At 37.1% G+C, this 144,179-nt stretch overlaps 1 protein-coding gene across 1 annotated transcript; it reads left to right on the plus strand.

Annotated features, from left to right (window-relative positions):
* Positions 1-13,321: 13,321 nt before the first annotated feature.
* On the plus strand, positions 13,322-15,404 carry ATOH1 (atonal bHLH transcription factor 1). The gene has a single exon (XM_007495735.3). It carries the CDS (start codon positions 13,322-13,324, stop codon positions 14,456-14,458), a length of 1,137 nt encoding a protein of 378 aa, XP_007495797.2. The 3' UTR covers positions 14,459-15,404.
* The last annotated feature ends 128,775 nt before the right edge of the window (positions 15,405-144,179 follow it).

The following is a 144,179-nucleotide window of genomic DNA, read 5'->3' on the forward strand; positions in this document are numbered from 1 at the left end:
AAGGCAATCATTAAAAATTATTATTCCCAATTATATGGCAACAAATATGGCAATCTAAGTGACATGGATGAATATTTACAAAAACATAAATTGCCCAGACTAACAGAGGAAGAAATAGAATACCTAAACAACCCCATATCAGAAAAAGAAACTGAACAAGCCACCAAAGAACTCCATAAGAAAAAATCTCCAGGTCCAGATGGATTCACAAATGATTTCTATCAAACATTCAAAAAACAACTAATCCCAATATTATAAAAACTATTCGACAGAATAAGCAAAGGAGTTCTACCAAATTCCTTTTACGACACAAATATGGTACTGATTCCAATGCCCTTAAGTCAAAAACAGAGAAAGTAAACTATAGACCAAACTCTTTAAAGAATATAGATGCAAAATTCTTAAATAGGATATCAGCAAAAAGACTCCAGCAAGTGATCACAAGGGTTATTCACTATGACCAGGTAGGATTCATACCAGGAATGCAAGGATGGTTCAATACTAAGAAAACCATCCACATAATTGACCACATTAACAAACAAACCAACACAAAACACATGATTATCTCAATAGATGCAGAAAAAGCCTTTGACAAAATACAACACACATTCCTATTGAAAACACTAGAAAGTATAGGAATAGAAGGGCCTTTCCTAAAAATAATAAACAGTATATATCTAAAACCATCAGCAAACATCATCTGAATTGGGGACAAACTAGAAACCTTCCCAATAAGATCAGGAGTGAAACAAGGATGCCCATTATCACCTCTATTATTTAACATTGTGCTAGAAACACTAGCAGTAGCAATTAGAGAAGAAAAAGAAATTGAAGGTATTAAAATAGACAATGAGGAGACCAAGCTGTCACTCTTTGCAGATGATATGATGATCTACTTAAAGTCCTAGAGAATCAATTAAAAAGCTAGTGAAAATAATCAACTACTTTAGCAAAGTCACAAGATATAAAATAAACCCACATAAGTCATCAGCATTTCTAAATATCTCAAACACACAAGAATTAGAAAGAGAAATTCCATTTAAAATCACCCTAGACAATATAAAATACCTAGGAATCTACCTCCCGAGACAAACACAGGAACTATATGAACACAACTACAAAACACTCTCCACACAATTAAAAGTAGATCTAAACAATTGGAAAAACATTGATTGCTCATGGGTAGGATGAGCTAAGGTAATAAAATGACCATCCTACCCAAATTAATTTATTTATTTAGTTCCATATCCATTGAAAAAAATCTTTTTTACTGAATTAGAAAAAACTATAACAAAGTTCATTTGGGATAACAAAAGATCAAGGATATTCAGGGAAATCATGAAAAAAAAAATGCGAAGGAAGGAGGACTTGCAGTCCCAGATCTCAAACTATACTATAAAGCAGTGGTCATCAAAACAATATGGTACTGGCTAAGAGACAGAAAGGAGGACTAGGTGAATAGACTTGGGGTAAGTGACCTCAGCAAGACAGTCTATGATGAGCCCAAAGATCCCAGCTTTTGGGACCAAAACCCACTATTTGATAAAAAGTTCTGGGAAAATTGGAAGACAGTATGGGAGAGATTAGGTTTGGATCAACATCTCACACCCTACCCCAAGATAAACTCAGAATGGGTGAATGACTTGAATATAAAGAAGGAAACTATAAGTAAATTATATAAGTATATATATATATGTATATATATATAAAATATAAGTAAATTAGGTGTGTTCACAGAATAATATACTTGTCAGATCTTTTCGAAAGGAAAGATTTTAAAACCAAGGAAGAGCTAGAAAAAATCACAAAATGTAAAATCAATAATTTTGATTACATCAAATTAAAAAGTTTTTGTAGAAACAAAACCAATGCAACCAAAATGAGAAGGGAAGCAACATTGGGAAACAATCTTCATAACAAAAACCTCTGACAAAGGTCTAATTACTCAAATTTATAAAGAGCTAAATCAATTATACAAAAAAAATCAAGCCATTCTCCAACTGATAAATGGGCAAGGGTCATGAATAGGCAATTTTCAGTTAAAGAAATCAAAACTATTAATAAGCTCATGAAGAAGTGTTCTAAATCTCTTATAATCAGAGAGATGCAAATCAAAACAACTCTGAGGTATCACCTCACACCTAGCAGATTAGCTAACATGACAGCAACAGAAAGTAATGAATGTTGGACAGGATGTGGCAAAGCCGGGATATTAATGCATTATTAATGCATTGCTGGTGGAGTTGTGAATTGATCCAACCATTCTGAACAGCAAATTGGAATTATGCCCAAAGGGCACTAAAAGACTGTCTGTCCTTTGATCCAGCCATAGCTCTGCTGGGTTTGTACCCCGAAGAGATAATAAGGAAAAAGACTTGTACAAGAATATTCATAGCTGCGCTCTTTGTGGTGGCCAAAAATTGGAAAATGAGGGGATGCCCTTCAATTGGGGAATGGCGGAACAAATTGTGGTATATGTTGGTGATGGAATACTACTGTGCTCAAAGGAATAATAAAATGGAGGAATTTCATGGGGACTGGAACAACCTCCAGGAATTGATGCAGAGTGAGAGGAGCAGAACCAGGGAAACATTGTACACAGAGACTGATACACTGTGGTACAATCAAATGTAATAGTGGCAATGCAGTGATCCTGAACAACTTGGAGGGATCTACAAGAAAGATTACTATCCACATTCAGAGGAAAAACTGTAGAAACACCAAAGAAAAACAAGTGCATACATGGGTCAAGGGGATATGATTGGGGATATAGACTCTAAATGAGCATCCTAGTGCAAACATCAACACCATGGAAATAGGTTTTCATCAAGGACACATGTAACACCCAGTGGAATTGCATGTCAACTACATGGAGAAGGTGGGGGAAGGGAACGGAGGGAAAGAATATGATTCTTGTAACTAAGGAATAATGTTCTAAATTGACTAAATAAATAATTTTTTTTAAAGATTAGGGATTTTTTTAAACATATTTTTTTTTAATATTAGGGATTCGGCTGGATGGCTCAGTGGATTGAGTCAGACTTAGATGGCTCAGTGGATTGAGTCAGACCCAGAGATGGGAGGTCCTGGGTTCAAATTTGACCTCAGACACTTCATAGCTGTATGACCCAGGCAAGTCACTTAACCCTCATTGCCTAGCCCTTACCATTCTTCTGTTTTGGAACCAGTACATAGTATTGATTCTACAGTAGAAGGTAAGGGCTTAAATTTTTTTTTAATTTTTAAAAAGATAGCATCAAATTACATTAGAATACAGTTTATCTGGCTCTCTAGATATTGCTAATGTAGGGAAAATAATTTTTAGGTTCCAGCTCTCCCTGATGGCTTCCTCTTTTAATGGGGAAAGAAGCAACCTTAGAGTCATGCACTTGCAGGCCACATATTAATGATAAAGGCCCAAATGCTTCTCTTCCCACCCAAAGACTTATAACATTCCTTATCTTCATACTCAAAGGCAGCCATGCACAGAGCCTAAATTATTCTCTGTTCAGTGCCTCTTTTTTAAAAAAGAATTCTCAGTTCGGATTCAGCAAACAATTAAAAGTCTCTTCTTTATATGGTGCATAGTTCAAAAGCAGGTATTGCTCATCCTCTGAAGTTCACATGCATCAGCACAGCACGCCCCATGATCTTGAGGACTAAGCTCACTGGCCAGCCTCTTGTTATATTTACTCTGAAGGTACTATTTAGGAGCAAAGAAAATGTTAGGTGCCCCACCTTCCCACAATGAGAGGGAAGCACCTTATACAATACTAAGCATATACTTGGGCTTCAGAACCCAGGACAAGATTTATTAGCATGAGAAGTTCCAAGGAGAGATTATAACTGATTTTTCTCATTTCTGAAACTTATGGAAAGAGAAGAGAACGCCACCCTCTCTAATGCTAGGTCTCCCTCTGCTGCTCCAGTGTCATGTACTGAAAGGCACAGAACTCACTCCAAGATTTGGCTGCTTAAGCCCTACAGGCATGAGGATGGCATTACAAACTACATCCTAGGGCTGATACCAATTAATTCCTATTATTTTTTACCAAGAATGATACTCACTGTATATTGTCTTAGAAGCACTTCACTGAGAAGTTTAGAATCATCAGTAATAAATGACTAGTAAGTAACATGACTGGTATGTAAGATCTAAGTGAATTCCCAAAGGTGTAATGCCATATAAGTGGTTCCAGAATGGCCATACACTTATCCCCAACTTGGCACAACTTTCCCCATCACAGCTTCAATATAACATGAGTGAACATAAGAAATTAAAATGGGTATTTGGGGGGAGTTTTGCAGAAGCCACAGGCCACAGGTGAAGGTCAGCAGATGACAGAAAAGTTTTAGAAACTCGGAAATGTATAAGTTTGTGTATTTATTGTATATCAACATATTTTATCTTCTAATACCATAAATACATACAATTTCTTTTTAAAAGTTAAAATAAGTAAAATATTAATTTGTGACAAGAATGCAAAAGTCAGCAGACAATGCACAAAGGCTAGAAAAAGAGAGATTACTTAACATTGACCTGCATTAAGCCTGTGACCAAATATTTAAGCTGAATTTTACAATAAGGTATTGTAAACGCCCTGTAAAAGAAAAAGTAAGATTTAAATTATTGGAGAAATATTAATTATTCATGGGTGGGGAGAGCCAGTTGAAATGTTAATCCTACCTAAAACATCTATTTAACTATCAATGGCATCCCAATTAAATTGTCAAAAAATTACTTTAATGAGCTAGAAAAAAATTCATTTGAAGGAACATGAGGTCAAAAATATAAAAGGAATTAATGAGAAAAAAAGTAAAGGGGGCAGCTGGGTAGCTCAGTGGATTGAGAGCCAGGCCTAGAGATGGAAGGTCCTAGGTTCAAATCTGGCCTTAGACACTTCCCAGCTGTGTGACCCTGGGCAAATCACTTCACCCCCATTGCTTAGCCCTTACCACTCTTGTGCCTTGGAGCCAATATACAGTATTGACTTCAAGATGGAAGGTAAGGGTTTTTTAAAAAAAGTAAAGACAATAGAGCAAAGTGATAGTAAAGAGAACAGATTCACAGCCCTAAGCATTTCTCAGAATAAAACAAGCTGATTTTTAAGAGAAAAGAAAAAAATTCTTTTTTAAGCTGATAAACAGACTTAATAGCATCTAATCAAAGAAGAACACTTCTACAATAAAGAAGATTTAGGTATTTGATTAATTCACATAATACTTATTTGAAAAATTCAATTCCAAACTTAAAATGTCATTTATGCTATCTTTGTATAGAAATTTATCTTTTTCTAAGATTACAGTATAAAGAATAAAAACAGACACTGGGCCAGTGATTATACTGTAATGAGGAACTGCTCAATAAGTAAAATTCTTCCATTGATGCAGTTAGCAACCTTACAGTTTTAGAGAATTGCTTAAGACACTAAGATGTTAAATGACGTATTTGCTCATGATCAAGCACTTAGTATAGATCAGAGGTGGCATTTGAATACAGGTCTTCCTATCTTCAAGGTCTAAATGAGAATAAATAACAAAATTATCTCAAATTATCTGAATTGAAAATAATTACCTGTTTTTAAAAAATAAAATTGAGTTCATAAATATATCATAATAACCTTTTGTTATCAATGATGTCTAGTATTCATCTAAATAAGGTATAGCTATATGATTTTTCAGGTCATTTTAAAATCACTAACACAAAAGAAAAGTGTGAAATATAAAACATCTTTTTAAACTTCCTCCTCCAGCCTATGTTAAGAAGGGAACAGGTGAAATATTTAAACAAAAGAAAATAAAGATAACAAAGAACCTTAAATGTTAATTTTTAAGAGAAAATGTGTCTGCATAGGCAAATCAAAGAGGAAAATTTAGCTATTCAGATAATTTAGATTTTAAAACTTTCTGTTTAAGATTCAAGGAAGACATACTAATTATCTGTGTTTGTTGAATTATCTAGCAACTGTTATTTTACCTAATTATCAGCTGCTTCAATCAGTAATTTTTAAAATTAATACTTTACTAAATCTAGTGACTAGTTTGAAATTTTTCCACATTCATATTTTTATTCTCTTCCAACAGGCTCTAGATGGCAATTATATAAGTACTTTATCTACTTTGACTTTTAAAAATTAAATAGAAGTATAAGGTCTAGGTCCACTATGCCAAAGCTAATTTCAAAATAAATAAATATTTATGGGATATTATATTAAACTTGTCACTTAAGTCTGTCAGGCAAATTTCAGAAAATTTGACTAACCACAGACAAGATCAGAATTGTATTGCCTTTGATGAAAAAGTAACATGACTAATGTCTCTATACAGATAATTTCTAGATCTACATATCCAACCCATCATCTCTCTCGAATTCCAGTCCTGGATATTTACCTGTCTGCTTGATAATTCTACTTGGATGTCTCTTAATCATCTCAAATTCCACATGTCTAAAACAAAACTTTCCCCCCTAAACTCCTAACTTTTCTCTATTCTTGTAAATGGCACTGTCATTCTTCCCAGGTTCAAAACCTAGGAGTCATTTAGACTCTTACTTTCACTTCTCATTGCTATTGTTCAGTCTTTTCAGTCATTTTCTTCCAACTCTTTATGACCCTATTTGGGGTTTTCTTGGCAAAATACTGGAGTAGTTTGTCATTTCCTTCTCTAGCTCATTGTGCAGGTGAGGGGCTGAAGCAAGCAAGGTTAAATGACTTTTCTAAGATCACACAGCTAGGAAGTATCTGAGGCCAGATTTGAACTCATGTAAATCAGTCTTCCTGATTCCAAGCCTGGTGCTCTCTGCACTATGGTGTTACCTAGTTGCCCTTAACCTCTCGTAGACAAATACTTTTAAAGTTTCTGCAATTCCACTTTCTCAAAATCTGCTGAATCCACTCTCTTCTCTATTCACCCCATAACCACCTGGTTTAGTTCTTCTTGGAAAAGTGAAATGGTTTCCTAATTGGCCTCCTGGCTTTCTTCTCTCCAATCCAGCTGCCAAATTTATATTTCCAAAGCACAGATCTGAGCATACTACTCCTGTTTTCATAGAAAGAAACTATCATGGCTTTTACTTTCCTCTAGAATAAAATACAAGCATCCCTTCTACATCACAGGGGAGAAGCTCCACATGCTCTTCCCCTCCCCCATGATCTGGAAAACCCTAGTAAAAAATTTTAGCCCTTCTTTTGTACCACAGAAGAAATCTGAATTGTTTCTTTTTTCTTCTATTCAGTAATTACAGTACCTTATTATAGAATTATCGAATTTGGGTCAATGTTAAGATATCTCTATCTATTTCTAGCCTTTATGTGTCATCTGCTGGCTTTTGAGTACTCTTCACAAACTTTTTACTTAACTTTAAAAAAAAGAAATTGTATATGTTCATGGTATTAAAAGATAAAACATTTTGACATTATAAAATACATATATTTAATGCGTTTCTTTGTGTCTAAATTTGTTCTGTGCTGCCTACTAGCTTTTGTGAATCATCTTCAGCTTCTGCAAAACTCCAAAAAAATTCCCATTTAATTTCTCATACTGACCCGATCAACACCTCAATGGAGAAGCCAAGAATTCCTATACAAACTCTTCTTTTTGGTGATCAAATATCTTAACTATCTGACTAAAGTCTATCCCTTTCAGGGTGTTTATAGGTTGCCCCACACACATATACACCCTTTACTTCAATCAGACTGATCTTCTTAATGTTCTTCACATAAAAACTCCATATCCCACCTTTGTTCCATTCCGCAGCCTCACCCATGCCTAGAATTCTCATCTTTCCTCACATCCACCTCTTGGAACTTCTAATTCCCTCCCAACTGAGTGCCACCTCTTTCAAGAGGCCTCTCCTGAATCCCCCTGAAGCTCCCCATCCTCCTAATCATGTTCAAATTTGTGGTTTTTTTCCTAGAATTTTAGCTGAGGAAGTCAGGAGAGATACAGAAAGATAAACTATAACCATCTTGGACCTCATTTTCCTTACCTATAAAATGAAGAGCTTGAGCTTTTTGGCCTTTGAAGTCCCTTCTAGCTCTAAATATTCTGTCTGGGAATGTATGAAAGCCATATAGTCACCTCCTTAGTCTAAACTTTTGTCATCTCTAATCTGTACTATTGCAGTGGTCTCCTAATTGGTCTATCTGCTTCAGATCTCACTGTACTTCATCCATTCTTTCATCACCAGGTACCCAGGTGAGTCAGTCAGTAAACATTTATTAATCACCTTCTATGTGCCAGATGGGGTGTATGGGGTATTCAGGGAGGGGCAGTATCTCTGGTATGGAGGGCTTGTCATGCCCTCCTAGGGCAGCTCTCCAGCCTCTGACCCTCACCTGACACCCAGCTCTCACTTGTGGCTCCTAGTAGCTGCTAGCATGCAGCAGCGGCCACACCCCTGGCAATGGCTTCGACAGGCCGGCTAAACCTTGTGAGGGTAGCCATCGGGTCATAGACCCCTGGTGAACTAGGGCTTTGCTCACCCAGCATGTGAAGACTGCTTCAGCCGAATAGACGGAAGAAACCAATAAGAAGGTTCAATGGCTGAGATGGCGATGCAGCAAGGCACTGTGGAGTGCTTAGGGCATGTTGGAGCACAAAAGACAACATGGCCATCCAATGCAGCTGAGGAAGTCTCTCCAGGTGTAATGACTTTTCATGCCACTGGACCCAGGCTTCCAACGCCGAGAGAGTGGGACTGTCTCTGTGCATCGACTTTTCCACTTAAATCTCCTTCACGGACAAGTGTTTTTGTGCACACTCATCTACATCACAGATGAAAGCTCACAAAGACAATCGTCATCCTCGGTTACCAAGAGACTACTACTACTATGTGCCAGATATTCCTATAAGTGGCTAATGAATAGGGAAAAACTAGATTTATCTAACCTCCTCAGGAACCTTAGTCCCAGTTTGTATTTTGTATTTACTGGCCAAAGAAGGTCATTTCAATCATTACCTAATCTGTGGCACTGGTTTTCCCTTGTATGTTGGGAGGAGGGGTCATTGTATGGCACATGTATGTAGATGGACCAGTGATAGGACCATTCCTTCAAATGGTCACTGTCACACTTGTATACTAAATAATTTCCTCATACACATTATTTTGAAGAGACATCATTGTTTGGACATTATCATATGTGACAATTTTCCAGTCTGGAGCCTTGAAAGTAATTGTTCGAATATATTTGTTTCCATACAACAAATACTGATGATGTATCTATGGAGTCTCCCCTTGATACTCAACTCTAAAAAGAGGATTTTTCAGAATGTCCTCTGTTCATCAGCATGGTCATCATATTTATTTTTAATTTATCCTATTTACACTTGCACAAGAACATGTTACTTCTCCTTCTTAGACAGTAAACTTCCTGAAAGCAAAGATGATCTCCTTTCAGTCTTTTTATTACCAACTACTAGCACAGTATTTGGCATGTGGAATTGATGAATTCTTATCATCAAACTGAACAAAAGGCAGAACCAATATTATGTTTTCAATGTTATAGAACTAAAAACAGAGTAAAAGTAATATATTTCTGAGCCTCAAAATAGGTAATATGTCAAACTGATTTCATAGGAAGAGTCAACAAACAGCATTTGAACCTGCATCTGAAGTTACATTAACTCTGATTTTTTAAGTAGCAGAATAGTTCTTAAAATTAGTTATCCATCTGTATGTGGCATTAACTTGCTTTGTCTTGATGGTTGTTTTCCTCTAATGTATAGAAGTTCAAGTTTTCATATAGTTCCACAGAAAAATGAAAGTTAATATGAATGCTAGAGCCCAGGAACTCCATTAGGCTAGTCAGTAGTTGAATGATATCTTTCTTCAGTTATAATAGTGATTAATTTGGAAATACTTTGAAAATGAATTTTCATTAAGATTTTTTTTTGAGTGGGAGAGGTGAGAAGTTAGGTGGCTCAGTGGATAGAGAGCCAGGCCTAGAGATAGGAAGTCCTGGGTTGAAATTTGCCCTCAGATACTCCCTAGCCATATGACCCTGGGCAAGTCACTTAACCCCCATTGCCTAGCCCTTTACCATTCCTCTGCTTTAGAACAAATATAGTATTGATTTTAAGACAGAAAGTAAGGGTTAAAAAAAAAAAAAACATTTTTCTGGACTTAGCAAGGGTAGAATTGACCAGGTAGAGTAATATAATGTTTTCACTTTTAATTATCCTATACTACTAGGAAAAAAATTGAATAAACTATCATACTAGCAATCAAAACACTTTGACAAGCCACTCTCTGTACTTAAATTATTGCCTAGATAAGAAATAACCTGTATGCTTATGGAGATGGGATAGAGATGAATCATTCTATAGAATGCATAAACATAGCCCTTACTATCTGTATATCATGATGCTTTTTATATCTCAGTAGTAAATTTAGTCTCATTAAGAATATTTAGTTGGGGACAACATTAGCATTACTTCTAATAGTCAAAAGTCTAATTGAATTAGAAATTATGTTTGCGTTGAATCGTATTTTTTAATTGAGATCAGGGAAATAAACTTGTTTGTTTTAAGCAAAAGAAAAGTAATTTTGGAAAGGATACCTCAAAACTTACACACAAAAAGCCCTCCTTATGACAGAGAATTTCCAACAGTGCTAAGAATGGGCCTGAATAGTATCAATGAAATAGTGTTAATGAATCTCCTGAAACATTATTCCAGTTTACACTATATATTTACATTGGTTTAGAACCAATGATCATATTTACTACAATTGTAATTTCAAAAAATGTAAATCTGAATACATGGGCCTGTTTCAGATTTATTCAAAGAACCTAGCTGTACCAAATTGTCTAGTTCTATCCTTCCTCAAAACTACTTCAAAGAAAAGTTTGCCAAGGAATGATCTATTCAGTGTTCTAGATGCCTTCTTCATGTCTTCCTGACAGATCTAGGAAACCAGAGAATACAAGTAACTCTTTGTATTGTTATGCCTTCCTCATGCTTCACGACCACGCCCACCTTTTTCCTTTCATTCATTTCCTTTCCTCCTGCAAATGTTTTGTTTTTCATAAATCCTGGTTTGTGATGTGCTGCAGTCTGTTCAGTACACTATACATCTCTCTCTTATCTTTTGGATTTTCATTTTCAATTGTTCAGAGACTGTCGTCGTCCAAATAAATGTATATAAATTAACTTTCGGAACAAACACACATTTAGATACATTATATTATTGTAATACTTATATTATGTGTAACAACTAACAATATACTTATTTACGTAAAATGGTACTATTACATTATGTAATTTAATATTAACATGTATTTATAAGTAAGCCTATAAATGCTAATGAAAATACTCTTTCCCAAAGCCTATATAAATACTCCATTCAACTGAGCTTCCATTTCTAGTACTGAAGTTTCAGAAATTCAGAAAGAACTCTGAATGTTTCAAAGAATGCGGAAAGAAGGAAGGAAGGAAGCAAGCAAGCAAGCAAGCAAGCAAGCAAGCATCAAACAACAGCTCGTACCAATGCTCTGCAAAGATTTTTCATCATAAGAATAAAAGAAAGTAATCCAATCCAAGAAAGTTTCGCCCCTTAAGAACCAAGAGTTGTAAGATCCTTTGAAAATGCAAGAGACAATCCCAGAAGGGCTGTGAATTTTTGCTTCGTTATCACTTCTTTGCTTTATTGTCTTTCTTACTTGAATTAAGACCACTTCTATTTGCCAGTTGGTCTCCCCAGCCCCCCACTACAGCCTATGCTCTGGAAAAAAGGGCGGAGAGGTGGGGCAGGAACAACGCGAGCTGGAGCGTGCCCTGGGAGGAGGGCTACTTCTGATTGGCTCTGGGCTGTGAATAGAACGAGCCTCAGACTAATCCTTCCTAGACAAGGGAGAGGGAAGGGGGGAGCTCACCTGGAGGGCTCAGGCTGATTCTACTCCAACCACCTAAGCAACCGCTCTATTTTCCCGGGGCCTGAAAACGCAAGACAGTGCTCAACCAGCAAAGCGTGCAGCTGGGTCGGGAAGCAGACGGGTAGATAACTTGGTCTATGCCTTAGTAAAAAGCCGCGTTTAAGTCTCCGGGAATAAACCCTTGAGAAAGAAGCAGCACTTGCACACAGTTTATGATACTTAATAGTTTTCCAGTTCGATGAGTATTGCTAGCTCTTCTTTATCCTTTGCCAATTCTACCAGAGCGTGTGTGGTTTTTTTGTTTTGTTTTTAGGGATAACTGTAGCTCAGCTGTCGAGTCTTCCCGCAAAGTGCTTCTAGAAAACATTCGAGAAAACATTAAAACAAGTTAACAGTGAGACTTCAGAACTAGTCAGTGGAGAACAAGATGGAATTCGGAATACTAGGTTAATATAATTTTGCCACTTAAAAAAAAAAAACTTGATAGAAAATCTAGTTGTAGAGAGTGACTTATGTACTAAGAAGAAAAGTCACGAGACATAGAAAACCATAAACTTCGACAAAGATGATCTTTAACAGGTATGTTTTTCAATCGGTAAGGACAATGCTTTGTTTCGATAGAATTTATTCATAAAATATAAAATACATAGTCGCTTCTAATGTGATGATCGCCTACAATGTGCCAGGTACTGGGCTAGTCTCTGGGGAGATAAATTAGCAAAAATTTACGAGAATAAATTGGGGGGAGGGTAGTATCAGTTTTGTGTGCCCCTGCCACCCATCCGCAGGAGCTCTATGGAAAGAGAGAAGGGGAAAGAAGAACAGGTTTCCTTTCCGGGACCACGGAAGCTTGAACAAGGCTCTGTCTGCAACACTGAGCAGTTCCATTCCTAAGAGTTTCCGATTCCATACGGTTGTAGCCTATAGGTCACTGCACACATACACATACACACATGCACGCACACACAGGACATAGATATCAGCCCTCTGGTGACATAACCCTGGAGTCAAATTACAACCCTTTTATTAACATATGAATTTGATGACTTAAAAGGAAAAGAAAAAACAAGAAAAAAAACTTGGGAGAGAGCCTTTCTCCCCAGCGCTGTAACTTTTCTTCTGGTGTAAAACTTTTTGATTGGCTCCTCGCACGCGCCTGTCCGCAGCCTCTATTGGCTGACTTGACACGCGACCGGCGCGAGGAGGGGGCTGGGAAGGGGGGGTGGTGGAAAGACACACTGGCGCGTGCCGCTTTTTAAAGGGGCGCAGCGCCTTCAGCAACCGGAGAAGCCTCATTGCACGCGACCTGGTGTGTGATCTCGATGGTGGGTGGGGGAGGGAGTAGGGAAAAATAAAACTTTACAGAAGAAAACCTTGAAAGGTTTTTGCTCTAAGAGTGGTGATTGCGAGTGAACGCCGCTACACCTTACGATCGACCCGGTGGTGCAATGTCCCGTCTGCTGCACGCAGAAGAGTGGGCTGAAGTGAAGGAGTTAGGAGACCACCACCACCACTCCCATTCCCAACATCACCATAACCAGCAGCAACAGCAGCCGCAACCAGCTCCGAATCTTCCCGGGAGAGAGCACCAAGGCTATCCTCCTGGGCTGTCGCTCCTGGACAGCACCGATCCACGCGCCTGGCTGGCTCCCACTTTGCAGGGCATCTGCACGGCACGCGCCGCCCAGTACTTGCTGCATTCCCCGGAATTGGGTGCAGCCGAGACCCTGTCCCACCACGACGAGGCAGATTCAAGGGGGGACCTTGTGAGAAGGAGCGGCAGTAACAGCAGCCCCAGCAGTAGCAGCAGCAGTAGCAGCAGCAGCAGCAGCAGCAGTAGCAGCAGCGGAAGCAGCAGCGGGAGCACCAGCAGCCTCAGCAAGAGTCCTGGGTCGATGAAAGTGAGGGAGCAGTTGTGCAAGCTGAAAGGTGGGTTGGATGAACTCAATTGCAGCAGGCAGAGAGTCCCTTCCAGCAAGCAGGTGAACGGGGTACAGAAACAGAGGAGGCTGGCTGCCAATGCCAGAGAAAGGAGAAGGATGCACGGGCTCAACCACGCCTTCGACCAGCTTCGCAACGTTATCCCGTCCTTCAATAACGACAAGAAGCTCTCCAAGTACGAAACTCTGCAGATGGCTCAGATCTACATTAATGCCCTGTCCGATTTACTGCAAACACCTAGCGGTGGTGAGCAGCCATCTCAGCCCCCAGCCTCTTGCAAAAACGACCACCACCACCTCCGAGCATCTTCCTACGAAACGAGTGCAGGCGCGGCCAGCACTTCTGCAGTCTCCCCTGTCCCGGGAGGTGGACCAAGACCATCCCCGCAGAGTAATTGCAGGACACGCTTCTCGGCCCCGACCTCTGCGGGAGGTTACTCCGTGCAACTGGACGCTCTGCACTTCTCATCTTTCGAAGAAACCGCTCTGACCGCTATGATGGCTCAAAAGACTCTGTCACCTCTGCCAGGAGGCATCCTGCAGCCGGCGCAGGAAGAAAGTAGCAAAACTTCTCCCAGGTCCCACAGAAGTGATGGGGAGTTTTCCCCTCGTTCTCATTACAGTGACTCGGACGAGGCAAGTTAGGGAGGTAACAGTTACAACTGAGTAAACCGAGGCAGAAACAAAACCAGAGTGGACTCTATCAGAAAGTGGGAAGGGTGTCCCACTTCTGTTGTTGCTACGTGATTTGTCATTATCTAGCAACGACTTGTCTACATTTTTCAAAATTTGGTGAATTTATAAATGCCCCCCCCCCTCATATTCTTGGTGAAAATTGGTTGTTAACGTTGTCTCCTTTGTCTCTACCTTCTGCCCCTTTGTAGATATATACAATATGTATATTTTTACATCAATAGTCTAGTTCCCGGCTGCCAACGAGTTGCTTAAAATCAGCAGCTTCACTTCCATTGCTAATTTGGGTTTAATTTATTTTATACCCTGGGCATTCCTGTTTTTCCGCGTGCTCTTGTGTGGGCGGTAGTCTTCCGAAGTTATATTCCTCATTTTCTAAAATGAAAAACAAGATACTTCTAAAGAGTATACCTTTTGGATGTGTGTAATTGTCAGACAAGGCGAAGCCTTGAGGTTTATATGTATATATAATATAATATAGTATATAATATACTCATTACGCATATCTCATGTTGGTCATGTTGGCGTCTTTAAGGAAGTTTGGCGCACGCACTTTATCGGCCGCCACGAATGCGGCTTCAAGAGGAAATTTAACTGCCAACTGGAAAACCAGTTTTGAACATAGCCACTTATAACCTTTAAGCTCCTTACAAGTGTTTGCTTTAAAAAGAAAGAAAAGAAAAGAAAACCAATTTAGTCGTGTCAAAATTTTTGGTCGATTTTATTAGCTTCGTTGATGTTAGAATACTTATTTATTACGGAGTGTTTGCTACCATTTCTACTTATCTTTTCATTTTTTACTTTTTTCTACAAGATCATTTATTTTAATTTAGAAAAGCCAACTGCCATTGTTTTATGATGTACTTGCTTTTGCAAAAGATGAAAATAAATGTGAAAAACTGGACCCTGTTTGACTCGTTCTTTAATGATCGCTATATTTAAATGGGTAGATGTTTTAAATGAATCTTCTGGAAGTGTTTTATGAAACTCATATGTATACGATCAACTCAACAATTGCAGCTGTTTACTTTTTACTTCACCTATAGATAGCATCAGAAGGTGTAATCTATATCTACATTTTCAAGTCCTCAAAATTGATATCGTGAAATAAAACCTACGTTTTCTATATCAGTCTCCTAGATACCCTATTTATAAGAAAACTTCTCGGAAGTTGTACTGAGGTTTCCCCTCCTGAAGAGTAAGGCTATCGAGACTTAGGAGAATTTGCCATTAGTGACCTTTCTTGTGGTTGGTTAATTTTATTTCATTAAAAAAAAAAAAAAACCTAGGCAAATGTAATTCTTTTCGTGTCAGTGAAACACAGATCAAAGAAAAATACATCTATGTCTCAATTGGACATACAAACAAGGACTGAAAAGGAACTTTACCAGAATTAAAGAAAGCCAAGGATGCAAGCAAACACAGGAGCCAGGAGGCAGAAAATTCACTACAAATCAAGTTTATATTTCCTTTCAACCAGGCTTGCCTTTTGAAATAAAAGACTTGTAATTTGCCCTTTCAAAGGAGTTTAAACATTACTGCCAGGGTATAGTATTGTATCCTAAAATTTGGAGGCAATTGCAAAAACTAAATACTTGCTGTTTTTGGTAGCTGCTTAGGCATGTGGAGGGGATATTATTCCAGGTCTCAAGGTTCTAGTCAGTCCCCTTAAAAGATTAAAAGAGTAGGGGTGGGGTAGGAGTGGAAGGAAAGAAGCATTAAAATTCCCTTATTTAAATGTTAAAAATAAGGGTCACTTCACCTATATTAGACTAGCAAACCAAATCTTGTGTGTTTAAAATATTTGATTTAAAGTAAAATCCTTTGTACTATCTACAGTACTAGCAGGTGACCAAAATGGAGAGCTTAGTCTCTGGAAGCCAATTAAGAGACTTTGAGAGCCAAATCCAGGGGAAATGGTGCCTCTTCTAGAGTCAGAGGACATGAGTTTGACAAGCTGTCCTGAATGACCACAGCAGGTGAATTACCCTTTCTCAACCAAAATGTCCTCATTTGTGAGGGTGCTGGACTACATCTTGGTTTCTTAACCTTTTTCATGTGTCATGGATCACTTTAGCAATCTAGTGAGTCCTATAGCCCCCCTCCCAGAATAATGTGGTTAAGTAATTGAAAGGAGATATGGAATTTTAGTTTGAGGTTATTGAAAACCACACACACACACACACACACACACACACACACACACACACACACACGCACACACACGCACACACACACACTCCAAAAACTTTCCATCAACCCCTTATGTCTGGACCCTGGACTAGATGATCTTTACGGACCCTAACTCTAATGATGCTACAAAACTGTTAGGTGGATAAATAAACTTCATTTAAGTTGGAGTGACTTGCCTTAAGACAACCATCTGTGCTCTTGCTGCAAAGGGAGGCAAAAATGAACTTACTTGGCAATCAGCTGGAGTAGCTACCTAGATGAAGCTGATAGCTACCGGTAGGCTCTCTACAGAGGTGAGCAAGGAATCGTGACACTTTCTAGGGGAAGAAACAATACACCTGTCCCTCTGATAACCTTTTGCACCCACTGAGTTTACCAAGCTCAAGATAAACATCAGAAATCTTCAGTCTGTTGAATAAATCAAGCTATTGCTTCCAACACATTTCCATTAGGGGTGCACCAAACTCCATATACTGCAACATAGAGGGGTGAAAAGTTCAACTTAGTTCAATGATTATTTTCATTTCATTAATAGCAACACAGTCACGTGAGCATATACAGAGTGATAGTTATTTTTACTACAGAAGCTGGAATTGGTGAAGGATAATGCAGAATAGCGAAGTGAGTTGTCTGTAGGAGGCAAATGATTTGGGTAACCATTGTGGCTCAATTCATATCATTCAAAAACACACAGACAAAAAAGCCCAAAATCACTTTTAAAGAAGCCAGTATTCTGCACAAACTCATATTCTGTGAGGGCTTCATTAAGACCTCTTTATATAGATGATGATGAAAGTGAGTCCTTTAGATATTAAATAGTTTACCCAAAGTTGCCTTAGGTAGTAATAACTGGAAAAAACAAAGATTGAAAGCCCAAAAGTCTATGTGCCTGGCACAGTGAAAGTGCTATAAGAAATATTAGCTATTAAGTTTTCTAATATGCATATACTCCTAACTTTTATATACTTCCAATATTTTCTTCAATGCCAGTCCATGAGAACATGGCATACACAGGAAGGAACATCAGAGTCCAAAGATTGGGTTTTCTAAATATTCCTTAATTCTCCTACAACTCAGGAATAGGCAAGTTATTATTTTAAAATTCACTGTTTTTGTATTTGACTTAGAAAGGTTTTGTGCTTTAATCATAGGAATTAGTTCATTGATCTTTTCCTTTCCAGGCACAAACTACTGAAACAAGAATTTAAAACTCTACATCAAACAAAATGACAAGCATATAGGAATTGGTTCAAGTTACCACACATAGTCTATGACTGATTTCAAGGCATATCTAGTGTTTCAAGATTAAAATGAAAATGTCCTTTTCCCTTCCCTCTTTCCTTACTTTTTGACTTTTCTTCCTTTCCCTCTTTTCTTTTCTTTCTTTCTTCATTTCTTCCTTTCCCTTTCTGTCTTTCCTTCATTCCCTTTCTATTATCTTTCTCACTTTTTTTCTGTGACAGAGATGCATAAACTACATTTCCATTTTAAGGTCCTGCTATAAAGTTTGCATAACAAACGATTGGCAGCCAGTACTCTTACACTCCATTAACAAGCTGTAACATATAGCTGCAGGTTGCTATAATCTCATTAATATTTTGGAAACTTGAATATTGAGTATTTCGGAGGGCTCATTCCCCATATGCCGGACCACTCCTGCCATGCTGGCTGATTCCTTTCTCTCCATTATTAGCAATTAGCCTCTACCTTCCAAAGTCAGATCCAAGTATCCAAGATACTAGCAAAGGAATCAACTATGTGTGCAAGTTAAGCATGCTTAACATCCCCCAAACAAACAAAGAGACAACATTTCTTAAAGTAATGAAGACAGATACGTCGGGGTTTTTTCTTAGTTACATTGTTGGTGGGGGTTTTTATTTCTTAAGAGATTTTTATAACTTTAAGTAGTCCTCTATATTCTCTCAACCCTCCCTCCTTGCCATTTGCTTTTCTTATTTGAGGAAGGTTTTGGCTCACCACACTTTGGAAACTTATTTGATTTCACGGAGGGCTGAAGGAAGCTTATTTTGGCAGCAAAGACATTTAAACTTGTTCTCCACGGTACATCTACGAAATAGGCGATGCCTGACAAAAACACCCAGGGATTTCCTTTACTTTGACCAATTCATTATTCTAACGGGCCTCCAGCCCTATTATTTGTTTTAGAGGTTTGTATAGCTTAAACCTGACCCAAGTAAGTGATCATTAATCCATGGATACTTTGCAATTATTGCCCTCTTCCGCAACGTACAGCCACAGACTTCGAAGTGCAAGAGGAGCTTATCGCCTCATCACCTCCAAAGTGATTGCGCTTTCCACACGCAGGAGTAAGACTTTGGCTCTCTCATCTTTCCAGCTGTAGCATAGCCAGGCCACAAAGACTGAGCGGGAGAAAGAAAGATAAAGAACATTCATTAGTCAAGTTTGGCTAGTTATAATGTAACTAATGGCTAGTTGTAAAAGCGAGGATGGTTTATTTGACGGAACTGGATGTGAACATTTTCTTAGTTGTCTTTGGCTCGACTCCTCAACAGAATCCATGCCCCCCGCTATTCAGCCTCCCGGCCTCTCCTTCTTCGGCTTGATTGCAGAGATGTGGCGGGCAAGAGGGAAGGAAGGGAATGAGTTAAAACCTGTGCATGCCCGGGAGAGGTGGGGGAGGAGAGGAGGGAAAGGAAGAAAAGAAAAGAACAGGAACCAAGAAGCGTGGGGGTGGTTTGCGGTAAAGTGAGTGTTTCTTAATTAGAGGAAAGCTGACAATAGAGGCGCTGGCAGAGGCTCCTGGCCACGGTGCGGAGTGTCTGGAGCGGAGCACGCGCTGTCAGCTGGTGAGCGCACTCTCCTTTCAGACAACTCCCCGGGGAGCTGCACTGCCACATTTAACACCATCATCACCCCTCCCCTTACTCATCATCCTCATCATCATCACCAACAACCCTTCCACACACACCCCCAACCAGCAACGCTCACTGCAACAAACCATTCCCGCCTCGCTGCAGCTTCCACCCCACCCCCATCCCCCTTGCCACCCCCCCACCTTCCCAGCAGGGGCCCCCACCGCCCCCAACACTCCCCAGCAACCAAGCAAGAAAAGAAACTCCGGAAAGTTAAAGCCAAAGAAATGCCAAGAGGAGGGATAGATGAAGGAGGAGGCGGGAGAACTCGGGCAAGTGCCACTCTCTCCTAGAGTTTATGCACCTGTAGCATTGATTGTGGACTCGAAGTTGTGCAGCGGTTAAGTACATAGAATCTCTCTCCACGTACTCCTCTGCACACTCGGAACAACTCACAGCCTCATAGACCCAACTCTAAAGACAAAATAACAATTTTTTCCATCCATTTCTAACAGCTAGAGGATATTTTCCCCGGTCAATCTCCCCCTCCCCCCCTAGAAACAACAAAGACACAAATTTCAATTCTTTGAAAGTACTTGGGATGTTTGGGAGAAGCAAAAAGTTACTAAAACAGTTCATTTGTGTGGGGAGGGCAAGGGAGGGTGTCTCCGCACCTTTTCATCTTTCTTTAGGCATCCACAAAGTAAAAGCTAGAAAGATAAGATTAAATGAGATTCCCCCACCAATCGGTCCATACTCTCACGTTAGACCCTATACATTGATATAGTCTGCTTTTGCTCATAATCATTGGCTCCAGAGCCAATTTAGAGTAGATGAGAAAAATTGATTTTATTTCATTGTCTTTATCATAAGATCATAGGGTTTAGATCCAGGATGGACAGGACAGGAGGCCCAGAGAGAAGAAATGATTTGTTTAAGTTCTCTCAGCCCCCCCCCCTCCCCACCACCACCACACACACACATTTAGTGGCAGAACAAAGACCAGAAGGGACTTTGTTCTTCAGACTTCTCAATTCCAAAGGATCCTTCAACTGAAATGCCACTTCTTCCAGGAAACAGAGCGGTGATTTCACAGGTATAAGGAATCCAAACTCCTTTTACCAATATAGGTTTGTTCCTGATCTGCAATTTAGTCTTAAAAAGTTGAAGGGCAGAAGCACTGAAAGATAAAATAAACGTGCCAGGTTGACAAAACGCAAAGTGCCTTAAACTGTAAACTTCCTTACTCAAGGTGTGTCATTAGGGAATACTGGTCACACTTGTAGCCTCAATTATCTCCCCTATATTTCCCCCATTTCCTTGGAGTGTGCTTTCTTCTTCTCTCCCTTCCTCCAAGAAAGAGCAGAGTCTATGTTTTATCTAAACTTTGTATATCACCCAACATCCAGCATCATCTTTGGAAATGAGGAATTTGCTTTTTTTTTTTCATCTAGGGTTTTCAAATCCCAATTAGAAAAGAAATTCCTCTGAAGGGTTGAAAAAATTCTTCCTAGTGGCTGGAGGTTTGGGTGGCAAGTGGCTTGGGTCCCACCTTGTTGCTGTCTGTGCTGGAGGGGAAAGGAAATTAATCTGATGCGTGTGTAGCCTTGAGGATCAGTTCAATGAAAGCATACATTTTTTATTCCCTTGGTCATCTGAGCAGCTGGCATTATTCCCTTAAACGTTTCTCTGAACTAAACGTTTACTAGTGTTCTTCAGGGTTCTGTGTACGAACTCAAAATTTTTCCCTTTCCTAAAAGTTGAGAGATTTAGGTAAATATAATTTAAATGCTTTCTCTCCATTTTACAAGGTCTACCTTACATAATGGTATTTTAAAATAGCAAAATACAATGTATTTTCCTTGTGCAAGAAAGCTTTCAAAATATGTGTCAAAGCTGAGTGGGGGAAGGGAACTGATCATAGGGAAAGAATGAAAGCTGGATAACAGCCATGGGAGGGAAGAAGGGCAGAAAGGAGAAAATGAACACGAAAGAAAGAAGGGAAGGATACGCATCTTGAGGGAGGAGAATGTGAAGGGAGGCCAGGGATAAAGCATAAAGGTAAGGGGCGTAGTTGCAAGGGTGAGAGAGTGTGGATCAATGAAGTGCAGCGTTAGGCTTTTGATATCTAGCGCTCTCTCACGTGGGCAAAATTGCCAAACTGATCAGCTCTGCTGCGTTTGAGAAATAAAAAAACCCAGGATGATCTCCTTGGGTGGCATCACAGCTTTGGCCATTCTCTCCTTGCCCAGCCCCGGAGCAGGGCGCCCATATAGAGAAGGAATATTTGAAATGTTTGGGGTGGGGGCAGTGGAAGAATTCATCCCTAAACTCTGCAGAGTCACATCACTAGCTAAGCTATAGCACTAACGAAGACAAGCTCTTACACTTGAGCATCAGCGGGTTTTAGCAGTTAAGCATCGGCTTAACCAGGATGAGGCCAGCAAGGCCCTTGTCTTTGTATGCGAAAGGTTGGGGGTGGGGGTGGGGGGAATATATATAAATATATATATATATATATATATATTATATATACACAACTGCGAACACGAGCAAGCAGCTCCCTTAAGATAGAGATAGCACAACTGGTTAATGTTGATGCTGTCTGCGCGATATTTGGGGTTAAACACGTGATCAAATTTAATTTCGGATATTTTCCCCGTGTCCTTCAGTTTTCAAGAAGCTCAGATATGGGGTTTTTCTATTCCTCTCTTCTGGGAGAAAAATTAAGTTCATCAGCCTGTGTGGGTTTCTTGGCCCATTGATTATACTTTCCATCATTATTCTAGGTCTTGTTAAAGGGAAAAAGTTAATTGTGAGAAATGGAAACCCTATTCCTTCCCTCAGCCTCAAACTGCTTTGACAAACTGTTAAAAACAACAACAACAACAACAAACAAACAAACCTCAAAACTTTTTTAAGAGAACTTCTTTTTTAGCCAGTAATAATGGGGTGTGTATGGTGAGGGAGAAGGGACTTGGAAGTGACTGCAGTTTAGTCCCCTCATTACCAATGAGCTACAAGAGGCTGAGATGTGAAATAACTTGCCCAAGGTCATCTACGTGTTAAGTTAGGATTCTAAAACCGATTCTCAGGATCAGAATAGAGACAGAGCTCTTTCCTCCACACAACAGTACACCTCGACAGCCATGGCTGCCCACTTTTCTTCTGTCACTCCAAACCTTCACCTCCTGCCCTGTTTCCTGGAATGGGTCCCACCTTTGATGCTCCTCTTTCCCAACCTAAACTTTATTTGTCTCTCGTTTCAAAAGGACTAATGCGGGCACCCCCCCCCCCCGCACCTCCAAGATCAGCCTTCTCTTTGCCCGCACTAACCACTACCACCTCCAATCCAAGAAAAGAGCTAGAGGCAAAGAGACAGAGATAGAGCCAGAGACAGACAGTCAGACATAGAAACAGAGATAGAGGCAATGAGACAGGCAGAAAGAAGCAGAGGACTTGGAAACTGTGATAAGCTTAATAATAAACAGTCAACTTCAAAACGTCCTTGGTTTGGTGGAAGGGAGATATTAATGTAATCTGATACTTATATTGGAGTTCTTTCCCCGAAGGAAGATCCCCAAAGATGAGGGCAATTCCTCAGCGATTGGAGGGAAGATAACCCGGGTTTCCTTGGTCAAGTTCCCTCCCCACCCTCTCTTACCCCGCAAGCTGATCAAACTAAATATAGTCTTATTTGGAACTCTGATTTGGTCTCCAGGTTTCCTGACAAAGATCACTTTGATAGCTTCCTCCAGGTGTATGTGTAACTGGCTACCAGTTGGGCAAGGAGGAAACGCCAGAAGCTGCTGTGCCACCCAATGAGATCTCTTCGAGCTTATTTTTCTTCCACTCACCAGAACTGGGAGCAAAAAGGCAAAAGCTGAACGCTGCACTCATACACCCTCATCTACTACCCTCAAAATTACAGTTTCCATTTATCATTTGTTTCTCTTCTTATGTTCTCTCCTCAGATTTCTCATCTCCGTCTTGTTCATTTTTCCTTTTCTAAACTATACTTCCTTCTTCCAATGGCTGTTAGCCTCCATTGCCTTCTTTTTTCAATACTGCCTTCTCTTTTATACTTCCTCGTTTCAGTCTCAGTTCTCGTTTCCCTTTCTCTGTAGCCTGCCTGCCTTTTCTCTCCCGTTCCATCTCTTCCCTCCTCTTTTTATCCATATCTCCTAACTAACCCTTCTCCCTCTCCAGTGCTGTTCTTTGGTTTTTCCTCTTTGTCAGTCCACTCTCCCACATCCTCCCGTAAGCATTAACTATTCTGACTATCTTTCTCCTTTATCTTTTTTGGACTCTTTTAGAAGCAAGACTGAAAGATACCAGCCGCACTTAGACTGTAAGTCTTTGCCCTCTCTTCCTAATTAGTCCGGGATGTGGACGATTACAATAAAAGTCTTCCGACCGAGCAACTGAGAAGTCTGTAGCACTTTCTGCCCCTCTCAGGGAAACCTGACTGGATCTCTTAATTCTAAGGGCTCACTCTTCTGGTCTGGATGCTTCCGAGGAGGGGCGGAGGAGAGAAGAACAGGATCTTGGAATGGATCTTGTGTGAATGTGTTTTCAACTCCTCCCCGCCCTCCAACCCCCGCCTTCCTCCGTCCCCTCCCTCCCCCAGCTCACAATCCCCGCGTTGGCAAATGTGCCTAGCAGTGTTTCGATGGTTGTATTGTATATTTTTTCCTCCTAATCTCAGGCAATCTACTCTGGATCATTGATGCAGGGCAGCATCAGCCCATCTGTTGGATCAACATTCAGAGGTCTCTATTTCTTTTGCAGACAGAATTCTTCCCTGAGGAGCTGAGCTATAGTGACCTCCGTTTTATACATCCTTCTCTGAGCTCATCACACATTCCCTTCTTAAAAAGGAAGGGCAGGCAGAGCTTAATGACGAGAATTACAGATAAAATTACACATATACTTTCATCACAGATATCAAGAATCTAATGACGAAATTCTACTCTTTGGATAATTTGAATGCAGAAATCAACTGTACCTTCTTGTTGATTTTTGCTTATGATGTCCCATACTTAAATGTAGTAAAACACAGAAAATTAGCCAGTTGTTCTCAATTGTCCACCGAAGATGGATAAGATTGCCCTGGCTTGCTTCGGACATTCTTGAAAATTGGCCTTCTAAGATCTTTAAGAAGAGTGAAAGAAAATTAGATCATTCTGAACTGTTCCCTGTTATTTATTGAAGCAATGAAACCTTTCAAGGCATCCTCCTCCATTTTTTCTCTACCAGAAGAGCTTACATGCAACTGATATTTCAGTTATTGTAGAGAACGCTTCAAGATATTTGATTTCTTAATTTCCAGGTGCAAGTAACTGAAATAAATCAATCATTCAGTAAAATTCTTATAAACCACAAGGACATATGATAAAATCCAAAGAATGACTTTGCACCCGAACAATTTGTACTACTTAGTGTCTCTGCAGATCTAAAGGCATTCATCATAACAGCTGGCAAACAGAGGGTTAATCATCTACTGAAAATGATGTTTCATATCTTTTCAGTCTTGTTTATTCATAGGACAGTAAAGAGCTGTGTGGGGAAAGGGAGTTTTTTTTTTTTTTTCAATGGGTGGATGGCCTTTTTTGAACATTTACTACAGTGATATCAAACTCCCAATAGAAATTTGAGATGGTAAACCACACATAAGGATCCCTGTTGGCCCCCTATTGACTTAGAAAACCACATATTAATATTATCTGTGTTTTATGGTGTTTTTGTTTATTTTGTTAAATGCTTCCCGATTCCCCATTTAATCTAGTTCAGGCTTACTTGGGAATGTTGAAGGTTTAGTGTGTGACACCTTTGGCTTACTATATGAGGTTTGTCATGTAAAGTTTCCCTTAAAAGAAACCTTTCTTCCTGGTTCTCCATCAACTCCACTACTGTAGGCAGGATAAATTTTAACCTCAGCCCTTTTGGATCATAAAGATGTCACCCATTTTTTAAATGGTTCTCCAGGAAATGGAAGATTTAAGTCCCAAATATGAGACCAAAGAAAATGTGCCAGCTCCAATTGAGAAGATATATCAACAAGGGCCATGAATAAGAAAAATCTTTTAAAACAAAGAAAATCCATAATTTCAGCTGGCTGAACTTTATGGCCTTAATGGGCTTCCCTGAAATTCCAGTCTTATTTAAAAAGAGGGGAAAATTCCTGAAGATACTGCTAATATCTTAATTTTTTAAAACTTCAGAAAAACCTCCCTTTATTTTTCAGAAGGCATTAAGAAGAGTCATTTGTTGGTATGACTGTTCAGAAATGATTAATTGAAATATATTGCTATACAGAAGATAGTTATACTTTTTCTTTATTCTTATTATTATATGTCTCTCTGGCATTATGTTTTCCTGTTCCAGAATAGCTTAAATGCTTGAAAGAGTTTCTGTCACCAACTAGTTATTAACAAAAACGTTATTCATTGCCATCCTGGCCATAGGCAGCATGTGAAGCTACCAACAGTTCAACCCTGTGATTATTAACTCCCTTCCCACCAGTATCTTATGCAGGTCTATTATCTACTGTCAATATTTTTATAGCTCATGAGGAGTTCTGCTTACTTCCTTCTAGAGGGGAGGTAATAGAGTTTTTTAAAGGGTGGATAAATATGTACACTACAAATATGCTTGATTGAGGAGGTAAAATGGGAGGGAAAGGGGGAGCCTAGCATCTGCTGTCTCACATGTCTATTGTGTAGTTAATAATTCCTTCAGAATACTTTTACAGGGTGTAGACTTGCAGATACAAGATTTTCCAAGAAGTCCAGAACTTAGAAATGTCCAAGTTCTATTCTATTGATTCCAAGAGTTGAGGTAAGCTTCCTTCCCACTATTCCTCATGACAAATAATCTTGGTTTCCTGATGTCAGACAAAATTCTCTCCCTTATGTCGTTTTAGTGAACAAGAAGAGAATATGTTTTGGGCATCATCCTTACCTACTTCACAAAATTACTACATAGATTTATTGGTTATGTCTTTGGAGAATACACAGTCAGTATTATCAAGAGACATTTCCTGAATAAACATAAGCATTAAAATTTTATACAGATTAAAGGATTGAGTCAAATTACCCAAATACCCTAATGTGCCTCTTATAGCCTTGATGTGGAAGTTCTCTCTAGTAACTAAAACTGCATATCCTCCATTCCTGCCCATCTTGTTTGACACTTATCCATACCTACCATAAATTTTTCACAAGGGGTTCCACCCATAGTATTTTGAAACATTTTTGCTATTGATGAACTGTTCAAGGACACCAGTGGAGCACTCAAGGTCTGATAATTATTCATTAGTATTGCCAAATAACCAGCTTGTTTTTCTCTTCAATTACATATTTGCTTAAATTAAATTTGTATTGGTAACTTGCTATTAAATTACTTACATTTTCTACTGTAGCCCTCTCTCCCTACCAGAAAACCATTTCTCAATATAAAGGATAAAAAAATACTTAGCAAAATTAACCAATGTTAACCAACATATTAGAATATCTAATATCATTTTACCATCCTAATAAGATATGTTAGCAACCATCTATTAAGCCATCCAGAAACAGCTATGTGGTGCCATGGATGGAGTGTTGGGCCTGGAGTAAGACTTCAGACATATTAGCTGTGTGATCCTTGGGCAAGTCACTTAACCTCTGTTGCCTCGATTTCCTCAAATATGAAATAGGGGGAAGAATAATATCAACCTTCTAGCATTTTATAAGAATAAAATGAATTTATACCAAATACTAGGTGCTTAGTAAATGTTTGTTTTTCTCCCTCCCTGTCTTCCTTCCTTCCTTCCTTCTTTCCTTCCTTCTGTGGAAGAGGCATGGAGGAAGAGAGAATTTCAAGCATGCAAGAAACAAAGCTGGGGACTTGATCTGTCAATCAAGGTGAAGATTCCAAAACAGAATGTTCCCAGGAAAGGCATTTGGGAGCCTGGCCAGAGGAGATGAACTGAAAAAAATTCTTCTCTGGGGTTACTGACCAAGGGAAAACTTTTTCTCTGGGGGTTACTGACCAAGGGAGAAACTTCTTCTCTGGGTTTTTTTTTCTGACCAAGGGAGTGACCTGGGTGGCTCTGACAGAGTGGTGGAGAAGAAGCTGGGATTTCTAGCTTTGAACTATTTCTCTTCATTTTGGAGAGAGACTTCCTTGGCTTCTGGATGAAGGGGGAAGAAGCTGAGAACTGATCCCTGTTAGCTTCTGTACCAGGCTGAAGGACTCTTGGGGGGCTTCTTGAGTTAGGCTGAGAAGAAATTAACTTTTGATGGTGGTTTTGTGTAATTGGAAGAAGAAAGAAGATTTTTTTTAAACCCTTACCTTCCATCTTGGAGTCAATACTGTGTATTGGCTCTAAGGCAGAAGAGTGGTAAGGGCTAGGCAATGGGGGTCAAGTGACTTGCCCAGGGTCACACAGCTAGGAAGTGTCTGAGGTCAGATTTGAACCTAGGACCTCCCGTCTCTAGTCTTGGCTCTCAATACACTGAGCTACCCAGCTGCCCCCAAGAAAGAAGATTTAACAGTTGTCCTCCATCTCTCTGACTGTCCCTGAGTCACAGTTATGACAAGACTGACATTTTCCAAATTCCTCCCAATCCTCCTTATAGATTAGGGACAAACCTCATCCCTCTCACCTCAATCCCCATCCTGTTGTTCCCAATAAACCCCTTTACTTGAGAAAGGAAGAGTGAAGAATATTTCTATGAAATCTCATAGTTCCCCTGAGTTACTTAGAAGGTGGCTGACTAAGACCAAGGGAGGGGAAAGGGAGGCAGAAGGGAATGGGTGGAAACTGGGAGGTGAAGGGTGGTATCAAGGTAGGAGGAGATTAGGAAAAATATTGATCTATTAGCCATCAGTAGTGATCAATAGGCTACCCCAGAGTAACCCTTCTAGCAGCATCTCTCTCTATCTCTCAAGACATCTCTATCTCCATTTCAAATAGGCTTCCTGAGGTTCCCCTAGCATCTCTCTAGTCAAGCAAGAGTGTTCCCTCTAATAGTGTTTCTTTAGTCACAAGCCAGAGTATACCAGTTATTGCAATCAGAAATAGTTCCACAGATTATCTCTTTAATACACTTCCTTTTCCGCTAACACCACCAATCACTGGGAAAACAAATGAAAGCAAAACAAATGCACAAAGAAATACAGTTTCTGCCCCCAAGGATCTTTTAACTGATGAGGGAAGACAATTCATAAAAAGAATTGGCAGAGATGGAAAGGAATGAAGACATGGCTGACCCTGAAGGCTAACCCTTAAAATGGAAGTTTCTGAAAGGAACCAATGAATCAGAGGTGCAGTGTATTTCCATTGTGAAATCGAGTGAATTTCCAGGGTGAGAAGGCTTCTCTAGCAGGATAGAAAAAATGGAAAGTCCTAAGTAGCTTGGAGAGAAATAAAAACATGTCTGACCTGGTCTCTTTCTTTAAAATTAATGTTGCTGGAGGAACTAGCCCATTGGGGGAAGACACCACAGGAGCTGAGCATACTGTATGTGAGAAGTCCAGAGGAAGAGTTTCAAACCCATGATTTTCCATTGAAACAGATATGGGAAAGAATATCTATATTTTCTTTCAAAACAAATTTAGTTATCATCATTTCATAACATTGTATTTTATATTGTTTTATCATTGCTCTTTACATTTATATTGCTGTTGTCAGTACGTATATAATTTTCTTTATTCACTTTCTATATCTTCAGATATATCTTTGCATACTTCCCTGTATTCATCATATTTATCATCTCTTATAAAAGTGTTTCTTTTTTTAGTGTACCACAATTTGTTAAACCATTTCTCAGTCTAGTTCTCTTTTAATATAAAAAAGTGCTGCTCTAAAAATATTTGTGTATATGGAACCTTTCTATCGTTGACTCCTTTGGCCTATAAGCCTAGTAATTGGTTCTCTAGGTCAAAGGGTATGAATATTTCAATCATAGTCTCAAAATAAATACAAATAGCTTTCAATAATGGTTGAACCAGAGTCCAGAGGAAGGAGGAGTGAAGATGGCTGCATAGAGGCAACGAGATTTCAGACCTCTGAAAACCCTTCCTTACCAATTACAAACTAAATGCTCCTGGGGACTGAAAATCAAACCTAACAACAAGACAGAGCCAAGGAACCCTCCTGCTGGACCCAATGTAAAAGACTGCTGGACATTAACCCAATAAAAGCCTCCAGAGGGCAGGGGAGCTCAAGATCCAACACCCCTCCCCTACAAACTGCACTGAGGAATTTGCTGACAAAGCTCCAAGAGGGAAGACTGACAGAAAAGCCCTCCATCCCCCCCAAAAAAACAAGAGGAACAAGAGCACAGACAACTGCACAGAGTAAAGAAGGGGGGTAAAAATGAGCAAACAACAGAAAAAGAAAAGAGAAATTACAATTGACAGCTTCAATACAGGCAATGAACAAAGAGCAAACAGAACAGAGAAGGAGGAGGGAATACCAAGCAATAAAACAGAAAACCCAGTGAACTGGATTTAGGCTTTGGAAGAACTCAAAATACAATTCAAAACACAATTAAGAGAGGCTGAAGACAACTGGGAAAAGAACTTAAAAAGCAAGATAAGTCATCTGGAAACAGAAAACATTGTCTTAAAAGCCAAAATCAATAAGCTTGAAAATGAGGCAAAGGAGATGAAAGATCAGAAGGAGAAGGATGACCTAAAAGCCAGGGATGAAATCCAGTCTTTAAAATCCAGAATACAACAACTAGTAGCAACCGATTTCACAAGGCAGCAGGAAACTATAAAACAAAATCAAAAGAATGAACAAATTGAGGAAAATATGAAGCACCTCATTCACAAAACAGAAGATTTAGAAAATTGTTTCAGGAGAGACAACTTAAGAATCATTAGTCTACCAGAAGACCATGACAAAAGAAAAAGCCAGGACATCATCTTACAGGAAATTATCCAAGAAAACTGAGCTGGTATTCTAGAACAAAAGGGAAAAATGGAGATTGAAAGAATCCACAGATGACCTCCTGTACTTAATCCCCAACTGATAACACCCAGGAATTTTATAGCCAAATTCAAGGACTATCAGACCAAAGAAAAAATATTACAAGCTGCCAAGAAGAACTTATTCAGATACTATGGAACCACAGTGAGGATAACACAGGATCTGGCTGCATCTAAAATGAAGGACTGAAAGGCATGGAATATGATATTCCAGAAAACAAGGGAACTAGGTCTACAGACAAGAATCAACAAAACTGACTATATTCTTACAGGGGAAAGTATGGTCATTTAACAAAAGTAGAAGAATTCCAAGCATTTATAAATAAAAGACCAAACCTGAAAAAGAAAATCTGATGCCCAAACACAGAACTCAAGAGAATCATCAAAAGGTAATTTAAAAAGAGAAAAAAAAGAAAAGCAAAACAAAAACATCTTTTTTTAAGAGACCCAATAAGTTAAAATGATATATATCCCTATAAGAAAAGAGGTCATTTGTAACTCTTAAACACTGTTATCATCCCTTGTGCAGATAGAAGAATTACACTTACAGGGAACAGTGACAAATTGTATAGGATGAAATGCCAAGACATAACTATGTATATGGATATATGTATGCATAAATACATATATGTGTGTGTATACAACTAGAGCTAAAAAAAAGAGGTTAATACTAAAAAAAATGGGAAAAGAAACAAAAGGGGGTAAATTTATATGTCCCAAAGAAGCTCATGTCAGGAGGGGGGAGAACATGAATACACTGGAAGGGTAAAGAGGTTGGAGATAGGAAATAATCAGTTCTTACATGCATTGAAATTGACTCAGAGGGAAGAACAATCCAATCCATTGGGATAGAGAATTGATTTGTGCCCTATATGGATGTAGAAGGATAACAAATGGCCTGGTGGGGAGGGAAACAGTACAAGGGAGGGAGGGGATGGTTGGGTAGTTTAAAAAGACTGAAAAGAAAATAAGGGGGGAATAAGAAGAGAGGGGGATAGAAAGGGAAATAAAATAATGGTGGGAATTAGCGGCACTGATTAAAAACAAAACATTGGTGTAGAAGGTGTAGAAGAAAAGGCAGAACTAGGAGTAGGAATCAAAATGCTGGGAAATACACAGCTAGTAATCATAACTCTGAATGTGAATGGAAAGAACTCACCCATAAAAAGCAAGAGAATAGCAGAGTGGATTAGAATTCAAAACCTTACCATATGCTGTCTACAAGAAACACACATGAGAATGGTAGATATCCATAGGGTAAAAGTAAGAGGACTGAGCCAAATCTATTGGGTATCAACTGATAGAAAGAAGGCAGGAGTCGCAATCATGATATCTGACAAAGCCAAAGTAAAAAAAGATCTAGTTAAAAGAGATAGGGAAGGTATTTACATCCTGATAAAAGGCAGGATAGACAATGAGGAAATATCTGTACTCAACATGTATGCACCAAATGGCATAGCATCCAAATTACTAAAGGAGAAACTATTGGATCTGAAGGACGAAGAGGATAGAAAAACTATACTAGTGGGAGATCTGAACCTTCCTCTATCAGAACTAAATAAATCAAACCAAAAAATAAATAAGAAAGAGGTAAGAGAAGTGAATGAAATCTTAGAAAAATTAGAGTTAGTAGATATGTGGAGAAAAATAAATAGGGACAAAAAGGAATACACCTTCTTTTCAGGAGCACATGGTACATTCACAAAAATTGACCATATATTAGGGCATAAAAACATTGAAAAGAAGTGCAAAAGAGCAGGAATAATAAATGCAACCTTCTCATACTACAATGCAATGAAAATAATAATTAGTAAGGGTACATGGAGAGGCAAATAAAAAATTAACTGGAAATTAAACAATAAGATTCTCAAAATTGGTTAAAGAACAAATCATAGAAACAACTGATAATTTCATTGAAGAAAATGACAATGATAAGACATCCTTTCAAAACCTATGGGATGCAGACAAAGCAGTACTCAGGGGGAAATTTATATCCTTGAGTTCATATATTTACAAACTAGAGAGGGCAGAGGTCAATGAATTGGTCATGCAAATTAAAAAACTAGAAAGTGAACAAATTAAAAATCCTCAGATAAAGACTAAATTAGAGATCCTAAAAATCAAAGGAGAAATGAATAAAATCAAAAGTAAAAGAATTATTGCTTTAATAAATAAGACTAGAAGCTGGTACTTTGGAAAAACAAATAAAATAGACAAAATACTGGTCAATCTAATTTTAAAAAGGAAAGAAGAAAACCAAATTGACAGTATCCAAAATGAAAAGGTAGACCTCACCTCTAATGAAGAGGAAATTAAGACAATCATTAAAAACTATTGTTCCCAGTTATATGGAAACAAATATGGCAATCTAGGTGATATGGATGAATATTTACAAAAATATAAATTTCCTAGACTAACAGAGGAAGAAATAGATTATCTATACAACCCCATATCAGAAAAAGAAATTGAACAAGCCATCAAAGAATTCCCTAAGAAAAAATCCCCAGGTCTAGATGGATTCACAAATGAATTCTATCAAACATTCAAAGAACAACTAATCCCAATATTATACAAACTATTTGACAGAATAAGCAAAGAAAGAGTTCTACCAAATTCCTTTTATGACACAAATATGGTACTGATTCCAAAGCCAGACAGGCCAAAAACAGAGAAAGAAAACTATAGACTAATCTCCTTAATGAATATAGATGCAAAAATCTTAAATAGGATACTAGCAAAAAGACACCAGCAAGTGATCACAAGCATTATTCACTATGACCAGGTAGGATGTGGAAAAGTTGGGACATTAATGCATTGCTGGTGGAGTGGTGAATTGATCTAACCATTATGGAGGGCAATTTGGAACTATGCCCAAAGGGCACTAAAAGACTATTTGTCTTTTGATCCAGCCATAGCACTGCTGGGTTTGTACCCCAAAGAGTTAATAAGGAAAAAGACTTGTACAAGAATATTCACAGCTGCGCTCTTTGTGGTGGCAAAAAATTGGAAAATGAGGGGATGCCCTTCAATTGGGGAATGGTTGAACAAATTGTAATATATGTTGGTGATGGAATACTATTGTGCTCAATGGAATAATAAAGTGGAGGAATTCCATGGGAACTGGAAAAACCTCCAGGAGTTGATGAAGAGTGAAAGGAGCAGAACCAGGGAAACATTGTACACAGAGACTGATACACTGTGGTACAATCGAATGTAATGGACTTCTCCATTAGTGGCAATGCAGTGATCCTGAATAACCTGGAGGAATCTATGAGAAAGAACACTATCCACATCCAGAGGAAAAACTGTGGATAGAGGGCCAGGCCTGAAGTTCAGAAGCCCTGAGTTAAAATTTGAACTCAGATACTTCCTAACTGTGTGAACTTGGGTTATTGGGCAAGTCACTTAACCCCAAATATGTAGCCCTTACCACTCTTCTGCTTTAGAATATATACTTAGTGATTCTAAGATAGAAGGTAAGGGTTAAAAAAAAATTACCTCCTACCCCTAACTAGGAAGGGTATGCATTTCTCTTCTAATTTTTTTATTTGATAATTTCTGATATTCAGATTGAATAACCATTTTGAACTTATGGCATAAAAATGTTGGTTTAATCTTCATTTCTGCCTTAAAGTTTTCCCAAAAGTTTACATCAAGTAAGAATTTTTTCCTAGGTAATTTATGTTGTCTGATTTATAGAACATTGTGTTTAAATCTTGCATTTCTTTGCTAATATAATTTTACTCTGGATCTTTGTAGTATCTTATTTTGTGTTGCAAAAAAAAAACTCATTAGTATCATTCCATCTTACTCTGGAGGAGAGTCAAATTGAATTCTTTGCCAACAGCAGTGTTCCATGTAACACAAACATATAGCAGCATGGTTAGAATATTGGGACTGGTCAAATTGTACACTTTTAGCATGATTGTCGAAGTCCAATGGCAAGATAAAATTCAAAATGACTGATGATGGCCCGAGATTCAGTGGATCACCTTGGCATCTTTGACATCTGACCAAGCTCTAAGCCCGGCACAGTGCCTTTGTTAGCCACCTTCATGACCATTTGGGGACAAATTACTCTCATCTGCCCTTTCTGAAAAGGGAAATCTTCACATACTTAGGGTAGACTTTCACCTAACTAATCGACAGGTTAAAGCCCATCAGTTACCCTCAACATGGGTTAGCCCATCTGCCAAAATGGTTTTACATAGGTGTAGCCACTGGCATGCTACAGCTTCTTGGAGCCCTGAAAAGGACTCAGTAAGTCCTTGAAGCAGAGATGCTAGTCCTCCCAGAACATATCATTTGCCCATTAAAAATAGTTTCCTGTATTTGAAATTCTGGGATGAATTTGATTAGTTTTAGATGGTTGGGTATTTTTTGGGGGAGAGTATTTTTCTTGCCTTGACCAATCAATACCTGTTATTTCACCCATATAGGGAATTTTGTTGTAGAAATTCATACAACCATTGCAGACCAGCAGCTCCATTGTAAATTACAGTTTTAAAAGGGTGTTTGGAGCAATGAGATCTTAAATGAATTGATTTGCCATGGTCACCTGGCTAGTAAGTGCCAGAGACAGAATTTAAATCCTTGACTTTCTTGACAACTTTTGTTTTCCCATAATTTTAATTTTCACCTTTATCCTTCCTCCTCTTCAGTCTAAGGGTTATTCTATGTAAGACAGAACTCTAAGACAAATACAAGAGGAGTATGATTTTATCCTATTTCTTTTTGGGGATAAAACTTATTCTTTTTGACTTTTCAACATTTATTTTTCATTGCTCTGTGATTACTTTTTCCATTTGTATTATTGTAATCATTGTCTATATTATTTTCTTGCCTCTGCTTACTTCACTCTGCATTAGTTCATATAGTTTCATGCTTTTTTATGTACATCATAGTCATCATTTCTTTGAGCACAGTGATATTCTATTGCATTTATGTACTACAATTTGTTTCTCTATTCCCCACTCCATGGCCATCCATTTTGTTCATAGTTCTTTACTACATTAAAAATTGCTGCTGTAAATACTTTGGTATATATGGGGCTTTTTTCCATCAATGACTTCCTTGAAGTCCACTGTCTATCAGTGGAATCTCTGGTTTAAACAGTACTAACATTTTGAGTCACTATTTGAATAATTTTGAATTCCTTCCCAAATTGGTTGTACTGATTCACAACTCCACAAATTAAAGTGTCTTTCTTTCCAACACCTTTTCATCATTGATTTTTCTTGTCTTTTTCATGTTTGCCAATTTGGTGGGGTGTATGGGGTGCTCAGGGAGGAGTAGTATCTCTGGTATGGAGGGCTTGTCGTGCCCTCCTAGGGCAGCTCTCCAACCTCTGACCCTCACCTGACACCCAGCTCTCACTTGTGGCTCCTAGTAGCTGCTAGCATGTGGCAGCGGCCACACCCCGGGCAATGGCTTCGACAGGCCGGCTAAACCTTGTGAGGGTAGCCATTGGGTCATAGACCCCCGGTGAACTAGGGCTTTGCTCACCCAGCATGTGAAGACTGCTTCAGCCAAATAGACCGAAGAAACCAATAAGAAGGTTCAACAGCTGAGATGGCAACGCAGCAAAGCGCTGTGGAGTGCTTAGGGTGTGTTGGAGCACAAAAGACAACACAGCCATCCAATGCAGCTGAGGAAGTCTCCAGGTGTGACAATTTTTTGTGCCACTGGACCCAGGCTTCCAACGCCGAGAGAGTGGGACTGTCTCTGTGCATTGACTTTTCCACTTAAATCTCCTTCACGCACAAATGTTTTTGTGCACACTCATCTACATCACAGATGAAAGCACATAAAGACAATCATCATCTTCGGTTACCGAGAGACTACTACTACCAATTTGGTGGTGGTGATGTTAAACCGAAGGGTTTTTTTCCTCTTTTAATCTGCATTTCTTTTATTATCACTGATTTGAAATATTTTTTTCATATGAACCCACATTTTTCTGAAACTACAGCTTCTATCTTTAACACCAAACTGCCCCCTGTAGATATAAATTGGAAAGTATTTTTTTAATTTGAAAACTTGTAAATTGAGACCTCTTTTCAAGCCCTAAAGTTCAATAGTGTATACTTTGGCCCCCGCTGCTTGAAAGCTTTTTACATTACATTTAACCCCTTTCATAGGGATTCCCAGGACACTTTAAGGAGGTGTTGGAGATATCCTATCTCACTGCCATTACCTCCAACCCAAACTGATTTTGATCCCCCAATTTAAAGGGTCCCCTGTACCCCAGTTCCATTTAACCAATTAACAATTAAATTGGCTTTGTTATTGTTGTTCTGTCATTTCAGTCATATCCAACCAACCCTTTGTGACCCCATTTGCAGTATTCTCAACAAAGATACTAGCGTGGTTTGTCATTTCCTTCTCCAGTTCATTTTACAGCTGAGAAAAAGACAAGGCAAATAGGGTTAAGTGACTTGCCCAAGGTTGCGCAGCTAGTATCAGAGACCAGATGTGTGTACTCAGGTTTTTGTGACTCTAGGCTCAATATTCTATCCACTGCATCCCTTAGCTCCTGAACTTGGCTTTTAAAAAAACCCTTACCATCTACTTAGTATCACTTCTAAGTCAAAAGAGCAATTAGGGATAGGCAATTGAGATTAAGTGATTTTCCCAGGGTCACACAGCTGGGAAATATCTGAAACCAGATGTGAACCCAGGTCCTTCAGACTTAAGGCCTGGCTATCTTTCCACTGAGTCACCTAACTACTTCCCAAACTGGCTTTTACCAAAGAATAGGTATAACAAGAAGAAACATATAAACATCTTTCCACAATAACTTGGGGCCATAATCTCCCCACACACAACATAGACTACCTCATTCTTTGGTAGGAGTGGAAGATTAGGTTTGCAGTTTAGCTCAGTTTCTATATAATGACGTCCAACCAGGTTCCAAGTACAAAACCTCTTGGGTTCAGCCCTAGGTATCATGGCTTCTCAGGGCTTCCTTGTTAGCTGGCTACAACATCTTACTTGGAATCCTGCTCTGGCATCACTGTGCCTTGAGTCTGGGACTGGTGGGGATTCTGCCTCCTGAGCCTAAAACTGAAAAAAGCAAGTGAAATAGAATAAAACAAAACCCCAAGCCCATTTCTTGGGGGCCATGGAGTTGAAAAGTAGGAAGGAAAGAAAAGTAGTCCTTTCCCTTCCCCCACTTGTTCATTGTGCCTCTGTTGTGGGAGAATCAGCCTTTCTGGATGCAGCTGAAAAGAGAGACTGTCCCAGTATGGTACTTTTTAAAGATCCAGACTGTTCTGGCAACATTTCTAATCAAAAGTAGCTGGTAGGGGAATACAGAACATCTCTCAGAAGCTGATCCTGACTTCTCCTATGAGAGTGTCTTTATGTTGGAAGATCTATGTATGCTGAGATTATCTTAAGCCCTTTTACAAAAGAATAATCCCTCCTCTGAACTTTCCTAGTTCTGTACATGGTGCCACCATGTACCCATTTTGTCAAGTTCAAAGCCTTGATGCTATCTCTCATTTCTTCTCTTCCATGCCTAAAATCCAGAAACCTCTCAATTCCTGTTGATCCTGTCTGAGTCTCTCTTTTCGTCTCGTTTTCACTGGCATTGCCAATATGGTAGGACAGGATCTTACTATCTCTGCATCAGCCTGTTTTGCAAGTCTTTTAACTGGACTCTTTACTCCATTACTTCTCCTACAAATTCCCCCTTCATACCACAACCAGATTTGCCTTCCTAATGCACAGTTCTGATCAAGTTGTTATTGCCCACTCAAAACCTTTCAGTGGCTTTCTGTGCCTAGAAAATAAGGTTGCAACTCTAATACTCACAGTATCTCATAAAGGGGATCCAACTTAACCTTGCTATCATTATTTAACACTGTGTCCCTAAATGTTCTCTCTCTCTCTCTCTCTCTCTCTCTCTCTCTCTCTCTCTCTCTCTCTCTCTCTCTCTCTCTCTCTCTCTCTCTCTCTCTCTCTCTTCTCTCTCTCTCTCTCTCTCTCTCTCTCTCTCTCTCTCTCTCTCTCTCTCTCTCTCTCTCTCTCTCTCTCTCTCACTCTGTCTCTCCAATTGAGACTACCTTTTCTATTTTCATGCTTCACTTCTGCCTGGAATGGAATCACCATCCATTTTCAGCTGTTGAAATCTTTCCTAGGCTTAGCATCAAGGCTTATTCCAGATGCTTTCCTCTCATATTCAATACAATTGCCTCATGACTTGCAAATTCCTTGAGATCAGGGTTTGGAAAAAATTTATTTTCCATATAGCAAATGTTTTATACATGGTCATTAGAATTGAATGGGAAGGTATACGTATTTATCTAACTGAATCTTTCTGTTTCTCTGACCAGAAACAGAAACTTCTGAGGATAAGTCTATGCTAAAATTTTAATTTTGCCAATGTTTTTCTGTGACATATTTTAGAAATAATTTTGGTTATATTTCCTTGAAATTGCAGCAAGTAATAATTCTTCCTAAGAAGGAACTGAGTGTGGGTTTGGAGTCAAAGAACCTGGGGTCATATCCTGTCTGTATCACTTACTCTTTCTCCAAATTTGAGCAATTCACTTCACCAATCTGGATCTCAGTTTCTTATCAGAACAATGAAGGGGTTGGACCAAATGACCTCTAGTATCCCTTTCATCTCTAAAGCCATAGCTTTAGGATCTTATAACCATAAAATAAAAAATAAAATCTGCTGCAGATTTCCCCCTTTATTTTACTTGCATGTAGCCAGATGATGACAATCATTATTTACCTGTACTCTAATTGGCATATGTGCTAAGCTCACAGTGCAGTTCTTGCATTGAAAACTTACCTTATGAAAGGAAGGTGTAAAAAGAATAGAGCTAGAATAAGAATCTTTCATCAAAACTTGATCTCTAGAATGGCCAAATGTTGAAGGAATAGGGAAAATTTTAGTCAATTGTGATATATCCAGAAGTTTTTTGGCATTGAGTAGATAAAAAATTCTTGATAGGTAACTAAATTTTTCATTTTAAAATATTTTGTTATCTGTTAGTTCTAGATATAGAAGGTTGGGAAAGGAGTTGCCATCTTAGTTAATATTCCCCAGGTCCATTATAATTCTTCCTAATGTTTTTTACTTCTTGACATCTTTTGGAATTATGATTCTATTATTCAATATATTGAACCTCCCTATTAGGGTTGTATAATCTGAAAATCTGATAAATATGCTTCTATTCAAATAACTAAGAAAAATGTAGAACAAATAGAGATTTTTCAATCAGTGTCTCCACTGATTCAACCATATTCATTTAAGATTTAATATGCGTCTTTAGTAACTGTTCATGCCAAGGAGGTGGGGGCTGGGGCACCTGCAAAAACAGTTGCTAAATTGCATCTTCAAAAGAGTTGATTCCCAGGATGATGGCTTTAGAACCAGGCCTTGAATCAGTACTTATGATCTAAGAAGCACTGCTATTTCCAAGGCTTTGGGGCTCAGAGTCCAGGATATCTACATTGGGTTCTGAGGCTCCTTAGTGAATAAGATAGTGTTGATTTGACATGGTTGGCATGCAACACCTCTGCTTCTCCTTTAGGATGCCTTATTGCTTCTGCTTGGCTGGCTTGCCTGTCCTATCGGTTGGCAGATAGTTGGTATTGTTAGACCATTATTCATCACAATTAACCTCCTGGATGATGGCTTCAGGGTCTGGAATGGAAATAGAGTCATTGGATTGGGGGATAGAGGAGAGAAGAGTGGAACTTCTATTCCAAGGGTTTAGGGGACTTATTAGACTTATTAGAAAAGGATTTATTCTCTATTTTGGGTAGAGTACCAATATATGTTTAATAATCAAAGTTCATCATAATTACAGTGTGCCATTGTGCCAGGTTTGTAACGTTTTCCCAAAACCTCATTTCTTTTCTCTCACATGTCTTATGGCATATTTCCAAGAGAATTTGAATTCCCCTTCTCCCTCTGATTATTTTAAATTCCCCCATCATGCTTGTCTTCTTTAGTTCTACTATTTCCTCACATTAGTATAACTAAATTATCAATGCTATATCCTTTCTTTTTTTTTTTTATCAATTCTGTTGCTGCTGAATAATACATACCATTCTAGTGCCAAGCTCCAGTCACAAGTCTCATCCTATTCCTTCTTGGGGATAACAACAAAATAATATTTGCTCCCTTAAATTAATATCACCTTATTTATTTCTCATGCCCTGTGTATTTGTTTATAGATACCTGAATTCATCAGTTTTATCAAAAGCTCCTTTCTTGGATTTTGTCTCTTAATTTTGTCTCCAATTGGGCATCTCTATTAATACTCAGTTCCCTATGTTACATCAACTCTGGTAGATGACTTTTCTTTTCCCCCATTTTCAGTTTATATTTACTAAACCTTAGGCAGATATGTTTAACTAATATAAGTTAGTTGATTAAACCCATTTCTGTGTATTTTAAACTGTGGTCTAAAAATCTAAATCCTATTCTCAAATACCATCTTCCTAATCAACTTGACTCCTAAAAACTTCTTCATTTTATTATCAGAAGTAATGAAAATGCCACCCATATCTGTAAGATCTACACTTTCTGGGTTTTTTTTTCAAGAATAGTGACCAAATAAGCCTAATTACTAGGTCCCTTCTAGAATTCTTCACTTTGATCTTCACCTTTCCAGGAGTCAGTCCCTACTTCCACATAATTTTTTTCCAGAATGGTGAAATCCTTCTGAGCCTCAAAGAGTTCCGATGATGGCTATTGTATCACTAGGCAGGCATACTGTCTGCTGTACTTTTTCCAGGTTTCAATTGGGCATCATGGTTAGGAGCTGGGTATTGATGCCAATATTGAAGTCAGTCTACAAATTGAATGATTAACTTGATTTTGAACATGGAAATGGTAACATTGACATGCTTGGGAAGTATATCTTCTCAGTACAGTATGAGCAGATCATTTACTTGCTCTGATGAGGGTCACACTCAACATATAGTTAGAGGGTTCAAAGCTGTGGAGAAGAGAGAAATTATAAGGCATGCAGAAAGACAAGAAGCTGGAGATTGATCAGCTGTCAATCAAAGGAAGGTTCCATTTGAAATGTTACCGGGGAACAATTGAAGGCAAGCGCTAACTGCTGACTGATTTCTGGGCTTCTTGGCTGATGGTGGTGACTTTAAAGGAGAAAGATTGGTTTATCTCTGGGACTTGGGATAATCAAGCTGGAGGTGGCCTGGCTGATTTGAAGGCAGAAGAAGGACAATAGTCCATATATCACTCTCTGACTTGCTCTGTTTCATGGTAGTGACTGAATTGCCATTTTCTCTCAATATCCTCCAACCTAAGACTCACTGTAGATAACAGGGAAACCTCCAACCCTCTTACCTCCATCCTCCATCTTTCCTGTTTTCCCCAATAAACCCTTACTTGAGATAAAGAAGAGAAAAGAGTATTTCCTCTGAAACATCATAGCTCACCCCAAGTGACTTAGAAGGAGGCTGAAGAAGGGGGAAGGGGAAGAAGAGAGGGGCTGAAGAAGAGATTGGAAGAGGGAGGAAGGGAGGTTTAGAGGGAGGAGGGTAAGACAAAAGAAAGATAGCTGCCTGATCTATTAGTTGTCAAGTACCCATCAAATATACCCCCTCCAATATTATCTATTACAAAGCAAACATTGGAGATCTCAGCTACCCTGAGCTTCTCCTGATTGGCCCTCTCATCAGAAACAATAGAATAATAGGGAACTCAGAGAAAGTGGATTCAGGAATAAGATAACAGGTTGTTATGGAACTTTGTGAGGTCCATATTGAGAACACCATTGAAGCACACAAAACAGTAATGAAGGAAAATAGTCTCCCTAATGTCCATCAATGTCCAGGTTCTAGCAATGGATGTCATAGATGGCCTCATTGTCTACCATGAATGCACAATCCAAGTAATCCAAATGTGGCATGTGTGGTCTGGATGTAGTCAGTATATGGTCAGGATATAGGACTCTACTACAACTATGGATACCTCTGGTACTGGGCAGAGAGTGATTCCAGATTAGACTTCTTGTTGTAATAAATAGTTACTCTATTAGCATGGAAGTGAAATTTGAGTTTGTGCCTCTTTCCAAAGCTGTGAAAGATCAGGAAGGCTTGGAAGGCTTGTCTGTCAGGTTTTGTATTGCCTCTTACACAACATTGTAGTTCTCTTTCTTAGTAGCATAGTGGTCTTGGGCATAGTGATTAGTAGCATCCTTCTTACCCAAGGTCATCTGCTCATGATGGAATAATTCATTTATAACAGCAAGATCCAAATCTACAAAGACTGTTCTGGACACGGGTTTGGCAAACCCTATCTTGCTAAATAAGGTGTCAAAACAAACATTACTACCCTCACAATCCTATCAGCTGATATTTTACCCATGAGTTGAATGCCATGCTCTAAGCCATATAGTCCCCAGTAGACATTTCCCAACTGTATTCCAGTCTAGACAACATAGACAGAATTGTACTTGGTACATGGTAGTTCCAATAAATGACCATAGGGAAGGGCCACTTATTGCAGACAGGTTATGAGTCGGCATTGAATCTTTTCTTTCTTCTCCATGACTTCCTAATTCATACCAAGGCTTTCTAGACTTTGACTGAATTCAATTAACTAACAAGAAAGGAGTGGTGATCATCAGTTCTAACAAGTCTTTTTTGTTAAACCCTTACCTTCCATCTTGGAGTCAATACTGTGTATTGGCTCTAAGGCAGAAGAGTGGTATGGGCTAGGCAATGGGGATTAAGTGACTTGCCCAGGGTCACACAGCTGGGAAGTGTCTGAGGCCAGATTTGAACCTAGGACCTCCCATCTCTAGGCCTGGATCTCAATCCACTGAGCTGCCCAGCTGCCCCCTTCTAACAAGTCTTAAGAGGTTCTCTGTCACAGTGTGGGCAGATAGTTCTATGGTTCCTAACAGCAGGACTCAACTATTGAGTGAAGCGTTATAACTAGAAGGAACATTGGGTATTGGCTAGTCTAACTCCCTCTTTTACAGACAAGGACACTGAAGCCCATGGAGCTTAACTGATTGGTCTAAGGTTGTGCACAACTAGTAGTAGTAGTAGTAGTAGTAGTAGTAGTAGTAGTAGTAGTAGTAGCAGTAGTAGTAGTAGTAACAGTGCTAAAATTTAAACCTGAGTTTTCTGACTCCATATTCAACTCTTTTTCTGCTATATTGTGTTTCTCTTTTTATCCTTTCCAGATGATCTCCATTCTGATGGCAACCATAAGAGTGTATCATCATTCCTTGGAGTATATCATTTCTCAGAGGAAATCTTTAATTCCAAGTGGTCCTTTTTCTGTTTTGAGTCAAATTCTTCCTTCCAATTATACTAATAAATGTTAGGTATTCATCCCCCCTTTTTAGAGCTTTATTTTCTTAACTAGGAAGTCCTCTCCTAATTTTTCCTATAGCCTGAATAGTGGAAAGAAATCCCAACAAGCTATTTACCTGCATTTTAGATGCCAGATCAATACTTTGAGCTTCAAAAATAGTTCCTTGACCCTTATAGAAAAACACGGATCATGTCAAATTCTCCTTGCCCTCTATCTTTGTTAGAAATAAGATGCTTAGGACACTGCCCTCTTTTGCTGTTTGTTATTCTTAGACCAATTGTCCTAGTAAAATACTGTTAGAACTGCCTTGAGGACACAATGTTAAGCATCTAGCTTCAAGTAACTTATCATAAAATGTGAATAATATTTGTATAACCTCATTCACAGCATTGCTATGAGGCTTATAATACAAATGCATTTGAGTTAAAATTACATTTCAGCTCTCCCCCTTCTTTTCTTTTCTTTTCTTTTTTTAAACCCTTACCTTCCGTCTTGGAGTCAATACTGTGTATTGGTTCTGAATCAGAAGAGTGGTAAGGGGGCAATGGGGGTTAAGTGACTTGCACAGGGTCACACAGTTGGGAAGTATCTGAGGCCAGATTTGAACCTGGCTCTCAATCCACTGAGCTTCCCCACTCTCCCCCTTCTTTTCATCCCCAAATACTAAACCCCTCAGAATTTCTGAGTCTCTAGGCCCTATTTTGGATGGATGAAATTCACTGAACTCTCCATGCTCTCAGATGAATGGCAAAATCTTATTAAAAGCGAATAGTAGCAAATTTCTTTAGTATATTGTTTTAAGACAAATGTTGATGTAGGCAAGTTTCAATATGATGATTTATTCAAGCGTGGAATTTTGAAGATGAATGAAACATTTGATTAAATTATAAATTTAAAGTGAACAAAACAGTGACCTTTGGATCTGTCATTGCTCTACCTGGGTGATTAATTTCAATTTTTTTTTCTTTACACACCCTGCCATAAACTTTTTTTATTTACACTTTATTGTAACTGACTTCATGACATTTGCTCTTGCTTAATAATAATCTGTTAACAGCTCAAGGCAGGTGTTCTCAAGGATGTGGTCCTCCTATGCAAGGAAATCTAAATCATCATAAAACGTATAAAGCTAAAACTTCTGGCTTTCCTGGAGTGAAAATATATAATATAAGGACAAATTCAAGAGGCATGGAAGTGGAAGGTAAAAGTGGTGGTCACTAACCTCTACAAGGGGAAGGGGAATAAGTAATAATATAATAACTACTGTGTGCCAGGAACTGTTCTATGTGCTTTATACATATTATATCATTTGATCTTCCCATCAACCCTTCAAGGCAGGTATTGTTATTATCCTCATTTTGTAGATGAAAGTGACTGAGGAAAAAAGCAGTTAAGTGACTTGCTCAAGAGTCTATAACTAAGTCTATAACTGAGACTTGATTTGAACTTGGATCCTCCTGACGCCATCCACTACATCACTTGTCTCTAGTTTTTGTTGTTTGGGGCAATGTTTTGACTGTAGATTAAAAACAGATGTGACCCATGACATTCAATCAGTTGATTAACAAGATTTTATTAAGCACTTAACTACAGGTCAGGCACTGTGCTAATTGCTAATGATACATTGAAAGGCAAAAGAGAGTCCCTGCTCTCAGGGATATTCTTGCCAAACTCTTCAGTTTAAAATGATTCTGTTGAACTGTTCCTAAAGTTCTCTTTTTAGCCCCAATGCCTTGTGGTAATGAATACTTACTAAATGCTTTCTGAGTTATTGAGGCCTCCCGTAATGCCACAAGTCAGTGTGTTGCAATGGAGAAGGGACTCATGTTCAAAAAAATGACTCTAGTCTCTGTGTGACCTAGGACAAATCCCTGAATTTCTTTGGGGTTCAGCTTCCTCCTCTGCAAAATTAAGAGCTTGGACTACATAATTTCCAAGGTCTTATCTCAGTTGAAATCTGTGATCTTGTCACGTAGTTCAATAGTGATAGGATTAGGGTTTTGATGTTAAAAGATCACTCTACTGCAAATATGAATAACATGGAAATGGGTTTTGAACAGGGATACGTGTATAACCCAGTGGAATTGCTAGTTGGCTTTGGGAGGAGGGAGGAAAGACCGAGGAGAGGAGAGGGAATCCGGAATCATGGAATCATGGGGAAATATTCTAAATTTTAAAAAAAGGAAAAGAAATCTGTGATCTTGAATATTCTTTCCAAAATGTTTTAAATACATGCATGTTTCAAAGGGGAAATATTAGCTATCTGGTTCAATTATAATTCTTCAACTTTATGCTGGGTTAAGGCTGCTTGATTTTCTCAATGACTAGCAATTAACTCCTTCCAATGTCTCTTTCCGGGTATAACCCTTTGTACCTCTCTCTCTGGCAAGGAAACATGCACACTAGGGGATGAATTTCTGTTGCCCAGAAAAGAATTCTTTGGCTCACCATGAACTCCAGTTGGAAAAAGGACTGGGCCTTAAAGGGACAAGGCTTCCTTTTCTCCTCATTCTGCAGAGGAGTCTGCCATTAAAGAGGACATTTGCTTGATTTGTAAGGTGTAGACAGAGTTTCCTTGTGCTGGCGTGACTTCTATGTGGCACCCCTTTGTTCCAAGGATGAAGTAACTTCCTTCCAAGTCCCTATCTGGATTTGTTCCTTTTTCTAACTACCTCATGAGTACCATCTCCAGCTCTTTGGCTTCTTACCCACCATATAAGACAGGTGATTTTCAGCAATTTTCCATACCTCCCTCTGCACTTGGTATCATTACTCCCTTCAGAACAGCCCAGTCAGTTTTGAATTGAATGGTCTGAGGACACCAAAACATGCCATCACCCCAAATATCTCAACCGTTTCCCCAGTTACTCTCTCTGACTCATATGAAATAGATTAAATCACACATGGGATGTGGCCATGTTAAAACAGCTGAATATTATCATGGGGAGGCTATGCTATTAATATTTTAACATAAATTAGTTTGTTAACTTATGATCACTTTCAGATCTAAAAAGATTCAGTTGAAATGTATTCATTGATTATCTTTTGTGACTATTTTAAGACTTCCTCAGACAACAGGATTAGGTGCTATGAATATCATTATCACCATGCTACAGAGAAGGTAATTGAACTTAAGATGGTTTAAGTGAATTGTCCAGTTCTTGTCTTCTCAATGGGCAGCGGGAGTGGAAGAAGAAAGAAAATTTGAGATTGAAAATAAAATAAAATGGAATGGAATGTTTTAAATATAATTTTTATTTTATTTAAAAAAATATTTTGCCATGGTTACATGATTCATTTTCTCTCTCTTCCTTCTTCCCTCCCCACTCCTGGAGCTGACAAGCAATTTCACTGGGTTATACATGTGTTATCACTCAAAAATTATTTCCATATTATTCATTTTTGTAATAGAATGATCTTTTAAATTCAAACCCCAAATCAAAATCCATATAAACAAGTTCTTCTGCATTTCTTCTCCAACCGTTCTTTCTCTAAATGTGGATCGTGTTCTTTCTCACAAATCCCTTGAGATTGTCCTGGATCACCACATTGCTTTTAGTAGCAGTCATTTGATTATCCCACAACGTTTCAGTTTCTGTGTACAGTGTTCTCCTGATTCTGCTCATTTCACTCTACATCAGTTCCTGGAGGTCATCCCAATTCTTTCTGAAATCAAGCAGTTCATCATTCCTTATAGCACAATAGTATTCCATCACCATCAGATACCACAATTTGTTCAGCCATTCCCCAATCGAGGGACACCCCCTCTTTTTACAAAAATTGAGTTTTTTAAAAGAATTCAAATACCTCAGGGTCATTCAATGTCAGAGCCAATGTCTTCTGCCTCTAAAACCAACCCTCTTGTAATGTATCATATTGCCTTCCTCATACAAAGCTAGGTGGCACAATAAATCTAGTTCTGGGTTCAGTGTCAGGAAGACCTGAGTTCAAATTAAACTTCAGAAAATGTGACCAAGAATAATTAAAATTAACCTCTCAGCCCAAGTTTCCTGGTCTATAAAAGCAAGATAATAACAGCACCAAACTCCCATGGTAGATATGAGAATAGAGTATTATAATATTTGTACAATGCTTTACAAACTTGAAAGCACTTTATAACTGCTAATTATGATTGATGTGTTATTGATCCTTACTGTACACGGTATGGTGCTAGGAATATGTAAGTGTATGTGTAACTAACATAACTCAAACTTAGATTTAAATAACTGATTGTATAGCCCTTCCAAAAAAGAATTTGCATTTTATGAGGAAATTATAGCGAAAATCAAAGGAATACAATTACTAAGATAGAATTACAGGCATCTCAGTAGGGAAGATCGATGACTGTGAGGTTGATGGGTGGGAATGTTTTCTTTCAAACATTTTCAGATATTCAAAAAATGTATGAAATATAAGACAGCAATAAGACAAAATAATATGACCTAATTCCTTTTCCTGAGGAGCAAAGGATAGAGTACTGGGCCTAGAGTAAGGAAGACTCATCTTCCTGCATTCAAATCTGGCCTCAGATACTTACTAGCTGTATACAAACCTGGGCAAGTCACCCTGTTTGCCCCAATTCCTCATCTATAATATGAGTTAGAGAAGTAAATGGTAAACCACTCCAGTTTCTTTGCCAAGAAAATCCCAAATGGGGTCATGAAGAGTCAGACATGACTGAAAATGACTGAAAAAACAAAAATGGCATTTATAGGTTATTTTGTAGTTGTGCACATTATCAGAATTAATATCTTGTTCTAAAGAACTATATGAAGAAAAGACTATTTTCAGCAATTAGTTTTTGGTGGTCTTGGGAACCTAATCCCCTGTTTCCCAGAGGCTGAATGTATCAACATTCGTATTTTTCACTTTGGTGCCATTTTCTAGGAATGTTACCCCTGCAAAAGTTGAGGATTCTCTGCATATCCCTTATGTACATATATGTTCATACAGATACATACATATATTCTACTGGCGTGTCTTATGGAATTGATCACTTCTAGTGGCACAGTGAGAAGAGTACTCAACATTGAGACAGAAGACCCAGTGGGAATCACAACCTGGCCACTTCTTGTCATTGCGTGCTTTGCCAAATCATTTTATCTCTCTGGGGTCTAGTTTCCTCTTTCAGTTTTGTACCTTTAAGGAGTTAGACTCTCTCGCTTTTGAGGTCTCCCCCAGTCCCAAATCTATGATGATGTAATCATTCTCTTACGGTATAGTCCTAGTAAAAATATTCATCCAAATTTGGATAGTCTTGTTAGTCCTTCCCTCCTTCAGGTGATATGGTACTGAGCTAAGTATCGTATCTACATGGCCTCAAAGTGATGTGGATATAAATCTGATGTCATTTTGTTAAATATGTTCCCATAAAATTAATTTAGGAAAAATTATTATTGATAGTGCTACTAAACTTTATTCTGATATTCCTTATTTCTCTACAAATTTTATCAAATTTGCCTGGAGAGACAAAATTATAGATGAAAAGTGTCATATCTGTTGGGTAGTAAAGTAGGACAATTAGAAATATTTCATCTTTTAAAAAACCTTACCTTCTGTCTTAGAATTAATACTAAATATTTGTTCCAAGGCAGAAAAGAAGTAAAGGCTAGGCAATTAAGGTTAAGTGACTTACCTGGGGTCACACAAAAGTATCTGATGTCAAATTTGAACCCAGGACCTCCTCTCTCTAGGTCTGGCATTCTAGCCACTAGCTGCCCTTGAATCTTAATATAATAAATGTGATCAGGAAAATCAAAGTTTCTTTAAAAGTCTTGGATTTGAACTCGTTTGGCCAGTGCAACATAGAGAGTTGTATAATTATTTTGGAAATCATTTAAAACACTCTGACAGTCAATCAGGATGTTGACTAGTTTTAAAAACAAGTTTTCCACTTTTTCTCCTTTCTTTTAGTGAAGCTAAGTTTTATGTTGATTTTATTGTCAATCTGAAGTCTCTCATATAGCCAGCTACCAGGGTCTGGATAGGATGATGTAGAATGACAGATTAAGAAAACATGAAAAAAGAAATAGAGATATAGAGTGATTCTCTTACTTGAGAAAGCTAGGTGACTCAGGGTTGGGCCTTGAGTTATGAAGAACTGAGTTCAAATCTACCCTTAGACACTTGCTGGCTGCAACTCTGGGCACTTGATCTCTGTTTGCCTCAGTTTCCTCAACTATAAAAGGAAAATAATAGCACCTTCCTCCCAGGGTTGCTATGAGGATCAAATGATATATTTATAAAGCATCTGACTCACAGTAGATACCTAATAAAAGCTTGCCTTGCTTCTTTCCTTCCCAGTGAAGTTGATTTTTTGAGGCCTGACAAACTTCATTTTATTAGATTCTGCCTAGATTTTTACTTTAACAAGATATTTTGGAGTGTATCTTTTTGATATATGACCTGTTTCTTTTTTTAATGGTATAATCTTTAATATTAAGGTTGTGTATCGATTTAGGACTGTCATCCAGTGGGTTCATTATTCTTCTCAGCTTTGCCTCATCTGCAAATCTGATAACAATAAACAAAAGAATTAACTCTTCTTGAGTATAAGGATTGTTTTTAATTTTGCCTTTGTATCCCCGGTACTTAGCATGCTACCTAACATGGAATAAATGATTATTAAATGCTTCTTAGGTTGGATTGGATCTATATCTTTTTCCAAGTCATTAATGCAGTTTCAAGAGTCATCTGTATAGAGGTATTTGAAGATATAATTGAGAACATTGAGGGAGTATAGAAAACAGAAAATGATAGAAAGAATCTTCATAATAGTCTTGGACTATCTTTAATCTTAGGATTTAGGACAGATGAACGTGGTACAGTTAGTTGTCCATACTGAAGGGATCTCAACTCCTTTTAACATGTTTTTAAGGGAAGTCTTGAATACCAGACTAACCTGAGATATCAGAGACTCATTGAAACTCTCTTCATTGGTGAAAATTAATTATTCAGTGCTCTGCATGTGCATGAGTGAGGAGGTTGGTAAGAGTTTGGGAGAAGAGAGATGCTGGTCTTCTGGCTTCCAACGTTGAGGGAGAAAACACATAGTTCCAAGTTTTCTTTAGATCCATGAAGGGTGAGAAAGATTCTGAGAAGTCAATGTGTAAAGGAGTCTGTGCCTCAATAATGTCCCTATCCTTTGTTTCTATACTACTTTGATACTATATTATTTTGAAGAGTAAAATCTGGGACTCTTTCTCTTGGTCACATTGAGATATCTCAGTCAGTCAATGAATATGTATTAAATGCCTCCTATGGCCAGGCACTGTGCTAAATGCTGGGATACAAAAAGTAGCAAAAGGCAGGAACAAGCTCATAATCTAACAGGATAGGTAACAAAAAAAATGTATAGACAAGCTACATATAGGTTAAATAATAAATAATTAAGGGAGTGAAGACATTAGAATTGAGAGGTTAGGGCAGTCTTCCTGTAAAAGGTGGGATTTTTTGGGACTTAAAGGAAGTCATGGAGTTTTATAGTTGGAGGGCAGCATAGTGTAATCAATAGAAATCTAGATTTGGGGGCAGAAAGACTGGATTTAAGTACTGCCTCTAGCACATACTGTCTCTGCTTAAGTCTCTTTTATATTTTATAATTGCCTTTATTAGGTAAAGAATGCAGCTCCTACCCATAGCTGTGAGAGGTATAGGATCTGTTTCCTTTACTGATTTTTTTAATAGTGTCACCTTTACATGAATCATGTAACCTTGAAAAAATATTCTAAATTAATTAAATAAATAAAAATTTTCAATTAAAAATAGTGTTACCTTTAATATTAAGGTCTTGTATCCATTTAGAATATATTGTTGAATATAGTGTAAAGCATTTGTCTAAACCTAATTTCTATAAGATTGTTTTTCTAGTTTTCCTAATAGTTCTAATCAAATAAGGAATGCTCTGCCCCCATTGGCAATTCTTGTTTTCCACTTTACTAAACACTAAATTATCAAAGTTTATTTGTTTTTGAATCTCCCTTCTCTAATCTATTCCACTGATCTCTCTCATTGTCTCTCTGCCTCTGTCTCTGTCTCTCTCTTCTTTAATCAATATTAGATAGTTTTGATGACTGCTATTTTCTTTTTAGTTTGAGGTCGGGAAGTGCTATACTCCCTTTATCCCTACTTCATTTCATTATTTCCCTCAATGTCCTAAGTCTTTTTTTAAAATAAATTTTGTTATTATTTTATTAAGATTTGTAAACTAAACCCTTGGTAATTTTATTGATAAAGTATTAAAAGTATAAATTAATTTGGTGTTAATGTAATTTTTATTATATTGGTAGGACCTAGTCATGAGCACTGAATAGTAGGGATTTTTCTTCACTTAGGAAAATTGTGTTGGAAATCTTTGTCTTCATGTCTTGCAATATTCTGTTATAAAAGAGTAAAAAAAAACAAAACTCTTTTTTTCTTTTCTTTTTTTAGGATTTGCATTTCCCCTTTTTCCTTTCCTTTGTCCTTTCCTTTTCATTGTTTTCCTTACTCCAAGATTCATATATACAGTAAGCTCCTTCATAGTTTGCACTATTGAATCAGCTTCTGCATAGAGGGAGCATTTTCCTTTAAGACTATAATCGCTGTTAATGTGGGCACACACGACATGGTGTGCTTTAGGCAGCTTTTACAATGCTCCTCGGGTGTGCTGTGCCTCTGAGGCATGAAGCCAAAAGTGAAGCTGCTATTATTCCACAGTATCAAATGCATACTGTGGTGTGTCATAGCAATTATTGCTTTTTATGACTTGAAAGAAAGCTTCAGCAGAATTTTAAATATTAACTTAACGTCTTAGGAAGAAGTGCTCAGAACAAATCAGTTAGTTATATAATGTTTTAAAAATTTCAAGGTGGTCTATTTTTTAACTACTCTGTATCTCTTTTAAATACACATTTTTAGGGAAAAGAATTTTCTTTTTAAGAAAATTTGAGGATATATGAAAATGTCAAGAAAAAATGGAAAAATATCTTGACAGAACAAATGCATTATGGTCTATCAACCATCAACACAATAGGAGCCCAGATCCACCAAGCACCACAATGCAATGCTTCCTTTTCTGTTTTATTTATAATAATAAGCAGATCATTGGCTCATCCTGCTCAGTTTTTAACCTTCTTCTGTGATAAACCTTTCCATCCTTTATCACATTTCTTGGATGCTTGTTTTCCTATATGAGCTAATCTACATAACTTATTTTGCAATAAGTTGGTAAACAAAATGGAAGGGGGGAAACACTTTTAGGAATATGGTTTTTTGCATGATTTTATATCCTGAATTAATGAATTTAATAAATATTCAAATTGAATGGCAATGATCTCTAGGAAATATATGTTAAATACATAGAAATCTTAAAATGAAGAAATGCTTTAAAAGATCTTTATATCTAGTGAAGGCAGATAAAATAAATGTAAATACTTAGCTATAAATTCACATTGGAGAAACAAATATACCACAGGTATAATTTTACTCAGAGGCAGATAAGTTTAAGGCAAGGAAATGGTGAAAGAAAGGAGTAAGATATTAGTTATTAGAATGGTAGAATCCAGTGCTACATTCAAAGAACTATATTGAGTGATGGAGATACAAAGATAAAATGAAAAATGTTCTTTGACCTAACTACTTACATTCCACTGGGAGGGGAGACACAAAATGTAAAGAGATAAGAATATATACTAGGGAAAAGGCTTGGTTGGTTTTTGTCCTTCATACTTGAAAAAGAACAAAATGATATCATTGGTGATGTCTTTTGACTTTTGCATAAATTAGATTTCAGTGAGACAGAGTTTCACAAAGTAATCAGTCTCATTTTGTCTTCCAGAGTCTTTGAAGTCCAGTGGCAAGACAAAAGGCAAGATGCCTGAGGATGGTTCAAGATGCAATGGATGACCTTGACTTCTTTGATGTCTTATCAAGCTCTACTAAGTAATCCATGATACCCACTTCAGCCCTCTTTACATTGGAAAAAATGTTTTCATCTGACCTTTCATCTGCCAAGGGAAGGAGTCACATGCCTGGGGTAGACACTCCCTAATTCATTAATAGATTTGAGGCCTCTGGTTACCCTCAACCTGGTTTAACTCAATGGCCAAGATGGTTATTCATGTCAGAGCAGGAAATCAGTCCTGTAACAGGCTTGGCTGTAACAGGATTAGTCTTCCCTGAACACCCCAATCCACACCAGGAAAAGGGCACTAGGGGATCAGGAAATGCATTCTCTAGGATAATTACTAAATCAAAGTGTGTTCCTTGGTCCCTTAATTATCTCCAAGACCCTTTCACAGTGTTCAAGGGGTCACGACCATTTAATAATAATACTAAGATTTTATTTGACTGTAAAAATACTCCTCTTTTACAATTACTTAGATGTATGAAGCCAGATTTTTTACATACTTCAACCAAACTAATACATCACAGCATATTGAATTCAGTTTCAGATATGAGAATCCAACTGCCTTCAATTAAGCTAGACATTATAAGATATTTGCAAAAACATGTGAAATAATGCCATTCATCTCAATTGTTTTTGTTTTGAAAAATATATTTATTTTCCACAACCTATGTTATTTTAACATATTTTATTATTCAAAATGAATTAATAAATATATTAAATATTTATTAGTTTAAATTTCTATTATGGCATATATAAATGGATTTAACTCACATAATCAAAAGCTCTTTGGCATCCTCAATGATTTTCAGGAGGATAAAGGAGTCTTGAGATTCCTAAGAGTTTGAGAGTTGCTGTCCTGAGGATAGTGTATGACCAGATCCTTGAGGAATGATGAGAGTATTTAAGAAGCAGTGGCAAGGAGATGTGGAGGACAGTTTGAGGGAGATGAGAAGTTAAGCGTAGGAAATAAGGTCATCTAATTTGGAGTATACAGTGAGGGAGCAAGGGTGGTAATTTGAAACATGACTAGATATAATTAGAAAGCAGAATATGTAAGTTTTAAATACCAAATGGAGGAATATGTATTTTATTTCTAGAAGCAAAAGAATGTCTGAAGTTTCTTGAATAAAGAAGTGACATGGTGAAACACATTTTAGAAAAGTTATTTAATAGATGTGGAGAGGAAAGGAAGGAGACTGGATGCTGAGAGTCCAGTTAGTGAGGTGATAAAATAATACAGGATAGAACAGAAATGATCAGAAGTAGGACAGTGGTCTTGTGAGTGGAAAGACAGATAGGAAATAAGGTGGGGTGACAGAATTGATAAGACTTGACTATTGATTTAGATGAATGGATGCAGATGATTCTATGATTGCAAACCTGGGTGTTTTGAAGGATGATGGTTTCTCTAAGCAATGGTTTTTGGAAAAGGAGTGTGTTTATGGGAACATAAGATAATGAGATCACTTTTGAACATAGATTTTGAGTTGTCTATTGATGATTCAAGACTAGATCTCTGGAAAGAGACATGGGCTGGATATATTGGGAATCATCAGCACTGAGAAGACAATTGAACCCATGGAACTTGTTGTAGGGTAGAGAGAGAGAAGAGAAGGGAATATAGTTTGGACTTTTGGGTGACACCCAGAGTTTTAGTGATAATGATCTAGTAAAGGGAACTAGGAAATAGTAATCAGAAAAGAAGAAAGAGAATCAAGAGAGAATAATATCACTAAGACCTAAGAAGAAAGAATTTCGAACCTCATTATAGGTGATTTTGCAAAGCTTCATGGAATAAGTAAAATAACATTAATTTTAAAATATATTACCTTTGTTTTTACATTACCTTTATTCCTGAATACATTCCTTCATTCTTTCCTGTCCAATAAGCCATCCCTTTTGATAATAAATTTAAAAAGAAGGAGAATGGAGAAAAGCACTTCAACAAAACTAACCTACACACTACTGAGTCTGATAGTGTAAGCAATGTTTCACAATCTCTGCAATGAAGGTAGGACCAAACTTAATCAATTTAATTGCATATTGCTCAGCTTTTATTTGTTGTGGTTGTTTTTTTTCTAATTGCAATGCATAGTTCTTGTATATTTTGTTTTCCTTGTTCTGTTTACCTCATTTTACATCTATTCATATGAACTTCCCCAAGTTTCTCTATTCTTTCTATTCATTACCATACTTTATTTAGCCATTCTCCAATCGATCCATTTCTTTGCCACTTATAAGACTACTTAAAAATTAAATTAAAATTGCTACTATATACAGAATCTTTCTTTTTTTCTTTACTTTGAGGAGCATTCCTAGTTTCCTTGGGACAAAAGGGCATGTGGACATTTTAGTAACTTTCTCAGCATAATTGCAAATTCTTTCTCAGAATGTTGTTGGAAAAATTCACGGCTATGCCAACAGAGATGAAACACATGAATATTGCTCAAAGAGAATAGGCATGACCTCAGGATGGCAGGGATAGCATATAGGGTTCAGGGATTTATAAGTGAGAGAGAAGACTATGTTATAGACTCAAGAACATACTATGAGAAGTAGTGTAAGTCATGTATCACAAGATCCCCCTTGAAAAACATATTCTTCCAACAAATCACTTGCACACTTTAGTAATTAGAAAGCATATTCATTTACAACTTCTTTCCCTGTCCTATACAAGCTCCATTACCTGCATTATTATTACCTGCATTACTTTCAAAGCATGGTCTTTGAAAATGAAGATCTCTTTCTCTACTAGCCAGGCCAGTTTACTTTGCATTGTTTTATGCTAGAAATCTGGTTTCTGAACTCCAGAGAACATTAGACCTTGGGTATCCTCTTTGTTAGTATACTTCAGCACCGACTATGCTAAATTCTTCCCATCACTGGGACCTTCACTTTATTTGTTCCATTGAAAGGATTTCTAATATGCTACCAGAAAACCCTGTCACAGGGTACCACAGTGACATTTCTAGCCATCCAGGAACCAGATTCTCTGAATCTCATCCCAACTCCCAATTACACTAAAAGGAATGGTCCAGATTTAACTCAGGGCTGGATCATTTAAGTTTGAAATTGAAATGAAATGAAACATTCATAGGTCATTCAATAGTTAACAAAAAATAGATTTACTTGAAGTCAACAAGGGCACTCCATTTGGCTTGGACAGACACAACTCCCCTCATTTCCATACTGAAACATATCTGGTCAGCAGGGCAGGGTGTGGAACAACTCCCAAGCCTGAAGAGTTCCAACTCTATATGGGTGGGCCTTTTTTATACACCTGGGCTATAAAGAAGCCATTGCAATGGCTCAATTTTTAGTCACTTGAAACCATCAAATATACAGAAAAGTTTTAATATATTTTAAGAAAAAAAACTTTTAATTTTATTTAATTTTTTATTACTTAAGTTTAAATTATTTAAATTTTAAGAAAAATTCCCTTGAATTGGCCTTGGCCTTAACCTAACTCCCAATATGAGAAGATTATAATGGATTATACTGTTTCTCCATGCATACACAAGCCAAATAATGAGTTAAGCAAGGACTAAGCAAGTTTGTCCAATCCCACAAAGGAATGGTTTCAAAACTCCCCAGGACCAACATCAAAATGTTATATCATGGCAATGACATTTCTTAGTTTTTATTTGGGGGGGGGTCTAGTTATCCCAAAGCACACAGGGCCAAGCAAGCAAGCAAAAACACCTAACTAGAAGGTAAATGAAGGAGTCAAGAAAATAACAAACTTTTAGTTACCTAAAATTAGTTCTTTAAAATATTATAATTTGGCAACCATTATGTCTAAATAGCTCTTCCATAAATTAAGAGAATTGATCCCAATCAATTTAATTAATGTAAAAATGTTGACATAACATTCATTTTAAATATGGTTTTTAATCACTTATCAGATCAATTATAATATTATAAAATGATCTTTGAATTCCAAAGCATGGTAGCCACCTGTCTGCCTTCATTTCATTCCAGACACCCAAGATTTCTTTTTATTTTACTTTTCTGCTCCATATTCCCATTTTAATTCTTTATCTAGTCTATACAAATATATTCACCCTGTTCCTCTAACTTCCTGCTGATCTGGAAACATCTCAGGATTAAAAATATCCTATATCATCTCTAATCTCAGTCTCCTTCAATGAATTTTTATAATTTGGTCATTTTCTTTTCTATTGATTGTATATTTTTCTTATTTACTTTATTTATCTCTAGATCAGAACTATATATTTTGACATACATATATATATATGTATATACACATATCAGACCTATGAATGCTGTGTTAAGATAGATGTTGACAAATAAAATATTTGCCACCTGAAAGAAAAAAAGAGACTGGGAAATTCTACTGGGCAAAGATCTGACTTTATTGTGAGCAGAAAAATCACAGAGGTCCAAGGGTCTACAGACCTTCCAGGTTGAAGTCTGGAACCCCAAATTACAAAATACACACTCTTTCATCCCAAAACTTTTTTGTCCCAAACCTCCCTCTTCTTCTTGAGAAATTCTCCATCCCTATGGGTCTCCAAGACCTCTTGCCAGTATTCAGTACCATATGAGGCCTTTTCTGGTGTCCAAGACCTCTTACATGAATTAGTTTAATATGAAGTTCATTATAAAACAGATTCACACACTTAGGACTAACATAATAATTCACTCATAATTAATGTAGTAACACACAGTTGAGATTATAATTTAGGTATCCTGGGACCAAATTCTTAATCTGCTGACATACACAGACTCTTGCCTGGGATTCTAATCTTACTGCAAATCACACAGTTATATCCCACAATTCTAAGGTTATAGTTTGATCACATTCTAAGCATTGATTAAAGCATTGATTACTGATTTTCCAATTCTGGAATATCTCAACCCATTTTTGTAGATAGGTAACTTTTGAAATTACAGGAAAATGATCTAGTCCATTGTGTCAAACTCAAATGAAAAGAGGAACCACTAAACTGTATGAAAGGATCCCCATAGGTACATATTGACTCGGAAAACCACATCTTAACATTACCTGTGTTTTATTTATTTTGTTAAATGTTTCCCAGTGCCATTTTGATTTGATCAGGCCATACTGGGGAATACTGAAGGTGATGTGTTTGATACCTCTGATCAAATGGAGAGATGAATTGGGAAGTGTTCATTCAAAATCATCACTACCAACATCATCAAAAAAATTAAGTATACTAGTCATATACATAAAATTAATCTAGGAAAGAGGAAATGGGCACATATGTACAAAAGTAGAAGATTAAGAGGGTGCACATCAACTGGGGAATGGCTAAACAAATACATGAATATAATGCAGCATTTTTGTTCCATAAAAAATCCATGAAAGTCATTGTTTCATCCTCATCTGCATGTGGTGGTGACCTAGTTTTTATGCTTCAGTGCTTCAAAAGAAATTTAAGTGCAATAAAGCAGTAAGATATCAGAGCAGTTAGAGTACCAAGCCTGGAATTGAGAAGACCTGAGTTCATTCCTTAAATGCTAGCTGTGAGACCCTGGGCAAGTCACCTAAGCTTCTATATGTCTCAGTTTCCTTATCTGCAAAATGAGAATAACAATAGTTCCTTCCTCCCAGGGTTGTTGTGAGGATCAAAGGAGATAATAATTGTAAAACACTTAGCAGTTTCTGATACAGAATAAGCACGATGTAAATGTTAGCTAGTCTATTACACTCACCTTGTACCAGACACTGTGCTAATTTGGGTATGCATATTCCTTTCACTCATACAGATACCTTAGTAAATGGTTTTCATGAGTTTTGTGTCTGAAAAAAAAATCTCAACCAATTGTTTGAATTCCTAATAAGCCTCCAAATTTAGCTCAATTGGTCCCCAGACGATAGATACCAATACAGTCTCTCATTTGCCCTACACTCAGTCTTTCCAGCTTGATAAGATCTCTGAGAACCATTACTTTTGCTGTCATAACCTTTAAGAACTGAGGTCCCTCCTGTGCCATTGTGAGAAGGCTCTCAGTGCCAAATGCAGGAGACATGCAGACACCATGATAGCACAAGGGATCATCTGAAATGCTTGCTTTTCTTTCTCATCTGCCTTTTAAACAACAAAAATTGGAATGGACATTTCAATTTATCTCCTGGTTGTCTTGTAGAAACAGAATCATGTCTATATGGCATCAATGGTCTGTTTATAAGGGGAGCAAGTCAACATGCAAAGCTTTGAGTATAATAGTGCTTTTTAAAATATGGCAACTGGCTTATTTGCAGCAAAGAGATTCAGTTAGGCAGCGAACTAGCATTTGTTCAATACTTACTGCCATGTGCAGGTACTGTGATTGCTGCTGACAATGCAGAGAAAGGAAAAAAGTAGGGTCCCATTGTCTCCAGAAGCTCATATTTTGATGGGGAAGACAATGTCCCAATAATTATATACATCTGGATAGTTAGTATGTCAATGGCAGAAAAACTCGGAAAAAAAAGACAAGGAGATGGGGAGTAGAGAGCTTCAGCTAAACACCACCTCCCTGATGGAACGACCAGCATTCTTCCTCCTTCAGTTTCTCCCACTGGCTCTTGATTTAGGACTACTTTGCAGTTTTCCAGAGATACAATCAGTACAGCGTCATTTGCAAACAGGAACTTGGGGGGATTTTGTGAACAATATGACTTCCATTTTTCAGGTAAGTAATTAAAAATGTGGAAGAAGCAAGCTATGGATCTGGGTGAGGTCACATACAAGCGTCTACACCTCTGATCCTTACTGGTTTTTGTTGTAAGGTGGCTACAGGGAACTCCTTGGGCTTTGAGTCAGGAAAAACTGAATTCAAATCTTGCCTCGAACATTTAGTTGTTGCTTAGTCATTGCAATCATACCTAACTCTTTGTGACTCCATTTGGAGTTTTCTTGGCAAAAATACTGGAGTTGTTTGCCATTTCCTAGTCCAGCTCATTTTAGAGATGAGGAAACCAAGGCAGAATTAAGTGACTTGTCTAGGGTCACAGAGCTAGTAAGTGTCTGAGCCAGATTTGAACTCAGGAAGACAAATCTTCCCGATTCCAGGACTGTCATTCTATTCACTTAATTGCCCAGCCGAAGACACATACTAGTGACCCTGGGCAAATCATATAACCTCTCTCAGCCTTAGTTTCCTCATCCATGGAATGAGGAAAATAATAGTACCCAATAGCACCCATAGTTACCGTGAGGATTAAATAAGAGAACATGTGCAAACCATTTTGCAAACCTTAAAGTGATACATAAATACTAACTTCTATTAACAATACAGATTTATCCGTCTGTAAACTCCTGGAAGGCAGAAATTATGTTAGCAAAAAAGAATAAAATCAAGTAAGAAATGTAGATAAAGCTTTCTGGGTTTGTTTGTTTGTTTAACTTTTGAAGTCTCTACACTTCTTTACACCAGAGTTTAGAGGCTAAAATGAACCAAAAAAGAATAGTTCGTTATCAAATATAGATTCACATAATCCTTTCCCTAAAGGGTGAGGGATATTAGCTGGTATAGTTGAGATAAACAAACATTCTTCACTTTTAAAAATGTTTTATTAAAAGATTAACATCAACCAGCAATAATTAAGCTTGTTTAATACTTATTTACTTTTTTATGTAAATAATTTACATAAAATTAATTTTAATGCATAAAGTATTATAACTATTTTCTAGTCACTTTGAAGTCCTTCTCTGGATTCTTATTTGATTCCTTTTAATTCATGTTTTTCATACATATTTATAGTTAATGTATACTCTACTTTTCTGGTTCTTTCTCTTTCTAAAAAATTTGGTTTGACTTCATATAGGTCTTTCCAGGTTTCCCTTGTCTGCTTCATGCCCATTGGTCTAAATCGGGTAATGGTCATTTCACTGATGTACCACAGTTTATTTAACCATTTCCCCTTTTCTACCTATTTAGACTATTTTCAGGAGGTTTTTTTTTTTCTGAGAAGATGGAGATATTTTATAAAAATGCCATAAAATGATTGCACGAATTGCTCTTTTGTTGTCTTTTTATACCTTTTTAGACATAATCTCCAAATTCTATCAAGCCAGAAGATATGATTATTTCTGGAACTTTTGCTGCATGATGCCAGGTTAAGCTTCAAGAGGATTTCACAAGTTTGCAATGTTACAGCAATGGAAAAAGCATAGCCATTGTTCCACCACCTCATCAGAGTTATATGTTGGTTTTTAATCACTTTTATTCATTTGCTGGGTCTGAGGTGGTATGTATTTTAATGTCTTCACTGCTCTGCCAAAAATTGGGGGATGATTACTAAGCAGCACAGAGGCTCAGAGAAGCCTAACAGCAGGGACCAGGGGTGGAGCTCCCCTTAGCCGTGAAGGAGTCAATTAAAGAACAAAGACAACTCTCTGCCTTTAAGATCATCAGTCTAAGTTCCTCCAGAGCCCTAATATTTATTTCTTCACATATCATTTATCTTTATGTTTCCATAATAATTCTTCCCCCCGAGGTTGTATGAAACAAGTTTCCATAGGAACATTATTAAGAATTTTGAAAATTAGGCTTAGTTGTTGATTTTGTGAATCTGTGTGTTTTCTAATTCACCTCACTTGTCCTATATTATGACAACGATGAACCATCAGCAACAACAAAATACTTTTAACGATTTCGTATCTCTTGTGCTTTTGGAACACTTAAATTTTTTAGGGATGAAATCCGTCTTCTTCCCCTTTTTCTCTTTAATAAAATGTTCTAATGTGTTCAGGCAGGAAGGGAGCCCAGAAGGAGGAGGAGGTAGAAAAACAAACAAACAAAGAATATCTCTGCAGACCTTTCATTATTAGTGACGCTATGGATGGCCCTCTTATGTGAAGGGCCCACTGTAAACTAATCCTTATTTCTGTAATTTAGATAAGAGTGTTTCAACAAACGTCACGTTGAGATTGAGATTTTCCTTCCTTTCTTGTACTGATGTTCCCTCTGGTCAATGGTTCATTTTATTGGCATTTTGACATAAATTTATGATGCCGGAATTACATGTCTGTGGGGTTTTGCCAGGAGCAAAAGCATTATGTGTGCATGTAGCAATTGCACTTTGAGGCGTGCTCTGTTGACTTTTCTAAACTAAGGGCAGGCGTATTCTTCAGGGTGAGTAAGAAAACTCGAACTGTATAGTCCTATCGTTAAAGCTACCTAACAGTGGTAAACTGCTAATAATTGTATTATATCTTCAATTGCACATCTCAATTTTATAAAAATCTAATAAAACAAAGAATACAGATTTCAGGGCTGTCTATATATTGATATACTGTGATTTGGGTTGTGTGCAAAGCTTACATTTCTGAAAAGGTAAACTTGAATTTAAAAGGATATATATATATATACACACACATATATAGATATAAGCAAATACTCTTAAAAATTAAAACAGCAAGAAACATTTCAAAGGAAAACATATTGGGGAAATTGTGACTTTATTTGAAATCTCTATTTGAGATAGCCACTCTATTTCCAGGTTGGCTAAATAAGTAAATTTTTATGTCAAAACTGATGGTTTCTGATGTTATACATCCTTGGATAGTTAAGATAATTGACATATACATATGCACATATATTTGCCAATATACCAATTCAAAGTTCCGAACTTTCTTGTGTTTTTGTCTATATACTCCCTAATTAGGACTTGCCTATGTAAGATGTGTTATTACCCAGGTAGGTTATGCTTGTTCACTTGTTTGTCACACAATGAGACTTTTCAGGGATACAAATATATTTCTGGGATCTTGCTCACAACTCTTTAAGGGAATTAATTGGAGGAAAGAAGACGACTGGAATCAAGAAGCTACCTACTCCTTGTCAGAGGAGAAATATTGAAGTAGGGTCATATCTGCTTCCCCCTAAACATTGATAGTCTAAGTGAAATATTTTTTATTGAAACTACTCTTCCTTGTGGCTCTCTCTTAACAGAGTATCTTAGAGTAACAGGGTACCTCAAGGCTTGACTCCTTTTTCCTATCAAATGCCAGTTACACAAAGACCATCACAAATATAAACAACCAACAAACCCTCTTATCCAATCTTAGGCCATTTCCTTCCTTACAAACTTACGCTTTTTGTGTGTTACATGCTCTGACAGGGGGCTGATTGACCAAAAAAACAAAACAAAACAAAAAACAAAAAAACAAAACAAACATCTTGAGATTTGGAGTTCTGAGTCTGGGAAGAGAGAAACTAGTGAGGACTCAGACCTAAGAGAGGCAGGTAGATAGAGGTTTTCCACATTTGGGACTGAGAAAATGAGAAGAGAATGAAGAGGCAGCAGACAATGAGATAGGGAGCCTGCCTCTACCATAGTTCCCATTCTCAATGGACAAGTGAAAAAGCATATAATAATGCTCATTTTTTTCATTATAAACACTCATTCCAAGATTGTTTTAGAGAAAATGATTAGTAATGGGGTGAAGGAGTGGGGTCAGGGAGCTCTACCACAACTGCTTTATTCCCTACTTAGTTATGAGGTTTAAAATGTTCTAAAAGAGTATGGGGTATATGGGGTGCTCAGGGAGGGGTAGTATCTCTGGTATGGAGGGGCAGCTCCTAGGGCAGCTCTCCAGCCTCTGATCCTCACATGACACCCAGCTCTCACTTGTGGCTCCTAGCATGTGATAGTGGTAGTGGCCACACCCTGGGCATCAGCTTCGACAGGCCGGCTAAACCTTGTGAGGGTAGCCATCGAGTCAACGTCAACCCCTGGTGAACCAGGGCTTTGCTCACCCAGCATGTGAAGACTGTTTCGGTGGAACAGACAGAAGAAATCAATGAGAAGGTTCAACAGCTGAGATGGCGACACAGCGAAGCACTGTGGAGTGCTTAGGGCGTGTTGGAGCACAAAGGACAACATGGCCATCCAATGCAGCTGAGGAAGTCTCCAGGATTTAGGATTTAGGTGTAACGACTTTTCGTGCCCTGGACTCAGGCTTCCAACACCAAGAGAGTGGGACTGTCTCTGTGCATTGACTTTTCCACTTAAATCTCCTTCACACACAAGTGTTTTTGTGCACACTCATCTACATCACAGATGAAAGTGCACAAAGACAATCGTCATCCTTGGTTACCGAGAGACTACTACTAATAAAAGAGTATATTTGTTAGATTTAATATTATTTCTAATAAACCTTTATGTTTAATCTCATCTTCTACAGGAACTTACCCAACTTCCCTTAATTCTAGTACCTTTCCTCCTTTAATAATTTCCTATTATCCCATATATAGTTTCTTTGTAATTTGTTTGCTACTTATTTCTGCCATTAGACAGTTCCTTGAGTCAAGAGACTATCTTTTGGCCTCTTATCCCCAGCTTTTAGCAGAGTGCTCTGCAGATAGTAGTATTTAATAGATGTTTATTGACTATCATTAGACTGACTAGTAGACCCTGTACTTATATTTCCTGTTGGCCCTTTGTTTGTGGCTTGAGAGTGCAATGGGAACCACAAAGGAAATTAACCTTTCCTTGTAAAGAGCTGGGAACTCAATTTCTCATTCCCTGTCAGAGAATTGAGCTAACTGGGGTTAAGTACCACCTATTTCATAACTATACTTTCTATTCAGAAATACAATGGGAGGAGCATTAAAGAAATCTGTGGGGACAGCTGGGTAGCTCAGTGGATTGAGAGCCAGGCCTAGAGATGGGAGGTCCTCGAATCAAATCTGGCCTCAGACATTTCCCAACTGTGTGACCCTGGGCTTAACCCCCATTGCCTAACCCTTACCACTCTTCTGCCTTGGAAACACAGTATTGATTCCAAGACAGAAGGTAAAGGTTTAAAAAAGAAAGAAATCTGTGTACACAGAGCCTCAAAGTACATATATGTTATGTCTGTATACTATTCTTCCATCAGAGAAAGGCAGAGAGAAAGTAAGAAAGAGAAAGGAAGGAAAGAAGGAAGGAAGGAAGGAAGGAAGGAAGGAAGGAAGGAAGGAAGGAAGGAAGGAAGGAAGGAAGGAAGGAAGGAAGGAAGGAAGGAAGGAAGGAAGGAAGGAAGGAAGGAAGGAAGGAAGGAAGAAAGAAAGAAAGAAAGAAAGAAAGAAAGAAAGAAAGAAAGAAAGAAAGAAAGAAAGAAAGAAAGAAAGAAAGAAAGAAAGAAAGAAAGAAAGAAAGAAAGAAAGAAAGAAAGAAAGAAAGAAAGAAAGAAAGAAAGAAAGAGAGAAAGAAAGAAAGAAAGAAAGAGAGAGAGAAAGAAAGAGAGAAAGAAAGAAAGAAAGAGAGAAAGAAAGAAAGAGAGAAAGAAAGAAAGAGAGAATGAAAGAGAGAGAGAAAGAAAGAAAGAGAGAAAGAAAGAGAGAGAGAAAGAAAGAAAGAAAGAAAGAGAAAGAAAGAAAGAAAGAAAGAAAGAAAGAAAGAAAGAAAGAAAGAAAGAAAGAAAGAAAGAAAGAAAGAAAGAAAGAAAGAAAGAAAGAAAGAAAGAAAGAAAGAAAGAAAGAAAGAAAGAAAGAAGTGTTAGGAAAGATTTAATAGATATCTGTGGAAAATTGAATAGGGATGAAAAGGAACTAGAGCATAAAAAATTCACCACCAAATGCAGAAAAGCAGAAATAATAAATGTAATTTTTCAGATTATGATGCAATAAAATTATTATCAATAAGGGTTCATGAAAAGGCAAATTAAAAATTAATTGGAAACTAAATAGTCAAATGGGTGGATCAAAGAATAAATCATAAAAATAATCCCTGATTTCATTGAAGACAATGACAATGAGGATACAGCATGTCAAATTTTATGGTATATAGCCTAAGCACTACTCAGGGGAAAATTTATATCACTTAATACTTACATAAATAAAATAGAGAAAAAGTAGATGAATGAACTGGGCATGCAACTAAAAAAAAACTTTAATAACAAAACAAATTAAAACCCCCAATTAAAGACTAAATTGGAAATCCTAAAAAATCAATGGAGAAATTAATAAATGAAAGTAAAACAACTATGAAATTGATAGATAAGACTAGGAGCTGTTCTACTGGGGGGAAAAGAATAAAATAGAGTATTGGTTAATTTGATTTTAAAATGAAAGAGAATCAAATTATCAGTATCAAAAATGAAAAGGGTGATTTCACTTCTAATGAAGACGAAATTAAAACAATCATTAGGAGCTATTTTGCCCAATTATATGAGAAGAAATCTGATCACCTTGATGAAATAAATGAATATTTACAAAAATATGAACTGCCTAGATTAACAAAATAATCAATCAAAGGTGTGGTCCCTTTCTGAAATTTTTACTTATGGCTCATAATGCCCATAAATTCAAACCTGAGAAATAATATTAGGGCTAGAATGGACCTTAGAAATCATCTTTCATATCATACCTGTGAAAAGTTGAGACCTAGAATGCTGTCCAAAGTGCTGCCTAACAGTCACAATTAGAACTCATGTCTCCTGAATTTTAATTAAATAAAATTTCCCATGACTTCACATTTACTAAGTTCTTTATAAGTAGCTTTTGTGATTATTATTGGGAGGTGCTATTATGTTAATAACATACTGATTTTCTATACTTTTATTATGTTGAGATAAAAATACATGTAGTGAGGAACTTGGATTATCACAGTATATAATTTTGTGAAGTTTGAGAAACAAAAGGTCAGGGGCTAGGGATTAGCTGGGTGATTTTATTGATATAAAGAACTCTAGGATGAGGAAACTCTCTCCCCATACAAGTGATCACTTTCTCTGGCACCTACAGTTTTAGAGGGTTTCCTCTAGCCTGAGAGTTTAAGTGACTTGTCCAGAATCACACAGCCAGTAAGTGTCAGAAGTGGAATATGAGAACCCAAAAATAGTTACCTGGTGACAAATTAATAGATCCAAATGTAGCAGGTACTAATATAAATCTAAAATATTGCCTTTCACATAGTTGGTACTTTCTGAATACTTGGTGAATTGAATCGGGAATTTTAAGGAAATAAAAGTCTATACTTACTCAACCTATTGCATTATTACACCTTTATTTGTATCTGTTTCAGATGTATACACACACACAATGTCATTTGACCCAAGTGCTGTAAACTTAAGCAATGGAAAAGTCCAGAAAATATCATCTCAAATAGAAAGGCAATAAAACTGGCAGGGGTGGGGTGATAGCTGAAAGTCATCACCCATCAATTATTCATTCCACAAACAATGAAAGAGTATAAAAGCAGCCCCACCATGATAACAAGGATTAAGTTGTAAGGAAACAAAGACTTGGAAAATTAAAAATAAGAAAAATTAGATGTTACTCATGAATGTCAAAAGGTACTACTAAAATAAAAAAGTCAGTGAATTATTAATTAGCTTTCAGTTACTGCTCCAACATTTGAGAGTAGTTTTACATAACATGGTAAAATAATCAGAATAATTAAGTAATAATATTTCATAGATATAAGGAGATATTTTATTCAAAGGGACAATATTTTCATTACTGAGTTGATTATCCCTAGGTAATACCTAAAATCTCTTTTTAAAAAGATTAAACATGTCATTGTAATCACCATCCTTATTTTGTTACTAATGAATTTTTAAAAACTTTTTGTTCCATATTGTTTATTGATTTTAAATTTCATTGAGTAGTTAGATATGCAAGAATAACCTTGAAAATAAAAAAGACTAGATTTTTTAAAGGGATAAAAAATAAATCTTATGGGTTGAATTTCTAGATATAATACGGTTCAAAAACACTTTAGAGTTGTTTTGTAATTTTTTACATATTGCAGGGGATCATTTTTGAGAAAAAAAACTGATGTTTTAAGTAATTACATCTAAGTATTTATTTCATTTGTTGTAACTTCATGTAATTAGTCATTGAAAAACTTTCACCTTTTCATCATCACTGTCTCACATTTTAGTGAGCCTTTCCCAGGGGTCCTTCTATATTAAATTGCTTAATATTAGAGATGGGCCTATGGGCAACTATGGCCCAATGGATAGAATGCTAGGACTGTAGTCATTTTTCTTAGTTCAAATCTGACCTCAGACACTTACTAGCTGTATGACCCTGGAAAAGTCACTCAAGCCTGTTTGCCTCAGTTTCCTTATCTGTAAAATGATCTGGAGAAGGAAATGGCAAATCACTCCAATTGACAAAAAAAAATGAGGTCATAAAGAGTTGGACAAAACTGAAAAATAACTGAAAAACAAACAAGGAGTGAGCCTGGCTAGAATTGATACTCTGTAATTTCATGTTCAATGTTGGTAAGATATGAACTTAGAAGCCATTCAAAAATTTACAAAAGGAAACTGTCATACCACAGAAAGTCTATTCAACAAGGAATCCAGTAACTAGGTGCAGCCCCACTTTATTACCATATGAAAAATTGTTTGACCAATAGGACATGATGGGGTGACTTACATAGCATTGAAAAATTCACTAAGTTCACATGCATGAACCTCTTTTTTTAAAAAAGAAAAATTTCTTTCCCCCCAATTACACGTCAAACAATTTTAATATATGTTTTAAAAATTTGAATTTTAAATTCTCTTCTTCCCTCTTACTCTCTGGCCTTCCCTCTACCTGAAATGATCAGCAATCTTTATATGTGTGTGTATGTAGGTAGGCATATATTAATATGTGTACATTATGTATATTCCATATTACACATAAATTTAACTTTTAATAATTATTTTCTAATATTTTAGAATCCATATTTTCTTCCTCCCTCTTATCATTTCCTTTCCAAGATGGCAGGCAATATGATATAGATTAGATACATGGGCTAATCATTCAATATGTATTTTTATGTTCATCATGTGATGAGACAAAAATTGATAAACCAATTTTATTTATTTTTTTATAAAACCAGCATCTTGTCTTATTTGTTATTTCAATGGTTTTCTTACCTTCAATTTTATTCATCTTTCCTTTAATTTTCAGGATTTCAAATTTGATGTCTAATAGAGGATTTAAAATTTGTTCTTTTCCTAGTTTTTCTGGTTGCATTCCCAATTTGTCGGTCTGTTCTGTCTCTATTTTATTGATATAAACATTTAGAAATATATATTTCCCCCCTAAGTACTGCTTTGCTGGGTATGTTGTCTCCTTGCTATTACTCTCTTTAATGAATTTGGTCATTTCTATGACTTGTTATTTGACCTTTGACATTCTTAAGGGTATAAAGTTATTTAGTTTCCAAGATTAGTCTTTTTGTAGCCATTTGTTGAGTGTAAATTTATAGCATTATGATTTCAGGATACATTTAATATTTCTGATTTTCTACATTCAATTATGAGGCTTTTATGTCTTATTATATGGTCAGTTTTGTGAAGGTGCCATGTACCACTGAGAAAAAGAAATATTCCTTTCTATTTCCACTTAGTTTTCTCCAGAGGAGCATTAACTCTAACTTTTCTAAAATTCTATTCCCCTCCTTCGTTTCTTTCTTGTTTATTTTTTAGTTTATCTAATTCCAAGAGGTAAAGGTTAATGTTCCCTACTAATATAGTTTTACTGTCTATTTCCTAGCCAACTGAGTGTGATGAGAGTAAGGTTCAAGCAATGCTACCTTTCTATCTTCCCCTCCACTACATTAACTTTTATATGCCTCCTCATATGAGATAATCTACTCCCCCCTCTCCCTTTCTCTTTTCCCAATGTGTTCTTCAGTAAGCAATCTGATACAAATTTACATGTGCAATTATGTAAAACATTTTTCTTATGAGTCATTTTGTGGAAGAAATCTCAAACAAGAAAAGACAAAGTTAAACAGTATATTTTGATCTGCATTCAGATTATATGAGTTCTTTTTCTCTGGAAGCAGATAGCATTTTTTTCATCATGAATTTTTGGCATTGTCTTAGATGACTATTTCTGAGAGTAGGTCATTCATACTTGATCATCAAACAATAATGCTGTTAATTGTGTACAGTATTCTGGTTCTGCTCACTTTAATTTGCATCACATATATGTATTTCCAGTTTTTTTCTGAAATCATCCTGCTCATCATTTTTTAAATTTTATTAACAATTTTCATTATAATTTATTCTACTCAAAATATAGTATATAAGTTTATTTCTGTTGTATGTGATTATATACTTGTACATATTTCCAGCACTGAATTAAAACTCCCTAAGTATAAAATCCTAGGGATTTTTTATCATCAGTTAATACAACTTTTTTGTTACTATTTATTTTTATTTTTTATATATAGCATAATATAAATCAACTTAGCCATTCCCTAAGTGATGGACATCCCCTCGATTTTCAATTCTTTGTCACTACTAAAAGAGATACTATAAATATGTATGTACATATAAGTCATTTTTCTCCCCCCCCCCCACTTTTTTTAAATCTCTTTAGGATATAGACCTATTAGTGCTATCAATGGGCCAAAGGGTATGTATAGCCTTTTAGGCTTAGCTCCAAATGGTTCTCCAGAATGGTTAGGTCCATTCACAACTTTATCATTTGTCCTAATTTTCCCACATTCACTCCATCATTTGCCATTTTCATTTTCTGTCGTATTGGCTAATAAGGCAGTACCTCTGAGTTATTTTATTTGCTTTTCGCCAATCAATATGAATCCTTCAATCAATGAGCATTTTAAAAATATAAGTATGGACAATTTTGATTTCTTCATCTGAAAATAGCCTGTTCATATCCTTTGACCATTTCTCAATTGAACATTAACTTGTATTCTTATATATTTTGTTAAGTTTTCTATATGTCTGAGAAATGAGACCTTTATCAGAAAAATTTGCTGTATGTCTTACCCATCCCTTAGTTTTCTGTTTTCCTTCTATTCTTGTTTTTATTAGTTTTGTTTGTGCAAAAAATTTTTAAATTTAGTGTCATTTAAATTATCCATTTTATATCCTGTAATGCTCTCTATATCTTGTTTGGTCATAATATAAGAATAAGTACTTTTAAGGACAATATCCAATTGTATTGAATTCACATTGAAATAGAGTGATACAGCCTGAAAAAATTAGAGACTCTCAATATGTAAAACAACTTTTTAAGGAGTTGCTTATAACTTCATTCTACTCTAAACTATGTTTCTCAGTTCTAACAAATCAAAGACCACCCTAAAGATATTCACAAAAAAGGTTGATGGTTATTTTATTTATGTGACACAACTTTTTTAGATCAAAGTAAACTGTTTGTCCCATGAATTGCATTTTCTTTAATGGTTCACTTTTCTAATGTAATGGTGATTTGGCAATTAAGTTACTAATGATACTAAAGTTTTGATAAATCTAAAGTTTTTGAGTTTCTCAAATCCAATAACGTTTTCTTTTTAATTTTAATTTTTTATTCTAGATTTAAACATCAAAAAATTCTATCCATGCAGGAAAACCCATAAGAGGATTCTATGTGAAACCTGCTTTTCACTCTGCTTGCTTTTTAAAAAAATGTATATTACAATTTCTACATATTATTTTCAAAACATGTTTCTGTTGCTATCAGAACTTTATACTATTCACTTCTATACTTCAAATATGTTTCAATATTTCTCTCTCTCTTTTTGTGTAACTATCCATATCAAAAGAGAAAAAAAAACCCTTGCAAAAAAATTCAAATTGAATCCACATTGTGACCATCTCTCTCTCTCTCTCTCTCTCTCTCTCTCTCTCTCTCTCTATATATATATATATATATATATATATATATATATATATGTATGTATGTGTGTGTGTGTGTGTGTGTGTCTGCCCCTTTTCATCCTCTCTCTACAAGAAGGTGAGTAATAAGCTTCATCCTCATTTCTCTGGAGACATGGTTGGTCATTGCCTTGATCAGAGTTCTAAAGACTTTTATAGATGTTTTTCTTTATAATATTGATGTTCTGTAAATTATTCTCCTGTGTCTGCTCATCTCACCTGATTCAATTTATACTACTCAGAATTCTCTGAATTCTGAACCACAAGCTCTGGTATGCTGGTTTTCCTCCTCATCCTGAGTCACAGAGTGGTCAATGCAACAGAGTCTTACAACCAGTGCCAGCAAAGGGACCCCTGAACTCTCCTTTTGGTATGTTGTTCAACCCCTTTACTGTCTATATCCTGAGAGCTCCAGAAGGTATTGCTGCCATTTCAGTTGTCCCAAGGCCAGCTTGCCAACCTTTGCTCCAGTTTTGCCTGGGCATGGTCCTAGATGAACTGTATTCCACTCTCACTCTGATGTGACAGACTTTTCTTGCTGAACTTCTAGGTTGCCTCAGGCAGAAATTGTTTCACCCCATCTTTTGTGGATTTTGATGCCTAGAATTTGTTTTTAGGCATTATTTTAATGTTTTTGGAGGGGAATTTATGAGACCTCAGAAGAGTCACTGCCTTTCCTTCACCATTGTGTCTCTGCTCCCCACCTCAGTTTATCCATCTAAAAATGAGGTTAATATGATCTTCCATAATTTACAAGCATGTAATAAGGATGATAATAAGTGATATGTGAGAACACTAAAAAAATTTAAGGCAAAAGCCATAATAAAAGCCTACAGTTTAACACAAGCTTATAATTTGTTTGATATCACAAAGAGCTATAGAATTTCTATACTGATTATGGGGATTTGGGCTTGAAACAATCACATTGCTCTGTAAATTTGAAATATATTATTTTTTGTTCTAAGCCTTGTGATTTTATTAAAGTTTTGAGCTTCCCTAGTAGTGAAACTCAAGCCAGTACAAGTCAACAATTGCCATACAACTGTTTATCTTTCTAGCAAAGATTTTTGGATGGGCAAGGAGGGACATATCAGCATGATCAGTGGTAGGATTCAGACCCAAGGCTTCATGAGTATCAATGGCTTCTGAGGTTAGCTCTCATTTTTGAACCTGCTTCTAAATAAATGCAATATATAAATGAAAAACTCGATCAATATAGGACTAGTTGCATATTCAGTACAAAATATTGTTTTTTTTATTTTATTTAGTCAATTTAGAACTAATTATTATTCCTTGGTTACAAGAATCATATTCTATTCCTCCCTCCCCTACCCCCACCCTTCCCATAGCCACATGCAATTCCACTGGGTATTACATGTGTCCTTCATCAGAACCTATTTCCATGTTGTTGATGCTTGCACTAGGATGTTCATTTAGAGCCTTTATCTGCAATCATATCCCCCTCGACCCATGTAATCAAGCAGTTGTTTTCCTTTGGTGTTTCTACTCTCACAGTTTTTCCTCTGAATGTGGATAGTGGTTTTTCTCGTAGATTCCTCCAGGTTATTCAGGATCACTGCATTGCAACTAATGGAGAAGTCCATTACATTCGATTGTACCACAGTGTATTAGTCTCTATGTACAATGTTCTCCTGGTTCTGCTCCTCTCACTCTGCATCAATTCTTAGAGGTTGTTCCAGTCCCCAAGGAATTCCTCCACTTTATTATTCCGTTGAGCACAATAGTATTCCATCACCAACAGATACCACAATTTGTTCAGCCATTCCCCAATTGAAGGGCATCCCCTCATTTTCCAATTTTTTGCCACCACAAAGAATACAGCTATGAATATTCTTGTACACATCTTTTTCCTTATTATTTCTTTGGGGTACAAGCCCAGCAGTGCTATGGCTGGATCAAAGGGCAGACAGTCTTTTAGCATCCTTCGGGCATAGTTCCAAATTGCCCTCCAGAATGGTTGGATCAATTCACCACGCCACCAGCAATGCATTAATGTCCCAACTTTTCCACATCCCCAAATATTGTTTTAATTGATATGGATGATACAGGAATATAACCTATGGTTTCTTGGCCTCAAAAAGCTTACAACTCAATGAACAGAGAATAGGTAATATTATAAAGTAGTAATAACAGAAAGCGTCAGCATAATTATGCCTCAACATAAATAAATTGTGTTATTTGTTGGCTAGAAGAATTAGGAAGAAAAACAATATTTTGTCAAACCATTCCTACATTGGGGCTAGAATCACATATAAGCTATAGATTTTGGTTATATGAAGTTTGGGAATTTTGTTTTATCTTGTGTTTTTTTTGTCATATCAGCATTCTAATTCTCATGAGTTATTTATGATGATGGATAAACCTGATAGATTTAGGTGACAGTCCACTTACCCACAGCTAAGGGGCTAAGTATCTTAAGCATCTTCATAATTGATGATTACAATATTTGTACCAATTGACCCTGGTTCAGAGAATAAGAATATTCTGGTAATAAAGAACACAAGAACCACTTTCTCAAGTTATCATCTCACTTTAGAATTTATCTGTGCAACATGTACATGTATAATAAGTACAACAGAGTTTTAGAAAAATTCAGTCAAATATTCTTAAGATCTTAAGTTATTATTTTGAAAAAAAAATTATTGAATTGACTATGTATCTTGGCATCATAAGAAGCTACAAGTCCAGTCTAAGTTGATCTTTGCCAATCCTATTATTAGAGTGCTGTCTCATTCATAACTACAAAGCTAATCCATGCACTTTTACTTGCAATTAACAATAAGGAAGCGGAAATGTTATTTTCTAGCTCTTCCAAGGTTGAGGGCTATTGGTCAGGAAGGGTATGCTAGAAAAAAATGGGAAAACAATTATCATTCTTTTGTGGATGGATTTTAATAGCACACAAATAATTAGGGTCAGAAGATCATAGAGTTAGAGATGGCAGAGAATTTTAGTACCATTTGATCTAATTCCCCTCATTTCATAGATTAGGAAACTGAAGCCTAGAAAGATTAATTGACCTCCCTAGGGTTGCATAGATATGGTAGAGTCCAAATTTGAACACAGACCTGTCTAAGATCTAACTCACAGTCCTCTGTATCATGCTATAAAGAACAATGAACTCATTTTCTTCTAGGTTTATTCAGATAAAATACACAGATGCTAGAGAACAATAAGTTTAATTATTTTTAATAGTTTTATTCCTTCTCTAAAAATAATGAAGAATTATAGACAGAAAGAAGTTGGATTAGCAATGACCAACAACCTAAGTAATTTATTGTTTTCTCTACTATCACCTAGAATTTTTTGTCCCATTGAAATCATGTGGAATGATCCCCTTTTTTATTTGGGGGATTCACCTCTGCTTTTTGGAGTTGCAATTGGATGTTTTTGCTGACTTATGTATTGTGGCTTCTCTGCACAAATTTTTACATTATTTGGTTTCATATATTTAAAGAAATTGTGGTCTAACACCAGATAGAGGGTTTTTTTTTTTCTGAAGGGGGAGTGAAATAATTTTTTTTTTATATATATGGAGGACTTTGAAATTGGGAGTATATTATTTCTAAGAAAGAATAAAAGAAAGGGAATTTGTGTCAGCTATGTCCTTAAGTTAGTATATTGACAACAGAATAATCTTTTTAAAATACTTGTGAGGTGGGGTTCTGCTAGTTCTTTTTGAAAGGGGGATGGGAAATGAAGGATGTTGACAGTTGGTTGATTTGTATGTCTAGTTACTAAATCTTTTCATTCATACTAAGACCTCCTATGTACTTTGATTAAATCCCATTCAATTCATGAGGCAATAATACATGTACTGTAGTCCAGGCTACAGATAGATCAATTCTGCTTACTTCTCATGCACTTATTTTCTGTAGGCTTATGGCAATATATTTTGTTTCTTTATATTTTCATATGGTTGGAGAGCTTTGCCATACTGAAAATATTGAAAGAACCCCTTACATCGGTCAACATTTACAGAATGGTTATAAGTGAAATAAATGAGTAGAAAAAAGAATTTTTTAAACTTAGACTTTAATTTAGAAACAGGACTTAAATTTTTAATCCTGATTATTTGAAAATTTTGAAACATTCTGCTGTTTCTCCTTAGATGTTTCATAAAGTTAATTTGTACTGTCTTCTGTTTTAACGTTGATCTTAGTCAAAAACCATTCTGTATCCTTACTGTACAATTCTGAGAGTTTTGCAAGCAAACATATAAGAGTGGTTTTCTTCTTTTGTTGCTAGGAGTTTTGCTATTATGATCTGAAAGAGAGGGTAGATAATATGATACACGTTTTACTTTCAGCAAGCTTGTTAATAATCGGCTCTGAATTTTTCATGAAGGCTTCAGTAACCTGTAGCCTGTAGTTGAAGCTCTGGGGGTTTCTACCACAAAGGGGTGGATCAGCTGAGCTCTCACTTCCCATCTGGCACCGGGTGACAGGGACAGTCAGGGGGGCTGCAGGAAACCTGAAGAAGAAGAAAGCTGATGTGGGACGTCCATTGTAGTGCATAAAAGGCTAAACATGTGCTGTTGTATGGATGTATCTTTGAGACACTTGTTTATCACTGGCTTCAGAATATAGTTAGTCAATGAGTTTAACTTCAGAGTCACCAGAACAGCTGCCGCTCGTGTAAGTAATACTCTCTATACCGTGCAGGACCCTCATTTGCCAAACCAGATTCGGGACCTCTTTTCAGGCAATGTTTGAGACTGTTGTTCAGTTTGGTCAGGCATGCTGCTTATTTCCACATACAGGTCCATGCGCACGTGGACGCATATACACACAGGCACATTGTTGATACTCCCTTGGTTTTAAGAAATCAAATCATTTTACCTGTCTAGTAGTCATTGTACCCTAAATGGTCTCAAACTCAGCACAAAGTTTTCGAATTAAGCCCATGTTGGTTTTATGTCAGAAAAATCATGTGGCAAGTGATTTTGTGTTATAAAAAAAATCAAACATAAATATTACTTTATTTTTCAAACCAAAAAAAAAAGGAAGAATCATTATCCAAAAGGAGGGGAGAAAATAATTAGAATCACTTAAATATTGTGGCCATATCATTTGTTTTCTACTAAGGTTGTTACATATTTCCACTTTTTAAAAATCTACACAAACAAGAAGAGCTTTATATTTGAATATTTTTCCATCTAACTCAAATATATTTTCTCTCCCTCTCACCTCCCCCGTTGGAGAAAAAACATCAAAACCCTTTTTAAAAAATTCATGTATAGTCAAGTAAGACTAAAACTAATTCCCATGCTGTCCATACCCAAAAATTTGTGCATCATTCTGTATCTTGTCTATCATTTCTGACAGAAAGTGGGTAGCATGTTTTATCACTGGTCCTTTAGAATTGTTGTTGGTCAATTTATAATATATTTGGAAAGTGACCTTTTAGCTATGACAGTTTCCAATCACATTAAAATTCTTAGGGATACAATCAGAATTTTTTTATCTTTTCAATAAGAAATAAGTTGATGAGTTCATATTCTATAATAAGTGCTTTGAAGAACTTTGCGTTTTAATGCTACACTTGAAAATATAATTCCTAAAGGTTAGTATGTTCTTGTGAAGTCCTCTCTAAGTGCCCCTTCATGGTGTGGAAGTAATGCTAGCTTCTTCAAGGATACAGAACATCCTACTAAGCTGAAAGGGCTTTGAGTATAGACCTGGTGACAGATTGTGTATCTGCTTTCTAAGCACCAGTCCACCTAAATTCAGAGGTTCATTGCCAGATAGGATGCTTTGATAATAATCATGAAAAATTGAACTTAAATATAAAATTTATTAATCAGAAAGATAGTAATGAAGGACATCATCAGTTGATGCAGGATGGTAGAAGATTATAAGTAGCATCCCACAATAAAATGCAACTGGTAAAGGGAAAAAACAGGCTGATATGGTTAAGAGACTCAACTAAGAAAAAAATCATCCCAAAAACATTTAAAAATGAGACTGAAAGGAGGGCAACAGGTAGATGAAAATGGAAAAGATGTGCAAAAATTTTACAACAATCTTTTTTTTTTTGCCAAAAATGACAATGTAAATACTAACATCACAGACCCCGGTGTACTATATGGGGAAATGGAAAGGTCACTAACAAAAAAATGGAAAGAAGAACAATTTTATTTTCATTGTAGCACTCAGTTTCAAAGGTATCTGGAAAAGTCAGAATATCAAAAGCATGGAAATACTCTCAGATATTATTCGTACTCAAAAAAAGTCATTATCAGTAATAGTGAAATAATTTCATTGGAATAATTTATGCATAGAAGGCTTCTTTGACAAAGCCATAAGAAAGGAATAGGCAAGTTTTCACAAATGAAATATAGCAAACCACATCTATATAGTCACATGAACTGAAGGTATAGACAAATAAGATCCCACTGTGCATATGTGTGGTTCCCATATCCATGAGGGATATATCCTAAGAAATCGTGGGGATGACTGAAAACACAGATATAACATAATACCTTCTGACCTCAAATATTTGTGTGCCTTCTGCCCCTGGCTTGGCACTACACACCATCCCCTCAAAAAACTCCTTTGAAAGTGAAAAAAGTGAAAGTTAAAGCAGAAGAGATGGCTGCAAGGGGCAGATCCACATGGAAAGTAAAACTAAAACTGCAGATAAGAGGAGCTTATTGTACTTTGTTGACTATTAAAAAAGCATTCAGTTTGGTAGCATGTGATACTACTTTTAAGAACTTATGACAAATATGATGTAGTTTTGGCTTTGTTGTTTCTTCTTAGTTTGTATTTTGATCTTCCCATTAAAGTTGGGGTCTGCTCCTGGGGTATGGAGAGGCACCAACCAAAGCTTCAGGTTTTCTGTGCAGTTGGTTTTTGAGCTGACTCTGGGTATCATTAAGTTTTCAGTTCTGGTCTGAGCAACCACATATACTCTTTCCTGTCCCATTCCCCTGTGACTACAAACTCTGGTGTACTCGTGTTCCTCCTTGCATTGGGACTGCGACTCAAGAGTGAAACCTTTCTTGCATGTCTAGTAGGTTGTTTTGAACTGGAAATTTGTTTTATTCCATCTTTTGTGGGTTCTGCTGCTCTAGAATTGGTTTTGATGCATTATTTTAAAGTTGTTTGAGAGAAATTTAATTATTTTTTTCAATTACATGTAGAAACAATTTTTGACATTTTTTGATTCTCTCTCTCCCACCCCCACGGCGGTATGTAGTCTGATATAGGTCATACCAGTCTTTTCAGGCAATGTGTATTTCCATATTCACCATGTTGTGACTGAAGGCACATATCATATATACAATAAAAAAAACATGAAGGAAATAAAGTGAAGGATGACATGCTTTGATCTGCAATCAGATTCCAACAGTTCTTTCTTTGGTCATGGATAGCATTTTTTTTAGCATAAGTCCCTTGTTTTGCTGACAATTATTTTGTCCATCATAGTTAATCATTGTACAATATTTTTGTTACTATATATACTGTTCTGGTTCTGCTCACATCACTTTGCATCACTTCAAATAAGTCTTTCCAGGATTTTTTGAACTCATTCTGTTCATCATCTCTTATAGTGTAATATGCACCACAACTTGTTCATCCATTCCCCAAGTGGTGAACATTACCTCTCAGTTTTCAGGTTCTTTGCCACTACAAAAAGAGCTACTATAAATATTTTTATATAAGTAAGTCCTTTTCCCCTATATTTAATCTCTTTGGGATAAATACCAGTAATGGTATTGCTGGGCCAAAGAATATGCATAATTTCATGGGTGTTAGAGTGTGGTTTGGAGGGGAATTCATGAGACCTCAGGAGAATAACTACTTTTCTTCTGACATCTTGGCTTTGCCTCAGAGAGTTAAGCATTTCAAAGATCACTCAAGCTTATAGGGAAATAGCATCAGCCCTGAAAAATACAGAAGAACATTGAAAATAAAAAAGAATACCAAGAACTGACAAACTATTACTAAGAGATAGTCTAATCCACACACACACACAAAAACAAGTAAAGACCTTCATAGGGAAGCTATTGATTCTTTTCTAGTATGACATATGCTTCTTGAATCTGGAAGAATAATGATACCAATTTTTTAAAAGCTTCTAACCATTGCTGCGGAGGGAAAAAAATGACTCATGGCATTGACAATACAAAGACTGAAGTACTAGAGAATGGAAAATGTGATTATTGATGAAATTCTTTTTCTCATTTGAGGCCATACCACAACCATTGTTAGAAGAATCTAAAGACTCTTCATTAGACTGTAAAATATACATTCCTGAAATATTTGGGAGATTTTACATCATTCAACATGCTGGCCTATTTGAGGAAATGGTAGACTGATATGTTGCTGTACTTAGAAGAAAAATTATTACAGAATTATAGAAATTCCCAAATGAAGATGGAATTCTGAAACATGTAAGGAAATTTATCTAGACTGTGGGAACAAACATGTTTCACTGACCTGGAGACTCAACTGATTTAAAACCTATTGGTTAAATAGGTTATAGGCAATAATCAAACTAGACTTGAAAAAATGGACTGATTGTCAAAGGTACCCTTAATAGCCATTGTTTTGTGTGGCCACATGATGAATTTTCAAATGTGCCATAGTCAATGAAAGTCAATGCCAAAGCATGTAAAACCAGTGATTGCTAAAAAAAAAAAAAGAACATATGACATAAAAGGTTTTTTTAAGTTGTAAAAAGGGTAACAGAAAAATGGAACATAAACAATGACTCACGGGAGACTTTTTCCATGGCCATATCAGATGAAGGGGAAAATCTCTTGTGGGCAACTGTCCATTGCTTGCTAAAAAATGTTTATCCCAAATGCAGTATTATCTATGGTTTCTAGGATTAGCTCATGCTCTCATAGAATAAGTTACATAGAATAAGAATCACTGAGGGAATTTAATTAATCCTATCAAATAATTTGTTATTATCCTCCTTTCTTTTGATTGGTGATGCTTTTGAGTGACCCAAATGTTCCAATGTGACATCTTTCTATACTTCAAATGAATACATTATTGCTGCTCTGATTAAGTTATTGAAGAAAGGCATCCTTCAACAAAAATATGTTGATACTACTACTGGGTCTGTATCCCAAAGAGATCACCATATATATATGTATATATATATATATTAGTCTCTCGGTGATTGAGAATGATCAAAAAATAGCTGAAAAGAGCCTACTTATACAAAAATATTCTAGCAGCTCTCTTTGTAGTGGCAAAGAATTGGAAACCAAGGTATTGTCCATCTCTTAGGGAAAAGATGAATAAGTTGTGTTATATGCTTGTGATGGATCCCCATAAAACATAATGAAGGGGGCAGCTGGGTAACTCAGTAGATTGAGAGCCAGACCTAGAGATGGGAGGTCCTAGCTTCAAATCTGGCCTCAGACACTTCCCAGCTGTGTGACCCTGAGCAAGTCACTTCACCCCCATTGCTTAGCCCTTACCACTCTTCTGCCTTGGAACCAATACACAGTATTGATTCCAAGAGAAGGTAAGGGTTTTTAAAAAAAAATCATGAAAAGGATGTTCAGAAAAACCTGAAAAGACTTATTTGAATGATGCAAAGCAAAGTGAACAGAACCAGGAGAACTATGTATACAATAACAGAAATATTATATAATAATCAACTATGAAGGACTAAACTATTATCAGCAATGTAAGATCCCAAGATAACACCAAAGGACTCATGATGAAAATTGCTATCCACAGCAAAAGAAGGAACTGTTGGAGTTTGGTTGCAGATCAGAGCATTCAATTTTTCACTTTATTTCCTTCCTGAGTTTTTTTCTTGTATGTACAATGTGTTTTTTCATGACATGAGGAAAATGGAAATATGTATTGAATGACAGCACTGGCATAATTTATATTGGAGTATTTACCACCTCAGGGAGGAGACAGGGCAGGGAAAGAGGGAGAGAATCTGAATTGCGAAATATCAAATAACAATTGTTTTTCTTAAAATGTTTCTACATGTAATTGGAAAAAAATGTAAAAGTTTAAAAAACATATTGCTATGCCTGACTTTCTAAGATAAGCTTTCACAGATAATTCATAGATAAATCATAAGCTGCTTGAGGGCAGAAACAAATTTCACATTTGTTTCGGTGTCTTTACTGCCTACCGCAGTGCCTGGCTCATAGGAGCATAAGTGTATGCTGATTGATTGACCACAACATACCCAGGTAACATAAAAGTAGATATTAGTGAAGGAAATGAAAAAACTAAATATTTGATCTTAGATCAATTTTAATATGGCTTCCTTAATTCTCAAACACACTCTCTCCTGCTTGATGCTTAGATGTACCTTGGAATGTACACCTGTGACAAGTTGCAACACCTGGAGTATAAGCAGAGATGTCCTGTGCACCATGAATACTGGTTAGCACTGAAGTATTTTGAAATGATAAAGCAATTCCCTTACTGGCCACTAATATAGGGTTGTTTGGGGATGGGATTAGATGATTAAATGTAGGACCAATATCAGAAGAATAAACACCACTGAGTGTTGTAAACAATAAACTATAAATATCACAGAAGAATAACACCACTGAGTAGGCAGAAAAAGATTTAAAAGCAAATGACCCATCCTCAATTCTTCTCTTTTCCCAACTTCATACTACTTGAATACAATGAGGATGCACTCATCCCTCTTCTTGGAAAAATGTCAAACTGCCAACACATGGCTGGTAGGGAGCCCCACTCAGAGCAGCCAAGAAAAGACCTAGAACATACAGCTAGAAGAAAGCAGCTTTGTGCATGCTCTGTTACAGCACACTCTCGAGTGTCCCTTTAAAATGGATTAGCTTTCCCTAAAAGGATACAAAACTGTCCCCACGCCATGCTTGGTCCCAAATTCCCAGTCCAAGTAGATTCAGGTCATCTCCAACGTGATGGATCTCTGACGACCATGCAAGTCACCATGTCCTTGATCATATCCTGTCCTGATGACCCATGTCCATTTGCAAATGAGGTGGGATTCTTTCAGAGAAGCAATCCTTGCTGCATATCCTTACTATAGTAGATTAAGTAAATCTCCTTTTGTTAAATGTTAAAGGACTTGGGAGTCCTTCATTTTGTCCTGCCATCAAAACTGAACTAAGAATGTTGGTTTGTCCTCTAAGCAACACTTTTGTGCACTTTCTCTAGCCCCAACGCTGTTCTGACTTCACTCTCTATGACCATCTAAGTCAATTCAACTGTATGCCATCTCCTACTCTCAAATCTCTTATCCTCTTATCAAATCTTAATACATTGATTGACAAGCCTCTGCCCTGTGTTATGCCCTTCATTGACCTCTTCTGTTCTTATTCACGTGCTTCTTAACAGAGCAAAAGAAAGTCACACATTCATGCTTACTGGGCACATTTAAAAATCACATTATTCATGGTTCAGGGGATAGAAACCCAAGCCTGGAGACAAGGGGCCCCAGGTTCAAATTTGACTTCAGACTCTTCCTAGCTATGTGACTCTGAGCAAGTCACTTAACCCCCATTGCCTAGCCCTTATTCAGAACCAATATACAGAACTGATTCTGAGATAAAGATAAGGGTTTTTAAAAAATAAAATAAAATCACAATATTCAAATTCAATTGGGCCCTCACAATAGCAAAGCAATATTTTTATTCCTTCTTAAATGGTTCCCTGTATCATTCTTCACAGAAGCTATTCCAAAACTTTTCTTGTCACCTCAAACCTCTCACACATCCTCATATTCCAAAGAGAGGTAAAGGAGGAAGGAATAGCATACAGCAACGGAAGACTTGTTGAATGGTCTCAATTTTTTTCAGTCCCTCTTTTCCCCTTTTATTTCAAAACCCCTTAATATCATCTACTACTCTCTGCTTTTTCCCAATCTGATTGTAAATGGTCCTTCTATCCAAGTCAACCCTTCTAAGTGTTCTCTGATTCTCGTCATCTCCCATCTTCTCTAGTGTACTGCAAATTCAATATTCTGTCTCTTTCTGCCTCTCTAATATTCAGCATCTCCTTATTTACTGTTCCTTCTCTACTGCCTTTTAGGTATGTCCAAGTATCCCAATCCTTAAAAAAAATCTTCCCTAGATCCTTCCATTTCTTAAAACTATCATTCAATATCTCTTCTCCTTTTCTCATCCAAACCATGGGAAAACTATATTTGTTTCTCCTTCTTTTGTTTAATGTTTTGTAATCTGGCTTCTGACTTCTCTCTCCATTGTTGGCAACAATTCATCATCAAATATGGTGATCTTTTCTCAGTTGTCACCTTTCTTGATATAACGACTATATTTGACACTGTTCCCCCCTTCCCAACCTGAATATTTTATCTCTCAGTTTTTTTGTGACACTCTATCTTCATACTCCTCCTACCAATCTAACGGCTGCTTCTCTAAACCTTTCCCAGTTCATCAAATATATCATGTCCACTAACTGTAGGTGGTCCTCAAGATTCTTTCATAGGCCCTCTATATACTCTGCTGCTTGTGGCTTAATCAACTTCCATAGAATTAATGATCATCTCCAGGAAGATAACTCTCAGATCCCTAATCTATATTCAGCCCCAATCTCTTGCTGAGCTCCAGTCTCACATTGCCAATTATCTTTTGAGCATTTCAAACTCTCTGTTCTAGAATCTTCTCAAATTCAGCATGTCCAAAACAGGACTCATTATTCTCCACCCTACCTCCAACCTAACCCACTTACAAATTTCCCACCATTCTCTTCTTGTTGTAAATTCCCTCTCCTTCACCCCACAATCTAATAAATCCCTCTTATCTCCACAACATCTCTTGCTTCTGATTCCTTCTCTTTATAGACACAATTAGCACCCCATGCCCTCATCATTACTGCTCTAGATTACTGAAGTGGTTATTTTGTCTCAATTCTTTCTCTACCACAGTCTTATCTGTATTCTGCTGCCTGTGTGATTTCCTTTAAGTGCAGGTCTGATCATCTCATTCACTTACTTAAATTCCAATAGTTTCCTGTTGTCTCTAAGAGAAAATGTAAACTCCTATATTATTTGGAAACTGTTTTAGAATTTACCGCCAATCTGCTTTCAACATTTCTGCTGCAACTAGGTGGCACAATGGATGGAACACTGGACATGGAGTCAGGAAGTTGTTTTTTAGTTGTTTTAGTCATGTCCAACTCTTCAGGACCCCATTTGAGGTTTTCCTGGCAAAGAAATAGGAGTGGTTCACCATTTCCTTTTCCAGCTTATTTTACTGATGAGAAATTGTGTATGCTGGTCTGGATCAGACTTGAACTCACATCTTTCTGACTCCAGTTCCAGTGTTCTATCCACTGCTCCACCTAGCTATGCAGCTGCTTCTGTTCAAGAAGACCTGATCTCAAATTTGGGCTAAACTCTTACTAGAACCCCTTGTCATCTTTCTTTTAGTGTTTTCAGATAATTTTGTATTTTTTTCCCTTTGGGGAATTGTGCAGTCAACCTGCTCAATAGTTATAATAACTGGAATTATTTTAAGCACTTAGAATTGAGTTTTACCATTTTTCATGCTGATTTTATTACCTGATGATTGCAGTTCTCTGTTTTCTTCCTTTTTTGTTCAGTCTTTCAAACACAGTTTGTATTTAAAAGGTTTTAAAGTACCAAAACTGTTACCCAAGTACCATGGATTGTTTTCTGGTATGGCATTGTTAATAGTATATAATGAAATGTATAAAACTTTGTGTTCAATTTGATGGTTGGCACTTGTAACATAAATGTTTGCAAATAAACTATTACTGATAAAAAAAAAAAGTCACTTACCTCACAGGGTTGTTATAAGGATCAGATGAGGTAGTATTTGTAAAGCATTTAACATAGCTTATGATACATAGTAGGTGCTCAAAAAATGCTTGTTCCCTTCCAATTCTCCCTATTTTTCTGGCCTCGTCATAGATTACTCTCCCTTCCACACTCTATGATCCAAATAGTTTGCTCTCTCTGCTTTGCAACTCACATTGCCTCAGTTACTCCTTCAAGAAGCATTTCAAAGACTACCTTCTACATTAAACTTTTCTTCATGTCCTCAAATGCTTGCATATCCCAGTCAAATTGTTTTGCATTTATGTGTATTTATTTATTTTTGTATTTATTCACCCAATGTGCTTGTTGTCCCCCCTGTTAGAATGTGGCCTCCTTGAAAGTAGGGATTGTTTCATTCTTTGTATTTGTATCCCCAATGCCTAGTAATAGTGCCGGGCACATAGTAGGTACTTAATAAACACTTGTTGATTAATAAAGTCATTCTATTCAAATGTCAATATTTAAAACTGGTTGGGCTATATTTAAGAAATATTTCAATTCTTGGACCTCCAGTAAAGCATAAGCTAGATTTGAAATCTAGATTTCACAATGTGAGCTAATGGAAGGACAATCTCTTGCAGTATTTGTGGCACTGGAGTTCAGAATCACCCAAGTTATACGAAGAACCTGAATGCAAAGGAAGAGACAGAAATTATGAAGGTAGTTGGAGCTTCTGGATGTGTGTTCCTTCCCTGGAAATGAGTGGCTTAACATAGAAAAATGTAGTTTTTTAATTCATGAAACTTGATCAAGAAAATGTTTAAAACTTTTATACATATATTATATATATATGTACATATATATATATATTCATGAATGTTAACTAGATTTTGACCATTTCTTTTGTTACTGTTACTGGCTGTTAGCAGAGTATAAAGTTGGGGGAAGGGAAGACCCTGGAGAAGTCAAGGTCAATATTAGCATCTCACACCCTGAAAGGAAGATTGAGAATCACCTATTCACCCTTCCCTCTTCATTTCACCCAAGTGGAGCTCCAGAAGGCAATTTATTCCATTCAACTTGGGGCGGCAGCTTCTGTGAATGACATTGTGGTATCTGATGCTACTGTGGCAGAATATGCCAGACTGATGTTAAACTTTGTCAACACGAGGGAAGCAAAGGAAAGGTAAATGGAGTCACATAAAATAATGATGTTTCCTCAAGAAAAAATTAAAGAGAATTAATTTCAATGTTTTGATCTGAGGTCATCAAATCTGTGGATTTGCAAATTTAGCATCCTATAGTGTATTTTGCTCAGTTCCCAAAGATTATTTTTGCAACATTCACTGGGCTCTTTTTTTATCCTGCTTCATCTCACTAAAAACTCAATTCCTTTTCCATTTAATTTAATTACTGAATAATTTGGTTAAAAGTGTAGCATTATATAGGAACCACCAGGTGTCACTGTTATAGACAATATTCAAGACTAAACTTGAAAATGTATATGGTTAGATTGTTGGAGTAGGAAGAATTTTATCTTTTAATTAACCAATTAGGAGATGTTATAATTGGATTTTATAAATCCTCAAATGTTTTATTATTTTATAACATTTAGTTTGGTTATTTTGTACTAGGTCTAGCATAGTAAAGACTTTTGGGTGATGACCAAGTTCAACAAACATTTGAATGGGCAACCAAAAACCATTTTCCTCTGGAGGTCTTGTAAAAATGTTTACTAGTGCCCTTTTCTTTTTCTAACACTGATGTGACTGCCCATGAACTGTCAATCATCCTTTTCTCCTTAAGACACACTTGTAACAAATAAGTACATCCAAACAAAACAAATTAATAAAGTGGCCCCATATTTGAAAATGAATGCTCCATTCTATACTTGTTGTCCACTTCTTTCCTTTTGCCAGGAAGTTGGTTGAACTTCTGTATTAGTTGCATAATGAAAATGTAAAATGAATTTGAAGTCCAGGGAATGATTTATAAGAAATATTCTAAATTATTAGATCAATAACATATACAGATCATTTATAAAAATCATGTATAAAACAATATGGTAGTATGTTTGAGTAAATGCTGGACTTGAAGTCAAAAGATCTGTGTGATTGTACCACTTCCTAGCTTTTGGACCATAGGCAATCACTTGTCCTTCCTTTGCCCAGTTTTCTCATCTGTTAGATAGAGATATTAATAGGTTACTCAATCCATAAATGAGGTTTTTATTAATTTTACAAATATGACATACACTAAACTAAGTCATAGTGATTTTAACCCTAGTTAGAGTTTCAATATCATAGATCTAGTAAAACTTAATGGGGTAAGAAAGTATATTAAAAAGGTTCTATTGGTAGAAAATAAATTGTGTAATAAATTAACATGTTACAATGTCTAGATTTATAACAATGTTATTGCTATCTAGTCTAGCATCCTCATTTTACATATCAGTCTTGCTTAAGATACTGTCTTATGTTTCTCTAAATTAGTTAAAATTGTAAGAAAAGGGAAAAATGCAAAAAAGCTTAGAGAAATGAAAATGGCCTCATTTTGACATAGGAACAAGCAGCAACAATTTCAAGACATGTCAGAGTGTCTGTGCTATTCTGGAATGTAGTTCAACATATGGAGAACTTGGCCTTTTGTTATGAGCCCAGGGCAAGGGTTGAATTATCCAGGTAAAACTAAACTGCTTTTTTAGTTGAAGGAAAATATTTTCCTAGTGAATTTCCCAGTGAACCCTTTAGTGGGAATTGAAAAAGTTAACTACATAGAGATAAATAATAAGTATATGTCAATATAGATATGTGTACAAATACATTTGTATATTTGAATATACACAAAAGAAAATATTTCATTGTGTATTCATATGTTACATGCATATATAACATTTATTATACATATATCACATTAGTACACAATGTGTTTGTTATATGTGTGTATCATCTATATGCATTTACATATATTTGTGTATTCATGGTGCTTCTGAACAATGATGCACTTTCACTTAAAACCCTGGTCATGGTGGGGGTATTAGGAATAGTCCTCTCTTGTCATTGCCACGTCATCTCTCTCTCTCCCACTGTCCCTCAGGAACTCTTCCTAGAGTCAATAAAGATTGAGGTGACTGTTGTCAACATACTTTTGGAATACTGTCCTTCCTCAGTGAATTCAGTGCCTGGCTCATAACTTTCCTCTCCTACCAAACTCCTGCTTTCAAACTGGTGGATTTAAACATGCATGTTGATACTCTCTCAAATACTTCTCAGTTCCTCAACTTACTCATTTCCCATAACTTACTCCTCCACACTATTTCATCTACACCCAGAAGAACCCTTGATTCGATCATCCATAACTCACAAGGATTCAACTTCCATGCTGATGAACTTTGAAATTCCTTTCCCAATTTTTGCCATTCCCTATCTCACTCTGCTTTGAATCCTCTAACCCTGTTCTTTATCCATGACTGCCAGTGTTTTCCAAGGCCATCACCCCTACACTGGGTACACTCCTCCCCTCCATATCTTGATCCCCCAGGTGAATCACTTTATTTCTCTATTGTCCTATTCTCTCAAGTTTTGCTTCCTTATCTTAGTGAAGATCTTTCCTTACCTAGCCTCCACCTTGTAGTACTCCTATCAATATCTTTGTCCCTATTTATGTACTGCTGAATGAGCCTAAAGAAAATCAAGAAATCATGCTAATGAGGTCCATTACAAATTTTTGTTGCATAATATTCAGCTGGGGACTCATTGTAGCAAGGCAATCTTTATCCACCTCCCTAATTAATTCATTATCCTATCTATCATAGAGGCTTTTCCAAATCTTTTGATCTCTCTTCAAATGGTCCAGGTCTCCTCCACCTTAACCATCCTCTCAGCTGAAATATTTGTGTCATCCTTCACTGAAAATAATTGAGGTTATTTGCCTAGAGCTTCCCTTTCCCACCTCTTCCTCATCTCATATCATTCAAGTACCTTCTACCACTATTTCCTTCATTATTGTTTCTTGTGAAAGGTGGCCCTTCTTCTTTTCAAGGATAGCCCTATCTATGCACAAGTGATCCAATTCCATCAGGTCTTCAGCAAATTTTCTCCTCTATCATTCCTACTCTCTAGCTTACCTTTAACCCTTTTCTGTCTTCATAAACCCCTCACTAGGTCTATCCTTCCTGCTATTTATTTTCCTATCTCTCTTCTCCACCCAACATTTCCTCTTCTCTCATTTTCTTCTTAATTCTCTAAATCTGGATTCTGATCTCATCATCTCTCTGAAGTCCAAATGACATCATTCTTGACCTCCAGTAGCCTTTGGCACTGTTGATAATACTCTTCTTGGTAACCTTTTCTTTTTTAGTGCTTCCTGACACTATCCTCTCCCTAATTCTCCTTTTACCTGTCTAATGACTGTTTCTCAATCTCTTTTGCTGGATAGTCATTCAAGTTATACCCATTAACTGCGAATAACTCCCAAGACTTTGTCCTGGGACTTTTTTCTTCTCCCTCTATACAATTTGACTCAGTGATCTCATTAGTTCCCACGTATTCAATTATTATCTCTAGGTAGGCACTACTCAGATATATTTATCCAGATCTAAACTTTCTGTTGACTGCCAGGCTTGGATCTTTAACCACCTGGGCATCTCAAACTGGAAACTGATGTCTTAAACATGATGTGTCCAAAACTGAACTCTCTAAGCAAATCTTCCCTATTGTTAATGGAAAGTACCACTATCTCCCCAATTATCCAGGCTTACAATGGACATCTTAACCTTGATTCTTATTCTATCTCACCCTTTCCCCCATATACAAAGAGTCGCCAAATCACATAATTTCTCATTTCCTAATATCTCTTATATAAGTCCTCTTCTCTCTTCTGTAATATCATCTCAGGCCTAGATTATAGACACAAGTTATTCTATTTCTAATCTGTCCTCTGCTCAGTTGTAAAGCTGATCTTCTTTAAATGCAGGTCTGACTACCCTCTCTCTTTTTCAATAAACTCTAGTAACTCTCTATTAATTGCAGGGTCAAATACAAAATCCTCTTTATAAAATGCCCTCTTTCTATCTTTCCATCCCTTTTATCCTTACGCACTTCCAATACTTGCGATGCAGTGATCCTGGCTTCTTTGCTGTTTGTCAAACAGGAAAATCTCCTGCTTCTAAGTATTTTCACTGGCTGCCTCCTCCCCCTATGCCTAGAATTCTCTTCCTCCTTATTTCTGACTCCTCAACTGACTTCATGCAAATAGTGACTAAATCCCCACCTTCTGCAAGAAGACTTTCCTAGTCCTCCTTAATCTTAGTATTTTCTCTCCAAGATTATCTCCATTTTATCCTGTATTTATCTTGCTCATGGTTCATTTCTTTTTTCCATTAGACTGTGAGAGCAGGGTCTTGAGGGCAGGGACTGCCCCCCCCCTTTTTTTTTTGTTTAACAAAGTGCTTGACTCGTAAAAAGTAGTTAAATGCTCATGGACTTAGATGGCTATGTAAAACATAGGGCATATGTAGTATAGCATCATAGAAGAACAGATTTTTATAGTTGAATAAGACTTTAGGCATAATCTCAGAGTACCCTCTTTTTACAGCTGACAGTAATTCAGGATCATCATTACATAGTGGCAATGCTTATGTGAAAACCTAGGCATCCTAAATCTCAATAAAGTATTTTTTCTTGTTTCAAATAGAACTATAATTGGAGCCAAGATGGTATTACTGAATTTTGAAAAGAACAATGGACTTTTCAAAGGCAAAGGTGAAAAGGAACTAAATACTTGGGATGACATACAGCAAAACAAGAGATGAAATATTGTGCTTGACAGCTTAGATAACCAACTGAATCTGGGTAAAAGGAGAAAATAAAAGAGTACCTAAAGGAGAATAAAATGAAATAAACCTGGAAGTATAAAGTGGGAGCCATATCGTGTTGGAATAAAGATGGCAAGATGAAAATTTTGCATATTTTCCCAAAGAAGTGTATATTTTTCTCTTGGGGCAATAGGAAGCCACTGAAGATTTCTGAGTAGGGTTCTGACAAGGTAAGATCTCTGTTTTAGGATTATGAATTTGGAAGCTGTGAGGAGGAGGATTAAAGAGAGGAGGTGGAGAAAGTAAAAAAGAGATCAGTTAGGTTTACTTGTAAGTATGCAGGTGCAAAACGATAAGGATTTTAACCAAGTCCGAAGTTGTGTGAATGAAGAGAACAGAGGGGATGTGAGATAGAGTCCCTCATCTGTAAAAAAATAATAATAAATTTTAAATACATTTTTAAAAGAGGAGGAGTGATTGAACCAAATTATACCAAAGGTCCCCTCCAGATTAAAGTCTATGATCCTTTGACTTACTAGGAACTGGAAAGTTGTAATTCATAAAGGAATTCAATGAAGCCTATCTTCCTCCATCGTGAGGGTCTGACTATGTGGAGAAGATAAGAGGGACTGGAAAAGAATCCTTTTTCCATGCTCATCCAATTTTTTGTTTTTATTCAGTCTTCTAGACCTGAACCTATTATGCTGAGACTTCCCACTTATTTAACAACAAACAACGACCAATGGTAACAGTATTCTGTAATCATCAACCTGGACTTGATTCCAATTAGTGACCCAATGCTGAGAGGCCTCGTATCCATTTCTCTTCCCCTGAGCCATCCATTCTCTTTCTGGCTTCTGTACAGCACTGGAATAGTTAGGAGGGGAGAGAGGAGGGAAAACAGAGGGGAATCCCTGCTCTCCTTTTGTAGGGCCCATTGTCTTTTTTGGGGGGGTATATGGACTCGGGTCTGTCTTCAGGGCTGCTGATTATGACCCACCAAAGAACCTGCTAGGGACAGTCAGCTCAGAACACCTAACATGTTTAAAGATGCAGCTGGAATAATTCCCAGATCAACATCTGCTTTAGTCTCAGAGAATAGATAAGCCTGCACTCAGTAAGGCGGGTTAAGTAACTATAGCAAATTCTCTTCCATTTTTCAGTCAACAATAATGAGTGATCCCCAAATTCTGGTTATTGCCTGGCTTTGTAGAAAAGTGATCAAGTCAAATGTGCCACTTTGTGTCCACCTTCCATTGTGGCTCGTGATTTGGCCATTCTTCTCCTAGCTACCCCATGAGCCTTCATCACTTCAGATATAGCTTGCCATGTTCTAACTGTCTTCTGCACCTTGCTCAGTATTTCATTCTTTTGTTAGGGGTGACACTTAGAGGCTGGGTTTGAAGTACCATCATTCATGAACACCCATTGATATTTTCAAATAAACAAAATGCTTTAATTAGCATAAGGTCCATATGTGGCAAAGGAATCCCTTAGAGCTCCTCACCCTTTACAGCTTCTAAGTCTTTTCTTGAGTATAGTTTGAATTCAATGCAAGGGGTCATGTTTCTTGAAACTGGTTCTGTCTTTAGATGACTGTCATAAGGACAAACATTTTCCAAGTGTCACTCGGATACCAAATGATTGTATTCTTTTCTGCTGGTCTCAGCTAGAGGTACTGACTGCTTCTGTTCCAACCTCTTTGAAAATGAGGGGAGAAGAGAGGAAAATAACTCCCCCCCCCCCGAGCAATTATTTTTTAAAATTTTGGCTTTGGGGGACAGCTGGGTGGCTCAGTGGATTGAGAGCCAAACCTAGAGATGGGATGTCTTGGGTTCAAATCTGGCCTTAGACACTTCCTAGTTGTGTGACCTGGGAAAGTCACTGGAACCCCATTGTCTAGCCCTTACCACTCTTCTGCCTTGGAATTAATTGGTTCCAAGGTGGAAGGTAAGGGATTTTAAAAAATAAAATAAAGTTTTAACTTTAGCTCTGGAACTGGATTCCTTTGAACTGAAACCCTCTACCACTAGGCTGGGCCACTACTTCACAGAACATACCAAGGGAAAGACCAATTTTTTATTCATAGACACAATAGATGTGAATGACTCAGCCAATCACAGTGTTATATTTTTGACCCTAATAAATAGGTTCTCATCTTATAAAGATAAACAAGGCAGAAATCCCCTGTTTATAACTTTCAAGTTTCATCATCTAAATTGATTGATCAATTTAATTGAGATATCTGGAACTTCAGATTGGGGTGGATTTAATCCCACTCTAACATTTTTTCCTGGTTGCAAAGTAATAAGAAGACATTTCTCTTGAATCTCATAATTTATAATCAATCATTCAAAGGACATCTATTAAGTGATTAAATGCTTACTATGTGCCAGACATTGGCTTAGGGACTGGGGTTTCAAAAACAAAAAAATGAAATCTCTACTTTCAAGGAACCCACATCTTTGCAAGGGAGACAGCAAGTATAGGGGAGAGAGAGAGAGAGAGAGAAATAGAGAGAGAGAGAGAGAGAGAGAGAGAGAGAGAGAGAGAGAGAGAGAGAATAGAAATAAACATGAAGTAGGTAACTGCAAAGGGAGGAGGATTCTATCACTTGGAGTATGAGGAAAGGCTTCCCATAGAAGGTAAAATTTAAACTGTATCTTTAAGAAAGGGCTGTATTATATATGAGGCAGAGGTGAGAAAGGAGTACATTTCTGGCATGAAGAATTGCTAGTGCAAAAACACAGACTATAAGGAAAAGGAATATAGTGTGTAAGAAACAAAGAGAAAGCCAGTTTTGTATTCAAGGGAAGTAGAAATGGAATCATGTATAGTGAAGCTAGAAAGATATGTTGGGGCCAAACTGTGAAGAGATCAGCTGACTTTTCTCTATAAGTAGTCTATTTATTGTGCTATGAATTTGTACAATCTTTTACCTTAAGGGAGATATGATGCAAGAGTTTTTTCTATATTTAGTATTTTCTGTAATTATCTGCTTGTTTAGGGATCCCTGGGCCTTGCTTCTGAGAATGACTTAAACTCCTTCAAAAAATGTTAATTGTATATGAAGGCTGTTTCTGTTCCAGCAAAGAGAAACAAGTTGGCTTTTAAAAAATACCAAAGAAGTACAATGACCATGTAGACCATATGTAGTCCATTCTCTAAACTGAATATTCCCAGGCCTGTCACCCAGGTTGCCCTTTTCTGGACACTGTAAATGAAGAGCAAATGAAAGAAAAAAGACGAATAAGCTAAAAAATATTTTCCAATTCTACCTTTTTGTAATAAGATGGAGCACTCCAATGCCAAATCCAAACCTAGTAACAGATAATGTGAGACATGTCACAAACATAATGAGAATAACAGACTCCCCAAATGATTAGCTATTGAAGCATGGTAAGTTGGAGTGGAGAGGAAATTTTTGGTGATTTAAGTGTGTTTAGGACAAATAAGAAGTTTCCTGGAAATCTTATACCTAGACAATGGAGCAGAGCCCTAGTCAAGTGCACCTTATCAGTTTTCATCTCTGAACTCCCAAAGAGGAAGACATTATGGGTGGGTCAGTGAAGGTCTGGTGGAGGGTGTGAGTGTGTGGTAATGAGGTTTGTGGCAAGGAAATTTCCAGCATGGAAGATTTTAGCCATTTCGATTCTAGCACTTTGGCTAAGTAGGTGCTACTTGTTCTTCACTTGCCATTATCATGTGTCCTGGGTTCTTTGCTGTAGGATTGACTGGTTCTCAACAGGGGAAGTAGACTTCCAAACACAGTTACTCTGAGGAAAGTTGTTACATGTTAGGTTACTAAAGGTTTGGGGTTCAAAGTCCCAGGAGTATCCCTATCAAGAGGGAAATGTTTAAAGAGGTAATATGGTATGAACAGGAATGGAATTTATTACTTTATTTTTACATAAAAAGAAGAGTGTTAAGCAATGAAAAAAAATCATAAAATAGAACAGCAACTAATAATTTATCATTACTAGTACAATCAGTTGGGAGGTTAATGAGTCTCATTTGGACAAAAATAGGATTTTTACATGGCTGAGAATTTGCCATTTTCCATTTCATCTCTTCTGAGTACAGTTGGATGAAATAAGTGAGAGCTTCTTTCTGAGGACCTCCCTTTATGATTACAAGCCCAATCCTGTTACTGCCACTACAACTGCAATCACTTAGGTAAATGTTGCCTTTGTCATTGGCAGTCACATGTTTTCCAGGACCTTTTGATGTTTGCAAGGTCTGTCCTAGAAGAAAGGAACCATGAAAGGTGAGCTACCCCAGCCAAGGCATCCAGTATAAGTTTGGGTAGTCCACATCATGCTTTATTATTGGGGAATGGGGCTCTGCCATTATTCTGGAATAAGGGAAAAATACCCTTCTTTCCTTCCCCAAGATGGAATCGCATATTGTCTTCTAAAAACCTGCCTCCAAGGGACACCTCAGCCTTGAGCATTTCTTCTGCTAGGTATGGAAATCTCACTTAATCAACTTTTCTGAATAAGTACCCAAAGGGACTAGAGTTTATGATGAATACAGTAAGCAAGTGGGTGGATGGAGAGAAGGAAGGGGAACTATTATACTAGGAAAATGTAATATTACAATTATGACATTGGCCATAAATTAATAGTTTATTAGAATTACTTGGATAGGTAAAAGATGAGAAATAGGTAGAAAGGTAACAGTGAAATAGCCTAATCTAGCTCCCACATGGGTGCTCCCAGCATGACCTCCAGCAGCAGCTCCCTCAGCTGGACACCAGACAGAGAAGCAGCACTTCCTTGTTTGAACCTTTAATCCCTTCTCTTTACATCCAGATCAAGTTCAGAGTCACGTAACCTACACTATATGATGTAACTAGATGACCAACCTAGGTAATGTAAGTGATGGAGCTCCAGGAATGCAGGGACACAGACAGGACAACATTCCATGCATGATCCTACTTCTCTTCACACAAAAGGCTAAAGTGAAGGCATCATAAGGGTAGAGCTCAAAGCATAGTCAGCTCAGAAGAGATGTGAGGTCCCTCCAAAAGGTTTCTTCCCACCAGACATTGCCCTAAAATCTCTGCAAATAAAAAAAAAAAACTAGTCGGATATCACTAACCCAAATAAGAATTAATATTATTTCTGTATGTAAGGGGGAAGCTAGGAAGTCATTTTTGTGCTGACATTGCTCACAATGAGATCTGTCACTTCCTATGGTACAGATAGCAAATGTAAGATGAGGGAAAATACTCTGCCTTTCTGAAAGTGTCTAGGAAAAAAAAACCCTTGAGATAGGATTTTTAATCCAGACTGGTTATGAAAAAATAGTCTTGAATATATCTCTATAGGATACATAAGTTTTATTCATGAATGGTCTTTCTCTTTCTCTTCTATTTTTTGTAGGTGAGCTTACACTTACTTACACAACCATCCAACTGAAGAGTATTTATTACTGGACGGTACTGAAGAAAAACAAATGATCTTTCCAGTGTCTGAAAAGGTGTTCCTAAGATATAACAAACTTAGAATATGTACAATATGTATTCATTTCTGATTGCCATAGTTTTCAAAGATGATTAGTAATCTAGACTTCCTCTAGAGGAAGGCAACCAGGATAGTCAAGGAATTTGACCTTGTGCAATATAAGGATTGATTGAAGGAAATGCATTTTGTTTTGTTTTATTTGGTTTTTTAGCTTGGAGAAGAGAACACTTGGGATAGAGAGATTATAATATTCATCTTCAAGTATTAGAAGAATTACCATGTGGCACAGGGATTGCTGTTGTTCTATTTAGCCCCCAATAGCATAATTATGAACAACTGGACATTGTCAAGAAGTATATTTAGGTTCAAAATGAAGATCTTTCTTAACAATTAGAGCTATTCATTAGTAGAATGAATTGCCTTGGGAAGTAGTGAGTTTCCCCTTTGGAAGAATTTCATGCAAATTTTGTATGAACACTGGTTTAGTATGTTGTAGAGCCAGCACAGATTAGGCTAGGTGGCCACTGAGGTCCCTAACCCATTCTGAAATTCTGTAATGCAATTACTATTGCAAAAATCAAGAAATAAAAAAAAGGAAGCTAAACACTGCTTCCAATATAATGACCGATAGAGCTATAATGCCTATATTTATCTATCAGCAAACACTGTAGCATATTCCCTTAAAATTAAGATGATGTCTGTCACTGCCAGCTTCTGGGGTTTAGCAATGTATTCACCACCTTACTGAATTACCAGCGTGAACTTTACTCACCTGATTAAATTCTGAAATCCTCATGTGTCTTGATAGAATGTTAAGACTCAGACTGTATTTTTCCATCTTCCATTAAAGATGCTGGTGGAGTGTTCAACAATTAGATTGCTTGTTCCTAGACAGCTTCCCACTCAAAAGCTATTCTTTTAAGGTGGATCTCCAGAGAACGCTGCTTTCTATACATAGAGCGTATCTCCATTACCATCATTAAAAATACTACACCTATTTTATGGACACGTTAGCAAGGAATATGCTTTATTCTGCTGTTGTTGAAGCAATCATTGTGTTGTGCAATACAAGGATAGCTATGAGGGGAGAAAGGAATTCAGGTCTGTGATTTTATTGATGAGGCAAGTACTTTAGTGTGGAAATGTGCTCTGATGATGCAGATTGGCAACTTCTTTGCAATTTATGCTTTTGTATTGATATCTGGGACACTGAGAGATTAGCTTATCCAATGGCTCTGAGACCAATTTCTACATGCTCTACAATGCTGTTTACATGCATACACAATTGCCCAGGGAATAATTCAGATTGAGAACTTCCCCTGAAAATTATAGTTTCATATGTATGAATTTAAATAATGTTTTATAACTATCATTTTAGCATATTCCAATGAGAAAATATTATTCTTATGACTGAGCACATGCTAATATGGTCTTGAAATGGAAGACTACCACAAAAAAAAAAGATCAAGCAACCAGTTTCCTACCCTACCACCTAAATATACTGCCAAAACATGAATCTGACTTTTGAGTAGTGTTTTTTCTTGCACTGAATTATATATAATGACAAAACACTTGACAACATGTCATAGAGAACAATCATATCCTCTTAATTTATATTCCTGGGCAACACTGTCCAGATTACATTGGCAATGGAGCTTAGCTGGCATAACATTTATTTTATCATTTTTTCTATTAATTTACTAGGTGTTTATTCATCGTATAGACAGAATATCTACTGATTTTTGAAAATGAAATTAAACAGCTGTTTGGCTGTCAAGACAATTTTTGAGAGGACTGAACAAAGTTGTCATTATTTTATTATAGAATTGATACCTGAAGCATATGACACTGAGAAAACTGGTAAACACCAGGAAGTCCCATGGTGTGGCTCAGACTCCCACTACATATGGGATTTATTAAGGTTGTTTCCTCATTTCCAAAAGAGGTGCAATAATATCAGGACTCTTCATTTCACAGAGCTGTTGTGAAGAAAGGACTCTGTAAATCTTGAAGCCCTCTCTAGATATTAATGATTATTATACTTTGTTTTATCAGAGAAGTCAGTAGGACCAAATGGATTTGACAACAAATATTATTAATTATGGTATTCGATATCCAAGCAAAATGGGAAATTTAAAAAAAAATCAGAAAAATTTAAATAAGGTTTTCTATTGTAATTGTTTATGTTCCACATGAGGAAGAGCTCTCCCTATAGAATCACTCAGAAGTTTGTTTTTAGAGTGAGATGGAAGTCCTGGTTTATTTGCATGGAATGTTTTTAAAACTTCCATTCAGTAAGTCATTCTAAAAGGAAAAAAGTCTATAAAAATGAATAATACAGAAATATGTTTTGTGTGATAATATGTATATAACCCAGATTGAACTGCTTGTCAGTTCCAGGAGAGGGGAGGGAAGAAGGAAGGGAGAATAAAAAATAATTGAACTAAAATAAAATAAAAGGAGAAAAGTGAAATGACAAGACCTGAATAGAATTCTATTCAAAAAAATTTACCCTACATAGCCATGGTTAGAATGTGCCCTCTCCACAGTTGGTAGCAGTCAGGTACATATTTAATGTGGTTTTGTTATATCCTATAAATGCTGGCAATAGAATCATTTCCCCAGGGCATTTAGTGAATAATAGAAAAGGGAAAATGATGCGTATAGTTAGCACATGCTCCCACAGCCTTGTGATAAAAGGCACCATTTCCCTATACAACACCTGTTGCACTGGGGGTAATTACCTTTCATGGTAGTCGGTACCTGAAATATTGATCATGGAGCCTATAATTTCCCCAATTTAAAACTGACAACCACCCAAATGAACCAAAATTTTACTCATACCTCATTTTCATGCTTACTTTGGAATGGAGTCAAGCAAAACTGCTGAACAAAACATGTTCTAATGCTTTGAAGCTCCCTTTCATTTTTGAAAGTTAAATGATCCAGCAAAGATCATAAATTGCTCAACCAAAGCATAATAGAGCCTGTCAAATCAATCTATCACTGATGAAAATTTTTGTTGAAAGAAATGTATAATTTTCATGTTGCTCTTATCAAATAATAGAAATATTTTATTAGTGAAATATTAAACATTATAACAATTCACTTTGGAAGTTATAAATAAGAATTGGATTCCTCAAAGAAGGAGCAAACTCAAAAGAACCATCTCCTAAAATACTAGGGATTCATTCTTTCTCATTAATAAACTGAAGCATAAATACAGGAGGAAAACTTGTCCTAATCATTTCCTGGCTCTGGAAACAAGGTATGTGACTGATTATAAGGTTTATGTGTTGACTATCACTCTCAATAGTCCTCTCAGGGACCAGATTCTGTTATCATTTCTCAGAAAGAAAGTTCATCTGGGATCCTGCATTTGTTCAAAATTTATTTGAAGTCTCAATAAAGATGCTGTAGAAAGTCAAGTGGGGGTAAGGCCACATGATTCAGAATAAAGAGATAGGAAACCAGTCTATATTCATTAAAAGTCTAAACTATATGTGGGCAGCTGGGTGGCTCAATGGATTGAGATTCAGGCCTAGAGATAGGAGGTTCAAATATGAACTCAGACACTCCCCAGTTGTGTGACCCTGGACGAGTCACTTATCCCCCATTGCCTAGCCCTTACCACTTTTCTGCCTTAGAGCCAATACACAGTATTAACTCCAAGACAGAAGGTAAGGGTTTAAAAAAATACAAAATAATTTTAAAAATAAGTATATACAGGAGGCAGCTAGGTGGTTCAGTGAGATGAGACATAAGGTTCAAATCTGGCCTCAAACACTTCCCAGCTGTGTGACCCTGGGCAGGTCATTTAACCCCCATTGCCTAGCCCTTACCACTCTTCTGACCTGGAACCAATACAGAATGTTCATTCTAAGATGGAAGGCGTGAGTTTAAAAAACAACAACAAATACATCTTGATTGCTTTCAAGTAGTTACATTAATTTGAACTAATTGTTGATCAATAAGAAGTCACTTGGGCTTTCTAACACTCCATTTCCTCATTTGTAAAATGGAGATAAAAAATACTTGCAGTTCCTGGCTTATAGGGAGGTGGATAGAGTCAAAGGAGATGTAAAAAACTTGGAAATCCTAATGCACTATATAAAATGTATACCTATATAATAGATACATAAATAGATACATATATATGGTAGCTCTTATTGTGGATAGAGCACTGGTTTTGGAATCAAGGAAATCTGATTTTGAATCATTCTGTTCAATTCTGGATAAGTCACTTTACCTGTCTATCACAATTTCCTCCTCTGTAAAATGAGGCTAAAAATAGCTGCTTATTATAGGGTTGTTAGGCATACCAACTCCAGTATGTAAAGAGCTTTATAAACTTTAAAGTTCCATATAAATATCAACTACAATATCTTGTGGCTTTATATGTTTATGGATATGTCTCCCCCAGTAGAGGGAAGGAACCATCTCATTTTAAAATATGTGTCCCTGGTACCTAGCCTATCTTAGGAGCTTTGATTGGTTTCGTTTCAAGCAAATATGTCAAAATTGATATGATTCAGTTCTTCCAATAGTATTGAAGAATATAGTATTTCAATACTATTCTAATGACATCTACGAATCCAATTGAAAGTGTAAAAATGGACTTGAATCCAGGACTTTAATCCCCAGAAGTCCTTGCTCCACTTCCCCAAAATGCCTTGTAATCTCACCTGGGCCAAGAGAGAGATGGAGTATTTAACCTGATTGGAAAGGCTTTTGGTGCTCTTTTCTGCTTCCGCTTTGGAGCACACGCAGCTCTCCACCTAGCAGGCAAGATGTGAGTGGTTGTGAATAGGCTCTCTGGGCCTAGACACTTGCCTTTCTTACTTGTATTTTTCTTAAATTCTCAACCTTTAATAAATCTCTAAAAATATAATACTCCTTGCAGAGAGAAACTAAACTTCTACCTCTATTGGTCTCTCCCCAAATTTTAATCTTTACAAAAGGAGGGCAACAGATGAAAAATGGAAAAGATCTGAAATAATTTATACAGTAATTTCTATAATTCTATTAGTGACAATCGTTGCATTTGGACTCTATCACAATGATCACAGATGTGATACAGGAGGAAATAGAAATGGCGCTAAAGAAGACCAAAATTGGATGAGTGGGAATATTACAACAAATACTTTGTTTCTCCTGGAGGTGATGATTTTAATGGTGCTGATTGAAGGGTTCTTATTGCTTATGATATAGCGGAAATAACACTGGACTTGAAATTAGAAAAATATGTTTGAGTCCCTGTTCAGATAGTTTCTAGTTATAAAATCCTGGTCAAATAAGAGAATCAGAGAATGATAGTAAGTGAGAGTTGGAAGGGGTCTCATTACTCCTAATATATAAAAAAGGAATATTAATTGATCTAGTCCCATCCATACTTAAGATGAATTTTTCACTGGTATATGCCCAACAAGTGGTCATCCAACCTTTTCTCTTTTTAAAAACCCTTACCTTCCATTTTAGAATTAATATTGGTTATGGATTCCAAGAGAGAAATGTTGTAAAGGCTAAGCAATTGAGGTTAAGTGACTTGCCTGGGGTCACACAATTAGGAAATATCCATGTCCAGATTTGAATCCAGACCATCTCATCTTGAAGCTTGGTTCTCAATCCACCGAGTCACCTAGTTGTCCCCACCCCAGCCTCTTCTTGATCACCAAGATCACCAAGGATGTCACTCTCATAGCCTTTACAGTCACCACATCCAGAGACACAATACTTATTGTTAGGAAGTTTTTCCTGACATCAAGTCTAAATCTGCCTCTGCAACTTCCATTCGTTGATCCAAGTTCTGCACTCAGGCACCAAATGGAACAAGTTTAATCTCCCTTCCTTATTACAAGCATTCACATACTTGAAGGAACTATGTCTTCACTTCTCCATATTAAAAGCGCACTATTCCTTTACATAATCTTCTAATTACAAGGACTCATCATACCAGTTGCCCTCCTCCATGGACACTGTTCAAATTATCAAGCATCTTAGATAAACTGAGGTATACAGAATTGAGCATAACAGTGCCTCCCTCATCATCTTCTGAAGTTGATTTTTGTGTGTCCAGGTATGACTACATTTATCTATATTGAATCTCAGCTTACTGGATATTCAACCAAATATTCCAGCCTGTCAAGGTCCTTTTAGATCCCTCCCAGATTTATGTCATTCGACGTTTGATACTTATGCCATTCATGACTTTATTCAAGTAATTGATAAAATATTATTCAGCACAATATCAAGGACAGATCCTTGAGACACTCCATACCATTACCAATTGCTATTGATAACTACTCAGAGTCTTTTCATCTAACCAGCTCTGAAACTATTTGATTATATTATCATTCAGACCATATTTCTCTATATTTTCCACCAGAAAATGGTATAGAGAGTTTTATTAAAGTCCCTTTGATACTTTGGGGTTTTGCTAAAATCTATGTAGACTTTTTTTCCCCACAATTTTGTGCTTATTTATTAGTTTAGGAAGCCCATCAAAAAAGGAAGTGAAATGATTCTGTCATGAAATAGCCAGCTCTTTTAATCATTGTATCCCCTTTTAGATGCTTTCTAACCATTTCTTTAATGATCTATTCTAGAATTTTCCTACAACTGGACAGAAAGTTTAATGATCTATAGTCTGCATGCTAGATTCTCTTCTCTTCTTAGGAAATTGAAGGAAAAGGGAAATTTGGAAAAACACTAAGCTTCTCCCAAACTTGTGGTCAATCGTGATCTTTCCCAATCACACTGACATATATAAGTATATGTTGTATACACACACATATACAGATAGTGCTGTAAATAGATATAGCTTGGATACTCTTAAATTTCTCCACAGAGTAATAATTTTCTTATAATATGGTTTATATTATATTCTTCATATATAGTTTTAAATTTTTTATTATTTAACATTTTTTTAAGCATTTGAGCTTCAAATTCTCTCCCTCCCTCCTAAATTGCCAACCCTACCAAAATGATTTACTGGTTCTGCTCATTTCACTTTGCATCAGTTCATATAAGTCCTCTCAAGTTTTTCTGAAAGCATGCAACTCCCTCATCATTTCTTGTAGTAGAAAACTACACAATCATATACCACAATTTGTTCAAGCATTCACCAATTGATGAGTATACCCTCAGTCTCTAATTATTTGTCATCACAAAAAACTGCTATAAATATTTTTGAACATTGAGGTCCTACTCCTTTTTATTCAACCTCTTTAGGGACCTAGTAGTTGGTAGTCCTTTGGGTGTAGTTCCAAATTGTTCTACAGAAACATTGGACCCACCAATTCAAAACTCCCCCAACTGTTCATTAGTGTACCAATTTCCCCTCATCCCTTCTGCCATTTGTCATTTCTAAAATGAGTGAGGTGGTACATCAGAGTTATTTACTTTTCATTTCTCTAATAAATAATGATTTAGAGCAGTTTTTCATATGGTTTATAGATTGCTTCGATTTCCCTTCTGGTTCATATCCTTTGACCATTTGTCAATTGGGTAATAATTCTGATTTTTTTATACTTTTGACTCAATTCCCCTTCTTTTTGAGAGATGAGGCTTTATATTTGCTTTTTTAAAATATTACTTCATTGTTTTTGCCACCTTTTGGAAAATGTAGTTTACTAGATTGTCTCTTTTAATGGGATCTATTTTTGCTTTTGCCTTTGCTTTGTCTAAGATTATGATTGCAACCCCCTGCCTTTTTTCTTTGCTTTTGCTGAAGCATCATAGATTCTGTTCCAGTCCCTTATTTTACCTCTATCTGTATCTCTTATAAATAACATTTTATTGAATTCTAGTTTCTATTCCATTTTTCCATCTGCCTCTGTTTTGTGGGTGAGCTAATCACATTCACATTCACAGTTAAGACTATAGTAATTTTGTGTTTGATAAGCCCAACAATCCAAGCTTCTGGGGCAAGAATTCATCATTTGACAAAAATTTCAGGGGATCCTGGAAAGCAGTTTGACAGGAAAGAGTTGTAGGCCAACATCTCACTTTATAAATTATTTAGATGTAAAGGATCTATCTATCATAAAGGAACACAGAAAAATATTCCTCTTAGACCAATGGATAAAGGAAGAGATTTTGATTACATGATATTAATTTTTTTGTATATCTAAAAAGCAATATATAGCCAAAATCAGAAGGAAAATTTCTCTGATAAAGGGCTAAATATATGTTGTTGTATATGTTTGTGATGGAATACTATTGTGCAAATAAAAAATAATGGGCAAAATGGTTTCAGAAAAACCTAGGAAGACTTATATGAATTAATACAAGTGAGCAGAACCAGAACATTGGGCACAGTAACAACAATTTTGTATCAACTTTGAAAGGTATAACTATTGTGATCAATCCGACGTTCTACAACAATTCCAAAGGACCTCTGATAAAAATCACTATTGACGTCCAGAAGGAGAACTGATGAACTCAGTACAGATTGGATCATAATTTTTCACTTTATTTTTCTAGCTTTTTTTGCAGCATGGTTAATATGGAATTATGTTGTGCCTGACCTTACATGTATAATTGATATCATATTTCCTTTCCATGGGAGGGGGAGAAATAGGATAGTGAGAGAAAATTTGGAAATTAAAATGATAAAAAAGAATTTTAAAGTAAATAGACAAAGAAAAGCCTTTGAATTCTTATTATATGAGGATAAAGTTAAGAAATTGGTCATAATTAGCCTGAAGAAAAGAAGGCTTAGGAGAAATATGGTAGAATCTTCATTTATTTGTAGGATAGTCATCTGGAAGAGAAATTGTATTTGTTCTTCTTGACCCCAAAGGGAAGAATTAGGAGCAATTGATTGAAGTTATAAAGATGAAAATTTAGGTTTGATATCAGTTAAACTTGCCTAACATTAGAGCATCCAAAAGTAGATTGAGCTTAACTCAGACCTAATGCCTACTTTTCAGGTATATTGTAAAATGATTTTTATGGTATGGACTAAATTATAATGGAATATTTGAACACTAAAGTTTATAGTTATCCAGAAATGAACAAAAGAATTAGAAGATGAAAACTGATTGAACAAGTGGATCATTTGGAGCCAGGCTCATATTGAAGAACAAGGAAAAAATTGTTAACCTCTTAAGAAATGGTGTTAGGTTTGTACCAATTAAATAAACAATCCTTATGTATTGTTGAATTTTTCACAGTCACAAAATTTAAAAATAAGGCAGGAAATGTCTTATTGATGGAAGTAGCTTCATCACTCTATGTGATGTCATTTTGCCCAAGTAAATGGATCTTTTCCTTCAAGATCAGTACTTTTTTCCCAGGAAAGGAGCTTAAATTCAAACTCCATCATTTTAATGACGAGGAAACTGAATCTTAAAGAGGTGAAATGATTTGTCCAAGATTTTCTAATAACATAGTGAGGAAAGTGGAACTGGAACCCTAGCTTTTCAATTGTTCTTTATGCCCCGCTAAGCCACCTCTTGGTGGAGAATTTATCATCTTACGCAAATTATGCAGAAGAGAAAGGAAGCAATTTTTCTCTAAACATAGAAGTGAAGAACATAGCGCACTTTCAATCTCACTCTATGTTTTTGTTACAGATTTTGTGTAAAGCAAAGCCTCCACTGATTTAGATTTTGAATTGTTTGGTCAGAACTAGTTGAAAAGTTTCTCTGTGTACTAGTCTGGGGTGGGGAGAAGAGTTCACATACTCACATTTTCTTAATATCTTTAATTGTACATGCAAATGGTTGCTGCTAATTATAACTTATTTCTTCTCATTAAAGCAATCCTGGATAAACATTTACTTTGAAGTATTTTGTTCTCAGTTCAAATTCTTATAAGAACTTGGTTGTTACAAACATTTTTAAAAAATATTTTGTATTTTAGACCTTTTGCTATTTTATACTTTTTTCCCACAAAGTCATCCATATCAAACATATCAAACAATTTCATGAGCTTTGAATTCAAGTCTTCAAGAATTCTCATCCTTTAACAATCCTATTTAATCTTTTCTAGTGTTCTTCTGGATCTTATAGAATATGAGTAATCTGCAATGGTGATAATCAATTCAAACAAGGAAAAGGTTTGGGTATTTCCCCCAAATGTGGATGGATTTCATGTCGCTTTGCTCTTCCAAGAACTGAACATTAAATTCTACTCTTCAGAGCAATAGGGATACAAACAAAATTTCCTCTGGCTGACAAGTTTGGAACTGCCTTACTAGAACCAGAGTATGCTTGAGGGGAAAAGAAAAGAAAAGAAAGACAAAGTCAGCCAAGATTAAATGTGTGTGTGTGTGTGTGTGTGTGTGTGAGAGTACTTTTACACACATACTGAAATCAACACAGTCTAAGTTCAACCTAAAAATATGTTATACCTTCATCACACTGTAAATGTGTCCTTTGTCACAATAGTATTCCCAATTTCAAAGAAGCCAAACATAAAGTTACAGTCTGATTGTATGTGAGTTTTATTCAAGTAATTTGCAACATCAGGGATACCTCTATGGTTATTTGACAAAGCTCTTTGACTTGGGAATGCATAAGAAATTTTGTTCTTTCTGGTTCTCTAGTGATATTTATTGCTATTTTCTCTACACACACACACACACACACACACACACACACACACACTTCAAAATTCAACTCTGGAGTCACTTCCTACATGAAGCTTCTCCTGGTTCTTTCAATCTGTTAACGATTACACACACACACACACACACACACACACACACACACACACACACACAACCTTACTTTGTAAACTTAAAGTTTATTTATTTATACAAATGATGAAATCAAGACATAAAGTTAAGTGTCTTTCCTAGGGTCACTTATCCAGCAAGTGCTTGAGGTAGGATTTGAACTCAGATCTTCCTGACTCCAAAGCCAATACTCTATCCATTGAGCCATCTAGCTGTCTGATCAAGACACATGACAGTGTTTACAACTTGTCTTGCTTAAGTTGTTCATTGGCTTTGAAAAATGGAAAATTGGTAAAAGTTAAGAGAGTAACTGACTAGCATCATTCTAAGAGTACCCTAAGGTGAAATAATCACCACAATGAAGAGGCCAGAAGAGCCCAAAGAATCATAGAGTCACAGAATTTTGAGTATTGAAAGGAACCTCATTTACCATCTAGGCCAATCCACCAGAAATTATTTCAGCCACTTGGTCTCCTTGTCAAACAAAGACATAAATTTAGAGCTGGAAGAGACTTTAAAGAACATCTAGTCAAACCCTTTCTTATTAAAAATGGAAAATTTGAGGCCCATAGAGATTTAATTATTTTCCCAGGGTAATAACAAAGCAGCAGAGGTAGAATTTCAAACCAGGCCACTGTTAGGACAAAAAATCCAGTGCCTATTACAACTCACAATACTATAAAAACCAGTGTTATATAATTACTTTGTAACTATAGTGCGAGTGATGCCTAAAAATTATAAGCAGAATCACTTTGCAAAAGAACCCCCCCAAAAAAAATTTGATAAGAAAATGAGACTAATGAGAGCTTACCACAAGACCCTACAAAGAGGAGAACAAAATATCCGTGATTTGGAACAGACCTGCCCGAACAATGTATCTTTATTAAAAATGAGAGAAGAACCTCCACTGTATTTTGCATTTCCGTTCTTTACTCCCAGTATTGAAATAATACATAATGAAGGGAAAATAGCTTTTATGTTAAGTGTTTATAAAGCACTTTTTATTTCTTATTACACTTGAATATACAGTACACCTCCCTACTATTCTGTGAAGTAAATGCTACAGGTATTATTATACCAATTTTACAGATGAGGAAACAAGTTTAAAAAGATTTAATTATTTTTTCATAGACACAGCTTATAAATATTGTGAATTCATGTTTTCCTAACACCACAATCAGCACTCTAGAGACCCACTAATTACCAATTACCATAAAGAGGAAGTTGGAAACAATACCTAAACTTGAAAAATAAATATGTTTATAGAAAATTTCTGTCAGAATTCTGTGTATCAGAAGTGAGACTTGAACCCTGAGAGACTGTGGACTTTGAGACCTCAAGCCTTCATTATCAAGCTAACAGTGATTCCCCTGCCAGGCATATGTCCCAAGAAAGTCATGCCTTATGTGGTCCATGAATACAGAGAAGCATGAAAGACCGACATGAACTGATGCAAAGTGAAATCAATCATATCCACAATAACTATAACAATAAAAATGGAGAGAACAGCCACTCAGCAATTAAAAATGAATGTTGGGAAATTATAAAGAATAAGAATGAACTCAAAGAAGAAATATGAAAAGATATCTTTTTCTATTCCTTTTCAGTGGTATTTAGGGGACTTAGGGGAAACATGATTGTGGAACATTGAATATTATGTCAACCTTTTTCAATGCATTACTTGATTTTGCTAATTTTTCCTCTTTGTCTTTTTTCTTTAAAAAAAGAAACGGAAACTATTTTGTATAACAAATGGCTCTCTGGGAGAGGAATAAGAGGAATTGAGAAAAGATTTTAAACAATATAAAGATAAAATATAGTAATAACAATCCATTTTAAAAAATTATTAGTATGCCCATGACTATCCCCTGGTAGAAAATCAGCTCCTTGAAGACAAGTACTCTGTCATTTTTGTCTTCTAACCCCTGCACCAGATACCATACCCAGAACATAAGAGGTACATGTTTGTTGAATGTCATGAATATTTGTTGAATTGGACTGAATTGAATGAACTGTCATTTTTTTTAAACCCTTACCTACTTTTTTAAACCCTTACCTTTAAACCCTACACAATACTGTGTATTGGTTCCAAGGCAGAAGAGTGATAAGGGCTAGGCAAGGGGGGTTAAGTGACTTGCCCAGGGTCACACAGCTGGGAAGTGTCTGAGGCCAGATTTGAACCTAGGACCTCCCGTCTCTAGGCCTGGCTCTCAATCCACTGAGCAACCCAGCTGCCCCCTGAATTGTCATTTTTTAAAAGACCAGTATGTACTGAGTAATAACACCAATTTTAGAAAAGATGGTTGTCGTAAAATAAATTTCATGTGGCTAAGCAATTGAATTTTATTGGTAGCTCTGATGAGGCTGGTTCCAGTTATTAAAACAGGTATTTGTATAGCCTTTTTTAGCAACAGAGTTGTCAATCAAAATCCCTTTGATTTGTGAATCTAACATGATACTTGTGTTCAATAGGATTTTGATTGACAGGCAAGTGTTAAGAGATAGCACAGAGGTCAGCATTTTCTTGACAGCTTAACAAAGAGAATATCGCATCATCTCTATGTTTCATATAGACAGGAACATCTACAACTTTTTCTTTATAGAAACAATTCATGATACTGAGTTAAGCTATTATAAACTATGCTCAGCTATTTAAATTAAAATAAAAACAAAAGAAGCTATTTGAATTTTTCTGGCACCCACCAAATGCCCTCTCTTTATCAAGTATTTAATACATATTAAATTTAAAAGTTTTAGTTTATATTTTTAAGCATATTTTTAGCTAATTGAATCTTTTTATTTGGTGGGTGCCTGAATCTTCAAAATGAAGGTAGAGAAAGCAATAACTTTACCTTAAATTACTATATAGAATATCATCCTCCAAGATGCTAAAAGACTAGCTATTTCCTAGTCATGTAATTTTGATTTCTTGTTAAGTTAGTGGAACTCAGGAAACTCTATTCTTTTCCTACACAATGCCAACACAGTGGGCTCACTGCTCTCCTGGTGGGGACTTCTCCTGTCTTGTCACAGCAGTCCATTTCTCTTTTCTCTTAAGTTAGGTGTCTTGAAATATTTTCTTAGCCTCTGCTCTTATGAATACCCTCTGGTAGCTGGCTTTTTAAAAATCTTCTTTATGATTACTTAAATTATCCATATTATATAGAAGAGTGATTTTTAAATTTCAAAACTTAAAATCAATGCATCAAGAATTCCCTTTCATCAAGCTTTAAGGGGATACAAAGGGTATAGTCTAGAAACCTTTATCAATAGGATATAAAAGAAGAGTCCATATTACTTATTTTATTTACTTTCTTGCAAAAAGAAAATATTTTATATGAACCCCAATTAGCAATTACATATTCAGAAAAGTACAGAGAGGATCATTTTGTCTGCTCCAAAAGTTATTTCCTTATGTATTCCTTCCACTGCTAGATGGTAATACCAAAAATTAAAAAATGGAAGAAACTTGAGATGTCCTCTAGTCCTTTTTTAGGAAATTGAAGATCAGGAAATTAAATGATTGGCCAAGTCACACAATAACTAAGAGATTAAATTTTAGTTCAAGTAATGCTGTCTCTCTCCAAAGTAAATAATTCTAATAAAAAATGACATTTTAAGATATATTGGCAATGGTTTGAAAAAAATATACTTCTGTATATGTTTCAATAAGGAAGTATGTCTCAGTAGAAGAAAACTAGACTTAATTTCTATACCCAGAACTATTAAGTAGTCTGGACTTTGGTTTCCACATTTGTCATATAAGTTAGTAAGACTATCTCATGAGTTAAAGTGATCTCTTTGTTCTCTTTATAAATTCCATGTTTTCTGGTCATTTAATATGATCTGCTCAATGGTAGGTATCCCCTCACATAAATAAGCATTAGATCTGAGTCAACAGTTTTATACAGATATAAATTCAAGTCATGTGATCAAAGCTAGGAAAAATCTTCAAGTCCATTGAGTCCATCCCATTTCTGCTGTTTTATAGACAAAGAAACTAAGACTGAAAGACATTAAGAGACTTATCCTGAAGGACAAAGATAGTAAGCATCTGAGATGACATTTTAAGCCAGTTCTCCTTGACTTCTAGTCCAGTGTTCTAAACTACACCATTCTACCTCTTTAATTCAATGCTACAAATATTTATCAATTGCCAATTAGAGTCTGGAATTATAAAGACAAAAATGAAACTGTTCCTGCATTCATAGAAGTTATTTCTACTTAATGTCATGTGCATATTACAGGTAAAATAAATTTTTAAGGGGGGGGGGGAAGCTGGGTGACTCAGTGGATTGAGAGTCAGCCCAGAGATGGGAGGTCCTGGGTTCAAATCAAGCCTCAACACTTCCTAGCTTTGTGACCCTGTGCAAGTCACTTAACCCCCATTGGTTCTAAGACAGAAGGTGAGGGCTTTAAAGAAATGAATTTTTAACATTTGTAAAAGTTTTAATTTCCAAATTCTTTCTCTCTCGTTCCTTCCTAACCTTGCTCCCTAACTCTTTACCACTCTGCATTCCTTTAGATAGTAAGCAATTTGATATAGATTTTACAGTGCAATTATGTAAAACATTTTTCCATTTTAGTCATTTTGTGTAAGAGGACTCAAAAAAGAAGTAGAAATGAAGTAAAATGTAATATGTCTCAGAATGCATTCATAATCAGTGCTTTCACAGAGAGAACATGGCATTTTTCATCATGAGTCTCTGGAATTATCTTAAAATAAGTAGGTCATTCAGAGTTGTTTATCAAGAAATATTGCTGTCACTGTGTAGAATTATTCTTCTGATTCTGTTCACTTTACTTTGCATCAGTTCATGTAAGTCTTTCCAGATTTTTCTGAAACCATCCTGATAGTCATTTCTTTTTTTTTTAACATTATTTTATTTGGTCATTTCCATACATTATTCACTAGAAACAAAGATAATTTTCTTTTCCTCCCCCCCTCCCACCACCCGTCCCTCTCCCATAGCCGACGCACAATTCCACTGGTTATCACAAGTGTTCCTGTTTCTAACCCATTTCCATGTTGTTGGTATTTGCATTAGAGTGTTCATTTAGAGTCTCTCCTAAGTCATATCCCCTTCACCCTTGTAGTCAGGCAGTTGCTTTTCCTCGTTGTTTTTACTCCCACAGTTTATCCTCTGCTTGTGGATAGTATTTTTTAGATCCCTGCAGATTGTTCAGGGACATTGCATTGTTACTAATGGAGAAGTCCACTACCTTCGATTGTACCACAGTGTATCAGTCTCTGTGTATAATGATTTCCTAGTTCTGCTCCTTTCGCTCTGCATCACTTCCTGGAGGTTGTTCCAGTCTCCATGGAATTCCTCTACTTTATTATTCCTTTTAGCACAATAGTATTCCATCACCAACATATACCACAATTTGTTCAGCCATTCCCCAATTGATGGGCATCCCCTCATTTTCCAATTTTTGGCCACCACAAAGAGTGCAGCTATGAATATTCTTGTACAAGTCTTTTTCCTTATTATCTCTTTGGGGTACAAACCCAGCAGTGCTATAGCTGAATCAAAGGGCAGACAGTCTTTTATCACCCTTTGGGCATAGTTCCAAATTGCCCTCCAGAATGGTTGGATCAATTCACAACTGCACCAGCAATGAATTAGTGTCCCTACTTTGCCACATCCCCTCCAGCATTCATTATTTTCCATAGCTGTCATGTTAGCCAATCTGCTAGGTGTGAGGTGATACCTCAGAGTTGTTTTGATTTGCATCTCTCTGATTATAAGAGATGTAGAGCACTTTTTCATGTGCTTATTAATAGTTTTGATTTCTTTGGCTGAGAACTGCCTGTTCATGTCCCTTGCCCATTTATCAATTGGAGAATGGCTTGATTTTTTGTACAATTGATTTAGTTCTTTGTATATTTGAGTAATTAAACCTTTGTCAGAGGTTTCTATGAAGATTGTTTCCCAATTTGTTGCTTCCCTTCTGATTTTAGTTACATTGGTTTTGTTTGTACAAAACCTTTTTAATTTGATGTATTCCAGATTATTTATTTTGCATTTTCTAACTTTCTAAGTCTTGCTTGGTTTTGAAGTCTTTCCCTTCCCAAAGGTCTGACATGTGTACTATTCTGTGTTCGCCTAATTTTCTTATAGTGTACTTCTTTATGTTCAAGTCATTCACCCATTTTGAATTTATCTTGGTGTAGGGTGTGAGGTGTTGATCTAAACGTAATCTTTCCCACACTGTCCTCCAATTTTCCCAGCAGTTTTTATGAAATAGTGGATTTTTGTCCCATAAGCTGGGATCTTTGGGTTTGTCATATACTGTCTTGCTAAGGTCACTTATCCTGAGTCTATTCCACTGGTCCTCCTTTCTGTCTCTTAGCCAGTACCAGATTGTTTTGGTGACTGCTGCTTTATAATATAGTCTGAGATCTGGGACTACAAGGCCCCCTTCCTTTGTATTTTTTTTTATTATTTCCCTGGATATCCTTGATCTTTTGTTCTTCCAAATTAACTTTGTTATGGTTTTTTCTAAATCAGTAAAAATATTTTTTGGAAGTTCCATGGGTATGGCACTAAATAGATGAGTTTGGGTAGGATGGTCATTTTTATTATATTGGCTCGTCCTACCCATGAGCAGTTAATGTTTTTCCAACTGTTCAAGTCTAATTTTAGTTGTGTGGAGAGTGTTTTGTAGTTGTGTTCATATAGTTACTGTGTTTGTCTCGGGAGATAGATTCCTAAGTATTTTATTTTGTCTAAGGTAATTTTTAATGAGATTTCTCTTTCTAGTTCTTGCTGCTGAGCTGTGTTTGAATTATATAGAAATGCTGATGACTTATGTGGGTTTATTTTGTATCCTGCAACTTTGCTAAAGTTGTTGATTATTTTGATTAGCTTTTTGGTTGAATCTCTAGGATTCTTTAGGTAGACCATCATGTCATCTGCAAAGAGTGATAATTTGGTCTCCTCTTTGCCTATTTTAATGCCTTCAATTTCTTTTTCCTCTCTAATTGCTACTGCTAGTGTTTCTAGTACAATGTCAAATAATAGAGGTGATAATGGGCATCCTTGTTTCACTCCTGATCTTAATGGGAATGGATTTAGTTTATCCCCATTTCAGATGATATTAGTTGATGGTTTTAGATATATACTGTTTATTATTTTTATGAACGGCCCTTCTATTCCTATGCTTTCCAGTGTTTTTAATAGGAATGGGTGTTGTATTTTATCAAAGGCTTTTTATGCATGCATTGAAATAATCATGTGATTTTTGTTGGTTTGCTTGTTGATGTGGTCAATTATGTGGATGGTTTTCCTAATATTGAACCAGCCCTGCATCCCTGGTATGAATCCTACTTGATCATGGTGAATGACTCTTTGGATCACTTGCTGGAGTCTTTTTGCTAGTATCCTATTTAAGATTTTTGCATCTATATTCATTAGGGAGATTGGTCTATAGTTTTCTTTCTCTGTTTTTGGCCTGCCTGGCTTTGGAATTAGTACCATGTTTGTGTCATAAAAGGAGTTTGGTAGAACTCCCTCTTTGCTTATTATGTCAAATAGTTTGTATAGTATTGGAGTTAGCTGTTCTTTGAATGTTTGATAGAATTCACTGATGAGGGGGCAGCTGGGTAGCTCAGTGGATTGAGAGCCAGACTTAGAGATGGGAGGTCCTAGGTTCAAATCTGGCCTCAGCCACTTCCCAGCTGTGTGACCCTGGGCAAGTCACTTGACCCCCATTGCCAAGCCCTTACCACTCTTCTGCCTTGGAGCCAATACACAGTATTGGCTCCAAGACAGAAGGTAAGGCTTTTAAAAAAATAAAAATTAAAAAAAAAAAGAATTCACTGGTGAATCCATCAGGCCCTGGGGATTTTTTCTTAGGAAGTTCTTTGATGGCCTGTTGGATTTCTTTTTCTGATATGGGATTATTTAAGAAATCTATTTCTTCTTCTGTTAGTCTAGGCAATTTGTATTTTTGTAAATATTCATCCATATCACCTAGGTTGGTATATTTATTGCCATATAGTTGGGCAAAGTAGTTTTTAATGATTGACTTAATTTCCTCTTCATTGGAGGTGAGATCCCCCTTTTCATCCTTGATGCTGTTAATTTGCCTTTCTTCTTTCCTTTTTTTAATTAGATTGACCAGTACTTTGTCTATTTTGTCTGTTTTTTTTTCAAAGTACCAGCTTCTAGTCTTGTTTATTAGCTCAATAGTTCTATCACTTTCAATGTTATTAATTTCTCCCTTAATTTTTAGGATCTCTAGTTTGGTTTTCTTCTGGGCGTTTTTAATTTGTTCGTTCTCAAATTTTTTGATTTGCATTTCCAATTCCTTGATCTCTGTCCTCCCTAATTTATTAATATATGCACTCAGGGATATGAATTTTCCTCTAAGTACTGCATTGGCTGCATCCCATAAGGTTTGAAAGGATGTCTCGCCATTGTCATTTTCCTCAATGAAATTATTAATTGTTTCTATGATTTCTTCTCTAGCCGATTTTGGAGTATTATATTATTTAATTTCCAATTAATTTTTGATTTGGCTCTCCATGTACCCTTACTGATCAATATTTTTATTGCCTTGTGATCTGAAAAGGCTGCATTTATTATTTCTACTTTTCTGCATTTGAGTGCCATGTTTCTGTGACCTAGTGTATGATCTATTTTTGTGAATGTGCCATGTGGTGCTGAAAAGAAGGTGTATTCCTTTTTGTCCCTATTTATTTTTCTCCATATGTCTATTAACTCTAATTTTTCCAAGATTTCATTCACCTCTTTTACCTCTTTCTTGTTTATTTTTTGTTTTGATTTATCTAAATTTGATAGTGGTTGGTTCAAGTCTCCCACTAATATGGTTTTACTGTCTATTTCCTCCTTCAATTCTCCTAGTTTTTCCATTAAAAATTTGGATGCTATACCATTTGGTGCATACATGTTGATTAGTGATATTTCCTCATTGTTTATACTCCCCTTTAACAGAATATATTTACCTTCCCTATCCCTTTTGATCAGGTCTATTTTTGCTTTGGCTTTGTCAGATATCATGATTGCAACTTCTGCCTTCTTTCTATCAGTTGAGGCCCAAAAGGTCTTACTCCAACCTTTAATTCTAACCTTGTGAGTGTCAACCCGTCTCATATGTGTTTCTTGAAGACAAATGGTAGGGTTTTGAGTTCTAATCCACTCTGCTATTTGTCTACGTTTTATGGGTGAGTTCATCCCATTCACATTCAAAGATATGATTGTCACTTGTGGATTCGCTGGCATTTTGATATCTTCCCCTAGTTCTGACCTTTCTTCTTTAGCTATATCCTTTTGAATCAGTGATTTACTTTGGGTCAGTCCCCCTAGTCCCCTTCCTTGAGATGCTTCCCTTTCTAGCCCCTCCCTTTTTATGCTCCCTTCCCTTCCCCCCTCTCCTTCCCTCCCTTTATATACTCCCTTCCCCCTCCCCCTCCTTAATTTTCCTTTCTTTCTTGCCCTGTTGGATAAGATAGAATTCAGGATCCCACTGGATCTAGATGTTCTTCTCTCTCAGATTTGATTTCACTGAGAGTAAGGTTTAAGTAATTCCACTTCACGCTCTCTTCCTCTCCTTCTCATATGAGAGTTCTTCCCCTCCCCTCCCCATGTATATCTTTATATGGGAAAGATTGTTCTATTAAGTAACCCCCTATTTCTTGAAGTAAATCTTAGTATTATTGATGGTTCCCCCCTCCCTTTTCCTTTCTTTGCCCCCACTTTCACCAAATCTTCTTAATGCCCCAATCTTTCCCTATGCATGTTTCTTCTAACTACTCTTATGATGCATACAATTTTTGAGAGTTACACAAAACATTTTCCCCACATATTAATATATATAATTTGATGTAATTGTAGTCCTTATAGAAGAGAGTTTGACTTAAAGAAAAAGATAAGATTTATCTCCTTTTCCCTTTCTCTCATATTTACTTTTTCATGTTTCTCTTGCTTTCTGTGCTTGGATATCAAAATTTCCACTAAGTTCTGGTCTTTTCTTAGCAAATGCTTGGACGTCTTCTATTTTGTTGAATGCCCATACTTTCCCCTGGAAGTATATAGTCAGTTTTGCTGGGTAGTTGATTCTTAGTTGGAGACCCAGCTCTCTTGCCTTTCTAAATATCGTGTTCCATGCTTTGCAGTCTCTTAGTGTGTTAGCCGCTAAGTCATGTGTGATCCTTATGGGAGCCCCCTTATATCTGAAGCTCCTCTTCTTGGCTTCTTGTAGGATTTTCTCCTTTTCTTGGAAGCTCTTGAATTTGGCAATTACATTCCTAGGGGTTGTCTTTTGGGGATTTAGTATAGAGGGTGTTCTATAAACCCTTTCTATTTCTATTTTGCCCCCTTGCTCCAGAACATGTGGGCAATTTTCTTCTATAATCTCCTGTAGAATAACATCGAGGTTATTGTTTATCTCTGGTTTTTCTAGGAGACCGATAATTCGGAGGTTGTCTCTTCTTCCTCTGTTTTCCAAGTCTGTGACCTTTTCAGTGAGATATTTTATGTTTTCTTCTAATTCATTAATTTTTTAGCTTTGCTTTATTGATTCTTGCTGTTTTATGATCTCACTTTCTTCGAGTTGCTTAATTCTGGTCATTAGGGACTGGTTTTGCTTTTCAGCTTTGTCTGCCCTTCTATTGGATGCTTCCCGCTCTTTCTCCAATTGTGCAGTCTTATCTATCAGACTGCTGATCTCTTTCTCCCATTTTTCTTTCCAGAAGGTTTCCATCTTTTGGGTAAGCTCCAGTTTGAGATCTTCCAGAGCGTGTTGATAGTTTCCTTTTGGGGAGGCATGTTCTGATTTTTTTTTTTTTGGATTTCATCCTCATTCTCTTCTTTTCCTTGGGTACTCCCACCATAAAAGTTTTCAATAGTCACCTTTTTCCCTTTCTTCCTGGAGGCTTGATTTTGGGCCATGTGAGCCATCCCTTTGGTGGTTTTATTCCACTTTCTTTTTTTGTCTGGGGTCTGGGTGATGTGGGCGGATTTTCTGTGAATTTAGGTTGCCTCAGACCAGTTCTTCCCAGCCTCCGAGGTTTCTTAGAGTTCTGGGGCCCTGATCACAGCCAAACTGCCCAGGTGTTCAGCACCACCCAGATAACCAGCGTGTGGTCCGCCCCTGGTGTTTAGCTCTGCCCAGATACTCAGCGCAACCACCCCGAGTACAGCTCCTCGGCCCCTGTGATCAGCGCAGGATTCTCCTGTGAAATTGCCCTGAGATGTTGTTTCCTGGCAGCCCCCAGATCCCAAGGACCCTGGAGTGCCCCCCCAGACAGAGACATTCCCCACTCACTCACTGTCCCAGTGAGCCCTCCGGTAGCTCACTCTGGTTTGGTGGGGGAAGTGTGTGTGTGTGTGGGGGGGGGAGGGTGGCTCAGTTCACATTTCTGTGCAAGCTTTTCCTCCTTCTCATTATAGTGTGGAAATGTTCAAACCCCACGTACCTTCGCCTCTTTAGGGTACTTGGGAGTCCTTCTGTTCCTCCAAAGGTGATTTTTATGCTCCTTTGATGTAGTCTATTTCATTCGGTGCCGGGGAGAGGAAGCGTGTGGCGTCTAGATTGTAGCCATGTTTACCCGGAAGTGATAGTCGTTTCTTATAGCACAATAGTATTCCATCACAATCACATACCACAACTAGTTCAGCCTGTTCATCCATTCCCTAATTAATGGACAACCCCTCCGTTTCTAATTCTTTGTTTCCACAAAAAAGAGCTATGATAAATATTTTTGTACAAATAGGTCCTTTCCCCTTTTTATTTCTTTGGGATACAGACCTTGTCATGGTAAAAATAAAGTTTAAAGTTGAATACTTTGCCTTATATTTCAATATTTCCATGGATTTGCAATCTCATTGATATGGGGATTCTTTCTATCAAATAGTATTATAAGTAATTCATGGCTTCGTCTTTTATATGGGCCCAACAGATTTTTAAAAGGTCATTTACATAAGGAATTTTACTACTTCGATGAAATTGTTATATGTAAAATTTCAGCCATATTACTGCTCTCAATCTAAAATATTCAAATTAATCACAATTTTATTCAATCAAAATATTCAACTCAATTCAACAAATATCTTTTAAAAAACTATCATAAAAACATTGTCCTAAAAACTTACATTTATGGGTTTATGCATATATATAGAATATACACATACAGATACATGACCTTTATTTCTGAGCTTTCATATGTAATGCACTAAGGGTACATTTTAGGAGACTTCACATTTCTCTGGCTCATTACTCCCACCCAAATAATGGAGAAGCTTTAATTTCTCTCTCTCTCTCTTTCTCTCTCTCTCTCCTCTCTCTCTCTCTCTTTCTGTGTGTGTGTGTGTGTGTGTGTGTGTGTGTGTGTGTGTCTTTCTGTCTCCCTGTGTGTCTTTTTGTCTCTCTCTCATACACATACACACACCTCATCCTCATTTGGGTACTCCCCAGCTCCCTTAACAAGCATATAGGTTCATAAACTAAAAGCAGGAATAGATTTATGGTTATAGGAAACATATAATATTCAAATCATAGCACACAGAAAACTGCCCACCAGTGAGCATGAGAATCCATTGATTCTGTCTTCCCAAGAGTCCACAGAATTTCACTGATTGATTGTACTTCTCCTGGGTAGGAACCCAGGAAGAGAAACTGAGAGGCAGCTCCTCCACAGGGGTTATTATTACCTATACAAATGTTTTCCTACTGACTCTTCAGGATGTCTGCAGCCTACAGCTCATGCTTCTGACCTGAGAAGCAAATGTCACCACCATCACTGACCCCCCAATTGGGTCCTTATCACCATTACATGCTACTCTAGAGGTTAAATTTTCAGCAGTTCTCCTAAGCTCTCCATGGATGGCAATGATGATCTCCTCATTTGTCTTGAGACTTTTTCACTACCCTGAGTTCCTCTGCAGTCATTATTATTACACATCTACTTAACAACTTGGAGATGCTGCCATTCCTTTTCCAAGACATCAGCTCTCTTCTTCAGAACTAACATTAGAGCTCAAAAGGTAAGTATATTTTTCTGGGTTTTATTACTACAGGAATGATGATTCCTGGTTGAACACACATATGAGATTTTTCCATGGGTCTATTGCACCTTATAAATGGATGTTTCTCCCCATTTTCATTTTGGCTTCTGGTGACCTATGTCCTCTCTCCCCTAGGATGAAGGTGGTATGTCTCCCACTTTCATTAGGTCCTCATATGGGTCTAAGATATGAGGAGATAACCTCATCCTCTCCCTGTGGTTTCTCAGCCCATCATAATTCTCTCAGGGACATCCATCTGCTTTCTTTCTTTTTTTTTTTAAGAATAAATAATTTTTATTACATCAAAAATAGATGTTATTTGCACTAACAAAATTAACACATGGAAGGAAGCAATTGTCTAAGGGGAAAATACTCTTTTATCAAATATCTTTGATAAAGGTCTGATATGTCCAAGATATATAAACAGCTAACATAAATACTAAATACTAAAGGCTATTCCTTGATAAGGGGAAAACATACAAACAATTATCTAAAGAATTTCAGACTGTTAACACATATAAAAGAAAGCTCCAAATTATGAATGAGAAAAATAAATGTAATCAAAACAACCCTGAGGTTTCACCTCACATCAGAAAATTGGCAAAGATGGAGGAAAATCAGATTTTTTTTCAATTTGTTGATTGGTTCTGCTGAAAATCTTTTGTTTTTTTAACTTTCTTCTTTTACAACAAATGTGATGTTGGCTCCAGGGAGAAGGAGAAGTGCTGGGAAGCAAGGAAGATAAGAAAGAATAGAAAGGTATGGATATCCAAAAAAATCTAGTCTCAAAAATTGGAGCTGAGATATATACTCATTCCTACACTTAAAATCCTAACTTTCCACATCACAAATCTACACATACAAATTTTATATAACATGAAAAAGTTACTTATGTCAGTTCTTTTGTTTTTAAACCATTACCTTCTGTCTTAGAATCAACTCTGGGTATTGGTTCTAAGGCACAAGAGTGGCAAGGGCTAGGCAATAGGGGTTAAGTGACTTAACCAGGGTCACACAGCAGGGAAGTGTCTGAGGCCACATTTGAACCCAGGTCCTCCCATCTCTGGGCCTGACTCTCAATCCACTGAGCCACCTAGCTGTCCCATCACTTCCTTTTTTAAAAGTGTAAAAAATGATCAAGTGTTGACATCACTCTGATGCAAGGCCCTCAATTACATTAAAGCAGTACTTTTTTAAATTTTTTTTGGTTTTTTGTTTTTTTGGTTTTTTTAAATTTTATAGTATTTTATTTGATCATTTCCATGCATTTTTCATTAAAGACAAAGATCATTTTCTTTTCCTCCCTCCCACCCCCCCATGGCCGACGCGTGATTCCACTGGTATCATATGTGTTCTTGACTTGAACCCATTGCCATGTTGTTAGTATCCATCTGCTTTCTAAAACAACTACAGTCAGTAGTTCTTCACCTATAGATCATAAACTTTTTAATTCATATTTTGATAAATGTGTTTCAATATAATTAGTTACCTTTGTAATCTGATGTATTTTATTTTATATTTTTAAAAACATTATTATGAGAAAGGGCTCCATGGCTTCATCAGGATGCTAAAGGGGGCCATGTTACACATAAAGTAAAAATTTTATAAATCCCTGCTCTAGAAGAAGGGGACCAGGGAGGAGATTTTTTTCATCTTTGTAGATATTTGCAAATAAACAGATATCAATTCGTTCTTCCTGGATGTTGATTCAAGATGGGGAATTGAAAAAAGATAGGGCATCTATTACTTGGGATGGAGAACTTAGATCTTAGCACATTGCCTGAACCACCTGTAAGGCATTACAAATGACTTTGTGAATAATCATATAATAGACATATGAAATTAGAATTCATAAGATTTACCATAGCACCTGACATTTCATCTGTACTACTGAGTTGCCTATGGTACCAATATTACAAATTTTCACCAGGAACCAAGAAACAGGAAAATTCATTACCAAAAATATATATCCCCGTATTGCATATGTCCATGTGTGTGTGTGTGTGTGTGTGTGTGTGAAGTTTGTGCATGCACATTCTAAAAAGTCATCCACACCATTTTAAAAATTAAAATTTTTTTCTTGATTATAAACTTTATTCCCACCTCACACAAACTATAAAATATATGAAAACAATCAAAACAAAAAAGCTCATAAAGTCATAATTTTTCTTTAAAGATAAAACAGGTAAAATTTAACGAAGAATATTTAACATATTGGTATCAAACGCAAAAAACAAAATTTGCACCCAAGTAATTTCCTCTTTAACTCCACCTCTTGGCATTCCTGGTTTAAAAAAATAGAGAGGCATAGCTTCACAGTGAAAGATGGTGCTAATTCCTTTTAACTCTACCCCTCTAAGTCCCCATTGGCTTAGAATACTGCATTCAGTTCTGGACATTTCAGTGGAAAAAAAAAAACATTGGAAAACTGAGGCATATCTAAAGAAGCTATGATGATGATGATGGTGGTGGTGGTGGTGGTAAAGGACCTTGAGTTTCATGTACTATGAAGATTATTTAAAGGGATTGTGATGTTCAACCTGGAAAAATCCTGAAGAAGAGAAACCTTGGAGGGTGTTCAAGGAAGGAATGAAAGTTGTCTTTGACAGTTTAAAGGGCTATCGTGTGGAAGATAGATTTATGTGTGTATAAGATAGACTTATACACACACATTATATATAACGTGTGTTATGTATAATATGCAATCTATATTATGTAATTATGATATATGCTCTATTATTACTATAATTTCATATAGATATTTCTACATTTAAAATAAAGATTTCTTTCAGGTATAAAAATAGGCTGCATGGGGACTTCCGGTTAAGATGGCGGCTTAGAGAAAGCTAAAGCTCAGATCTCCGGAAAACCCTTCCCGACCGATCTCAAACGATAAGCTCCTAAGGCGCCGAAATTCAAAACGATCAACAGCACAGACCCTGGGAACCCTCCTCCTGGACCTGGACCCGGTTCAAAAGGTACGGCTCCCCTTAAAAGCCAGAACCCGAGATCACTCGGACCTCAGGGGTAGGAGCGCAGAGTCCAAGGCTCCCGGAAGCCGCAGCCCGGCCGGGCTCAGAGAGCAGAACCCTCAGGGCCTTCTACAGTCCCGGTGAAAGTTACTGCCTGGGGCTTCCGCTGCAGAGAGCTGGTCGAAACAACAGCAACCCTCAGGGCGGGCAAGACAGCCTCACGGGCTGGATCCTGCTATCCAAGTCGCAGTGAAAGTCCTTGCCCGGAGCTTGGGAAAGCTGCAGCCCATCCCCCCCGCAGGCCTACGAAACAGCCTCACGGCCAGCGATTCTGAAGGCAACTTCCTGAAAGCGAGCTAGGGGGAGAGTGTGGCCTCGTGGTCTGACCCTTCCATTCCAGTTCCAGTGAGGCATATTCAGTTTAACCCAGGGAAAACTCATAGAACCAACATCTGCCCAGGACTAAAGCCTCGGATCACCAGAGATAAGAAAAGCTAATCCTCCACATTCAGAAATGGCAAACTCCACAGAACCACAGAAGCCCCAAAATACCAAGAAAAATAAGAAGAAAGGGGCGACTTTGGACACATTCTATGGAGCCAAAATACAAAATACAGAGCAGACAGAAGATAATATAAAAGAAAATGCTCCAAAACCTTCCAAAGGAAATGGAAACTCTCCACAAACCTATGAAGAATTTGAATCAGAAATGACCAAAAAGATGGAAGCCTTCTGGGAGGAAAAGTTGGAAATAATGCAAAAGAAATTCACGCATCTACAAAACCAGTTTGACCAAACTGTAAAAGAAAACCAGGCTTTAAAGGCCAGAATCAGGCAGCTGGAAGACAACGATCGTGTAAAAGAGCAAGAATCAATAAAGCAAAGCCAAAATACCAAGAAATTAGAAGAGAACATAAAATATCTCACCGACAAGGTGATAGATCTGGAAAATAGGGGGAGAAGGGATAATTTAAGAATAATTGGACTCCCAGAAAAGCCAGAAATAAACACCAAACTGGACATGGTGATACAAGATATAATCAAAGAAAATTGCCCAGAGATTCTAGAACAAGGGGGCAATACATCCACTGACAGAGCTCACAGAACACCTTCTACACTAAACCCCCAAAAGACAACTCCCAGGAATGTAATTGCCAAATTCCAAAGCTATCAAACAAAAGAAAAAATCCTACAGGAAGCCAGAAAAAGACAATTTAGATATAAAGGAATGCCAATCAGGGTCACCCAAGACCTTGCAAGTTCTACTCTGAATGATCGTAAGGCATGGAACATGATCTTCAGAAAGGCAAGAGAGCTGGGTCTCCAACCAAGAATCAGCTACCCAGCAAAACTGACTATATACTTCCAAGGGAAAGTATGGGCATTCAACAAAATAGAAGACTTCCAACTTTTTGCAAAGAAAAGACCAGAGCTCTGTGGAAAGTTTGATACCGAAAATCAAAGAGCAAGGAATACCTGAAAAGGTAAATATCAAGGAAAGGGGAAAATGTTATCTTCTTCTTTTACTCAAACTCTCTTCTATAAGGACTACATTTATATCAACCTATGTATACTAACATGTGGGGGGGAAAAATGTAATGTATAAATAGGGGGTAAAGAAAGACCAAATAGAATAATCATTCTCACACAAAGATTCACATGGGAAAGGGAGGGGAAGAAAACTCCTATAAGAAGGAGAGGAAGAGAGGGGGGGGGGTTACTTAAACCTCAATCTCAGGGAAATCAGCTCTGAGAGGGAAAAACATCCAGATCCATTGGGATCTTGAATTCTATCTTACCCAACAAGGGTAAGGAGAAGGGAAAACCAAGGGGGGGAGGGGGAGAGGGAGAACAAAAAGGGAGGGAAAGAGAGGGGGGAGGGGGAGGGAACAAAAAGGGAGGGACTAAAAAGGGAAACATCAAGGGAGGGGACAAGGGGGACTGTTTCAAAGTAAATCACTGGACTAAAAGGTAGAGCCGAAGAAGAAAAGGTTAGAATTAGGGAAGGCAATCAAAATGCCAGGGAGTCCACAAATGACAATCATAACTTTGAACGTGAATGGGATGAACTCACCCATAAAACGTAGACGAATAGCAGAATGGATTAGAATCCAAAACCCTACCATATGTTGTCTTCAAGAAACACACATGAGGCGGGTTGACACCCACAAGGTCAGAATTAAAGGATGGAGTAAGACCTTCTGGGCTTCAACTGATAGAAAGAAGGCAGGAGTGGTAATCATGATATCTGATAAAGCCAATGCAAAAATAGACCTGATCAAAAGGGATAGGGAAGGTAATTATATTTTGTTAAAAGGGACTATAGACAATGAGGAAATATCATTAATCAATATGTATGCACCAAATAATATAGCACCCAAATTTCTAATGGAGAAACTAGGAGAATTGAAGGAAGAAATAGACAATAAAACCATACTAGTGGGAGACTTAAACCAACCATTATCAAATTTAGATAAATCAAATCAAAAAATAAATAAGAAAGAGGTAAAAGAAGTGAATGAAATCTTAGAAAATTTAGAATTAATAGACATATGGAGAAAAATAAATAGGGATAAAAAGGAATACACCTTCTTCTCAGCACCACATGGCACATTCACAAAAATTGACCATACATTAGGTCACAGAAACATAGCACACAAATGCAGAAAAGCAGAAATAATGAATGCAGCCTTCTCAGATCACAAGGCAATAAAAATAATGATTAGTAATGGTACATGGAAAACCAAATCTAAAACCAATTGGAAATTAAACAATATGATACTCCAAAACCGTTTAGTTAAAGAAGAAATCATAGAAACAATTAATAATTTCATCGAGGATAATGACAATGGCGAAACATCCTTTCAAACCTTTTGGGATGCAGCCAAAGCGGTAATCAGAGGTAAATTCATATCCCTGAATGCTTATATTAACAAACAAGGGAGAGCAGAGATCAATCAATTGGAAATGCAAATGAAAAAACTGGAAAGCGATCAAATTAAAAACGCCCAGAAGAAAACCAAACTAGAGATCCTAAAAATTAAGGGAGAAATTAATAACATTGAAAGTGATAGAACTATTGAGCTAATAAACAAGACTAGAAGCTGGTACTTTGAAAAAAAACAGACAAAATAGACAAGGTACTGGTCAATCTAGTTAAAAAAAGGAAGGAAGAAAAGCAAATTCACAGCATTAAAGATGAAAAGGGGGACAGCACCTCCAATGAGGAGGAAATTAAGGCAATCATTAGAAATTACTTTGCCCAATTATATGGCAATAAATACACCAATTTAGGAGAAATGGATGAATATATACAAAAATACAAACTGCCTAGACTAACAGAGGAGGAAATAGAATTCCTAAATAATCCCATATCAGAAATTGAAATCCAACAAGCCATCAAAGAACTTCCTAAGAAAAAGTCCCCAGGACCTGATGGATTCACCTGTGAATTCTATCAAACATTCAGAGAACAGTTAATCCCAATACTATACAAACTATTTGACATAATAAGCAAAGAGGGAGTTCTACCAAACTCCTTTTACGACACAAACATGGTACTGATTCCAAAACCAGGCAGGTCAAAAACAGAGAAAGAAAACTATAGGCCAATCTCCCTAATGAATATAGATGCAAAAATCTTAAATAGGATACTAGCAAAAAGACTCCAGCAAGTGATCAGAAGGATCATTCACCATGATCAAGTAGGATCTATACCAGGGATGCAGGGCTGGTTCAACATTAGGAAAACCATCCACATAATTGACCACATCAACAAGCAAACTAGCAAGAATCACATGACTATTTCAATAGATGCAGAAAAAGCCTTTGATAAAATACAACACCCATTCCTATTAAAAACACTAGAAAGCATAGGAATAGAAGGGTCATTCCTAAAAATAATAAACAGTATTTATCTAAAACCAACAGCTAATATCATCTGCAATGGGGATAAACTAGATGCATTCCCAATAAGATCAGGAGTGAAACAAGGATGCCCATTATCACCTCTACTATTTGACATTGTACTAGAAACACTAGCAGTAGCAATTAGAGAAGATAAAGGAATTGAAGGCATCAGAATAGGCAAGGAGGAGACCAAGTTATCACTCTTTGCGGATGACATGATGGTCTACTTCAAGAATCCTAGAGATTCAACCAAAAAGCTAATTGAAATAATCAACAACTTTAGCAAAGTTGCAGGATACAAAATAAACCCACATAAATCATCAGCTTTTCTATATATCTCCAACACAGCTCAGCAGCAAGAACTAGAAAGAGAAATTCCATTCAAAATCACCTTAGACAAAATAAAATACCTAGGAATCTACCTCCCAAGACAAACACAGGAACTATATGAACACAACTACAAAACACTCGCCACACAACTAAAACTAGACTTGAACAAATGGAAAAACATTAACTGCTCATGGATAGGACGAGCCAATATAATAAAAATGACCATCCTACCCAAACTTATTTATCTATTTAGTGCCATACCCATTGAACTACCAAAATACTTCTTCACTGATTTAGAAAAAACCATAACAAAGTTCATTTGGAAGAACAAAAGATCAAGGATATCCAGGGAAATAATGAAAAAAAACACATATGATGGGGGCCTTGCAGTCCCTGACCTAAAACTATATTACAAAGCAGCAGTCATCAAAACAATTTGGTACTGGCTAAGAAACAGAAAGGAAGATCAGTGGAATAGACTGGGGGAAAGCGACCTCAGCAAGACAGTATACGATAAACCCAAAGATCCCAGCTTTTGGGACAAAAATCCACTATTCGATAAAAACTGCTGGGAAAATTGGAAGACAGTGTGGGAGAGACTAGGAATAGATCAACACCTCACACCCTACACCAAGATAAATTCAAAATGGGTGAGTGACTTAAACATAAAGAAGGAAACCATAAGTAAATTGGGTAAACACAGAATAGTATACATGTCAGACCTTTGGGAGGGGAAAGGCTTTAAAACCAAGCAAGATATAGAAAGAATCACAAAATGTAAAATAAATAATTTTGACTACATCAAACTAAAAAGCTTTTGTACAAACAAAACCAATATAACTAAAATCAGAAGGGAAACAACAAATTGGGAAAAAATCTTCATAGAAACCTCTGACAAAGGTTTAATTACTCATATTTATAAAGAGCTAAATCAATTGTACAAAAAATCAAGCCATTCTCCAATTGATAAATGGGCAAGGGAAATGGATAGGCAGTTCTCAGATAAAGAAATCAAAACTATTAACAAGCACATGAAGAAGTGTTCTACATCTCTTATAATCAGAGAGATGCAAATCAAAACAACTCTGAGGTATCACCTCACACCTAGCAGATTGGCTAACATAACAGCAAAGGAAAGTAATGAATGCTGGAGGGGATGTGGCAAAATAGGGACATTAATTCATTGCTGGTGGAGCTGTGAACTGATCCAACCATTCTGGAGGGCAATTTGGAACTATGCCCAAAGGGTGCTAAAAGAATATCTACCCTTTGACCCAGCCATAGCACTGCTGGGTCTGTACCCCAAAGAGATAATGGACACAAAGACTTGTACAAAAATATTCATAGCCGCGCTCTTTGTGGTGGCCCAAAACTGGAAAACGAGGGGATGCCCATCAATTGGGGAATGGCTGAACAAACTGTGGTATATGTTGGTGATGGAATACTATTGTGCTAAAAGGAATAATAAAGTGGAGAAGTTCCATGGAGACTGGAACAACCTCCAGGAAGTGATGCAGAGTGAGAGGAGCAGAACCAGGAGAACATTGTACACAGAGACTAATACACTGTGGTATCATCGAACGTAATGGACTTCTCCATTGGTGGTGGTGTAATGTCCCTGAACAACTTGCAGGGACCCAGGAGAAAAAAAACACCATTCATAAGCAAAGGATAAACTATGGGAGTGGAAACACCGAGAAAAAGCAACTGCCTGAATACAGAGGTTGAGGGGACATGACAGAGGATAGACTCTAAATGAACACTCTAATGCAAATACTATCAACAAAGCAATGGGTTCAAATCAAGAAAACATCTAATGCCCAGTGGACTTACGCGTCGGCTATGGGGGGTGGGGGGGGGAGGAAAAGAAAATGATCCATGTCTTTAACGAATAATGCTTGGAAATGATCAAATAAAATATATTTAAATTTAAAAAAAAATAGGCTGCATGGTTGCTGAGGCCCCTTCTATTTCTTAAATTCTATAATTCTCTGACTCTAATTTCACCCCTCTTTCTATATTGAGAACATTTTCTTGGTACTCCTAGTTATTTTAGCCTTCCTTCCAATAAGTACTTTGTATTTATTGTGTTTAAAAGTTAGATGTTCACATCTAGTCTATGGGATACTGCCAGTCAGTTAAATTATTGAAGACATTTTTCCCAATTTAAGTTCAAGAACTCCCCGAAATCTATCCATAGACCCCAGACTAAATACCCTGGCTCAAGTGGAATGGAAATTCCTTGAGTGTAGGGTTTGGTTGTTTTTGTCTTTGTATCCTCAGCAGTTAGCAGGCATTTAAAGGTTTGTTGAATTGAAATTAACTACATCACACTGCTTCTTGTAATAAATGAATATCTTCATTACATTCGTTTTCTCATTCAATACACTTTGATTCCCCAAACAATATTAGTAAGTCTGTCTGCCTAGACTTGATAAAATCTTCCACTTTGTATACCTCAATGTATAATTGATATTTATTTAAATAAAAATCAAATTGCGGTGAATCACAATGAATACAAATATCCAATAATAGGCCTAGGACCTGGAAAAAAGTGAGGTTCAGAGAAACTGTAGCTTGTTGAATGTTTGTTTTTTTAAACTATTGTCAAGATTTTATATTGCCATGGTGTTGTAATAATTAAGTAATTTAAATTTGCTATATTGCCTAATGATATGATTAAAATATTATAAAATTCCTTATATGAAAGCTATTTTCCTATTTTCCTAAGGCAATCGCTTAAATTACTTGTTTTCAACCTGGCCTTTGTAGCTTTCATTTTGTTTTGTTTGGCTTCTACATTCGAGTTGCAACTGCTTAGCCATATGGGAGGCCTGAAAGTTTGCTTCAGGGCTGACAAGATGTACATTTAGAGCTGAATGGAAAAAACACTCACACATAAACACACACACATACATAGTGATTTGAAAACACCAGTTCTTCAACTTTTATTAGCTGGGAGTACCAGAAACCAGTTTTAAAAAAAAGATACTTGAAGCACTGTTGAGGTTCTTCTAAATAATTTAATATTATCTAATTTGGGGTCAAAGATAAATAAAGGCAATTTGAGTTTAACAGGAGTAGCTGATAATATTCATTTTTGTGCTTTTCAAAAGTTTCAGTCACTTTTATGAGAATCGAACTATAACCTAATGAATTATTATCATAAAATGACACAGAATTTCCCCTTGAACATACATTAAGCCAGAAATACTGAATGCATAAAGATGTCAGTTCTCTTAGCCAATAGGGATGAGTTAAAATAAAGGCAAGAGACCTCAAGCAATTCATTCAACCTCTCTGTGAATCAGTTTCCTCATCTGTAAAATGAGAGATTTCCAAGTTCCTTCCATCAGTGAATTGTAACTTTTTTGATCCAAAAAAGCATAGCATTTAGAAAAGTGGCATTTTAATTTTCTAGGAAAGAAACAAGTTTTAGATTATACTTTTTCTTCATGAAAATTCAACAACTTTCTCAATAAATAACCATTCAAAATATTCCCATAACTTGGAAACTTAGATCAATGCATAATTTTATTGGTGTTGCTGCCTCCTCCAAGATGGCACCCCAAATCCTCTCTTTACCCTTTTATCTAATTATCTGATTCTTATCCTTGGCCCCCTGTAAATCTACTCTAGAGGACAGCTTCTCCTGGAGGCTTGTCCTTTTCCTATCATAAGGTTGCCACTGTAGCTCTCAATCTTTCCCATTAGCAGCTTGATACATCACAAACCCACCTCCTTTTCTGGTCATCTATGTGATTGATCATGTCTTTTCTTCCAGTCCTTGTGTCCAAGTCTCCCTAGCATCTCACTGCAGCCTTTTGACACCTATTGGGGACCTTTCTACTCTTTTTGGAATCACTTGTAATTTTGATGTTTCTGAGATCATGGTATAACATGATTCATAGACATGCAACATCAGAGAGAGAGTATCAGTGCTAAAGAGAATATTACTTTTTGAAGCAGCAGGCAGCTAGTTAAATAAAAAGGTTTGTCCATTTCTCAAGAGGAGGCATGGACGCCCTATGGTTTTATTAAGAGATTGGCCGCTTTGGAAGGTAAAGTACAAGCAGAGACTCCTTTAAGAATTTTTTTTATTTTTTTTGTTTGTTTTATTTTGTTTATTTGTTTTATTTTGTTGCAGATGTTTCTTCAGCAAAAGGAGTTTGAAAAAAGAGGAAACAAAGCATTTGGGGTATTTTCAAAGTTGGGTAATAAATAGACAAATCATACTTAATGACTCTCCCTATTTACTGGTACCAGCAGAATTATTTTTAAAATATGAAACGTTTGCTTTCACCCTGTCTCAAAGTTTGTCAAACCCCAAACACACAAAGAAAGAGATACATTTAGAATTCTAAAGGTTCCCAAAAGTTCCAAACTCACCCGGACCCTCTTTTTTTTTTTCCTGAATGGTTAAGAATGGAAAGACATTGTTACACAAGTGACCAGAATTGTTCCTATCTATGTAACAGGACTCCTCCTTCACCTGTCCCATCCTCAGGCACTCAGCTCCAGCTTTCCATTTGCCCATATCTTAGATGTTGTACTTGTTTTATATTTGCATGGTGACTTGCAAAGGAAAAATATTTATTCAAGATTTATTTAGTATATTTCTAAAGCACCTTTCCTTCTCAGATGGCAACTACTGTAGCAGGATATTAGGGGCTGCTGTGCTTTCCCGCAAGAGACCCCATCAATGGAGAATCCTGAGAGTGGATGAATTCTAGAGGTGATAGTCCCTGAGTTGGAAGATATGTGATCCAAAAGCTGATGACGGTGGAGGTGAAATCCCAGGAGGAAGAAATTGGTCAATATAAGCCATTATGAACCACTCTGGAGGACCACTGAGAGAGAAATTAAAGTAATTAAAAAATATTTTCCCAGTTACATATTAAAAAATTTAACTTTTTTTTAAAATTTGGAGTTCCAAATTCTCTCCCTCCCTTTTTCTCCTCTTCTCTGAGAAGGTAAGCAATTTAATATAAGTTATATATGTTCAGTCATGCAAAATATATTTCCCTAACAGTCATACTGTGAAAGAAAACACAGACAAAAAAAAAGGATAAAATACCAAAAAAAAAAAAACCCAAACAGTATACTTCAATCTGCTTTCAGATTCTATTAGTTTTTTTTTTTCCTTCTGGGGTGGAATAGCTAAATTGATCATCATATTGCTATTACTGTATATTATATTCTCCTGGTTCTGTTCATTTCACTTTGCTTCAATTCATGTAAGTCATTCCAGGTGTTTCTGAAAGCATCCTACTCATCATTTCTTATAGCACAATAGTATTCCATCACAATCATATACCATATCTTGTTTAGCCTTTCCCCAATTGAAGGGTATCCCTTCAATTTCCAATTTTTTACCATCACAAAAGGAACTACTATAAATAATTTTGTATATGTAGATTCTTTTCTTTTTTTATATCTCTTTAGGATACAAATCTAGTCATGCTATTATTGGGTCAAAGAGTCAGTTTGGGGGCATAATTCTGAATGTCTCCAGAATAATTGGATCAATTCACAATACCAACAAATAGTGCATTAGTGTCCCAACTTTCCCATATCCCCTCCAATGGCATTTGTTGTTTTCCTTTTCTGTCATATTAGCAAATATGATAGGTGTGAGGTGGTATCTCAGAGTTGTTTTAATTTTCATTTCTCTAATCATTAGTGATCTGGAGCTTTTTTGTTTGTTTGACTAGAGGCAGCTTTGATTTCTGTGTCTGAAAAATCATCTGTTTATATCCATTGACCACTTACCAACTGGAAAATGTCTTACATTCTTATAAATTTGATTCAATTCTCTATATATTTAAGAAATGAGGGCTTTATCAAGGAACTTTCTGTAATTCTTTTTAGTTTTCCTCTTTCCTTCTAATCATGATTGTATTAGTTCTGTTTGTATAAAAACTTTTAACTTAATGTAATCAAAATTATCCATTTCACATCCCAAAATGCCCTCAGTATCTTCTTTGGTCATAAATATTTTCCCTTTTCCATAGCCCAGAAAGAGAAACTAGTCCATTCTGTGTAATTTGCTTTTGATATCACACTTTATGTCTAAATCATGTATGCATTTTGACCTTATCTTGGTATCCAACAGAGGCTTCTTCTTCAGCTGCTAGAAGAAGAGGAAACATTCTAAGAAGTTCTGGGAGAGGCTCCAGCTTAATTCCAGAATCTATGCCAGGGGTCCCCAAACTTTTTACACAGGGGTCCAGTTCACTCTTCCTCAGACCATTGGAAGGCCAGACTATAAAAACCTAACCCTAACCCTAACCCAGCATCAGTATACACAGTGCGGAATCCCCTCCCCCAGATCACGGCTCCGCATAATCCTTTGCATGGTGCCTCGTTCTCATTCAGTTACTCTCAGATCAAACCGCCAAGCAAAGAATTATGCCACCAGAAGTAGTACTGTATGTGAGCGATGCCATGCTTTGCAGCCTCTCACTGACCACCAATGAAAGAGGTGCCCTTTCTGGAAGTGCAGGGGGGGCTGGAAACATGGCCTCAGGGGGCCTCATGTAGCCCGTAGGTTGTAGTTTGGGGACCCCTGGTATGGTTCCTCCTCTTTCCCTTTCTTTTCCTTTGGCTGCCTAGGATCTTCCTCATTTCCCACAAAGCCTGCACTCAATTTACACTCAATTTGTTGAGGGTCTTTTTGATAGCCATTTCTGCATCTTGTGTTGTAACAAACTGGATGAAAACACTCTGCTGCCTCTGTACAACTTTTTTTTGTTTGAAACTCATCAATCTGGTCAATGGGATTTTTGAGATTAGCCTCACCAATTGTATCTCCAAGCCACCAATATATAGAGTGGTAATGGCCTTATCATCTGTGGGTCCAGATAAGGCATTGTTGAAGATCGTTTTTTTAAACTTTTAAATAATTTATTAATTTTTGCCTAAAGATTTTGTTTATAAATTTATTATTATTTTTATGTCATGCAAAACATAATTCCATATTAGTCATTGTTGTAAGAGTGTACTCATACATAATTCAAAACCCAAAATAAACCCATGAATACACTGATGTGAAAGATAATATGCTTTGATTTGCATCCATCTGACTCCAACAGTTCTTCCTCTGGAGGTGGAAAGCATTCCCTGCCTCAGGATTGTTCCACATCATTGAGAGTAGCCAAGTTTTCACAGTTAATCATCGTACAATATTGCTGACTGTGTACATTGTTCTCCCAGGTCTGCTTATTTCACTCTGCATCAGTTCCTGTAGATCTGTCCAGGTTTTTTTTTCTGAAATCATCTTACTTATCATTTCTTATAGCACAAAAGTATTCCATCACCAACATGAACCACAATTTGTTAGACCATTCTCCAAATGCTGGACATCCCCTCAATTTCCGTTTCTTTACCACTACAAAAAGAGCTGCTATAAATACTTTTGTATAAGCAGGTCCTAGCTAAAATCATATTAGGGATCTTTGATGTTTTGATCAGCAAGAGGATCATCAGAGTCTATACATTTCTCATCTTTATAGGGACTCTCTTCCCCTTTATGGTATTCTTTCACTCAAGGAACAACTGTGAAGATGATTCCATTTGTAGTCCATGCTGATTTCAGCTGTAACCTTCCCAAGGACATCAACTGGCTGAGTTCCATCAGTTAAAAATCTCTCACTCAGAATTCTGGGTCAATTTTCTTTGGTCACATCAGACCTGGGCATGCCGGTCGTAAAGTGTTGTCCTGCATCTTGGATCTAAACAGGCAAGCCATACTCTAGGTCCAACAAGCATTCGGGAAAAATGTTTTTTTTTTTTTAGTTTTCTGCAGGTATGACACACTTTAGCCTTCTAAAAAACAGGCAAACACTGGGACACCAGCAACATTATGAATGGCATAATACAAATTTTGCATTCTTTTCCATACTTTTCTTTGTTCATCTGGATGCAGGGATTTTCTCCAAGGCATGTCTGACAGAATAGGAAAACCCTCATCCTCTTAGTTCTGCCTATTGTCCATATTGTTATCCATAGACATTGTCATCCTGGAAGTGATGGCAGTCACAATGGCCCCCAGTGCCACTGTGATCCCTGGTTAAGATATATATATTCCCTCGATGGGCTTACTACTCAGCATAAATTACTTTTCATGACATATTATATCATAACTAGTAGTATCCCCAGCTGTGTGACCCTGGTCAAGTCACTTGACCCCCATTGCCTAGCCCTTACCACTCTTCTGCCTTAGAACCAATACACAGTGTTGATTCCCAGATGGGTTTACAAAAAAAACAGAGAAGTTGTAGGTCTGGATTTATAAAGGGTAAGTTTCCTCATGTAGGAGTAAAAATGGATAAACACTCCTAGAATTTAAAAACATATAGGATTTTAATAATAAATCAAAAGAGAGGGAAAAGAAAAAAGGATTCTTTCAGTCAGGTGAGCAGAGCAAAGAGCCAGAGACTCATACCTGCAGCACTTCTCCAAAAGCACAAGCTCCAAAGAACCCCCCAGCTTGGATCTTATGTCAAATGAAGACGTAACTTAAAAGGATGCTGGGAATGTAGCTCAGGTGTGGCAAATTTTTCATCTGCACACTCAACTAGGAGTTTCTTAGGGATGCCATTAGAGATATGTATGAACAAAAAAGAAGACAGGCTGGTCATATAGAAAGAGTAAGGGATAACCATTGGACAGCCTGTAATCTCCATTTCATATCAATGAAAAGTCAAGTAATCTGAGGATGGCTTCTAGTACATTCATTGTATCTTCTGTCAAAATTTATAGGCAGACATAATTAAGAATCACACAGGATGAAACAATATGAGTGGATTATAATCTGAAACAGTGATGGGAGTAACCAAAAAGTTTCAAAGATATCAATAAATCTTAAATCGCAGTAAAAATGTTATCTGCTAGAGGCAGTTAGGTGACTCAATGGATTGAAAACCAGGCCTAGAAATGGAAAGTCCTGGGTTCAAGTCTGACCTCAGACACTTCCTAGTTGTGTGACCCTGGGCAAGTCACTTAACCTCCACTGCCTAACCATTCTTCTGCCTTGGAACCAATAATTAGTATGGATTTTAAGATGGAAGGTAAGGATTTTTTTTAAAAAGAAAGAAATGTTACCAGCTATTAGTGAGGTTATATTACATTCATTCCAAATTCTCAGAGACAGGATATGGGTTAAATATGTTCCCATTTGAATAGCCCTTGGTTAGATGAAATAAGCCTAATTCTTTCAAATGCCTATATCCATTTTAGACTTGGTCATAACTTCCTTCATAGAAATTATCAGTTTTATGCCCCTTCGAGGGTATTATTTTCTTTCCCCCCCTGCAACTAGAAGTGGGCTTTCCCAAGATAGCCAGTGTACATCATCTGTTGTGTGTAAGGGAAGCTACAGTTCATCTGTCCTGGGAGTAGGTCAGGAGGCTGGAAGAGTTTCATGGACATGGAAAGTCAGCCTGACAGCTTGTGCTGATGGGAACCCCTCTGACCTGCTCCATGGCAGGAGTCCAAAATGGCATGTAATCCTTTTTTAATGTGTGTTTTTACAGATGAATCACCCAGTTGCTGATCACTGAAAGTTGTACTGGGGCATGTAGAGTCAGGTATTGTTCAGGGCTCCACTACACAGATATCTTTGTTGCATTTTTGATCCCCTGACTTAAGGGGACAAATAATTATAACACCAGTTCATCCAGGAAACTGAATATTAATCTTATTCTGTTTTAAGGTCCAAAGACTAGTTCAAAATATTTGAAATATAAATCAAATGCTCATCTCTTTGACCTTTCTCCTGATGACATTAGAAAAACTAAAAAATTACAAGATCTTAGAAACTACCATTTTTAAGGTATAAGTTAACTTTAAATCACAGAAAAATACTTTTGGATGTGTGTCAATTAGGAAAAGCATAGGCAAGCCAGAAATCCCTATTTAACAAAGCAGAATGAATTTACTGAGTTGGCTTCTAGAGAGGTTGAATTTTAGACTCCATAAAAATGTGTCTCATAAGTTTGCATGCCCTACTGTTATTTCTTATTGTTTCCCCATTCATTTTTCTGTGGCTGCCACTTTTTTTTCCAGTGGTACTCCAACCATCATTCAATTTGTTATTTTATTTTGTTGGAGTATGATGTGAGGTCCTATAAGCTAAAGAGTGGTGTAGGTGGGAAGATTGAGCAGAGGTCTTATGTTCCCCCGATTCTTAGAGCAAAAGAGCCTTCACTCAATGGAGGAAATTCTTTGGGAACTTAACCTCTCCGAAACCTGCTTGTGGATTCTGCAACATGGAAATGACTTCCATCATGGACTCTGATTGGGTGAGGAGCCTAACAATGATGCCTGCCTTTCAAAATGATTCAGGATCTGATAGGAAGGACTGAAGTTTGGGATAAGAAAAAATGGCAGCCTTATCTAGGCCAGACCAGATGGCAGAAGCGCCTGTAGTGCCAAGGGAGGTCAGAACACGACTTTAGCTAATGCCGTGAGACAAGGCAACAATGATTGCAGTAATTTTTCTCTAATTGTCAAGCTGAGAGGGCTGTCCTCTCCAGCCCTACAATACTTAGAGGTTAAGTGACAGGTCCAGCATCACTCAGTCAGTATAGATCAAGAATGGCACTTGAATCTGGTTCCTTCTGACTGAGACCAGTTCTCTACTCTTTTTTTTTTTAGAATCAATTTTCTTCTTTTAGAATCAATTCTAAGACAGAAGAGTGACAAGGGCTAGGCAATTGGAGTTAAGTTACTTGCCCCAGGTCATGTAGTTATGAAATATCTGAGGCCAGATTTGAACCCAGGTCCCCATGACTCCAGACCTGGTGCTCTATCCACTGTGCAACCTTGCTGCCTCCTAATTCTTTAGTCTCTATGCCATGTTACCTTCTCACTATAATCTTGGGTTAGCATGGAACATCAGGACATTACTTGATAGAGAGAATACCCCAAGACCTGAGAGAACAGCTCTAATCGGTAAAGAACTGGCGCGATATAACATCGACATAGCAGCCTTAAGTGAAACACACTTACCAGAAGAGGGATCACTCAGAGAACCCACCACTGGATACACCTTCTTCTGGAAAGGTAGAGCCACAAATGAAGACAGAATCCACGGTGTTGGCCTGGCCATCAAGACCAGTTTGCTCAAACAGCTGCCAGACTTGCCTGTGGGCATCAGCGAGAGGCTCATGAAGATCCGTTTGCCTCTCAGCAAAGACCGGTATGCCACAATCATCAGCGCATATGCCCCTACACTGACCAGCACAGAGGAGACCATCGAGCAGTTCTACTCTGACCTGAGTGCCGTCCTGCACTCAGTGCCCACAAATGACAAGCTGATACTACTGGGAGACTTCAATGCCCACGTTGGACAGGACCATGAAAGATGGAAAGCAGTACTTGGCAAACACGGCATGGGCAAAATGAACAACAACGTCCTACTGCTACTCAGCAAATGCTCAGAGTTCGAACTCACCATCACGATCACTGTGTTCAGAATGGCGAATAAATATAAAACAACATGGATGCACCCAAGATCAAAACAGTGGCATCTCATTGACTACATCATTGTACGCTGGCAAGACATCCAGGATGTAAAGATCACCAGAGCCATGAGAGGAGCTGAATGCTGGACAGACCACCGATTGGTTAGAGCGACTCTTCAAATGCGCATTGCGCCTTGCCATCCAAAATGCGCCCAGACAGTTCGCACATTTTACAACGTGAGTCCTCTTAGAGATCCATCTTATTTGCAAACATTCCAGTCCTGCCTGGATGACAAGCTGTCTGCCAATGGGCCACTCACTGGAAGCTCAACCAAGAAATGGAACCAGTTCAGAGACACAGTGAAGGAAACATCAAAGGCAGTCCTAGGCCCAAAACAACGCAACCACCAGGACTGGTTCAACGAGAACAACACTGCTATTGAAGACCTATTGAGCAAGAAGAACAAAGCCTTTATGGAGTGGCAAAATAACCCAAACTCTGCTCCTAAAAAGGACAGATTCAAGTCTCTCCAAGCCACGGCGCAGCGTGAGATCAGGAAGATGCAAGACCGATGGTGGGGAAAAAAGGCAGAAGAAATCCAGCGGTTTGCTGATACGAAAAACTACAAACAATTTTTCAGTGCCCTCAAGACTGTCTATGGGCCATTAAAACCCACCACCACTCCCTTGCTATCCTCTGATGGTGACACTCTCATAAAAGATAAAAAAGGCATCAGCAACAGGTGGAAAGAACACTTCAGTCAGCTTCTCAACTGACCCTCTTCAGTCGACCAAAGCACCCTTGACCAGATCTCCCAAAACCGCTCCATTGAACAACTTGACGTTCCTCCTTCAATAGAAGAAGTCCAAGAAGCCATTAAACAAATGAGTACAGGCAAGGCACCCGGCAAAGATGGGATGCCAACCGAGGTGTACAAGGCCTTAAATGGAAAGGCGCTCCAGGCATTCCACATAGTGCTGACCAGCATATGGGAAGAGGAAGACATGCCCCTAGAACTCAGAGATGCCTCCATCGTAGCCCTATACAAGAACAAAGGCTCACGAGCAGCCTGTGACAACTACAGAGGCATCTCTCTACTCTTCACTGCTGGAAAGATCCTCGCCCATGTTATACTCAACAGACTCCTGTCATCTGTTTGAGAGCAGAACCTGCCTGAATCACAATGTGGCTTCCGACCAGATCACAGCACCATCGACATGGTCTTCACGGTGAGGCAAATGCAGGAAAAATGCCTTGAGCAGAACCTGACTCTCTACATTGTCTTCATAGACCTGACAAAGGCGTTCGACACAGTGAACAGGGACGCATTGTGGGAGATCCTCAGCAAGCACGGTTGCCCAGCAAAATTCGTCAAACTGATCCAACTCTTTCATGTCGACATGACAGGGGAAGTCCTATCTAGTGGAGAGACTTCTGACTGCTTTAACATCTCCAATGGAGTGAAACAAGGCTGTGTCCTCGCTCCAGTACTATTCAACCTATTTTTCACCCAAATATTACGACATGCTGTGATGGATCTAGACCTGGGCGTCTACATCAAATACCGACTGGATGGCTCACTATTTGACCTTCGCCGCCTGACTGCAAAAACAAAGACAACAGAGAGACTCATCCTGGAAGCTCTCTTCGCAGATGACTGTGCTCTCATGGCCCACCAAGAAAATCATCTCCAAACCATTGTGGACAGGTTCTCCACCGCAACAAAACTGTTTGGCCTGACTATCAGCCTCAGCAAAACAGAGGTGCTGCTCCAACCTGCACCAGGGAGGCCAACTAACCAGCCGTGCATTACAATTGATGGCACGCAGCTTTCTAACGTCAACACTTTCAAGTACCTGGGCAGCACCATTGCCAACGACGGGTCCCTAGACCACGAGATTAATTCCAGGATCCAAAAGGCCAGCCAGGCACTCGGGCGGCTGCTCTGCAAAGTCCTCCAACACAGCGGTGTAAACACTGCGACGAAGCTCAAAGTGTATAACGCAGTGGTCCTCAGCTCACTCCTGTACAGTTGTGAGACATGGACACTGTACCGGAAGCACATGAAACAGCTGGAGCAATTCCACCAATGCTCCCTCCGGTCAATCATGAGGATCCGATGGCAGGACCGAATCACCAACCAGGAAGTCCTCGACAGAGCCAACTTCCACCAGCATCGAAGTCCTGGTCCTCAAAACCCAGCTACGATGGTCTGGACACCTCATCCGCATGGACCCACAGCGAATACCAAGACAGGTATTCTATGGTGAACTGTCAGCTGGACTCAGGAAACAAGGCCGACCAAAGAGAAGATTCAAGGATCAGCTAAAGTCCAACTTGAAGTGGGCTGGCATCACACCAAAGCAACTAGAACTTGCTGCCTCTGACAGAAGCAGCTGGCGAACCCACATTAACCATTCAGCCACCACCTTTGAAGATGAGCGACGTCGACGTCTTGCTGCTGTGCGTGAACGCCGACACCGGGCCACAACCGCACCTCCCATAACAACTGGCGTCCCATGCCCCATGTGCCACAAACTGTGTGCCTCAGTCTTTGGACTCCAAAGCCACATGAGGGTACACTGTAGATGAAACTGCACAAAGACAATAGTCATTCTCAATCACCGAGAGACTACCACTAGACTAGACTATAATCTTGGGAATCAAATTTCTTTTGATTCTAGTAAGTTTCTTCTCAATATAATCTTAGAAATAAAAATTCTTGATTGTAGTAAGTTTGACTTTGATTACTTTAAGGAAGGAAGGTGGGACAGTGCAATGCAAACAAGCTTTTACAGGGTTGAATCTGGAGTCATTAGACCTGAGCAGGATCCTGGATCTTCATCTGTAAAATGATAGAGTTCCAAGTTCTCTTCTAGCTCTAGACCTATGACTGTACAATCTTGAATTTAGTTCATCCAATGGGGATAAGAAGTTATGAAGATGATTGAGATGGTTTCCTTTGGGGCTTCATTTTATCCTGTTTCTCTTGTCCAAGAATTTTAGGTTTGTCAATTCATTCCCCTCTCTTGGCAAAGTGAGCAAGGCAGGCCAGCAAAGGTAGACACTTGAAAGTCACCCATCTGACTAGCACTGGGTCAGGAAGACAATACAGCTCTGTTATTCCTGGCAAGAAGATATCCTTGTGTCTTATTCCACCACAGCCTCAATGCTAATGTTTGCTTCAGGTAATAAATAAACATATGTTGCCATCTCACACCTGGAGGTTCCAGAAATCAGTTTTGAGCACGTGGGCAGAGATTACTGGGGTACAGGGAGGTGGTATTAATGCCAGCCTTGTAACAAGTGTCTGATCTTTATGACAACACAGTGGCGATGTCACTGATGCTTTTGCCAGGACATAGATATGAACCCAAGTAGAGGTACTAGATGAAGGACTTAGAACAAATAGCCATAAAACAGATTGAATATAGGAACTGTAAAGAGAGATAACAATCCCAACTTGCTCCATAGATTTGTTGTTTAGTATTGCTAATAAAAGAGACTGTAAATCAATTCACACTTATAAAAGTGTTATATACATGCTTCTTAATACTAATAATGACGCCTATTACTAATGAGGGCACCATTAATCCAAAGATACTAGGGATTTCTTTACACAGCTGGGCATTTATAGGCTATATTAAAGCTCTATTAATTTTTTTAGTGAACTGAAGAATATTTTACATGTGGAAAAAAGATTCCCAGATGAAGCAGATGCTTAGATATAGTAATGGTAACACAGCCTGCCTAGCCTGCCTTATTGCACTCTACTTTTTTAAACATTCAATGAGCCAAATTGGAATACAAGGTGCTCCTCATACATGGCATCTTATCTCCCACCTCCTTGCCATTGCACAATTTGTCTCCCATACCTTAAATGTAATCCCTCCAAACACTGGGAAGCAGGAGGCCACCAAGATATCTAAGGACGAGTGAACCAACCCAGATTGGAAAGTAGACAGGTCAAAGTTTCCAGCCAATCAACAACAGTATTGGACCCATAAATGGCCATTATACTTCTAGTCTAGGTGAGATAGCTGGACCCCCCCCCCAAATGCTCTTTAAATGAATCTGAATTAGTTGAAGTATCATAAGTAAGTATGATATTTTAAGGAAAATTAGGCTGCCTTGGAAACTTAAAGTAATGGTTGGATGAACCCTAAGTTTTGTGGTAGATTTTTGCTCATTTCTTAATTGTATTAGGCAGCATCTAATTTCCCTTCTAATTCTGAGATTCTGACCTTTTTCTTTAAGTGAAGTTTCTGGCCTAAGGATATAAGTGGAAAAAGAAAAAAAAGTTTCAGGTTATGTGTCTGATGAAATATCAGAGAAGTCCTTGTCTAAAACTTTGAGACATATTATAATGAATCTGAAAGTGCTTTCAGATTCAAATAAATTTTTATTCACTTGTAGATCTT

The sequence above is a fragment of the Monodelphis domestica genome, chromosome 6, assembly GCF_027887165.1.
Source record: "Monodelphis domestica isolate mMonDom1 chromosome 6, mMonDom1.pri, whole genome shotgun sequence".
NCBI lineage: Eukaryota > Metazoa > Chordata > Mammalia > Didelphimorphia > Didelphidae > Monodelphis > Monodelphis domestica.

What these genes read in the sequence shown, in the direction of transcription:
- ATOH1 (XM_007495735.3), top strand. Translation starts at nt 13,322, where the DNA reads ATGTCCCGTCTGCTGCACGCAGAAGAGTGGGCTGAAGTGAAGGAGTTA.